Here is a 119,075-nt window from a genome sequence, read left to right on the forward strand (position 1 = left end):
GAGTGTAGCCTGGAGGTAGGAGGGTTTCCAGGAACCCTAGTATCACCAAGAAGCTTAACTGACCACCAAATACAACACACACACACACACACACACACACACACACACACACACACACACCTATAATAAACATGCTAGAAACTACTGTAAAAACAAATCTTAAAAGAAGCCAAAGAAAGGATGAGAGAATTATACAGAGTAGGATAAATGTAAGAGTTATTACAGATGTCTCATCAGAAATTGTGCAAGTCAGAGGAAAATGGTTCTTCAAATGGATAAAAGGAATTGGTAAATTTTAGTTGGGCTAATCAAGAAAAAAAGATATAAATGACCAATACGAAGTATGAAAAAGGGAATATCACTATAGATGCATAAACAGAGGATAATACAAATATGAACAGTGTATGCTGAGAGATTTGACAACTTAGATGAAATAGACATATTTTTTTTAATTTTTTTTTTTTTGTGGTACTGGGGTTCTGGAAGCCCTTCTGCCTCCGGGCTATACTCCCAGACCTATTTTTACATTTTTTATTTGGAAACAGGGTCTCCTAAGTCAGCGCCCGTGGCTGGCTTCGAACCTGCGCGATCCTCCTGTCTCTGCCTCCCAAGCGCGGGGATTACAAGCGTGCGCCACCACGCCCGGCTGAAATAGACATATTTTTAAAAATACATATAGGGCCAAATCTGGCACAAGACAAAGTAGAAAACTGAAATAGTTCTATATCTATTACAAAAAGTGAAATATTAATTAAAAATTTTTGCTGAAAGTTTAAGAAAATTACAGGCCCAAGTGGTTTTGAAACAGCTGCTTTTTTAAAATTGAAAAAATTTGAAAGAGACCTAACCATTATCCTGGTAACCTATTCTTTTAGTTCTCTCTCCATCTTAGCTTCCTATGGGCAAACTCATGCTGAGAACAGAGGATGAGTGGAAACTGTCCCCAAAACCCTGGCCCCTGAAGGATGCCAACAAGACCCAAAAAAACCAGAATTATAACACACTTCTGGCCCACAAGGCTATCTGAGCATCCATATGTATATCTGTTTCCCACCTTTGTTTTCCCCTATTTTATCCTAACCTTTCCGCAGGGTTCTGCACAAAGCCATTCTTTTTTCCTGGTTTGGCCAAACGAATATAATACATATATAAATGTGTATGTGTGCATTTTTAAAACTCCTGATGTGGACAAGCCAAACCAGCCTGTTGGGATCCCCAGAGCTAAGCCTCTGGTCAGGAACCCCGGCGACAGCTTTATTGGTGAATTCTGTTCAACACATGAGGAAGAAACAAAACCAACCTTATATAACTCTTTTAGAAGATAGGCTATGAAAAGGTATTTCTGAAATCCTTTTATAAGGCCAATTTTACTGATAACAAAATCATACAAAACCATAACAAGTAAAAAAAAAAAAACTATACATCCACCTTCCTTATTAACATAGATATAAAAATCAGTAACCAAATCTTAGGGAAAAATCCCCCAAAACTGCATATAAAAAGAATACTATACTATGATCTAACAATACTATACTATGATCTAGAAATAAAAGAATAGTTTAACATTCAAATATCAATCATTATAATTCAAATATTGGAAGATATTCCTTTAATGGAAAGCCTCATGATCATCTCAATAAATCCAAAAATTTGACAAAGTTCAATTATCTATTCATGATATAAACTCTGAGTGTCCTAGGAATGGAAAAAAGCTTCTCTACCTGGATAGAGAATTCACAACAGGCTACACACATAGATACTGACATATAGGATTTGGAGATGTTGGTATGAGTATATGGTATAGATTTGTGTGTACACATGCTACATGCATGCATGTACATGCACACATGTGCACAAATATACACACACCATTATTAGTTTTGTACACTAACAATGACATACTAATAGCAATGAACACATCTACTGTCTTGTTTTTAAACATAATTCTTCACTAAAAGGAAAGGGGCTCCTTGGAAAAAAGTCTAATTTAGGCGCTGAGCCAGGAGTATAGAGCTTGGAATACCCTGCTAGAGAAGGAACTACTGAAGAATGGAGGGACTATACTAAAAAGATGTAGGGCAAGCTTATAGAGTCTTGCATTGGCACTTCTGGAACAATATGTGCATCAGAACTACTGTTACTAATAATAATGTAATATAACTCACTGGATAAAAGAAAAATTTACCAACCCATGCCAATATAAATTCATAAACAAAAAAGTGGAGAAAGAAAACCTCTTTTTATAGGATGCTAAACAACAAATATAGAAGACATGACAGGGTTAGAAAAACTCATCCATAGATCCTACAACTAGTGGGTGAACATTTGACATGGAATAACATACTTATGAAGCCCTAGGATTATTAACCCACAAATTACTTGTTAATTACAAGGATAATACTAATTTACAGTGGATACCACCCTAACTATGTAATTGACACTAATATGATTGGCATGGGACAAACTGAGTCCTGACACAGTGCACTGGGAAAGAAATATCACTCCTTCTGTTTGCCCAAAATATATAACTCTTGATCAAAAGGAAAGTTAGACACCCAGAGTGAGAAACATTCCACCAAATAAGTAGCCTGTACTCTTAAAAAATATCAACAAAGAACAGGTGAGAAATGCTTGCTGATTAAATTACTGTGAACAATGCCAACAAAAAACTCTAGTGCTAGACAGTTTTATCTATGATCATTCTTCTAGAAATAGAACAGTCTCATGCAAAGTGAACCCTTTTGGAACACTAAAAAAGATGGAAAAGTAGTGTAATTCCTACCTACCAGAAAAAAAAATTTCTTTAAAATATTTACTAAAAGGAAGGAAATGCACCCAATTATTTCTGAGTAATTTAAAGGCAGACTACAATACAATTTTTGGGTTTTTTTCTATTTTTCTACCAAGAACATATGTATTCATAAAAACTGAAAAGTATCATTAAACTTATCAAAAACTAAAGTTATGAAAATGTAGCAATTTGCTTCACAGTTTTGTTACCCGGTTTCTTTTGGTAAAACTATGATACTAAAGCTATTGTACTACAAAACTGCGTAAAATAACAGGCAATACACTTAATATTGTCACAGGTCAGTTTATTGAGGAAACTACGATGTTAATTCACTTGATTACTTTTCATTGTGACAAAGACTCCAAAGGCCATAATCATGAAACTATACAAATATCAAATCCAAAGAAATGTTCAAGTAAGTTTGAAAATTGCCCTCTTTTTTCCTCCCGAGAATTGGTCATTTAGAGTCAGGAAGTCCCTTCCCACGAAGGAAGGATGAAAATGGAACATAAAAAAGCAAACATGTTTTTTTGTGTTGGTAGACTTTATTTTCAAAGTTTCAATTTTTTCCAGTCTTTTTTTTATTTTTTGCACCAAAAAAAGTATCAATACTTTTCATTCCACTCTTGTCAACTTTAGCCAAAGCCTTCTGAGCTGCAGTCTTTTTATTATTTTTCTGTTAGTGAGAATAAGAGAAAAACTGTTATGAATACAACATATGTAAATCATGCATGCAAATCAGACAATACTGTGCATGTCTCAAGTTCATTAAGGGAGGAAAGCTCTGTTACTAACATGCTTCATAAGGGAATGAATAAAGTTCTGATTTCTATTCAGAATTCAGAGGCAGAATATTTTAAGACAAAACTACTGCTTTCTAAGGAGTGGACTATTGCAGCCAATGGTTTACTTTGTAGAAATAATTCTGGAGGGTGCATTAAGTATAATAAAACAAACAATAGAAATGACACAGGCAGCAACTGTCAGAAGAAGGAATTACAGCCTTGTGTTACGGCACGATGAATAATTCACACTAATCTACCATCTGATTTTATTCATTTGCTCTATGGGAAACCAAGGACAACCTTATTATAGTCAAAAGATGACCTATATTGCAAAGCACCCTGGACCAGCAAGATAGCTGCCCCATTTTTCCTCCAACAAAGAAAAACTTTTCAAAAAGCTAACTCCAAATAACTCTGCCCTGTAAATTTCTCTTTCCTGAATTTCTTTTTTCTGTGCCCTTTAGAAAAACTAGAAGATGGTAAATAGCAGCTGATCTCACTTCAGTGCATCACGACTTGTTCAGAAGAAGCATAAATCATGGGATCAGTTAAAAAAAAATCTATCTCCCTGGGAACTATAAGACAAGTTCATTGCCCAAGTATCTTTCAAGGGGAAGCAGTATATGATTCCTATAATCTTGCTTCTCACATTCTATCACTTGTAACCTAGTAGGCTTATTTTATGACTGGATGGTGAAGAGTGCCTGTCTCTTTCAGACAAGTTTGTGGGGGCATTTAACTGCTGTTTTGGTTCTGCCCTCTTTACTCATTGGACTGTGCCCAAGTAGGTATCCTGAGAAGTGGCATTCCCACTGAAGGCAGGACAGAAAAACTTCTTTCAGAGAAATTCAAGCCATTACTATTTACACAAGAACTTTGAGAGAACCATCTATTTAGGCAAATCTTAAACTGGATTATTCTCGATATCATATACCCAAATAAATGACAACAGATAAAAGAACAAACTCTACATTAAAATACACTAAGGGGACTACATATTGTTTAAATCTAAGTGGGTGTTAACTTACATGGGATGGGCAAGTCCTTTCTAAGAAAAAAAAAAAAAAAAGAAAAATCATGCAGGAAAACAATTTCTATCCTTAACCTCAGAAAAAAAAACTAAAACTGTTAAAAGAACATAACAGATCATTTGCAAAAATGTAAATGGGAAATAAGTGACTGAAAAAAACTTTAAAGAATGTGGCCTAACTTGACAGCAACAAATTTCAAGAACAAAAATAATAATATGAGCCAGGCATGGTGGTGCATGCTTGTAATCTCAGCACTTAAGAGGCTGAAACAGAAAGATCGCAGTTCATGGACAACCTCAGCTACTTAGTGAGGCCCTTTGCAACTTAGTGAGACACGTTTCAAAATAAAGAATAAAAAATAGGGTTGGGAGTGTAGTTCAGAGGTAGAATGCCCCTGAATTCCATCCCCAGTACCATATAATAATAATAATAATAATAATAATAATAATAATGCTATCAAGAATGAAAGTGCCAATAATATTTGAGACTATAAATTTCTGTTACATTTTTGGAAAGCATTTAAGCAATGTAGATTTCAATGACAATGTTCTCTGAGCTCTTATTCTTAGTTCTAAATTGTGTCTAATGAAATAATCAGAGATACAGACTGCAAGAGTACTTCACTAAAACCAAAACCTAAAAATCCAGAAGTAAACTGTATATCCCCAAACATAAGACTGATTAAATAAATTATATTCCATATGATGAAATAAAGTAACACATGTGACTGGGTATCATGAAACAATGATCAATGTTTCAAAAATATTTAATGACATGAACGTTTTTACAATATAATGATAAATGAAAAGGGCAGAACCAAAAACTGTGTAAGTATCATAATGCTAATTTTAAAAGCTGCATGTTATTTATAATGCAAACATAAGATAAAATTTCAGTAAGAAATGTTACACAAATAGCATTTGCTGAGTAAATGATGAATGGTGAAGTTATTCATGATTTTCACTATCCTCAAACTTTCTGGGAAGTCTGGCCAGCAGGACTGACAAAAAATTACTTGTAGCGGCTTCTTCCCTTCCCATCCTTCACTCCATGAACACAGGAAAAGTCTAGGCATGCTCATGCTAAGCATGTTGTTTTGCCCTGATTATCTGCTTAACATTTTAACTGCCATGCAGTTTGGATACATTATTAAGTTATAGAAGTGCAAGTTAATAATTTTCTATGGTCAAAACTGTAATTGCAATCCAGCATGCAATTGCTCCCAGATGTATAGCACAGTAGGCCCCTACACCTGGACACACGTACCTTTTCAGTCTTCAAATCTTTAGTATTAAACTTAGTATAATCTTCTTTTGCTTCTACAGGCTCATCTGAGAACTTTTGTCTCTGCAATGTTAGAGCAATGAAGTGGTCAAAAGTCCCTGACACATTGATCCATTAAATAAAACCTGTAATTTGGACTAACACAGGTCATACAGAGTACAGACCCAACAAATGTATTTTTTTTTTTTTACAAACTTACATCTAGGGAACTAAGTCATATATCACTTCCAAGAAGCAGTCTTGGCAATGGGGTATGACTATGTAGGTACATGACTCAGCCTCTCAGCCTGTCTAGCAATAGAAACAAACACACACATGTGTGAGCCAGGTACAGTGGCATCTAAGTAGCCTCAGACTTCAAGAATAAACTAAGGACTAAACACAAGGCAGAGAAGTCAAAGACAAGAATTCCTCTGATGGAGGCCAGCTGCAACTTCCACCCTGTTCACCTCCTGGGCTAGTTTAATACCTGCTAATGAATACAGAAGCAGCATTATTCTATTAGCATCTTTGGAGAGCTTCATGTCCTTTCAATTCATTTATTTCATTTTATCCACACAAGAGTAACCTTGCACAACAAGCAGCAGCAGGAAAAAGAAGCTACAAGAATAGCTTAAGGTCAACAACAAGGAGAGGACGTGTGGTGAGTTCTCCATTTTTATATGAATGCTCTTTCCATTGGGCCCAATGCAGCTAAGTCAAAACTTCACTGAATACATTCATCCTTCATGTGAGCATTTTGCAGCAATGTACATGAGAATCCTGGGGAGAGCTGGATTGTAGCTTTAATGATCATAAAAGAAAAGAAACTGTGCTGTGCTTATCATGTAAAACAGGGCAGAGAAGATGATGGATGATGGACTACACAGTGGTCACTGCAGGATGATCACCGTGTAGCATGTCTTCCCTCATTTATTTAACTCATTCTATTTAATTTCATGTTCTTAAAAAAATTAACTGGATTTCTCAATACCACTTTTCTCCTTTCTTATCTACTTCCTTCCCTTCCTTTTTTCTTCTATTTTCTTCTCTTCCTCCCCATTTCCCCCTTTCTTTTTATATATTTTTGTATTAAATATACTATCAGTGCCATTTTTTATAAAATTTTCTCTATTATTTCTCACCCACTTTTAGGTTAGTAGAGTTGTAAAAACCATTAAGAATATATATATATATACATATACATACATATACATATACATATATCGGTACTGGGAATGGAACCCAGGGGCATTCTACCTCTGAACAACACTCCCAGCCCTATTTTTTCTTTTTCTTTTTTTTTTTGAAACAGGGTCTCACGGAGTTGCGAAGGGCCTCACTAAGTAGCTGAGGCTGTTCGCGAACCACGATCTTCTGGCCTCCGCCTCCCAAATGCTGGATTACAAGTGTGTACCACCATTCCCAGCCAAGAATACATTTTTAAAAAGTATATGTTGGTGTACAATGTAATGGTTTGGATTTGGAATGTTCCCCTGCCCCTCAAAGAAACAAGGTAGCAATGTTGGGAGCAAGACCTGGTTGTTAAGGAGAGGCCTCTGTGGATGTGACCTTGGGGATTATAAATTGGTTCCTCTTTCCCCTACTCTCTTTCTTGTGTTCAGCCTCCCATGATGTGAGGAAGAGCCCATGTGCTCTCCCTCTCCCTGCTCTTGCCGCCATGCCCCGAGATCCGAGGTCCCAGCCCTCATATAGACTAAACTCAAAATCTCCAAGGAAATCATGAGCAAATAAATCTTCTTTCCTCTAAATTGTAGGTCAGTCATTTTTGGATTATAGCAGTGAGAATTCTGACTGAGACATATGGTTTGCTCTTAAATTACCACTGTTGGTGATGGTTGTGCTAATCTCTAAAAGCAGTGTTGATAGTTGGACCTGACAGTCTGCTCATACTCACTGAGTGCTTCAATGCTGAGATAACCTAGGCCAGGGCACACTATAAACAGATAACTGCTCATGAAAATGACATTCACAAAATAGAAGAAGAAAATATATCACAAAAGATGCATAAGCCATGAGATAGAAGCACATAAAACTAGCCAATAAGATGATTCCAAAAGTTTGTAACTCATCAATAATTGAATCCATAGAATCAAAGTGGATGAAATATTGAACACAGAATTTAAAAAGTTGACTGTTAAAATGAACAATGAATTAAAAGAAAAACTAAGAAATGAGCTAAGGGAGAAAATGCTAGATACAAAAAAAGCATTTCAACATAGAAAGAATCTAAAAAAGAACCAAACCAAAATCTGTGATATGAAAACTCAGTAAGTCAAGCAAACGAACGAACAACAACAAAAAATCAACAGTCTTGATAGGTCAAACAAGAAAGAATATTAGGGCTCAAAGACAATGTGAATGAATTGGAGAATTCAGACAAAAAAACCCCCAACAACTATGAACAGGCTACACAAGAACTTTGGGACAACGTTAAAAGGCCAAATTTAAGACTCATAGGTCTTGAGTAAGAAAGATACAGACCAATAATATAGGAAACTTAAGCAGTAACAGAAACTTGGGAATGAGATGAACATGCACAGTTACTAGAGGCATTTACTACTCCAGACACACAGGACCAGAAAAGAACCTCACTGTAACATAAAATTCAAAACAAAGATTCTTAAATCTGCAAGGGAGATGTGCCACATCAGTTTTAAAAGCAAACCCCTTGTGTAACAAATTTCTTAGCAGAAACTAAAGACCATGGGGACATGGAATGATGCCCCCAAAACAAACAAAACAAAACAAATAAAAACCCTGCCAATCTAGACTACTACTATATACAGCAAAGCTATTCTTTAGAATTGAAGAAGATATAAAACCTTCCAAGATAAGTTTAAACTAAATACATGGCCACTAAGCCAGTACTGTAGAAGAAACTTAAAGAAATACTACATAAGGAAGAGAAATACTACCAAAAGAGCTTGGAAAAGAACAAGTCTTTTTATAAGAATAGAGAAGTAAATGAGGACTAGAAATGATTCAAACATTATAAGTAAAACAAAATGACAGGAAGTAATTCACACCTATCTATAAAAACACTGAATGTAGATGGCTATATGTTTCCAAAATTAAAAGACAGACTGGTAGATTGAACTAAAACCAAGACCCAGCTATATATTGTCTCTAAGAAATACATCTTACAGGCAAAGACATTAGATATTCACACACTGAAAGTAAAAAGATGGGAAATGATATCCCATGTAAATGGAATCCTAAAGCAAGCAGAAGTACCTGTTCTTGTACCATATAAAGCAGACTTCACGCTAAGATTAGTCAGAAGAGGTAAAGGAAGTAATTTCACATTGGTAAAGGCAGAAACCCAACAAAAAGATAGAATGACTTTAACCATTTGTGCCCAAACATCAGTGGACCTGATTTCATAAAACAAATATTATTCAACATAAAGGGATGACTGGCCCCAATAAAATAGCAGGGTACTTCAATATATCACTCTCATTAACAGGTCATCCAGAAGAAATTAACAAAAACACAACAGAGTTAAAACTATACTATAGGTCAAATGTACTTAACAGACATCTACCAAAAATTTCATCCAACAATAGCTAAATACACTTTATTCAGCTGTCCATGGAACTTCTAAAACTGATTATAAAGTATGTCATAAGGCAAGCCTTAGCAAACACACATTCACAAAAAAAATCTTTGCATCTTTTGAGATCATAATGGGATGAACAGAGAGCAACAGCAAGAAAAACTGTAGAAACTATACAAACATATAAAGACCAAACAATATACTTTTGAATGAGTGGACCATTGAAGAAATCAGGGGTAAAAATTCTTAGAATCAAATAAAAAAGGAAGTATTATATACCACAATATGCAGGACAGAGCTAAGACTATTCTAAGAGGTAAGTTTATGGCTATGGGCAATTACATTACAAACAAAACAGAGATCTTAAATAAATATCCTAAGGATACATCCCAAGGTCTTATAGAAAGAAGAACAAATCAGTCCCAAAACTGGTAGAAGGAAAGAAATGATTAAAAGCAGAACTTGAGAGACTAGAAGAACATTACAAAGGATCAATGAAACAGAGTTAGTTCTTTGAAAAGATAAACAAGATTGATTAAACTAAGGAGACCAAAATTAATAAAATTAGAGATGAAAATGGGGATATTACTACAGACACAAAAGCAATAAAGAGGATCATTAGAGACTATTTTGAAAACATCTATTCCAATAGTTTGGAAAATCTAAAAGAAATAGATACATTTTTAGACATAAATGACCTACCAAAACTGAGCCAACAGGATATAGAAAATCTAAACAGATCAATACCAAGCAATAAATAAAAAGCCTCCCAAGACAAGCCCAGGACCATATGGTTTCACAGTTGAATTTTACTCAATCTCTACAGAATAAAAAACAGTGATGTACCTTAAATTAGTTAATGATCTAGGATGCTTCAAAACTTATTCTACAAAGCTACTATCACCTTGATAAAAAAAAGCAAAAAAGAACACATCAAGAAAATCATAGACCAATATGCTTGATGAACATAGATGCAAAACTCTCTAATAAAATACTAGCAAAGCAAAATCAACAATACACCGAAAAGATTATACCCCATGTTGACATCAAGTTGGGTTTTATCTCAGAAATGCAAGAATGGTTCAACACATACAAACAAGTCTCATAACACATAAATAGAACCTTGACAAAAATTATAATCATCTCAATGGATTCAAAAAAGCCTTCAACAAAACCCAATGCCACTTAATGGTAAAAAGCTAAAGAAACTAGGGATGCAAGAAACTTTCCTCAAAATTATGAAGGCTATATATGACAAACCTAGAGCCAACATCATACCAAAAGAAGAAAAGCTGAAAGCATTTCCTTTAAAATCAGAAACAAGGATGTCCACTCTCACAACTTCTATTCAAAACATCACTTGAAATTTTAGCCACAGCAATTAAGCAAGAGAAAGAAAAAAAAAAAAGGGATACAGATAGACAGAAATTGGAAAGTCAAATTATCCCTATTTGCACATGATATGATGCTATATTTAGAAGATCATAAAAGGTTCCACTATAAACTTCTAGAACTAATAAATTCAGTAAAGTAGCAGGATATAAAAATCAACACACAAAAATCAGTATTTTTTCTATTGCAGCAATTATAAATCCAATAAAAAAGAAATAAAAAAAGCAAAAAATAAAATACCTCAGAATAAATCTAACCAAGAAAGTGAAAGATGCCTATAATGAAAATTATAGAACACTGAAGAAAAAAACAACAACACCTGGATATGCATATGTAGAAGAATAAAACTAGATCCTTATCTCTCCCTATATAAGTCAACTCAAAATAGACTAAAGACCTAAGCATAAGACTAGAAACTTTGCAACTATTACAAGAAATAAAAGGGAAAACACTTCATCATACAAATATGGGCAATGAGTTCCCAACTAGGACTCCTCTAGCTATTATTTATAGGAAATAATGCCAACAATCAACAAATGGGATGGCAAATTAAAGCTTCCTCACAGCAAAGGAAACAATTAGCAGTGTGAAAAGACAACCAAAAAAAAAATTAGAGAAAATCTTTGCAAGCTATTCTTCCAAAAGAAGGTTAATACAGAATATATAAAAACTATATAATTCAATACCATATGAACACATAACCCAATAATTTACTGGGCAAATCAAATAAAGAGATACTTCCCAAAACAAGTACAAAAAGACAAGAATTATATGAGAAAATATTTAACATCTTTACCCTTCAGGGAAAAATTACACTAAGATTCCATCTTACCCCCTTTGGAATAGCAGTCATCAAGAAAGCATATAGCAACAATAAATGCCGGTAGGAACATGGGGGGGAAAAAACGAACACAAAACACTGCTGGTGGGAATGTAAATGGTATAGTAAGTATGAAAACCAGTATAAATTTTCTCAAAACACTAAAAACAGAACTATATACAATCCAGCTACAATACTCCTTGGTATTTTTCCAAAAGAATTAAAGTCAACATACCATACTGATATATGCATATCCATGTTTGTCACAACGCAACTCACAAAAGCAAAGTTATGGAATCAGGGTAGGTATTCATAAAAAATAATACAGTGGTATAAGCACAATGGAGTTTTATTGTCATAAACAGTAAAATTGTCATTTGCAGTGTGATGGATGAAACCAGAGAACATCATTCTAAGTGAAATAAGCCAGACTTGGAAACACATGTATGTTTTCTTTCATATATAGAAGCTTGGGGGAATTGGAAGAAAGGAAAAAAACCAACAAAACAAAACAAAACAATAGGAATGCTATGGAAATAACATAATATTCCTAACAGACCGTTAAGGAAGATGCAGGGGATCATCTACATCAGGGGGAGGAAGGGGAGATTTCGGAGAATGAAATTGACCAATTAATGTTACATGCATGTTCCAATATGCCACTTTGAAACTCACTATTCTGTTTAATTGCTACACACCAATCCAAAACCAAAAACAAACAACCCCCCCCACCAAACTGTAGAGGTTTGAAAAAAGAGAACTACCACATATGTACTACATACCAGTTTAGAGTGAATGGATACAGGCATCTTTCTTAAGAATGTATATTTCTATTTAAGCTAGAACAGCAAAGTGTGACTAGGTGATACATGTTTTTACTAAAAAGATATCTTCAGGCAAGAGAGTAAACTTATAGCGCATAGTACTGAAGGCGTTGGGTTTCTTGTTTTTCAAAATTTAAAGAGGATGAGATCATGCGGATGTTTGTGTTCCTTCTCTGTGGCAAAATGTTTCTAAAAGAGATGTCATTATAAACACTGGGACATTACTTCATTGATAATTCAAAAAAAAAAAAACCTCATAGCTAAAATTAAAGATACTTTTTTCACCATAAGGAGTCCAAGGAGGTCTCCAAAGCAGAGGAGACCTCTACTCAGACCTTCCAGGTTCCTGACCACAGCAAAGAAAATAATCTAAAGGCATGTCAAGTACAAGTAGCAGAACAAGAGATTTATTATAAAGAAAAAGTACATACCTAAGAATGGGCATGCAGACAATCTCAGAGAGGGTGAACCATACCTCCCTGTTCCTTCTTATAGTATCTATTATTTATATATGTCACATATCTTATTATTTATACATAACATACATCATATGCTGAGTGATTATATGTATGTGGGCATCATATGTATGAGGTAGTATGGGAGGTCTAGGTAGAAACCAGCCACATTATTAGCACTTTACATCTCTTCTCACATGGGTCTTACTATTGTAATGGTTGGTCATCTTGACATGTTGGTCAAAGTGCTTGATGTGTGCACATCAAGGTATTTGTTTCTGATGTCTTGTAGCTATCTTGTGATTTCTTCACCATTGTTTTATAAGTAAATCAGCAAGCTGTGGTCATGGTTTTGTAAACAGAATGTAGATGAGGTTTGTTCAGGAGCTATTTGTTCTGTATGCTAACCATTTCAGTTATTCCTTTGTTGAGACTCAGTATTCTCTGTACCTCAGTTTACCTGTATCACTGCCTCCTCCTCAAAGACTTAGATCCCTTATTCTTAAGAAGCTGCAGAAGGAGGAAGGTCCATCTTCTGTATCTGCTTCAATCTAGAATGGGATGTAGTCCCTACTTTTCAAGGGACCTAAAATCTCTTCCTGCCTAATTTAGAAAAGACAGAAACTGGTCTCAGATGTTGAAAAAAGCCAAAAGCCATTCATCATCATCATTCTGGCTACTTGCCTAGAAACACAATTTAGGCAATTGAGATAGTATCTTCAAACCACAACAATCTACAGCATAAGAAACACTCAACATCTATGTAAGTCAAAAGGAACATCAATACTGTTTTTCACAAATACCCCACCAAGAAGAGAGCCAAACATTTGGGCAAGGGACTGAATCATCAATCATTGCCTTTACTGAAGTAGTCAGATCTTTCAGGGCTATAGGAATATTGGCTGAATTATCAGGGATATATACAAAACATTCAGTTTTAGTAATGGTACAGGCTCCTCCCTGGGCAGCTGTTAAGATGTCAAGTACCATGCAATTCTGGAGCACCTCTTTCTCATTAAGTTGACCTCAGTACTTAATAGGGTTATTCCTTGGCACTGCCATTTAAAGTTCTTTGGCTAAAACTGCTCAGGTCTTCTATGTGCTACATTACATCTTCCAGCATGATCTGTGGTACAAAAATAATCATACCAATGAAAAACAGGTCATGACCATTTGTGGCGGATATCTGAAGGCTGTCTGTGGGCTTTATCAAGCATCCCTAGACCCAGGGATATCCTAGGGTGCGTCTCCATAAGTACCCTCATGAAGCTATAGTTGTAGTTAGCTCTACACAACCACTGGGTTCCATTTGGCATCCTGGGTAAATTAATAGTAGCAAACCATTTTCCTGTAATATTATTATCATAGTTTTGTTTGGAAACTAACCATCTTTCTAATAGAATTTCACTAGTTATCATAGGAATGATTACTTTGTTCCCAAAAGAGGTCTTTTAATTTAATTGGCCCAAAACTGGTATAAGGCAGGTGGATCTATTCATCCCAAATCTGGAAATAACATTCTTTGTATCTCTTGGTTATCTGCCAACATTTTAGGAATAATTGGTTCTTGGACCAACTGGGATGTGGCAACAAACTGTATCTGGTTGGTTTCTTCTAGAGAAAAAAATTTTTTCCATGGGTCAGTTGTGGTAAGATTGTACTTACATGCCAATCTGTTATATCTGAAATAGGTTTATGCCAATATTTTAGTTTTTACATGAGATGTATTTTATTTCATTCATCCTTTTATAAAGGAGACACTCACCAATGTAATCCTGATATACTCAAAAGAGGTAGAAGCCAACAAATCCAGCAGGCATCTTTTTGATACATTCTGCATATTGTTAGGTCCATTTAAATAAGAGTCTTGTTCTCTATGGATTAGGGCAATAAAAATAATAACAATATGTTTCTTTCTTCTTCCTCTTCTTCTTCTTCTTCTTTTTTTTTTTTTTGGTGGTGCTTGGGTTCCTGGAAGCCCTTCTACCTCTGGGCTACACTCCCAGACCTATTTTTATATTTTTATTTGGAAGCAGGGTCTCTTAAGCCAGTGAGACTGGCTTTGAACCTGCGCGATCCTCCTGTCTCCGCCTCCCAAGCACTGGGATTACAAGTGTGCGCCACCATGCCTGGCACAAGTTTGGTTTCTTGTTTTTCTTGAATAGATTTTCCAGTGGTTCACAAAAGAGCCTTCTCTTTTCACTCCGGTGTGAGACTTGACTTCTGTGAAATCTCAAGAACAGTTTTAATTCTTGGTAAAAGGGTCCATGATGTTTGACCCTGGAGTTTGGCAGCTACCACGGTGCTTAGAAAGACACTGGTCAGTAGTTGAGTACACCTTTCAAGTTTTGTGGAATGATAGCAATGGAATCAAGAGCTAAAGACACTTCAATTTCCATATCTTAGAAGGGACTACTGTACCTATGCTAAACTGATTATTTTAGGATCAATGACAAGGCCTGAGGCCAGAAAGGTCCTCCTGCAGAGCATTTTATTTATTTATTTATTTTTATTTTACAATTAAAGAAGATCAGTTTATTCTATGCCATGTGTGATAACAGCTTTTGGTTTGAATACACTTCCAACTAAAAAGTAATGATGTGTGTGTGCATGTCTGTTTATATTAAAGCATATCATCTATGATCTATTGCAAGAGGTTTTTTTAGTTTAATGATTAATTCCCATGACAATGAGTAAACATTATCATCATGATTTAATGCTTACATATTTATCACTGTTTTTATCTTTTATGAAATCAGTTTAATTATAGTTTATTTTTTCAAATAAAGTACTTTTAAAGATATTTTTATTGGTGCATTGTAGTCAAACATCACAATGTAATACAAGACTTGTTAGGATATCCAAGTACACATCATCCAATCAACCTTTATCTAATCCCCATCGCACTCCCTCCCCCACCCTCAATCCCATGCTTGATTTAGTGTGTAACATTGATATATTTATTTACGCACATCATGTGCTTTAAAGAGATTCCATCTTCCCCCATTCCATCCCCTCTGATTGGTCACCTTAATTGCTCCTCCATAGAGCCCTTTCTTCCATTAGATTCCCTCCTATTACCCATTTCTTCCTAGTTTTGCATATTAGGGAGAGCATCAGATTTTCTCATTTTCTGTGATATTTCTTTGTGTATGCCTCTTTGCAAGTTCCAACCCCACTCTTAAAGGCCCCAGCACCAGCCTGGCCACCCGATAGACTCTGCTCCCGGCCTCGCTGGCTCCAGTACCGGCCTTGTCTTGTGGCAGGCTCTGATCCCAACCTTGGGGACCCCAGCACTGGCCTTGTCTTTAAGCTAGCTCCTATCTCACCCTCACTGGCTCCACACCTGTGTACCAAATGGCAGGCAATGATCCTGGACTTGCTGACCACAGTACTGGCCTCACCACATGGCAGGCTCCGATCTCGGCCCCTGAGGCCCTGGCACTGGCCTTGCCTCATGGCAGACTCTGATCCCAACCTCTCTGGCCCTGGCATCAACCTCACCCCTCGGTAGGCTCCAATCTCTGCCTCTGAGGCCCCAGCAAAGGTCCTGCCTCACAGCAAGCTCTGATCCTGGTCTCGCTGGCCCCGACTCCAGCCTCACCCCTTGGCAGGCTCTGATCCCGGACTCGGAGGCTGCAGCACCGGCCTTGACTCATGGCAGGCCCCGATCCTGGTCTCGTTGGCCCCGACACCAGCCTCACCACTCGGCAGGCTTCAATCCCGGCCTTGGAGGCCCCAGCACTGGCCTCACCCCTTGGCAGGCTCCGATCCCGGCCTTGCTGGCCCCAGCACTGGCCTTGCCTCACAGCAGGCTCCGGTCCTGGCCTTGCTGACCCCAGCGCCAGCCTTGACCCTTGGCAAGCTCTGATCCCGGCCTCGGAGGCCCCAGCACCGGCCTTGCCTCACGGCAGGTCCGATTCCAGCTTTGCTGGCCCCAGCATCGGTCTTGCCTCATGTCAGGCCCCGATCCTGGCCTTGCTGCCCCCGGCACCAGCTTCACCCCTCGGCAGGCTCCGATCCTGGCCTCGGAAGCTCCAGCACTGGCCTTGCCTCACGGCAGACCTCGATCCCAGCCTTGCTGACCTCAGCACCGGCCTCACCCCTCGGCAGGTTCTGATCTCGGCCTCGGAGGCCCCAGCACCAGTCTTGCCTCATGGCAGGCCATGATCCTGGGTTCACTGGGCACGACAGCAGCCTCACCCCTCAGCAAGCTCCGATCCTAGCCTCTGAGGCCCCAACACAGGCCTTGCCTCATGGCAGGCTCCGATCCCGGCCTCACTGGCCCCGGCACTGGCCTAGCCACACGGCAGGCTCTGATCCTGGCCTCTGAGGCCCCACCTCTGGCCTTGCTGTATTTCTGTGCATTGGCCTCTGTTCTCTGTTACTATGAGCAGGTCTTCTACAGATGTTCCCCCCACCCCTTTTTTTGGTGGTACTGGGATTCCTGGAAACCCTTCCACCTCTGGGCTTTACTCCCAGGGGCCCACTTTTTTTTTTAATATATATATTCTTATTTGGAAACAGGGTCTCTCAAGCCAGCAAGGCTGGCCTCGAGCCTGCATGATCCTCCTGTCTCCGCCTCCCAAGCGCAGGGATTACAAGCGTTCTTTGATTTTTTTTTTTTTTTTAATATGAGGGAGCAGTGCATGTCTCTTGAGAAAGCTGGGACCCCAGATACCCAGTGACAATAAAATTTTGTCCTCCCTCCAAAGGCAGAGGTCCACAGCTTCACTCGGAGAGCAGGCTCCTGCAGAGCATTTTATAAGGGCTCAGTTGGAGAGATGTTTAGGGGCAATTCTTGTTCTTAACAGGGTAATAGGCAACAGTCATAGCCCGGGTTCTCAGGCTTCTTGACTCGATTTTGCCAACGTGCTTTGGATATGCAACCTGGCCCTTTCTATTTTTTATGATGATTAAAGGTGCCAGTAGGAGTGAGAATGGTAAGTTATGCCCAATGACTGAGATTTCTTACATCAAATTGGAGAAAAGGAAAGTCTGTTACTGCTCCAGAGTAGCTTGGAGAGTCCAAACCACAGAAAATTTTCCTTTAATGGAGCTTTAGTGATCTCTTGGGCCTTTTTGGTTCAGGTGAGATACGCTTCTGTTTACTAAGAAAGGGTATGAGCAAAAACTAGAAGCTATTTGTATCCTTGACATAGGGACATCTGGGTCAAGTGTAGTATCCAGGAAATATACTCTGTTACAGAGTAGCTAGGTCCATGTTCCCCACTGGGTTGTTATGAAGACACAGGGAACAAGTTCTTATGACCTCTCAAATAGGAGATTCAAGATCTTTTCCCTCAATGAAAAACTAGAGTAGTCAGTGCCTCTCTCCTTAATGTCATGAGTCATGGATCCCTTTAAAATTTCCCTCTGGTCAGTCTGGGGTAGTAAAACTTTATGATGTCCTCTTTAATCTATTAGCCATAATTATCAGCTAGTGTAAACCCCTGCTATCTTGCCCATCCTTCTTCAGGCTTTGAATAAGAGGGGCTATGCCCACATTTGGGGCTAGGAGTAACAGGGTCATTTCTGAAACATTTTTAAGCACTGTATGTTTGGTACTTCTGCCAATGCATTTCCCTGTGTTAAGGGGAAATTGCCCTTTTAATGACCTCTGAATGACATCTCTGTTACCTGGGCAGGTAACCACACTGTTTCTTGAGAGAGAAAACTGTGGGCCCATGTTTGATTGGGAGTTGTTTTTCTGTTAGGAACCCCTTTTCATTCCATATGGCAGGATAAGCATGAAGGACTAGGACAGAATGTCAAGTACTGAATTGCTTACCTTTCCCCCAATGTAGAGCTTGAGCAAAGGAAACTGTTTTAAGCTTTTTTTGCTAAGAGATTTGTCTCAGTCATCTCCTGGTGACTTGACTATTGCAGAGTCTCCTCTCCAAGCTCCATGGGTCCTATAACCGCTTTGGTATGTGAATCATTTTACATCAGGGTTGCTCATAGGTTAGTCCCTGAGATCAGGTCTATTAGAATAGATCTGCTCTGTGGTTTCCACATGGGAATAAAGCAATTTATCCCCATTTCCCTAGGGTCTGAAGCAATGTTGCCAGGTTTAGAATTTGGCAAAATGTAAGAGAGATTTCTGGAGATTCTAGTACAAGTCTGGATATTTGAAGAGTTGTTGTATAGTTTGCTATTGATGTACTTTAAATACAAGGACACTTTGAACCTGGATGGGCAGGAGGAATAAATTTCTAGTATGTGTCCTAGGCTTATTAAGTGGCCTTTTACACAAGAAGAGCTGTAACAGCCATGCTCACAGGCACCCAAGCCATCCACATGACACTAAATCCAATTGTTTAGAAAAGTAACCCACAGGTTCAGGAGGATCCGCCAGCCTTTAAATGAGGACCCCCAGTGCCACATCCTAAGGTAAAAGGTGTATCCAAGTCAGGAATCCCCAAGCCTTGGGCAGACAGCAGCAAGTCTGTGAGCTTTTGGAAAGCCTCTTGCTATACAACCCAGAAGCTCAGAGCAAGACCCTTATATGACTGCAAGCCCAAACCAGGAATCAATCTGAACTCTACAAAGTCTAGCCATTCCTTAGAAGGCTCTGAGTTGTCTCTTACATTGAGGTAGTCCTATTTTTAAGAGGCCCTTTTCTCTTTTAGAGGTGAGAGTTTGTTCCCTAGGGTTAGGAAATGGCCTAAATATTTTACCTTTTGTTGTGAGGTCCAGCCCTTTACAGATATACTCTGTACCCTGTAGCTCTCAAGAAATGAAAAACCCTGATACTATTTTTGTCCAAATTCTATTTTGTGAGGCTGCAGATTAAGAAAATCATACATACATTGAAGCAGAGCTCAATTTTCTAGTAAGAGATTTTAATTCCATTGCTAGCGCCTCTCTAAATAGGTGGGGGCTGTCTCTAAGTCCTGGAGGCAGCACTGTCCAAGTATACTGGGCAGTTTCCATGGTATCACAGTTGCTCCACTCAAAAGCAAATGGTTATTTTGAGTCGGGGCAATAATATATAAAAGACCATCCTCGGGATCAATAATGGCAAATCATGCAGATTCATTCAGTTTTTGAGTCAAAATAAGAGCACAGGTGCAGACACCAGCTACAGCTACGCTCTCTCGGCATCTGCATGAAAATTACTCATGCAGTCCATAGGCAAAATCTCAACGCGAGAAATAAGCCCCGAAGAGAAGGTGTGATCGCTGGCCGAAAGTACTCTCCACTTTTAGATATTCTTTCATAACTATTATTCTTTTAGTAATGATTCTTTTAACTCTCCACATGAATTGCTCCAGTGGTGTAAGATCAGGACTGTGAGAGAAACTGAGTCCGTGGAAAATAAAATTTCTGGTAATTTGTCCAAACCTCTAAATGTCCTCGGCTTTGTTCAAATGGTAATAAAACCTAGTTAGAATTTAGATGCAGTGGCAGCATTCCAGTCAGTAATTACAAACGCAGATTTCCCCTCAATCTCTGACCTTCAACCTAATCACTAACTTACAACAAAAAAGGCCCTAGAGGGGGAGGCGACCCGATGCCTCTATTTACCCCTCTCTTTGTGATCCTGCCCAGATACAGGAAGACAAATGTTGGGTGTAACATCAAAGCAACCTAGTTTATGAGTGACTAATACTGCCCAATACAATGGAGCTGAAGGCTAGGAAGATTCTTGACCTTTACACACAGTATGAGCCCTGCCCGAGATGTGGGAGGCACCACGTGGCTAAGGAAATGATATTGCAAAGGGTCTGGGACAGGAATATGGATTATTTATAAGATGAATAGGTTTCTAATAAGCCTATCGGTTGAGGAAAAGTGTTTCACAGTTAAGGAAGTATATCTGACAACTAAATCTAAAAACTACATGGTATTTTTGGTGTTTGTCTGCCAAACTGTCTTGTGAGTTTAAGATTCCAGATTTTAGAAGGTAAGGCGGCAACACCTGGAGAACTTTATCACATCCACCTGAATTGCCACATCCCCCCATGCCTGCCATACAGACTGAGCCCAAAAGATGGAAAGTTCCAAAAAAGTTAAAGAAGATTCCCCGAGAGGCCTCCAAGCCTTGGGCGTGCCCATTTCTTCTGGAAGATTGCCCTTTGGAACTGCCTGTCTGCAAGATCCGGGAGAAGATCCGGAGTTAATCTCTTGAAAGCCGAAAGCCGAACTAGTTTTTTTACCTTTGTTTACATGTTATTCACTATTGTTTTACAGTGACTGCATTCACCTCCTTTTCTCTTATTATTAACTTTACTGGTGAAGGGTATAAATTTTTCTGGGTTCTTGTAATAAAGTGTCATTAGCTCAAGAAGCTCTTGTCCATATCAGATTCTTTCCAGAAGTGCCGCGAATAGGAACTTAAAGAAATTTATTTCCTAGACGGGAAAGAATCGCTGCACATAAGAGGCTGCCGTACGTCACCCTATCCTCCCCCATCTTTTCTGAGATTTTCAATCGCGAGTGGGATCACGCCCATCTCGACTGAGCCGGTTTGCGGCACACAGGTTTGGAACTACAGAATGAAACAGGATTACAGTCTCATTAATGGGGACTGAGCTTACAGCAGGAGAACATACTTAAGATATTTAGGGCTGGAGCCCTTAGCAGGCCTCAGGCTTGATAGGGTATTGTTATTTGTGGAAGTATATCTTTGGGTCTTGTGGAAAAATATAGACTGGCTGAACATGTATTTGCATTTCTTGGTGTCTCCATGTCAAGTCTGAAGATCTATTAGTGATAAGGCATCCTCAGGCAGGCCTCTGAGTCTCTCACTTGATGGCCCTGTAACCAATGCTCCTTGGAAAGGGAGCTACTGTTTAGGTTCCAAATGAAGAGATGTACCTAGAAAGGTTTGAAAATTTCTCTTCAACAGAAGAGTGAAGTATTTCTGGAGAACCAGGAAGGACTGAAAAACAATTAGTTTTCTAAATATACAAGTCAGAGGCATGGTAAATTTTCTTGATCTCAGGGGTTCCATCAACACTAATCACAATGCAGCTTTGAATAAAAAAATGGGTCTAGGAAGTTTAAGTAGAGCAGAATATTAAGCCCCAATATCCAACAGAAAATTAGAACTTTTACCTGCAAAGTCAAGAGTCAATTATAAGATTATTCAAGAGCAATCTCCAACTGGTCATTGGGGACAATATAAAACCTTGGGCACCTTCAGTCACCAAGGACAGGTTTTGCTCCATCTCCTGAGTCTCTGCATTTGAAACAACCATCACCTCCAGTTTTCCCTCTCTGGACTATATTTGCCTTTAGTTAGGTTGCAGGGTGCTTCTCATAAAAATGCAATAACTGGGCTTCTGCTGTAGCCTGTTGTCTCCTCTGGATCCTCATACGGTCTTCCATTTTGTTTCTACTGTTGAATATCACAAATGCCAACTCTAGCAGCTGATGAATGGGAGTCCAGGCTATGTCTTTCTTTTGAATCTTTCTGAGAATGTATGGGGCCAACTGGTAGATGAAGTGCACCCCCAACAAGACTTGGCCTTCCTTAGAGCCAGGATCAACACTACTTAATTTTTGAAAGGTTTAAGTTAGCTATCCTAAAAATGAAACAGGAGTCTCATCTTTTTCCTGTTTCACCTCACATATTTTATCATACTTATACTTTTCTAATCCTTTAATCAGGCAAGTTATCATGTGAATACAAAGATCCGTGCTAGAATGGAAGACTGCTGGCCACTCCCGTGACTGTCTAGGGATTCTGTAAGTTTCAGGTCACTGTGAGTGTTGATTTTGGAGGTTGCTTCTGAAGATGGCACCCCCTAGGCTGATTTCCTCTACTGTGTCTCAGGTGTGACCTCAGGTGTGACACAGTTTGATGAAATGTGAGAGTGTTCAAGACACTGGCTGATCAGCCCTTATATATGTCTCCCCATATGAACTTATTAAGTTCTACCTGTTATTTTAAGGTTTACCTGTTCTATGGTATGCTATCTTTAGAATTTCCCCATAGGCCACTGCACTTCTTGGGATTTCCCCTAATTTAGTTAAGATTTCCCTCCACTTAGTTAGGTTGGTGAAAATGAGTGCTTCTTATCTTCCCTGTCATTATACTCAGACTCTCATTGTTTCCCAAAGCCCAGAGGAAAGAAATCTGAAGGCATTTTGAGGAAAGAGAAAGAGAAAGAGAAAGAGTGAACTGCTCCACGTGGGATAGTGCTTCCCAGTCAAACTCTTGGAAAGTGCACCTGTGTGATCCTTTTGGGGCCCATGAAAAAGGAAGAGGAAGAAAAAAATCAGCAAAGCTGCAGCAGAACTTGCACTTTCTTAGGAATTCAAGAAAGGCATGTCAGGTTACTCACTGGGGGTCTGACTATGTCACTCCACAGGGTCCAAGGTCTCCAGAGCAGAGAAGACCTCTGTTTGGACCTTCCAGTTTCTTGATTGTATAACAGAAAAGAATTTAAGGACATGTCAGGTATGATTAGAACAAGAGATTTATTATAAAGGGAAAACACACACTCAAGAACAAAAGTATAGATCTTAGAGTGAGTCACATCTCCTTGATCTAGTGCCTACAGTTATATATTATATGCTGAGTGATTATCATATGTATGTAGGTATGAAGTAAAGTGGGAAGTCTAGGTAGAAACCAGTCAGTTTAGTAGAGTTTTATATCTCCCTTCTGCGTTTAACAATGACAAAGGGATCTAGTCATAAATTGGTCAAAGTCCTTGGTTGGGCATGCCTCATGTAGTTGTTTGTTCTTCTAAACAAACAGCTTGAGATTTTCCTGTGGTTTCTTTGCTATTGTTTTATCTGTTATTTGGGGGATAGCTAGTGGTTAGGGCTTTACAGCAGGTGGGGCCTGCTCATGAGTTGTTTGTTGTGTATATCAATGATTTCAGAGGCATGCCTTTGTTAAAACTCAGTACTCACTGTACCCTTCAATTTACCTGTCTCACTTCTATATGAAAATAAACCATTTAATAAGTAAAATGACTTGATAAGATGTCATAATAGCTTACAACCAAGCAAGATGCCAGTGATAAGTGCTTATAAAAAAAGAAAATTATTGTGGTAGCCTCTCCACATAACCAGGTTTTATGTCATTCCCAGTACACTGTTAAATATATTGGAAAAAAACATGATTGTAACATTTACTGATATTTTGTTATGTAAGAGACACAATCACTATAGATTGAGATGTTTCAGTAAAAATGAGCAAGTGGCTCAGAAAGTAGAAAAGACATGACTAAAGGAACACCATTCTCAAAGAGAAGAACAAATAGCAGAGTAACACCAGGATTAATGTTAAACCCAGTGTTCTCACTCGTACAAATGGTTTGCAAGAAGGAACCATTGGATCATCTCCAATTAAACCACTAGTTACATTCAGTTCTGCTAGCTGAGAGTGATAAATCCAAAAGACTACAGGGAATAAGGGTAGGAAGCTGAGCTTTAACAAAGGCAGACATGTGATGGTAAGAGAAACTGAGACAAAACTTATTTAAGATGGTGGGCTCTATGCTATCTATCCATTACAACTCGATACAAAGACACAGAATGGCTGCTGGAAGAATTTCCCGAAAACAATCAAGTATACTGTTGTAAAAATCAATCAAATCCTGGGCACAGACCGGAGAGCTAGCAGAAAACATGGCCTATACTTGTTTAAATTATATCATTCAATACAGTTTGTACCGTGTCCACCAGAACTCTAAAAAGACCTTGAAAAGCAACTGACATAATTCAGGAGATGAGGGTGAAGTTTAAGAAGGATAAGATGTCGAGATCTAACCCAGCGCGTGGCAAACTATGGTTCACAGGTCAAATCCAGCTGGCCCTGGATTTTACGAAATGAAATTTTACTGTAACATGGCTATATTGGTTCATTTATGTATTATCTGTGGCTATTTTCTCACTACATCACCACAGCTGAGTAGCTGTAAGAGACCGTCTGCTTCAGGGAACCTAAAATATTTACTATATGTCCTTTACAGAAAGTTTGCCAACTATAGATCTAAATAAAAAATGATGAAATAATAAATGACTTAAATCTGAGAAGCAAAAATGAGAAAATAGAAAACTGGAACAAAGAAGGATAAACTTATATGCTACCTCCAGAAGGTACCAAAGGCTAAAACTTTCAAGAAAAAGTTTAGACCAATTCATGAATGATATTCAAGTTACTAAGGAAGATAGATATTTGGGAGAAATAAATATGTTTAGTTTAGTTTCTTGAGGGAGACAAACACTTGCAGAGGCACATCCACCTACTTAGAAGAAGACAACTGCTTTTCTGTCTCCTAAATACTGTCAGAGATTAGCTACTGAACTGGAAAAAGTATGCCAAATAAACAAGATGCCAGTTATAAGTGCTTCCAAAAAAGACCCCTAGAAGGATCCTTCTTAGATCTTACAGCAACTGACTTCTGCCCAGTGCTAGTCTTGAAGAGCATAAAGATGTACCTTCTTTGAAAACCTGCTAAACACGGACCCCAATTAATATTGATGTACTTTCAATTTTCACTCCTTTTGTAAAACTCAAAGCAATACATCAGTTTGAAGTGACCATCTCTCCCAGGACCCAATGAAGGAAAAAAAAAAAAAAAAATCCTGAGCATGTTGACCACCTTAAAGGCCAAGGACTGAATGCAGTGGGAAAGAAAAGTTGTTTAATATCTACGAGCATCTATTGCCATTCTCAAGGCATCTCTATTTCTGGCTAGAGAAAGATCTCACTGGAGAGCAGTGCATGTGTTTATTTCCCTGTTTTAAGTAGTGCTTGTTCACTTGAGATCTGGCCTACATTGAGAGATTCTACAATCTAAGATCAGCCTTGTTTATGACTGGTTTCTCCAATCTGGATCTGAGACATAAAGCCAAGCTATAAAAAAAGCTGTAGGTGTTAGTTTGAGAATCTCTGGAAGAGGAAAAGGATTCCCATTAATAGATGGCAGTTAAAAACAAATTCATTAGTCACTTTAAATTTGAAAAAGAAATGTGGTCAACCTTGTTCAAAGAATTCTTTGTTCTAATATATACATGTATATATATATATATATATATATATATGCACACATATATACACAATTACATACACAATACATATATGTTTTGTATATATTCTGATATATATGTTTTAATATATATTCTGTGCATCTCTGTGCCAATGACAATTATATTTGGCAAAATGAATTTTAGCTATATGGATTTAGGTTGCTTTTAATGAAATTAAGTGATCTAGCCTACTGAAGATTTCATTTTAATTATATAACTATAATGTCTTTACTGAGGAATTTTGACAAAACAAATTTGGTTTCCTCCACTCAGGTAAAATATGCAAAAATGAAAAATACTGATAGAGAACCTAATACAACCTATATTCCATATTGCACCACTTTATGCAAGATGGGTTTTTATATGTATTATGCAAAAACAGCTGGGCACGGTGGGACACTCTTGTAATCCCGGTATCTGGGAGGCTGAGACAGGCGAATCACAGGTTCATGGCCAGTTTCAGGAACTCAGTGAGCTCTCTGCAACTTACTGAGACCATTTCAAAATAAAGAATAAAAAATAGGGCTGTGGGTGTAGCTTGGAGGCAGAATTCCCCTGAGTTTAATCCCCAGTAGAGCAAAAACAAAAAACAAAATAAAACAAAACAACCTAAACTCATATAGTAAGAATCTAATTTTTCCTAAGTCCCCCAAAGATATCTTGGTCAGTTTCTTACCTTTGATGGAGGGTTTGGCAATGAAGCTGAAGGTTCTGGAAGCCTAAGAAGTTAAACAGAATCATAGTCATGATTTTTTCATAGACAGAAAAACAAAGAATATTGAGTCCAACTTTTCATCTAGCTTTAATTCTATATACCCTCCTGCTCAATCACCTCAGAGTAAAAAAACAAAAAAATGAAATTTCTCTAAATGAATGAATCTTCATTTTGCTACTTGTTATCTTGAAATTGTCGAATTAAAAAAAAAGCTGGAACCCATTTGCTGAAATGGAGTTGCTTTTCTTTAGCCTCCACAGATTTGTGTTTTGGGGTTGGAGTGCTTTCTCTTTATAAATTATGATGCTAGCATTTACTTAAAGGTAAAAAAAATATTTTAACTGTTGACAAAAGCCACATAAAAAAGCCATACAAAAGCCTTTTATTTTCTTAAAGAGTTTAATTGACATTATATCTCTCCCAAAGTTCTAAACTCAAACTTAAAAATGTTAGTGAAAAGAAAAGAATCTAAACAAATAATGGAATACAAAGATAGAAATTCAAGGAAATAGTAAACAGAAGAATGAAACAGTCAATTTAAAGCAGGCTTTCAATACACTTCAACTAATATAGAAATCAGTTTCTATTGTTTTTAAAGTAGGACCTATAGTATTTTCTAAAAACAGCAACTATATTTATTATTCTTTACTGTGAATTTAGAAACAGCAACCAAAATCCATCCTTTCTATGGATTAAAGAAGAAAAAAGATTTAATAAAGATATGAAAACGCTGTTAAGTCATAATATACAATAGTCTTAATTGCTAAATTCCTGAAAATAAGCACATTACTTCAAAAAAGTAAAGTTTTGATATTATATTTAAAGATCTTTATAAAGTAAGAAATACAAATTATTATTTCTTAAAAAAAATTCTTCCATCCCTCAAGAACTCAGATTGTTTTTCACTTGCTTTTCCAAGTCCTCAGCACTATAAAGATGAATAACTAATGTTAACAGTAAAAATAGTATAAGACCTTTCCTAAATATTCTACATGCTATCTCCCCTTCATCTCCAATTTTCTTTCTCTTAAAATGATCACAAAGAACAAAATAAGTCCCATTTAGGAGAAAATTTTAATACACTTTATCTTCTATAATTGTACTAAGCAATAATTTCAATCTCAACATTGATTAGTTGGTGCAATCATTTTCTCACCAAATCAATATGTCTCAATTGATGTTCATTAAAAATCATCTCCAACCTAGCCATTATATAGCATAACTCAAGAATAATCTCTTACAACATAGTGACATGCCCATAAAAAGTCCTATTGCAGAGGAAACCAAGAACCACAAAGGTACCTGTTAATTAAGACTACAGATAAACTGACACTTACTTTAAATATTTAGATAATTCATCACTTAGTTCTTTTGGGATATATTCAGATATCAGACCATGGGCATAATGAATATAATCCTCTGAAAGAAAAAAAAAACAGTGAAAAAAAATTAGTAAGAATCATGGTAAAGCCAGGTGTGGTGACACACACTTGTAATCCCCACGCTTGGGAGGTGGAGACAGGAGGATGGCGCAGGTGTGAAGCCAGCTGCGCAGGCTTAAGAGACCCTGTTTCAAAAAAATAAATAAATAAAAGCATAAAAATAGGTCTGTAGCCTGGAGGTAGAAGGGTTTCCAGGAACCCCAGTACCACCCAAAAAAAAAAAAAAAAAAAAAAAAATCATGGTAGTTTTACAGTTAAACTGACCTAAATCCAAATTCTCAGTCTACTGGCTTTAGGAAACTCACTTAAACTCCAGTCTCAGTTTCCTAGTTGGTAATACTAATATCTATGTGTCAGAGTAGAAAAGAGATATGACAGATGAGATAAAAGTGAGATGATACCAAAGATCAAAGATGTGCAAGATAACATAATAGATGCCCACTAAATGACATCAAAAGGAAAACTTAAGTTTGCTTTGTTGAGGTCCTCAATAAAAATAAAATTTAAATATAAGTCTCTTCTATTTTTTTTTCCCCCCAGTACTGGGGATGGAACCCAGGGACATTCTACCTCCGAGCTACACCCCCAGCCCTAATTTTTATTTTTTATTTTGAAACAAGGTCTCTCTGAGTTGCAAAGGGCCTCACTAAGGAGCTGAGGCTGTCTGTGAACCACGATCCTCCAGTGTCAGCCTCCCGAATTGCTGGGATTACAAGCATGTGCCACCATGCCCACCTTCAGTCTCTTCTTTTTAAGATTAATCTTAGTTTTAAGTCCACCTCAAGTAATAAATCTAATCGTTGAGCAGTAATGAATATAGGAGAAATAAAATAATTTACGATTTTTCTCTACTAAGTATGTGCTTCATAAGAAAGAACTTTGAGCATTATTTGTATTCAAGAACTAATAAAATGCCTTTAAAGATAAAAAACAACTTAATCAGCAGAATGGATAATCATTAATTTTAGAGTATTGGCTTCCCAGTATTATAATGCAGCTCAAATAGCAGTTAAATACAGAAACATGATACAGTAAGATCTCTTCTAAATGCTCCTCCTGTATCAAAACACTGAGAGTTATCTTAGGAAATATGCTTCATGAGAGTAAGAGGCAAAGAGACACAGCTGAATGGAAACTCTGTGCAAGAGGAAGACACAAACAGGTGAGGCATGTGGGCCTAGGAGTGAAACAAGCTTCTGCAGCAGTTTTGCCACTTCTATCTGGGTAACCGGACAGAGCGTACTTTCCTGAGACTCCCGGAGGACTGGAGAGATAATGTTTGTACACTAGCAACTTAGCCAAGCGCCTGGCATGGAACACACCTCCACAAATGATAGCCAGGGTTCTTAGGGTTGTGACTGCTATTGGTATAAAATAATTTTTACTGAATAAATGATTCAAGTATTGATTAGTGACCGAAATGACCTTCAGTAGAAATAGCTCTTGATTCTGAACTAGGAGGCACATCTGCCTTAAGAGCTATGAGAATGGTGGCAGAAATATGAAGCTTTGTAACATTAAAGATTTTTAAATCTTTGAGTAGGCCCTTGCACATAAGCAACTCACTCTAGAAAAATATTACTTATGATGAAAAAATTGATTTACCTTCCTTGTCACTGGAAACCTGGTCACCAGAGAAAAATGTTGCTGACTGTACCCGGGCTCCAACATTGACATTATTGTTTTTTAATGCTGCCACAGTTTGATTAACCTGGAAGTAAACACAAGGAGGAAAATCTTGCAAAAACTTTTGTCATCATTATATCTGATTTAGTTAATGTAAAAGTATGTGATACTTTCCTTATACTAGTGGTATTCAAAGTATTATTATTATTATTATTATTATTATTATTATTATTATTATTATTATTTGTGGTACTAGAAACTGAACCCAGGGTCATTCTATCTCTGAGCTACAAACCCAGTGCATGCACTTCCTTTAAGCCTGAATACTTCAGCCTTCCATCCTTTGTTGGTGGAGTGAACATCATAACCCTGGAGATACCTGTAGGGCTAACAGCATCATAGAGCATCATACGTGGAACTGTCTGGCCTAGAAGACTCCAACCTGTACTGACCAAGAGCAAGAAATTCTTTCATTCAGGAACAGGAAGAAATGAGAATATGGGTAAAAGAAAACATTGTTTCTTTTCAGTCTTGGATACATTTGTACAGCTTTCTTCTTTTTACTACATATATAGGATGGTCTTACTCCCTTAACCAAAGATTGTTTTCAAAGAACATTAATTTTCTCTTTTTGTTTAGCCACAAGGTACTAAAGCAGTAGCATACCTTTTTTTCCAGCCACTTTAATGTCTTCTCTTTGCTATACTTGTAGTATTTCTTGTTCTGTATTTCTGAATTAAGTAGGGAAAAAATAAATTCAGTACAGTGAGTTAAATAATAAATTCATTAAGGCTACATTACATATATATTAACAGTTTAAAACACTTCATAATTTATATTCTTGACTTCCGTGAAGATGGCTACAGAGAAAAGCGGTGTTTACAAGTCCCGCTAACAATCGATCTCTATTACCACAAAACCAGCGCCTTTCATAGCCAGAAAACACCATCAGCAGAGAAATAAAAACTGTAAATACAAGAGACAGACAAAAAGAGGGCCAGAAGAACAACCAGACACCAGAAAAGAAACCGGCTCCATCTTCCCTCACAGCACCAGGCTCCAGAGAGTAGGGGGACTCAGAACTGAGCTCAAAACCAGAGAGGAGATACGCTGGCGTCACGGCTGAGGACACAGCAGCAGCGCCATACTGCCGGCGGCAGCAGCGAGTTCACCGGCTCCAGATCAGCGTACTCAACAACCTACCAGGCTCCAGCGAGGAGGAGTGGACAGGAAGCTGAGGTGAGCAGTTGCGGAACAGCCGGGTGAAATCCAGCAGTTTTTTCAGTGCAAGGAGCGTCTAAAGTTCCCAGGGGCGGGCTCAGCACACCCTGCAGGGACTCAGAGCGGAGCTCAAAACCAGAGAAGAAATACGCCAGCCTCACCGCTGAGGGCTTGGCAGCGGTGCCATATTGCCAGCGGCAGCAGCAGCGAGTTCACCGAGTCCACTACAGCTCCATCAGTGCACTCAACAAACGTGAGTCAAATTGCGGCCCCTAGAGGAGAAATCCCAGTACTGCATTCCCAGGGACTTGCGCAGATAGTCTCTCTGAGTCAGATATTTTTGCAGTCCAACCCAGTGGGGGAGTGGTGGTGGCAGAGATATCACACCATAGTCGCAGCTCCCATGGGAGAATGCCCAGCCTGACAACATGGTCTAAAGCAGCCTCGACTGACTCCCTGGGTCTGAGACTTTGTGATACAACCCAGTAAAGGAGTAGTGGTGACTGAGATACCACAGACTCAAGATCCAGAGCACCTTAAGTGAAGTCGTAGTGACCCAGGGAAGAACCCAGAGAAGGCACAAACTTCTGAAATCATGGGAAAGAGGAATAACAATGGAACAATGAATGCCTACAACCCCACAACATCAGAATCTGATAACACAGAAATTCAGAGATCTCTAGAAGATAAAATCAGGAAAATAACTGTAGAAATAATAGAGGACCTTTGAAAAGAATTCAGAGAGAGTCTAAAAGAGATAAAAGATCAAATCATTGAAGTAAAGGCCTCAATTAAAGGATAATTCAAAGTATAAACGACCTATAGACCACATGGAGAATAGAATCTCGCTCCTAGAGGACGATCATTTCAAAAATGAACGCATAGTTTCTAATTTAGAAAAAACAAAATCTGACAGAAGGATTCTGACATTGAAGAAATATGGGCCCATTTTAAGAGAGCTAACCTAAGAATAATTGGAATAGAGGAGGGAAAAGAAGGTGAAACCAAAGGGATCAACAATCTCTTCAAGGAAGTAATAGCAGAAAATTTTCCAAACATAGAGCAGGAGGTTGATACACATGTCCAGGAAACTTATAGAACTCCATTTAGACAGGATCAGAGAAGAGGATCCCCACGCCACATAATTGTCAAAATGACCAATGTGGAAGCCAAGCAGAGAATCTTAAAGGCAACAAAAACAAAGGGCCAAGTGACATTCAGAGGCAAACCAATTAGAATCACTCCAGACTTCCCAAACCAAGTCATGAGAGCCAGAAGGGCTTGGAGTAACATATTCCAAACTCTGAAAGAAAACAACTTCAAGCGAAAAATGTCCTACCCAGCAAAACTTTCTATCAAATTAGATGGGGAAATAAGAAACTTCCACGACAAACAGAAACTGAAGGAATTTATGTCTTCAAAACCAGCGCCAGAGAAAATACTCAAGGAGATTAACTGCAAAGAAGAAATAGGTAATACATGCCAGAACAAAAGAAACAAGATTTCCCATCCAGCAGACAACTAAGCAGGGAAGAATAAACAGTATCTCAAACAGAAATAAAATCTTAATATTTAGGAATTAAAAATTATCTCTCTATAATCACACTGAATGTAAACGGCCTCAACTCCCCAATAAAAAGACATAAAGTGGCAAAATGGATTAAAAACCAGAATCCATCCATCTGCTGCTTACAAGAAACACACCTTACAAGTAAAGATAGGAACAAACTCAAGGTAAAGGGCTGGAGCAAGGTAATCCATGCTAATGGAACTCGAAGACAAGCAGGAATAGCAACTATGATATCAGACAAGTTAGACTTCAAATCCAAACTTATTAGAAGAGACAAAGTAGGTCATATTTTACTGGTAAAAGGAATAATCTATCAAGAGGAAATAACAATAATCAACATCTTTGCCCCAAACATAGGTGCAGCTACTTTCATGAATCAAACTCTTTGTGACATAAAGTCACACATAAATCCTAATACAATAATACTGGAAGACTTCAACATACCTCTCACAACACTAGACCGATCTTCCAGAAAAAGGTTCATAAAGATGCCTCAGAACTAAAGAACACCATTAACCAAATGGACCTGTTGGACACATATAGAATATTTCACTCAACTACAGCGGAGTTACATTTTTCTCAGATGCTCACAGAACCTTCTCCAAGATCACATCCTGGTACACAAAATGAGCACTAGCAAATTTAAAAAATGTTACATACTTCCCTGTGTCATTTCAGACCATAATGGAATAAAACTAGAAATCAACTATAAGAAGACCCAGAGAAACAACATAAACATGTGGAGACTGAACACCACACTTCTGAATGAAGAATGGGTCATAGAAGATATGAGGTGAAATCAATAAATTTCTAGAAACAAATGAAAATAAAGATACAACATATCAAAACCTGTGGGACGCTTTGAAGGCAGTACTAAGAGGAAAATTTATAGCACTGAGTGCTCACATAAGAAAAACAGAAAATCTTCAAATAAATAACCTAATGACACACCTCAAAGCCCCTGAAAAGCAGGAACAATTGAACCCCAAATCCAGTAAAAGATAGGAAATTATTAAAATTAGAGCAGAAATTAACGAAATAGAGAATAAAAAAACAATACAGAAAATCAACAAAACCAAAAGCTGGTTTCTTAAAAAAATTAACAAGATTGATAAACCACTAGACAACCTAACTAAAAAAAAGAGAGAATCAACCCAAATTATGAAGATAAGAGATGAAAAAGGAGACATTACTACTGACAGTATAGAAATCCAGAGGATTATCAGAAACTACTTTGAAAACCTATACTCCAACAAAATGGAAAATCTGGAGGAAATAGACAACTTCCTAGATAAATACAACCTTCCTAAACTGAGTCAAGAAGATATAGAACACTTAAACCAACCAATAACAATCAAAGAGATTGAAACAGCAATAAAGAGCTTACCATCAAAGAAAAGCCCAGGACCAGATGGTTTCCCAAGTGAATTTTATAAAACCTTTATAGAAGAGCTAACCCCAATACTACTCAAACTATTTTGTGAAATAGAAAAAAACGGGACTCTCCCAAATACATTCTATGAAGCCAACATCACACTAATACCCAAACCGAATAAAGACAGCTCAAGGAAGGAAAACTACAGGCCTATATCTCTGATGAACTTGGATGCAAAACCATTAAACAAAATACTAGCAACACGCATTCAAAACCACATCGAGAAAATCATACACCATGACCAGGTAGGGTTCATCCCAGGAATGCAAGGCTGGTTCAGCATATGAAAATCAATCCATGTAATTCACCATATAAAAAGAATCAAAGACAAAAATCAAATGATCATTTCAATAGATGCTGAAAAAGCATTCGATAAAATTCAACATCCATTTATGATAAAAACACTGCAAAAAATTGGAATAAAAGGAACATATCTCAACATTATTATGGCAATCTACAATAAGCCCACTGCCAACATCATATCAAATGGGGAAAAACTTCAAGAATTCCACCTAAAAACAGGAATGAGACAAGGATGTCCACTATCATGACTTCTCTTCAATATAGTACTAGAGACTATAGCCAGAGCAATAAGGCAAGAAAAGGAAATCAGAGGAATACAAATAGGAAATGAAGAACTCAAACTTTCATTATTTGCAGATGACATACTACATTTAGAAAACCCAACAAACTCAACCAAAAGGCTTATAGAACTGTTCAACAAATTCAGCAAAGTATCTGGATACAAGATCAATCTTAAAAAATCAGAAGCTTTCCTGTACACCAACCATAAATCCACTGAAAAAGAAATTCAGAAAACACTTCCATTCAGGAAATCTCACAGAAAAATAAAATACTTAGGAATAAACTTGACCAAGGAAGTAAAAGATCTCTACAATGAAAATTATAAAACAATGAAAATAGACATCGAGGATCTTAGAAGATGGAAGGATCTTCCATGTTCATGGACTGGCATCCATGGACCATCCAGGACCATCCTGGCCATCCTTCCAAAAGTGATCTACAGATTTAACGCAATGCCCATTAAACTACCACGATCATTCCTCACAGATATAGAACAATCAGGCCTTAAATTTATCTGGAATAACAAAAAGCCCAGAATAGCCAAGGTACTTCTCAGCAACAACAACCATGCAGGAGGAATCACAATACCTGACTTTAAACTATACTACAAAGCCACTGTAATAAAAACAGCATGGTACTGGCAAAACAAACAAACAAACAAACAAAACAAAAAACCCCCCCCACACACATACATAGACCAATGGAGCAGAATAGAAGACCCAGAAAAAAGTCCACACACTTTCAGTCAATTGATTTTTGACAAAGGGGTTAAAAACATACACTGGAAGAAAGATAGCCTGTTCAACAAATGGTGTTGGCAAAACTGGTTAACCATATGTAGAAAATTGGAAATTAATCCTACTTTCTCACCCTGTTCAAAAGTCAATTCAAGATGGATCAAAGACTTGGAAATCAAACCAGAGACCTTGAAGCTCCTTGAAGAGGGCATAGGTCCAACACTGCAACACATAGGCACAGATAAACATTTTCTCAACAAGACCCCAAAGGCACTACAAATTAAATGGCGAATCAATATGTGGGATTGCATGAAACTGAAGACCTTCTGTTTAGCAAAGGAAACTGTCAAGAACCTCAATCGAGAGCCAACAGAATGGGAGAAAATTTTTGCCACCTACACCACCAATAGAGGACTAATATCTAGAATATACGGAGAACTCAAGAAATTCAACACTAAGAAAACAAAGTATCTAATAACAAAATGGGCAAGCAAACTAAATAGACACTTCACTAAAGAAGAAATTCAAATGGCCAATAAATGCATGAAAAAATGCTCAACATCTTTGACAATCAGAGAGATGCAAATCAAAACTACCCTGAGATTTCACCTAACTCCAACTAGAATGGCAATCATTCAAAACACAAACAACAACAGATGCTGGCGAGGATGTGGAGAAGTGGGAACTCTAAGACATTGTTGGTGGGATTGCAAATTAGTGCCACCACTTTGGAAAACAGTATGGAGAATCCTCAGAAGAATGGGAACAAATCTACCATTTGATCCAGCAATACCACTTCTGGGTATCTACCCAAAAGAAAGGAAACCAAACTACCAAACCAATGTATGTGTATCTATGTTCGTAGCTTCACAATTCACCATTGCCAAACTCTGGAACCAGCCAAGATGTCCATCAACAGATAAATGGATTACAAAACTGTGGGATATGTACACAATGGAATTTTACTCAGCCATTAAAAAAACTCAATTACATCATTTTCAGGGAAATGGATGGAACTGGAGGACATTATGCTAAGTGAGATTAGTCAGTCACAAAAGATAAGAATTCAGATGCTTTCCCTAATATGTTAGAGTTAGGGAGAAATGGGCATAGGAGGAACTCTAGATGAAAAAGGAAATCCTATAGAGGGGAGCAAACAAGGCAACCTAAAGGAGGAGAAAGGAGGGGGGAAGAGGAAAATCTCTAAAACACACAATGTACTTAAACATATCAAAATCAACCACTAAACCGAGCAAGGGAAGGAGGGACGGGGAGGGAATGGAGTGGGAAATGAGTAGGGGTTAAATCAGTGATGTGTACATGTATGTACAAAAAATAAATAAAAATAAAAAATAAAATTATTGAACCCCCCCAAAAAAAAATTTATACCCAACTATAAGCCTGGGAACATACTTGGGATGCTTAATAAAAAAAAAAAAAACCCAGAGTTTGGGTGCCTCAAAAGTCATCCAACCCAAAATAAGCAAGATTTAAAAAAAAAAAAATCTTCAAATTATACAAATAATTTCAAGCATACCCCAATGTTTTCAATGAAAGGCTTTCTTTCTAAAATAAAAATGAAAAATTTGAAACTAAAAGCAAGTACCAATAAAGTTCACCGCCTATGCTCAAGAGAGAAAAAACTACTCAGTGCTGCCTTGGTGGGATTAGTGGAACATAAAAGAACAGATAAATCTATCTTTTCATTTAATGCATTACCAATATAATCATAGCTATTTCATGGGAATTTAAATTTATGGTCGGATCAACCTGGCCCTTTCTGGGTATAAAGCTTCCCCCTCTTACAAATTATACTTCTCCTCACAATCCACCTAGCTATATCTCATGTCATTAAACCAGGATTTCCTGTGTAACGCAGTTCATTCTGTGCAATTAGCAAGGGCAGCACTCCCACTCCGACCTCCTTTACGACCATGCAGGAGGCATCTTTATGGCCACCGGAAACCCTAAGGCCATGCAGACCCACCACCTGTGAGCTACACATAATGGCCCTTTCCCTTTCCCCCACCGTATCACAGGAAATAGAAATTGCTTATTAAGGGGTGGTTTTTCCAGTCTGTTAAATGGTTTGCATGGGAGAGAGGCTAGAGGTCCCATTCTGAATCTGTGCATTTCCTCTCCATTTCAGCCTGTGGTTTTCAACGTGATGGGCATGTTGAGGCAGAATGAAGTGCGGCCTGGACCTTTGTACCCATCTCCTGAGGACGTGTCACTGGGATAACAAGGAGAGACAGTTGCATAGGGGGTTCTCTTAGACTGGATTCCGGCTTTTGTGGAGCAAGGGCTACCTGAGCAAACAACCCACTGCAGAAGCAAGGCCCATAAGACAGGAATCAATTTCTCTGGCGACAATGTTCCACCCAATGTGTAAATCAGAAAAAAAAAAATTAAAAGCACACAGCAGTCACTCAATAAATTTTGCTACTAAATGGCTTTTAGAAGTTCCATTTATCATCTGAGGCAAAGATTCTCAGTTCAGTGCTTGATTCTCTGCTATCTCTGCTGTTTACCTCTTTCTGGTTTTTTCCTCTGATTTCCAGAAAGAGCTATAGCATGCCACAGATTTTCCTCTCTGGCTCTCATGCCCTCAATACCCTGAGTAAGCCTCTCCTGTCCCTCAGCAGAAAGCACACTGTGCAGTCCTGCCAGGGCTCATATACAGCCCATGAGTCGCTGCCTTGAGAGCCTGCTCACTCCCCAAACCTGTTTCCTCAGGTGTACAGGGAAGCTTCCTCTTAAGGGACCATTTTTGTGCATGAAATGGGATAACCCATACAATACTATAGCACAATGCCCATCACATAGAAAACACTAAGAAAAAATGATGACAGTGGTATTTGTTAATAACATGAGAAACTTATGTTTACTCAGGCTCTTTACATACATTTTCTCATTGATTGTCAGAATTAATCTCGGGTGAAAACATAAATTTCTGTCATAGAAGACTGGGTTTGAATGCAATTAAGTCAATTATCCAAAGTCATAAGCAAGTCTGCAGCAGCAGCCCCACATTCCCACCCCATATGACTTCCCAGCTGTGGGTCTGACATACACTTTACCAAGATCAAATGAGGTCTACACCCAATTAGGTATGTTTGTTCACCTTGTTTTTTGTGGGAAAGACTTGCCGTATGACATCTGTGGAATGTTTCCTTTTGGTTTTCTAGGTCTATTTTTTTTTTTTTTTTTTTTTTTTGGTGGTACTGGGGTTCCTGGAAGCCCTTCTACCTCCGGGCTACACTCCCAGACCTATTTTTACATTTTCATTTTGGAAACAGGGTCTCCTAAGCCAGCGCGCGCGGCTGGCTTCGAACCTGCGTGATCCTCCTGTCTCTGCCTCCCAAGCGCGGGGATTACAAGCGTGCGCCACCACGCCCGGCTAGGTCTATTTTATTTTGAAGCAGGGTCTCACTAAGTTGCTGAGGTTGGCCTTTAAGCTGTGATCCTCCCATCTTAGCCTCCCAAATACTGGGATTATAGGCATGCACCAGCACACGCAGCTATGTTTGTGTTTTAAGACAACTGTTAGTACAAAAGAGTCAAAAGGTTTACAAAAATTAAAAGTCTGTCAAGTGAAAAAGCTAAAGTAAGCTAATGCCAATATATTGTTGAAGAAAAGAGTTTTTAAAATAAATATGGTATAGCCTGGGTATACAATGTTATAAAGTCTACACCAGTGTCCGGTAATGTCCCCAGCCTTCACACTTACTGATTGCACTTACACTTCATAAAGACAATTTTACTACCGACCCTCAATCTGTATACCTTTTATCTCTTTTTCTTGTCTCAGTGAACCTGCTAGGACTTCTACCATATTTGGTAAATATAAGAAGGCAGACATCCTTATTTGAACCCAGTGTTAAGAGAAAGGTATGTTCAGTCTTTTACAATGAAGATGATGTTGGAAGTTTGCCATAGATAAGCTTTACCAGATTAAGAAAATACCCTTCTATTCCTAATTTGTTTTAAATTTATTTCACGCCTTAATTTTGTCAAATGTCTTTTCTGCATCCACTGAGGTGATCATACACTTTTCTTTTGTAACATTTATACTTCTGAACATGTAAATATGTGAGCTATCTAATCGACTTTTTGTAATGTTTGTGAATATATAAATTTATAAATTATCTAATTGACTTTTTAATGTCCAATCAACTTATTTCCTGCAATAAATCTCACTTGAGTCTTAAGTATTTGATTTCCATATATTTGACTCTAATATTTTGTTAAGAATTTTTCATCTATGATGACAAGAAATATTGGTCTAGTTTTCTTACTGTAATAGTTGTGATTTTGGCTTGGGGACAATTCTGGTTTCATAAAATCTCTAAATCTCTTTCTCACCTATTTCTCAAAAGGGATTGAATGAGTACTATTTCTTCTTAAAGTAGAAAACACCAGTGAAGCCAGCTGGAGCTAGCTAGCTAGCTTGCTTGCTTGCTTTCTTTATTTCTTTCTTCCCTCCCTCCTTTTCTTTTCTTTTCTTTTCTTTTCTTTTGTTTTTTGCAGTACTGGGGAAGGAACCTAGGGGCATTCTACCTGCAAGCTATACCGCCAGCCCAATTTTTTTTTTTTTTAATTTTGAAACGGGGTCTCACTGAGTTGCAAAGGACCTAATTAAGTAGTTGAACCATGATCCTCCTGTCTCAGCCTCCCAAATGCTGGGATTACATGTGTGCACCACCATGTCTGGCATGGAATTTTCTAAGAAGTTTTTCATTATAAATTTATTTCTAAATTAAACTTTCCCTGAGCAAGATGATCACTATATTCCCAAATACTGCACAAGACCCAGTATACAAAGTACAGCTTAATTTTTATATTTGTAGATTTTGAAAAGCAAAGAAATTTAAAATATTCAGGAAGCTCACAGAGGACCCATAATTATGAAAAATACTATAACATGTTCATATGTGTCCTAAACTTAATATTTGTAAGAGTTTGTAAGTCAGACAATATGTTCATATGCTGAAAGGGTTTTTTTTTTTTCTCTCTTATATGTCTGGTGCCTATAAAACTGGCCCAAACATCTGGAAAGATTGAGTTTACAAAATAAAGATGGAATAAAAGTGAGTCCACAATTAAATAACATGTTCAGCAATTGGGTAATCAGTTCACAAACTTGAATTTCCCTGATGTATTGTTGAACAAACTGCCTAGAGCATATTTTCACTTGTACTTTCTCAATGTTTTCCATAACTGAGAAACTCATATGATCTTTTTTTCCTGCCTCCTGGGGATAGAAACTTGGCAACTGGACTTGGAGTACTTTAATCAGGTAAGTTTTCCTGGCCTTTCCTGTTAATCGCATCTGACAGTGCAATGCACCATTGACTTGAAATATGAAGAGTGTTACACTGAAAGCAAAGTTCATGACCTTGTATTAGTCTTTTCCCATGTCGTCTCTCCACTGAATGTGAGCAGGAAATATGCTCTGAGTCCAAGGGCTAGCCAATAGAGACAGAGCATTTCCATCACTAATAAAGCAGGCAAGGCTAAGGTCACAGCCCTCACTGTACAGGGCACAGCAACCACGGCTGGGCTTACTCATCAGGGAGAAGGCAAGAAGGGAAGGTTCTCATGGACCTTGTGGCCTTGACCTGAGCTTTAATGCCACAGATGCTCCAGACCACATACATCTGGAGTTAAATATTGAAACAGGCTAGCAGGAGGATTTGGGTATTTCAGATTTTACTTCATCAGTGCGAGTGCCTGTGGAAAAGATGGAAGTCCAAAAAAATTCAGCTTTCTTCCTCAACTTTGTCCTCTGTCATGGATATTACCTGACTACCCTTTAGTAGTCTTTCTTATGTAAAAATCTAGAAATAAATGACAAAGAACAGAACCAAATAGTAATTTATAAATGGACAATAATCCAAGTTCAAATAAGCAACCAGTACTCAACACCATCACTCAAAGATGACCTGGAGGGCAACACAGTACTTGGAAACTCAAGAGAGCTCGCTGCAGGGATGAGAATCATCTGTTCCTTAAGCTTTCCGATTCTCTTTCTTTCCTCTCCTGTTTCCCTCTTTTCAACACAAGAAGCCAAATTATTAAGAGGGAATACATAAGATTAAAAAAAAAATGAGTTTCTATTTTCACATGTCACACCACCCAAAAACTTTAGCAGAGCACACAAAGGTGAGGCTATAATGCTGGCAAAGTGCTGCATCAGACAGACTTCAGTTCAAATCCTTGTTCTAGTATTTTGTGATGTCAGTCAAGTTCCTTAAACTCTTTGACTCTCAGTTTTCTCATTTGTAAAAATGTGGGTTATTTTTTTTTTTTTTTTTTTGCGGGTCTGGGGATGGAACCCTGGGGCATTGACCTCCGAGCTACACCCCCTGCCCTATTTTTATTCTTTATTTTGAAACAGGGTCTCACTAGGTTGCGGAGGACCTCACTAAGTAGCCTAGGCTGTCCACGAACCGCGATCCTCCAGTCTTAGCCTCCCGAATGCTGGGATTACAAGCGTGCGCCACCATGCCCAGCTAAAAATGCGGGTTATAATAATTAAAGGGAGTTACTGCAAGGATTAAGTGATATATGTTAAACAATAAGCACAGATATGCTACTGTACTGAAACCCTACACTTGTCAATTGTAAACCTCAGAATTCTGGGTACTCTCCTGAGGATCTTCATGGATAAGTTTTTATCTTAGTAGCCTGTCCTGTACACCAACCTTATATAAAAATTTTTTTCATATATTAATGTTTTCAGTGAAGGGGGAAACAAGAAATATGAGGTTGCTTATGCATATTTTGATGAAGAGGGCTTTTTGAGGTTGAGGCATGAGAGATTTTTTTTTCCTATTTTAAAATTTTTTTGGATTTTCTTTCAAACTTTCCATTATTTCAAATTTCATTAAGGGAAAAATCTGATTTTAAAGAAAATGCTCAACTTCTAGAGCACTGCATGCACCTTTTACTATGTGACATTTAATAAGAAATGATTTTGCTTTGCCATACTGTCATTAAAAACAAAGATAAAACTTGAGGCCTGCCTGGGGTCTTAGAAACCTGATGTCCACAAAGGTTAGTAATGTAGCAGCTTTGAAAAATGAAGTCCAGACCTTCTCAAGGCAACGCTGAGAAATAAAAGAGATCAGAAGTTCAGGCACTTGCTGCACAGGAAGGAGGCAGAGAAGCCTTTGTTCTAAGATAGATAGATAGATAGATAGAGAGAGAGAACGCATGAGCGAGCGTGCCCATGTATGTATGGGTCACCACTGGGGATGGAACCCAAGAACATTCTACTTCTAAACTATACTCCTAGTCTATTATTATTATTATTATTATTATTATTATTATTATTAATTATTTCTTTTGGTGGCACTGGGGTTCCTGAAAGCCCTTTTACCTCAGCGCTACACTCCCAGACCTATTTTATATTTTTATTTGGAAACAGGGTCTCTTAAGCCAGCGAGGCTGGCTTTGAAGCAGCGTGATCCTCCTGTCTCTACCTCCCAAGCGTGGGCCTACACCACCATGCGCGGCTTATTTTTTTATTTATTTATTTTAAAACAGGGTATCACAGCCGGGCGTGGTGGCGCACGCTTGTAATCCCCGCGCTTGGGAGGCGGAGACAGAGGATCGCCCTGGTTTGGAGCCAGCCGCGCTGGCTTAAGAGACCCTGTTTCCAAATAAAAAATATAAAATAGGTCTGGGAGTGTAGCCCGTGGAAGTGTATCCCGGAGGTAGAAGGACTTCCAGGAACCCCAGTACCACCAAAAAATAAAAATAAAAAAAATAAATAAATAAATAAAACAGGGTATCACTAAGATGTGGAGGACCTCATGTAGCTGAAGTTGGCCATGAACCTGTGATCTTCTTTGTCTCAGCCTACTTTCCTCAATACTGGGAATCATGTGCCACCATGCCCAGCTCAAAGGTACAGACTTTAAGTAAATAAATGCAGAGACAATTGTAAAATATAAAACTGTTTCAGAATCTGGATTTCTGGGTTTTGCTTTAAAAAAAAAAAGTTTTTATTTTTTCTTCTTGTGGTGCTCAGAATTGAACCCAGGAGCATTCTAGCTATGACTCTTTTTTTTTTTTTTACTTAGAGACAGAATCTTGCTAAGTTGCTGTGAACCTCACTCAGTTGCTGTGTCTGGCTTTAAAACTGCAATCCTCTTGTCGCAGCCTCCCAAGTACTAGGATTATAGGTAGGTACCACCACACCCAGTGTTGGGTTTTGCTTTAAGATGACAATTTTTACCCAGCTAATAGCAAAATTCTGGATAATAAGTTAAATACATCTTCAAATTATTTTATTTTATTTTATTTTATTTTATTTTATTTTATTTTATTTTATTTTATGGTACTGGGGATGGAAACCAGGGGCATTACCTCCGAGATATTTTTATTCTATTTTTTAGTCTTTATTTTTTTATTATTTTTATTCTATTTTTTATTCTTTACTTTGAAACAGGGTCTCACTGAGTTGCAAAGGGCCTCACTAAGTAGCTGAGGCTGTCCATGAACTTCAATCCTCCGGTCTCAGCTTCCTAAATGCTGGGATTTCAAGTGTGTACCACAATGCCTGACTTCAACTCATTTTAAATTAAAACAAAATTTAAAATGACTTGTAATTACTCTTTATTACTTTAGCTTTCAAAATTGGTATGGTCGATTTCATTTGTAAACCACCAAACAATTGCTGTCTCCTGCCAAATTCATTATCATAATGGGACTGCTTTGATCCATGCACCCCTCAGATTTAGACTGGAGCCCTGAGTATGAGCAATTAGGAATTAGTAGAAGCCACAAATGGGAAGTGGTACTCAACTAGCAGGGTATTCTCCTTTCCCACTGTAAGTTTATGTTTCTTCTGGAAATTACATTTCTTCTGGTCCCAGAAGAAGTATCATAACTGGCCAAACCATCTGTGACCCCAAACAGCCATAACTTCTTGCCTTGTTCTGGTTTTCACTGTTTCTAGATTAAGCCTGAGTGACTTTGAAGACATTGATGAACTGGTGTGTACAGTGTGGCTAATCTGTCAAAACACACTCACACACTGCCTCACTTCCTCTCCTCAACATTCAAATAAATACTTACAATTCACTTGTTTCCCTGTCCTGTTTCCCTAGCCCATGCTCCCTGTGTCTAGGATGACACTACTATGCATCCTCTGGATGAAGGTGCAAACCCACAATTTATTCTTGACTCCTCCTTTTCCTTGACCACCATTTATTACTAGTGATGGCTGGTTCTACTTCTATACTGTGGCTTCCTTCTAGTTGTATCTTTTAAGCTCAGTTTCCCCATTATGTTCTGTCTAAATCATTGCAACCACCTGGTGGACCTGGCCTTGGCTTCTCCAGTATATTCTCCACACTGTAGTTCTGTCCCAGTGAAAACTCATAGGCAAGCTGGGCATGGTGATGCGCACTTGTAATCCCAGCATTTGGGAGGCTGAGACAGAAGGATACGGGTTCGTGGCCAGCCTCAGCTACTTAGTGAGGCCCTTTGAAACTCAGTGAGACCGTTTTAAAATAAAGAATAAAAAAGTAGGCTGGGGTGTAGCTCAGAGGTAGAATACTTCTGGGTTCCATCCCCAGTACTGCAAAACAAACAAACAAACAAACAACTCACGACCAGTACCATACTGGGCCACACTATAAAGCACAGAAGGCCCCTCCCCATCTGGGGCCTTGCCTAGCATTCCTGCCCTATTCCTTACCAGCCTGAAGGCCTCCCCAGCAACCTACACTCCAGCTACACTGAACTCCTTGAGACTTCCTAAACTTAATGAGCTTTTCCACATATCCAGGCCTTTGCTATACTAAGGCTCTGATTCATCCTTCACAATCCACTTAGAGGTCATTTCCTCAGAACACAAGACAGTAACTAGCCACCTGTGCTTCCCACCCAACTCAGGCCCAGCCTGTGCATCCCCAGGAAACACAGGGCTCACTTCTACTGTGTGGTCTTGTCTGCTCCCATCAGACTCAAAACACAGCGAGGGACGAGACAATGTCTCATTTATCTCCAGTCTGGTGCTATATTCAGCATGTTCTTCTCAGGAGGTACTTGATGAGTGCTTCTTGAATGAATAATGTACAGTTTTACATAATTTAACAAAGGAGAAACCTGGAGCAGAAGGCACTTAAGTGACAGAACTAGCTCGAAAAACTGAGACTCAAGCCACATCTCATGATTGCTGCCCTGTGGAAGAGGCTGGCAGATGTCTCTGGGTGTAGTTCTAAGACTGAGTGATCCAATGCGAAATGGGAAGAGCCACGACAAGCAGGATACACGCCAAGCAAAAGTTCTTCCCACCACCAGCACCGAGTGAGCGCTATAGTCAATGATCCTTGCAGTGCTCCCTTCTCAGACAAGGGCCCAGCTTTCTATCAGCGGCAGCCTGATCAAAGGCCCACACACAATACTGACCTTTCTCCTCTGTCACATGGCGAAGTAACTTCTCAAGTTCCAGAAGTTTCAGCAACAAAATGCAATTTGGAAATATATCATCCACCACAACCTGATCTAGAGGCTGAAACTTTCCCTGGAAAAAAATAACATTTTAATCAGTAATGCAAGCATTCTAGTTCATAAACTCACACAAAGAAAGAGAAAGAGACATTATCTCCTGGCAGGGCCTTTGAAGTTGGTTCTAAGCCTCTACTCCATTTAAGGAGCACCTAAACCAGGCTGGGCTCTAGGGCTGACCTTAGCTCCCTTTGAGAAGGTATTATGAGCACCAGGGTCCCAAGCAGCATGCTACCTACCTCAGAGGTATAGGCACCACCATATCAAATGGGAACAAAATCCTAGAAAAGCACAGGAAGTCACAGAAACTTGCAAAGATGATGACAGCCTAGAGCAGGTCCAACCATTCCATTTTAGAAGAAGCCAGCTGTGTCATAAAGAAGGAGTACTAACCCTCAGACCATCAGATAGGCCTGGAAGAAGCCCAGACCAGGCCTGGAACATATACCCACTTCCCCATACCAGGCCTGGAATATACACTATACCTACCTCCTTATCTTCATGCGAGGGACGAAGAGAGAAAAGCCAAAAAACCAAAACAAAACATTGAAAATGAATCTATTCCTGTTGGAGCAGTCAGACAAGGACTCCAAAATTAGACAAGAATAAAAGAAAATGGCTAGAGCAGTAAGTCAAATGAAGGTGCACACAGGCTGTACCAGGCTCAGTTAGGGAAGTCTGGGGGCCCAGCTGCCAAAGGCAGAGTGTGTAGACCTTGAGATTTCAGAGTCTTAGTCTTTTCAGCTAGATTTAGTTTTTCCCTTTGCTAATCACAGAAGCCAGTAAGATTTATCAAAATGAAGACTTCAGTCACCTGATTTGGGGATACAGGTCTTTTGATCAATGGTATGATTTTGGGGGTGAAATATTCTCATTCATTCAGTAGCAGATGTGTTAGCTTTTAATACTTTGTTAGGTTGACAAGTGGCAAGAAATGCTTTGATTTTAATGTTCTTATTTTCCTCCAAATCAGATTCCCAAGTCTGTTGTCTTTAGATATCTACTTTAAATCTCTAGTGTTTCATAATCAACCAATATTTTAAATATTTAACTGCTCTATTTTTATTTATTTATTTATTTTTGGTGGTACTGGGGTTCCTGGAAGCCCTTCTACCTCCGGGCTACACTCCCAGATCTATTTTATATTTTTATTTAGAAACAGGGTCTCTTAAGCCAGCGCGCGCGGCTGGCTTCGAACCTGCGCGATCCTCCTGTCTCCGCCTCCCAAGCGCGGGGATTACAAGCGTGCGCCACCACGCCCGGCCTAAATATTTAACTACTCTAAAACAATACTTATTTGTAACGGCCTACCATATAGACATGATATAAAAGTTTCATAATTAGTGTTTTATTCTTTTTTCTTTACATGTGCATAAAAAAGAAATTCAATAAGCAACCTTCTTTGAATAAAGTTAGTAACAACTGTAATTTCTAGAGAGAACAAGAACTTTTTTTTGGATGGTGTAAGGGACTGAACCCAGGGGCATTCTACCTCTGAGTTACATCACCAACTCATTTTATTTATTTATTTATTTATTTATTCATTCATTCATTCAGAAACAGGGCCTCCCCAAGTTGCTGAGGCTGACTTCAACCCTGTGATTCTTGTTTCAGTCTCCCAAGTACTGGGATTAAAGGAATGTGCCACCATGCCCTGCTACTTTTATTGATTTTAAAATAAATCTTGTGATTAAAAAAAAAGAACAGGTAAAATTTCAAGAGTATACCATTATTTTAAATAAAAAATGATCATATCTAAAATGTAGAGGAAAGGAGGAAATAACAAAATGCCTTATGTGTTACTTTCAAGTGTATTTTTAGTCCCCCAGAAGAGGAAGTACAATGGTTTAAAATAAAAACCCACTTCCACCACAGCAGCATTCCTGTTTCATTCTACATCCGTCAATGTGAACTCGACACAGCACCCCAGAGGCTTCCAGAGGCCAGGGTGAGGGTTAATCCCCCCAGACCATGGAATGCTCTGAATATACATAGTACATGTACTGAGCCTGGTTGGTGTCTTTCTCTGTGAATTTATCCTTGAAAATACCATATATGAGAGTTGATTATAAAACACCACATGTAAAGTTTCCAGTTTCCTCCCTGAATTCTCCCAGGCTTCCTGGTTTTGCCCAAAACCACTTCTGTATTTAGCCTCACTGCTTATGTGCCTTATCATGATAGTTATCATGGTAGCTTCCAGATGAGAAAAAATGGGATTAAATACTAAATCTTTACTAATTCACACTGGAAAGGAGGAGAGTGGAAAGGGAGGATAATTAAAGAAGCTAAGCTACATCAAGACAAAGTATCCATTAAGTTTTAGGTCAGTTTTATCACATTTGATATTTATAACTTAATATTGACTTACCTACAAAATAGAAGGGTTTTTTTTTTGTGGTACTGGGGATGGAACCCAGGGGCATTCTACCTCCAAGTGACACCCCTATTTTTTGTTTCTTATTCTTTTTTTTGAAACAGTCTCACTGAGTTGCAAAGGGCCTCACTAAGTAGCTGAGGCTGGCCACGAACTACGAACCTCCGGTTCAGCCTCCCAAATGCTGGGATTACAAGCATGCGCCACCACACCTGGCTTAGAAGTTTTTAAGAATTTGGTTTAAGGCTCAAATTAGATCAACTCAAAATATTTAAACTGTATGCAAATATGAGAGTTCAAAAAACCAGATTCTTCTAAGCAGTGTAAGTAACAGTTACTCCTTGAGGTTATTAACTAAAGTTTTTAAACTGCAATCAATGTATATCTGAGAGTCCCCAATTCCCTTTCAGGGAATCCCAAGCTCAAAAACACTTCCAAAATAATGGATCAAAGTTGAACATGGTGGTGCATACCTGTAATTGCCAGTACCTGGGAGGTAGAGGTGGAAGAATTGCAAGTTTGAGGGCAGCCTCAGTAATTTGCGAAGCCCTCAGAAACAGTGAAACTAACATAGGACATAAGGAAAAGCTTGGAGGTAGAATGCCCTTGGTTCAATCCCCAGTATCATATACACAAGATGATAATAATAATAGTAATAATAATAACAATGATAATATTAATATTACAATGCTACTTGCATCTTCACTGTGTTGGTATGCAGACTGATAGTTCAATGACACCAAACTGTCCTAGTAGTCACTGTATTCTTTGTTGCCATATACTTGCAGTAAAAAAAAAAAAAAAAGCCAGTTTCACTTGATAATATCTTTGAGTAGTAAAAACAATTAATTTTACTTAAAGCTTGACTCCTGTGTGCAAGTGTACAAGTCCTGCAGTCACTGTGTAATGAAAGTGAAATCAGCTTAGTACCTGCTCTCACCAAGACATGACCAAGGAAAAACTCTTGCAAGAGCGTCCAGGGAGCGGACAGAAGTAGCCATTTTTTCATGGGTACTACTTGAATACCAACTACAAATGAATATAGTTTAGACTTGGGTATTAAGCAGAATGTGAATGAAGCACGCCAGTACTAATAAGTTGATAGCATTTGTAACCTTTGAAAAAATTTGAACTTTCAAGAAAAAATTACAACTGTGGAAAACTTGTGCCTCCCACCATCACAGTTTATCAATACTTTGAGCATTTTCTGATGAAACCAATGATGGTAATAACTACTACTGTATGAACACATGAACATGGTCTTTCTCTTCTGGACCTCATGTTGGAATCTGATTGCCACTATGGCTCATGGGAGCTCTCTGGGTCATGGAGGTAGAGCTCTTGTGAATGAACTGATGCCTTTCTCACATGAATGAGCTTCCACTCTGCTAGGGCTGGGTTAGCCACTGCAAGTTCACCCCTCATGTTCTCTCTTCCAAGGGAGACTACTTGCCCTTTGTTTTCCACCACGAGCCAAAACAGCGCGAGGCCCTCGATGTCACCATGCTCCTGGACTTCCCAGCCTCCAGAGCCACAAGCCAAAACAAACCTCTTTTCCTTATAAATTAACCAGTTTCAGGTGTTCTGTAAGTGAAAATAAAACTATGATGTTTACAAAAGGGTTTGTCACAGAAAATGAAATATGTTAGCATGTGGAAGATCTAAAAAACTCCGTGAACAAAATATTTTCCAAATGATCAATACATGCTACAAAATCATATGTAGGTGAAAAGGTCCAAGGTAAATGCAACATAGACCGGTGAATTTTAAAGTAAAAGAGCATGAAAATTTGTCGACAAGGTTTCCAATTCTACTTTGTGATTAACCTTTTTTTTTTTTTTTTTTTTTGGTGGTACTGGGGTTCCTGGAAGCCCTTCTACCTCTGGGCTACACTCCCAGACCTATTTTTACATTTTTATTTGGAAACAGGGTCTCCTAAGCCAGCGCGTGCGGCTGGCTTCGAACTTGCGCGATCCTCCTGTCTCTGCCTCCCAAGCACGGGGATTACAAGCGTGAGCCACCATGCCCGGCCGTGATTAACCTTTAAGAAACTATTCTTTGTTGATTATCTAAGTAGTTTCAAAGAATGTCTGTAATTATCTTAAAGGTTATTATACTATCTCTCCCTTTTCTGACTACATCTCTGTGAGGTGGTATATTTTTCATATATTTCCACCAAAGCAAAATTGAAAAACTGAATTAACAACCAGATATGAAAATCCAGTTGCCTTCTATTAAGCCAGATATTAAAAAGATTTACAAAAATATAGAACAATGCCAAACACCTTATTAGTTTTTTATTCCCTTAAAAATGTGTTATTTATGTTAACATGTGATGACCTTGTTTAAAATTTTCTCAGTTTAATTTCAAACACAGTAAATATTGATAATTAGAACCCACAGAAACAATCTCCTGGAACCCTTAAAATTATGTGTAAATATATCATGAGGCCAAAATGTTTCTGAAACACTGCAGTGCTGCTCAGAGGCCTGTATTAGCACATATGATACATGTTTTCTACAATAGCCAAACTAAATATAAGTGTAGGAATCTATCTTTGGATCATGAAATGGAACGAAGAGAGGGAGAGCAAGCATATCAGCCTACTCTGTTCTCTCACTGTAAATGTCCCAAACTGGAAAACTCACCTCCTTGTTGGCCTTTATGAGGTAGTGGAGAAGCAAAAACAGAGGGTCCACGGGTGTGGCAAAGTGGAGAAGACCGCCTACAGATTAAAAAGAACAAAGAGAACTAGTTATCTTACAAAGGTAACTTGGTTATTTATCTCAATCTCAATATGAAAACAATTTGTTGAAAGCCACACATGAAATCCTTATTTGAAAATTCTTAGTGGGGCGTGGTGGCGCACACTTGTAATCTCAGCGCCTGGGAGGCTGAGACAGGAGGATGGCACAGGTTCAGAGCCAGGCTCAGCTACTGAGTGAGGCTCTCAGCAACTTAGTGAGACCCTGTTTCCAAATAAAGTATAAAATAGGTCTGGGAGTATAGCCCGGAGGTAGAAAAGCCCCTGGGTTCCACCCCCAGTACCACCAAAATAAAAAAAAGAAAGAAAAAGAAAGAAAGTTCTTATACAGGCCAAAGACATCTATTTCTTTGGTAGCACCGGCGCTAGCTTGCCATTCTGTTCATTAGGTTAACAAGTGGCAAGAACTGCCCTAATGTGAATGTCGTCGTTTTCTTCAAATCACATATGTGCCTAGTCTTACTGTCTTTATAGGCTTCTATCATAAATCTTGATTCTTTTCCTTTTATTTCTCTTCTTTTCTTCTTCTTCTTTTTTTTTTTTTTTTTGTGGTACCAGAGATTGAACCTAGGGGCATTCTAACTGTGAACTACAACCTCAGCCCTATTTTATTCTTTTATTTTGACACAGGGTCTAAGTTGCTGAGGCTGGCCTTGAACCGGTGATCCTCCTGTCTCAGCCTCCCAAGCACTATGATTACAAGCATGTGCCAGCACACCTGACTAAATCTCAATGCTTTCATGATCATCCAATATCTCTTCAAAAGGCAGAAAATGCACCATGAAATTTTATTCCAAAGAGCTTCAAAATCCCTTGTGCAGAGGAGAGCTAAGATACTTAACTCCAATTTTAAATTGACCTTTCTGTTTTTAAAAGAAATTTTTTTTATAGAGCCTCCTCCTTCCCCCAAAAAGTGTGTATGAAGAGGAAACACAGGGACTATGAACCAGGTAAACTCTGGGAAACCTAAATAAGTCTATCCCTAAAACTACAGTGAAAAGTAATTTCCTAGAATTAAGCCAAGGAAAGAGAATGAAGCCTTGGGAAGGCACTGTCATTCTCTGGGACAAAGGTTCTTCCAGGGCCTGGGGCTCACAGCTCTGAAGTACCAGAGACACAAAGCTCACCAGCACTTCATTACCTCAGGAGAGGCAAGAGGGAGGCACGAAGCTTAAGCAAACTAAAAACTACTTTGCAAAGTGAAAGGTAAGGCAATCACAAAAACAGTTCCCACCTCTCTTGCCTCTGTTCAACTCCCCTCCAAGGAACCTAAGCCTTCCTTCCACAATGCTGAACCAGAAGAGGTATTTTCATTAAATAAAACAATAAATAGTTCATTTGCCTTTACACAAACTTTTCACTTTGGTTTCAGAAAACACATGTACTTACTTTTATTCTCTAACTGAGCAACCTACCTTCTAACCCTAAATTTTGTGTCTGTGTTTGTGTACGAATATATATAGGAGTCCACTTCTTAAATACCTCATATTCATCCACATAACTATGTGTGCATATATTCACTTCATAGTAAGCAAAAACATTTTAAGAAAGTCGTCTTATGACACCACTCAATATTTTGAAAATGTAAAAGTTCATAAAAATAACCTATCAGAAGCTCTAAGCTCTTTATATGAGGTGTTCATTATAAGCAGGAATTAAGAACAGGTTTCTAAATCTAATAGCATTTTGATGGCCATTCTTAAATATGGCTCTTTCTTTAGGATTAAGTTTAAAAAGACAATGGTGAAAAAAAGCAAAAACCTTTGATGTGAACCTAAAATTGCACTAAAAAAAAGTCTGTTAAAAAAAAAAAAAGGAAGAGACTTCCGGGAAGATGGCAACCGAGAAAAGCGGGGCTTAAGAGCCCCGCTAACAACCAATCTCCATTACCACAAAATCAGCGCCTTTCATAGCCAGAAAACACCATCACCAGAGAAACAAAAAAATCACCAGGCTCCAGAGAGAAAGCGGACTGAGAACAGAGCTCAGAGCCACAGAGGAGATACACCGGCCTCACGCCCGAGGACACAGCAACAGCGCTTTACTGCTGGCGGCAGCGGCGAATTCACCAGATGGCTACAGCAAGCCGAGGTGAGCCGCTGCGGAACAGCCAGGCGGGATCTTTCGGCGCAGGGAGCATCTAAAGCTCCTAGTGGCTGAGCTCAGCACACGCTGCAGGGACTCAGAGTGGAACTCAAAACCAAGAAGAAATATACCAGCCTCACAGCAGAGGGCGTAGCAGCGGCGCCATATTGCCACCGGCGGCAGCAGCAGCGAATTCACCAAGTCCAGTACAGCTCCATCTGCGTACTCAACAACAGTGAGTCAAATTGCGGGCCACAGAGGAGAAATCCCAGTACTGTACTCCTTGGGACTTGACCCATTGGGGGAGTGGTGGTGGCAGAGATATCACACCATAGGAGAACGTGCAACCTGGCACCCCCCATAGTCTAAAGCAGCCTCTATCGACTCCCTGGGTCGGAGACTCTGTGATACAACCCAGTAAAGGAGTAGTGGGGTCTGAGATACTACAGACTCGAGATCCAGAGGACCTTAAGTGAAGTCATAGTGACTCAAGGGAAGAACCCAGAGAAGGCACAAACTTCCAAAATCATGGGAAAGAGGAATAACAATGGAGCAATGAATGCCCACAACCCCACAACATCAGAACCCGATAAAACAGAAAATCAGAGATTTCTAGATGATCAAATCAGGAAAATAACTGTAGAAATAATAGAGGTGCTTCGAAAAGAACTCAGAGAGAGCCAAAAAGAGATAAAGGATGCAATTAATGAAGTAAAGGCCTCAATTCAAAGCACAAACAACCGATTAGACCACATGGAGAATAGAATCTCGCTCTTAGAAGATGAGCAATCCAAGAATGAACGCATAGTTTCTAATCTAGAAAAAAATATCCGACAGCAGGAATCTGACATTGAAGAAATATGGGCCCATTTTAAGAGAGCTAACCTAAGAATAATTGGAATAGAGGAGGGAAAAGAAAGTGAAACCAAAGGGATCAACAATCTCTTCAAGGAAGTAATAGCAGAAAAATTTCCAAACATAGAGCAGGAGGTCGATACACAGGTCCAGGAAACTTATAGGACTCCCTTTAGACAGGATCAGAGAAGAGGATCCCCACGCCACATAATTGTCAAAATGACCAATGTGGAAGCCAAGCAGAGAATCTTAAAGGCAACAAAAGCAAAGGGCCAAGTGACATTCAGAGGCAAACCAATTAGAATCACTCCAGACTTCCCAAACCAAGTCAGGAGAGCCAGAAGGGCTTGGAGTAACATATTCCAAACTCTGAAAGAAAACAACTTCCAGCCAAAAATTTCCTACCCAGCAAAACTTTCTATCAAATTAGATGGAAAAATAAGAAGCTTCCATGACAAACAGAAACTGAAGGAATTTATGTCTTCAAAACCAGCACTAGAGAAAATACTCAAAGAGATGAACTACAAAGAAGAAATAGGTAACACACACCAGAACCAGAGAAACAAGACTTTCCATCCAACAGACAACTAAGATTGGTTATCTGTGGAGATTCATTATTTATGTTAGTCTTTTACTTATCTCTAAATTGTATTGTTTGCCTTTATTCTTGTTAATTTTTAGGATGTCTAGTTGGAATATTAATATACCTTCAGATAAAGCATTTGGAAATATTTTATCCCATTCTATTAGTAACTTTTAACTCTGTTTACATTGTCTATGGATATACAATATTTTTTTTTATTTTTTTAGGGAGTTTGTATACTCTTCTGTTGCCTGTGCCATAGAAATCATATCCAAGAAATCACTGCCAATCTCAATGTTGTGAGGTTTTATGACCCAGATTTTCTTCTAAAAGTTTATAGTCTTAATATTTATATTTAGGTCTTTTATATATTTTGAGTAAATATTTGTATATGGGATTAGGTAAGGGTCCAATTTTATTCTTTTCCATGTAATTATTATTTTTCAACAATATTTAGTTAAAAGATTATTATTTCCACCACCAAATGTTCGTGGAAACCTTGTCAAAAATAACTTGACAATATAGGGAAGAATTTAGCTCTAGGCTTTTATTTAACTCCAATGGTTTATAGATCTGCCTTTAGAACAGTACTACACTGTTTCAAATATTGTAGCTTTATATGGTTTGAAATCAGAAAATATATATCTTCTAGCTTTGTTCTTTTTCAAGATCGTTTTGGGTATCTAGAGTCCATATTCCATATTAGGATATATTTTTTTTCCTGAAAAATAAATATATAAATATATGATAGTTTCACCTTAAAAAATAGAAAAAAAATATTCTCTGGTAAGAAAGAAAGCAAAAAGAAATATTGAAATGTTATCTTTAAGTCATCAAAAGCTTGGTATCAGACAAATGAAACTGTTATGTGAGATTATCATTTTTAATTTTGGATAAATTGCTATAATACTAGATGTCAACCACTAAGCCAAGCATGGGAAGGAGGGATGGGGACAGAATGGGGTGGGGATCAGGTGGGGGCTGACTGGCGATGTGTGCATGTATGTCTACAAAAGTTTGTATCCCACCATGATGTATGAATACAGTGCACCAATAAAAAAAAAAAAAAAATGGAAGAAAGAAAAATAGTAAGTGCCAACTGAGACAGTCCAGGACAGATGACCAGTTACTACCTCTCAATATTTCTAGTTTTCTTCTGGATATTTCTGTGTGTTACATTAGAAGTTAAAATTCTCATATTGCCAAATGAATAACCATATTAACATGGAAATATATTCTAAACAAATGGAATATGTATTTCCCACCCACTAGGCTATATACAAACTACCAGTACATTTTGGTGACTGAAAACCGCTTCAAATTTCTTAGGTATATAAAACTTATCACAAGCAATGGGCCCTTCTGCAAAGTCTCAGAAGGTCGGCAGAACAGCCTCTGTATCTTAGCACTAAATGGTGAACAAGAGAAGTGAAGGCGGCATAGGGAGAAACAGAGAGCCCTTTAGGAGACAGTGAGAGTGGGCAGAGGGATGCAGATCACCTCCCAGGCCCGGCCACAGCCCGGCCCCAACAGCCCAGGCAGTACACGCTCTTGGTACCCTCCCCTCTGAATCTGGAACTTTGATGGTGTGTGTGTGTGTGTGTGTGTGTGTGTGTGTGTGTGCGCGCGTGCTCGCGTGCAAGCGTGTGTGTACACAGCAGGTGCTATAGTTTGAAGTTGGAGAATCTTCAAGGGGTTGGAACCCCGGTGTTGTGGAACCCTGGTTGTGAAGGACAGGAAAGCTAGAGTATGTGATTAGTTAACGGGAATCTACATGTTAGTCACTCACCTGACTGAACTGATTCGTTTATAAACCAAGAATGATGTTTTTCCTTGAAAACTTTGATTTCAAACAGCTGCTGTAGACACATATTGAACAAGTAAATGGCTCCTTCCCCTGTAAAACAAATCTGTTTTTTATTTGTAAGTTTTCTCTCTCACACACACACACTCACACACATCAAAAGACTATTCAATAGATCTGAGGAATGTTCCTAATATGAACATAAACATACGTAGATATACTCTATTCAAACTGACTCCAAGAAAAACTTACAGCGATTATATGCACAGGCCTATTTTCCAGCTCTCTAATCTTCACTGAATTTAAACCAAAAAAGCAGAAAGTGCAGGTCATTTATCTTCACTGCTACAAAGACATACAGCATCAGCTCGAGGAGAAAAACCATGCCCCAACTACCAGACCCCAGTGTCCCAGCCAGATGGCCCAAGAGGGCAGGCAAGTCCCATCTCCTGGGCAGCGTGCCGCTCCCCACAGGCAAGGAGGGACTAAGGCAGGGGCCAGGACCCTGACACTGCAGGTCCATGCAAGTGAGAAAGACAGGACATACTTCTGGCCATCGGGGTGGGGAAAGCCCTGCAGAGATGGATGGTTTTTCTGGTTTTGTCTTTTAAGGGATGAGGAAGGCCTGTGTACTTCTGTATGTTTGAGTTCAAGTAATGAAAGAAACATTTTTTTTTTTCCAATCAGAGCACAATCTCTGGAATCAAGAACTCTGAGTTTGAACTTGTCTCCACCACATGCTAGATCCTTGGGAAAGTTACATAAACATTTTTGTGCCTCTCCTTCCACATCTATAGAATTGGGCAATATTGAACCTACCTCAGGGGCTTAATAAGAATTGAAAAAATAGGATACATGTAATTTTCCTAAAACACAGTCTGTGTTCAACAAATGTTAGCCCTTGTTTTTTCATTGCCAGCATAGTAAATCTAAAAAAAGTTCCTCTGTTGTCTAGGGACATTTAGATGAAGGTGGCTTTTGTACCTATATTTTTGTTAAACACTTTAGAACATCTTAGAACTGCAACCAAAAATTCCACCTCAAGAAATATTTCTCACCTCAACTTAGGCTTATGCATAATTAAGAGTTCTAAGTAACACAGTGGACCAATTACAAACAATTTCATTTTGAAGAATATAACACACAAGGAAATCAGGATTTTCCCCCCTTTTTCATTGCTTCTATTGACAAATCTCTCTATGAGGAACTAACTCTCCACTCTCCCTAATCTTTACATTAAGTATTATAGTCACCAGGAGACTGTTCTGGTCTGCTAAGGATTAGGTGTCTACTAAAACAAAACTTTGTAATTAAGTGGAAAAATAATTTCAGATAAAGCTAAATGGTATCACCAAAGTCACTACCTAGGTCAAGAATACATTTTAATATTTTTGCCTAAAAATTAGAAGATAAAACTGAAAACATACTAAATATAAAGTTAAATAAATTTATCTTCCAATAAAATATGAAGCTCTTCAATATATAATGTTTTAATTAAAAAAGAAATCATCCCTGACAAGGAAAATATGTACTGTTTTGGTCAGGACAAAATAAGGAAAGTACAGCTAAAAATGAAACTAATCAAAATCTTGGCATGTCAAGTAAAAGCTTTCTGCTTTTTTACTCTGCTTGTTTATTTTACTTTATAACATAAAATGAATATAAATGCAGGCTAACATTGGGTAACTACTCTAAGAAAAACTGGTTTAAGAAAGCCAAAGAAAATTCCTCTGTTTTGAGAGAGAACTCGAACATGCTACTTTTTTGTTTTGCCAACGTTTCTGATGACTTAAAAGTTCTAGGGGTTAAAATTACAAGTAGAAAAAAAACCTTTTTGTTGTTTAGGTCAAATTTTCTGGAACAACTAGTAATGTTATCAGCTTGCTTTTGTCCCCTCATGATACCATCTTAACTTTAAAAGCTATTTTGAAAGAAGACATACAGGCAAATAAGAATATAACAGGCACAAAGTTCAAAGCTATCATGAAAGGAGGAGAGAGGAGAAGAGGAGAGGAGAGAAAAGGAGGGGAGGGGAAGAGAGGGAAAAGGGAAGGGAGGGGAGGGGAGGAGGGAAGGGGAGGAATCTTACCTGAACAAGGGTTAACCAATTTTACAAACATAAGGCCACCTTTCTTCCTTGAAGCATCTTTTAAATATTCTGAAAATAAATGGTGAGTTTGTAAAATTAAGAGGTTTGCTTTGTTATTCATGTTACTTACTTTCCTTCCTAAAATTTCCAACTCAATTTTTCATAACAGAGGAACAAATGTAAAGTCCTAAAAGAAAATATTGTAATTCCAGAGAAACTACCCTTGAAAAATAAAGGTGGAAAACAGACTTTTTTCAGATATACAAGAACTGAAAGATATAATCAGCAACATTCCCACAGACAAGGAATGCTACAAGAAGTCTTTCTGGCAGGAGTAATATGATACCAGATGAAAATATGAATCCAAACAAAGGAACACAGGTATGGTAACTGCAGGGGTAAATAAATAAGTTTTTCTTGCTATTTAAATGTCATTCAAGATCATCGATTATTTAAACAAATATAACAGTTTAGAGTTTATAACATTTGTATAAAGAAAACATGTGACAACTGTAGCATATAGGCCAGGAGGGGAGAAATGTAAGGGAACTATCCTAAGTTTCTTATATTGTGTTGAGGTGATACATCACTTGAAGGTATGTGATCATTTAAATATGTGTATAGTAAACTCTAAAGCAGTCACTAAAACTACTAAACAAAAATGCCGTCACTTAAAAAAAAAAATAGATGAAATAGAATTGTAAAAGAAAAAAAAACTTATGTAATCCAAAAGGAAGCAGAAAGAATAAAAAAAAAAGTACAAAGAACAGATGAGATGAACAGGAAACAGAGAGCATGATGGGCTCAACCCCAACCACACCAGCAGACACATCCAACATGAATGGCCCACACCCCACTAAATGGTCTAGATCCCATTAAAATATCCCAAATAGAGGCAGAAAAAAGCAATGAAAATCAAGATAGAAACATGCTATAGACATAACTATAATAAAAGTAAAACAAAGGAAGAAATATTGTACTAACACCGATCAAATGAAAGATTAATTGGCTATTTTTATAATAGAATATTACAGATAAAAGTCATTTTATATTGGTAGAAAATTCATTTATAATGATAGAAGAGGACATAACACTCCTAAATGTTTATGTACAAAACAGTAAGCTTCAAAACATATGAAGCAAAACTGGTAAGACCTTCTCTGCTCCAACCCTCAACTCGGACCACTGCTAATCTATTTTCCAGTAATATAAGTTTGCCATTTGGGAATGTTATAAAAATGGAACCATACAGCTTCAATTTTAAGAATCTTCTAAGACTTTTCTTTCTACAAATTATTTCTAGATTAAAATGTAAAGGATAAAATTTAGCACTCTTGAACGCTTTTTCAAAATAACAAGCTGTGGCTTCCTCTCCTTTCTCCCTGCTGATTCTCAGCCCCACAACCCTGTCACATATCTTCATATTTGAAGGCCTAGAAAAGGTGATACCCCCCTCTATGTTAGCAATGTATCACTTTATCTTACTTCACTACAGAGGTAGATGTTTCAACTTTAACTTGAGTATTATTGTTGACTTTTTGTTTCTTTTTTTTAATAAAAAAGCTTTGGATTTAGTGATCCTTACAATTCTACTTCAGCTTTCTCATTCTTCCAGGGCCTAAAATAGTTTAAAATTTTAAGTACCAAAAGTCTAAAAAATAAATTTCTAATAACTCTCCTAGGGAAGTAGTGTTTTAGTTTTCCCACAAAGAAGAGCAAGTCCAGGGGATTAGCCTAAAATGTTAACCTATAGGGACTTTTGGAATTGCAAACTACAAATAAATCCATCCTGACATTAATGTGTTATGCTGCAAATGTCAATGTTCTCTACAAACGTAGATAACTCTGAAATGTCTATTTAGTGGAGGAAAAATAATCTTTTCTCACTTTGTGCAGACAAAACAATTTGCTCTTGGAATGCATCTTTCAACACAGAATTCCAAGTGAGACACTATCCTCAGGTTGTTTTGCCTCTCTTTACTGAAAAATATATTTCAGAATTAGTTTCTTCTACTTTATTAACTCATCAACTATTGACAAGTAAAAACAGACTCAAACCTTGCCCTTAGGGAGCTAAAGGAAACTCCATGGAAAAGATATATTTTAAAAATCAAATAATCATAAAAATGGAGACTATAAATATAAAAACTGCTAAGAAGAAATATGTAAAATATGAAATCTTGGTGGTACTGGGGGTGGAACCCAGAGGTTTTCTACCTCCAGGCTATACTCCCAGATCTATTTTATATTTTATTTAGAGACAGGGTCTCACCAAGTTACTGAGAGCCTAAGTAGCTGAGACTGGCTTCGAACCTGTGTGATCCTCCTGTATCAGCCTCCCAAGCGCAGGGATTACAAGTATGCGCCACCATGCCTGGCTCTAAAATATGAAACCTTATGAGAGAAGATACAGATAAGGTCTAGAAAGGCTAAGGAGTAAAGGGAATTACGCATTTGCTCTACCAATTAAATCTTTTTTTTTTTTTTTCCCTGATCTGGGGATGGAACCCAGAGGCTTTTGACCTCCAAGCTACAACCCCTGCCCAATTTTTTATTCTTTATTTTGAAACAGGGTCTCACTGAGTTGCAGAGGGCCTCACTAAGTAGCTGAGACTGTGATCTGCGAACCGTGATCCTCCGGTCTCAGCCTCCCGAATACTGGGATTATAAATGTAAGCCACCACGCCCAGCTCCAACTAAATCTTAATCCAGCTACTGGGTTAAACTCAGTGCACAGAAAGGGTTGTTTTTTTTAATAATTATATATGTATTTATATTTATGAGGTAGTTATATTTTAGATGCATATGTTATGATCAAATCTGAGTAACTAGCATACCTGCCACCTCAAAATTATTAACATACACTGTACTATAATGCACTAGGACTTATTTCTCCTATCTAAATGTAATTTTGTACCCTATTAACCAACCTCTCCTTTACACACACACACACACACACACACACACACACACACACACACACCCCAGGGCCACTCTTCCCAGCCTTTGGCAGCCATAATTCCACTTTCTACTTCTATGAGATCAACTTGAGAACATTCAGCCAAATGATTTTCTAGAAAGGTGTCAACATATTGGGAAGAGAAGAGTCTCTTCAATTAATAGTGTTGGGAAACTGTACATTCACATGCAGAATAAAACCAGACCCTTATCTCTCAACATCTACAAAAATCAACTCCAAATGGATTAAAGACTTAAGTATAAGACTTGAAACTATGAAATTACTAGAAGAAAACATGGGGCTTTGGTCTGACTGAAAATTTTTTGGATATGACTCCAAAATGAGTGGCAAAACCAAAAAATGGGCGATAACACATGGGATTAAATTAAAGTTGAAGAAAAGCAAAGCAAACAAACAGCAAAGCAAACGAGAGCGAAGAAACAATCTGTAGAATAGGAGAAAGGTTTTGATAAGATCAGTTAAAAGTTTTTTAGTTAGATGTCAATTTTTTAGTACTAAATGGTTTTACGTTAAATAAACACATGCGCGCGTACACACACACACACACACACACACACACACACACACACACACCCTAACTATAAAAAAAACTATTAAGGAAAAGATTTTGCCTCACATTGTCAAAAAACTTGACAACGACAAACTCAAATGGCAACTACAATTCCTCAGTCTTTTTGCACCTCTTTTAGCATCCTCAACACTCATCTCATGAATGGATAATTATCAAGTGTATGTCTGCCCTCCCTAAGCTGTCACTAAAACAAAGCTGCTGACCTCACAGAAAGCCTATATCTGGTACATTCCTTTGTCACACTCAACCCCCCCAGTCCACCTTCATTTGTCCATCATCCAATCCCTACAGGGCAAAGCAGAGGACCTATATTTGCTGAACCTGGAAGCCCTGATCTACAACTGTAGCATCTAACAGAAGTAAGATACACCCCACAAATATGACTTAAATCTTTCTGGGAGCCAGAAAGATTTTATATACAGTAAAAATAGGTATAAAATTTTTAAATTATATATTTACTTAACTCAGTCTATTCAAAATATTTTCATTTTACCATGTGACTCATTCTGTATGAAATGTGCTTGCATAACATTAGCTTTTTCATAGATGCCAATTATAAGATTGAGAAAGTTCTGAAATGCTGAGTGTTTTTTAATCATAAAATGGCATGAGATTTTGTCAAATGCTTTTTCTGTGTCTACTGAGATGACTGTGTGGAGTTTGGCTTTTATATGTTTTACTACACTGAATTAAGGTTTCATTCTTAGGGTAAATTCCACTTGGTCATGAATCCTTCTTATATATTCTTGGATTTTGTTTGCTAGTTGAGGATGCTGTGCACCTATACGTTTACAGGGAATATGTGCTGTAATTTTTTTTTATAATGCCTTTGTCTGGTTCTAATTTCAGGTAATATTAGTCTCAGAGAATGAGTTGGAAGTGTTTCCTCTTTATCCATTTTTGGAAAAGTTTGTGTAAGACTGGTGCTAATTCTTTCAATGTTTAGAATTCTTCAGAATTCTCCAGTGAAGCTATATGAGAACTGGCTTTTCTATGGGAAATAAAAATAGCACTAATTTAATCTCTGGGAAATAAAAATAGCACTAATTTAATCTCTTGATTTAGGTCTATTCAGATTATCTTCATCTTCTTGAGTCAGTTTTGGTAGTTTACGTCTTTCTAGGAATTTGTCCATTTCATCTAAGCTATCTATTTCCATGGCATATAGTTGTTTATAATATTCTCTTATGATTTCCTACCCCCATTTAAAGTAAGTAGTGTTGTCTCCTCTTTCATTCTTGAATTTTTCTTGATCAGTTTAGCTGATCTTGATCTTGATCAGTTTAGCTAAAGGTTTGTTGGTTTTGTTTTCAGAAGAGCCAACTTTGGATTTGTTTATTTTTCTCTTTTGTCTACTTCCCAATTCATTAATTACTATTCCAACCTTTATTTCTTCCCTTTATCTTGTTTTGGGTTTAGTTTGCTCTTCTTTTTCTAATCTCTTAAGGTATTCCAAGATCTATCTTATTTAGTCATATGTAGCTGTGTATTTTTCTCTAAACACTGCTGTCTGCAATTTATAAATTGTGATACACATGTTTTAATTATCCCAAAGTATTTCCTAGTTTCTCAAGTTTTTCTATGACTCACTGGTTATTTAGGACTGTGTTGTTTAATTTCCAAATATTTGTGAGTTACCCCAGTTTCCTCCTATAATTGCCTTTTATATTCATTTCATTATTTTTGGAGAGCATATTTGGTTTATTTTTATTATTTTTAAATTTACTGAGGTTTGTTTTATGACCTATCATATGGTCTATCTCAAGAGAACACTTTACATTTGCTTGAGAAGAATGTGTATTCCTCTGTTATTAAGCAGAGTACTTGATAGATGCCCATTAGTTTATAATGTTGATCACCTTCTATTTCCTTGGTGATCTTCCTAGTTGTTTTATCCATTAGAGAAAATGAGATATTGAAATCTCCCTTCAGTTCTGTCAATTTTGGGCTCACAAATTTTGGGGCTCTGTCATTATGTGCATACATGCTTAAAGCTATATCTTCCTTATAAACTGTTAATCATAAAATATCACTTTAGGTCAACTTTTTTTGGGGGGCGGTACTGGAGATGGAACCCAGGGGCTTTCTACCTCTGGGTTACACTCCCAGACCTATTTTATATTTTATTTGGAAACAGAGTCTAAGTTGCTGAGAGCTTCACTAAGTAGCTGAGGCTGGCTATGAACCTGACCGCATGTGTCACCACACCCGGTGACTAACAACTTTTTGTCTTAAACGATTTCATTTGATATTAATATGGCCACTCCAGCTTTCCTTCGGTTACTGTTTTTATATTTTCCACTCTTTCACTTTCAACCTCTTTGTGTCTTTGTACCTAAACTGTGTCTTTTAGATAGCATACAGTTGGATCATAGTTTCCTCCCCACACCGTTTGCCAACCTCTGCCTTTCAATAGCATCTGCCTTTAAATAGCATTCATATTTAATTATTGAGAAAGTAGGATTTATGTCTCACATTTAGCTCTTTGTTTTCTACACATTTTACATCTTTGCTCCTGTATTCCTCAGTTCCTGCCTTCTATTATGTTAAGTAGATATTTTCTACGGCCTCATTTACTTTATTTTTGGAAAATTATTTTCCTAGTAGTTGTTCTGGAAATTATAATTAGCATCTTAACTTACAACAATATAGTTCAGATTAATACTAAACTAGCTCAATAGTATTCAGAAACTTTCCTGTAATTCATTCCTTTTCCTCTCCATCATTTGTGCTATTATTAACCATTACAAATTTCAATTTATACTCTAAGCCCATTAGTGCAATTTTATATTTATTGCTTTATGTAGATCTCTGATCTCTATTAGATGGAAGAGTTACAAAAAAAAGTACATTTGTAGCATCTTTTGTATTTAATTATATGTTCATCTCTTTTTTTTTTTTTTTTTTTTTTTGGTGGTACTGGGGGTGGAACCCAGAGGCTTTCTACCTCTGGACTATACTCCCAGACCTATTTTATATTTTATTTGGAAACAGGGTCTCACTGAGTTGCTGAGAGCCTCACTAAGTAGCTGAGGCTGGGTTCAAACCTGTGCGATCCTCGTCTCAGCCTCCCAAGCGCGGGGATTACAAGCGTGCACCACCACGACTGGCAGTTATATGTTTATCTTTACCAGTGCTCTTCAAGTTACTGTCATCTTTTCCTTTCAACCTAAAGGACTCCTTTTCTGGTTTTTGTGGAATGATTTCTCCTTCTGTATTAGTCAGGGTTCACGAGTCAAAGATCTCACAGAATATGTATATGGTAAAAAGGGATTTATCAGATCAACTTACAGACCAAAGCAGTGTAGTCCTAAGTGGCTGCCTGAATGTGGAGAGCCAGAGGAACCAGCAGTGGTCGAGTGGTCCAAGAGCTGCGGGATCAGAACAACCCATAATGCAGTTCTGGTCCAAGATGGAAAGGCCAGGGAACTCTCCTGAGAAACGATGGTGAACGTTCAATTTGAAGAGCTAAAGGCTGATGTTCCAGGTGAGAGCAGGCATGCTTTTCTCAGGAATAACCTCACATACCTTCACATAGCTTTCGCCTTTTTATCCAGGTCCTGCACCTATCAGAACAGTGCAACCTACATGCAGGGCATGACCTCCTCAGTCATGCCATTACATAAACCACTCACCCAAAGTCATATAATCTTAGGTGTTTCATAATCTAGTCAAGTTGACAATCCAGATTTACTATGACAGCCTCCAGTCTGCCAATTTCTGCCTTTTAATGGGAATGTTTAAACCGGGTGTGGTGGTACATGCTTGTAATCCCAGCATTTGGGAGGCTGAGACAGGAGGATCACGGTTTGCGGCCAGCCTCAGCTACTTGGTGAAGCCCTTTGCAACTCAGTGAGACTCTGTTTCAAAATAAAGAATAAAAAGGAGTGTAGCTCAGAGGTAGAATGCCCCTGGGTTCCATTCCCAGACTGCAAAAAAAAAAAAAAAGTGTTTAATGCATTCACATTTAATATAATTACTGATATGATAGCTCTAATAGTAATGAATTCTCAGTTTCTCTTTATCTAGGAATGTCTTGATTTCTTCCCCATTTTTAAAATGACAATTTTGACAGATAAAGAATTGTTTGTTGAGAATCTTTTCTTTCAGTATCTTGAGTATGTCATTCCAGTGACTTTAGCTTCTAGTTCCTGTTAAGTTGTTAATTTTGTTGAGAATCACTTTTACTTGATGAGTCATTTTTCTGTTTAAGATTCTTTATGTATTTTGACAGTTTGACTGTGATGCATGTAGGCACAGATCTCCTGTGTTTATTCTAGTTAGTTTGTAGCAATCAAACATGTAGAATAATGTTCTTTAAAAATCAAATGCATGGCCAGGCATAGTGGCACACGCTTGTAATCCCCGCATTTGGGAGACAGACTGGAGGAACTGAGGTTCGCAGACAGCCTCAGCAACTTAGCGAGGCCCTTCACAACTCAGTGAGATCCTGTTTCAAAAATAAAAGGACTAGCCAGGCGTGGTGGCGCAGGCTTGTAATCCCCGCGCTTGGGGGGCTGAGACGGGAGGATCACGCAGGTTCGAAGCCAGCCTCGGCTGGTTTAAGAGACCCTGTTTCCAAATAAAATATAAAATAGGCCTGGGAGTGTAGCCCAGAGGTAGAAGGCCCCTGGGATCTATCCCCAGTACCATAAAAAAAGTAATAAACAAAAGGACTAAAAATAGGGGAGGGTGTGTAGCTTGGAGGTACAATGCCTCTGGGTTCCATCCCCAGTACCGCCAAAAAAAAAAAAAAAAAAAAAAATTAAATTCATTAGGTGTTTGGCCTCAATACTCAAATATTCCACGCCCACCCTTCTCCATTAAGGTTCCCATTATGCATATATTGGTGTGCTTGAATAGATTATAATTAGTTTTCTTGTCTATTCATTTTCTTTCTATTCCTCAATCTGGGAAATTTCAATTGATCAAGTTTTCTGACATCATTGTCAGCTCAAATCTACTATTGAGTATACTAGTGAATTTTTCATTTCTTATTGTACTTTTCAACTCCAGATTTTACATTTCTTTTATAATTTCTATTTACTCTCTGTTAGGTGAGATTTCATTGTCATATATTCTTTCCATTCTTTGAATATGTTTATAATACCTGGTTAAAATAATTGTAGAATAAGTCCAACATGTCAGCCCCTTCAGGGACAGTTTTTATTGATTACTTTTCCCCACTGTGCATAAGCCATAAATTCCTCTTTGTATGTGTGTGACTCATATTTTTTTAAACTGGGCATTTTAGATAATATATAATAAATATGACAATTCTGGAAATTAGGTCCCCTCTTTAAGCCCCAGGATCTGTGGTTGCTGGGGGTTTTTACTGTCATTTGTAACACTTGCTGTTTGCTTGTTTAGTGACTTTCCTGTACTAATTCTCCAAAGTCTGTGTTCCCTATAGTGTGTAGCCACTCATGCTGTTGCTCAGGTTCCTTAAAACTCTGAACTAATAGGTCTCTCAACTTTTGCTATACAGTTGTGTGTGTGTGTGTGCGTGTGTGTGTGCGTGTGTGTGTGTTGGGGCATCTCTTCAATACTAAAGCACTTGAAACTTCTGCCTTAGTTTTTACTGCTGCTGCTGCCCTGGGGCCTCAAGGCTGGTGAGAGGTGAGAGATGGAGGCCCTCTCAGGACTTTCTAGCATACATGGCCCTGCATATGTGTGAAGCCTTCTAAGTTCCTAGAATATATCAGTTTCCCAAAGCTCCATATGGACATCTTGTTCCTATACCTTTCAAGTTTTTGTCCAGGTTATTATTTGCATAGCTGATATTGCCCCCAGAAGCTACCTATAAAACAATTGCCACTGTCTTGTTTTAGACAAATGCCTTAGGATAGATCCAAGTCAAGTCAAATAGCAGTGCCTTGCAAGTGGGATTTTTTTTTAGGGAGTTGTGAAAGAGGTCAAATAGGGACAATGCTCTGGGAGTGGGCCTTTTAGAGGAGCTTTGAACCAGGTCTGCCCTGACCAGAAGTTGGCAAGGTTGCTGGTTTTTACAAGTACCATGTTTGCAAGACTGCTATTTTTCAAGGCTACTACAGAACTGAACAGAGGAAGATTGGAGTAGTTCAAGTTACAATGCCACAAACCCTGCTGTTCCTAATGAGATTCAGCAGCTTTCCTTGAATAAACACTCTTCAGACTGTTGGAAGCCTTTGGCTAATTTCAAGAGTTCTAAAAAAGTTGATTTTGACTCTCTTTGCCAATGTTTTTCATTGCCCTTATGGAAGGATAGTTTATTCTCATTGCATTTTGAAGGCTTAATATGAAAAAAAAGACTGTGTTGCTATAATACCTATAATATATTCTTTAATCCATACCTAGTATTAGGCACACAAAATTACTTGTGACTACAGGTTAAAGATTCTATTAAAGCGTGGGCGTGATAGCACATGCCTGTAATCCCAGTACTTGGGAGGCTGAGACAGAATCCCAGTTGGGAGGACAGCCTAAGCAATAGCAAAACTCTCCACAATTTATTTCAAAATAATAATATGGGCTGGGATATGGCTCAGAGGACAATGCCCATGAGTTCAGTCCCCAGTACAAAAAAATAGAATAAAATAAAATAGAGTCTCCCTCCCTCAACTATATGGAAAGTCAAGAATATCTAGAAAATAAAATATCAAAATGTAAATACAAACTCCAAGAAAAGCCTAACAACTAGCCTTTCTAGAAAAATATTAAATTAGAACCACTTTCTCCTCTTTTTTTTGGGGGGGAGGTGGTACTGGGGTTCCTGGAAACCCTTCTACCTCCAGGCTCCACTCCCAGACCTATTTTGTACATTTTTTATTTGGAAACAGGGTCTCTTAAGCCAGCATGGCTGGCTTCGAACCTGCGCGATTCTCCTGTCTCCACCTCCCAAGTACGGGGATTACAAGCGTGCATCACCACGCCTGGCCACTTTCTCTTCTTTAAACAGCCAGAATATGATTTATTTTTATGTAGAAATCAAGATAATGTTAAGTACTAGAAGCTTCTTACACACGAAATGTATTCAATAAATGTAACATGAAAATTTAGATTTTAGGAAAAGCTTAAGAAAAAATTATAAAAGCAAGTTTTGATACATAAAGAATCAAACTTCACTTGTATAGAAAACTTTGCTGACAAACAAGACTTTACACTATTTTTAAAAGAGTAAGCTTTACACTTTCTTTTTGACTCTTTTCTTATATAATAAATGATATAAATCACACTGGCTAAAGAATTATTTTTGCAAAACCAGAAAAACCTTCAGACGAATCAGAAGCAGGAATTACTCTTGCTGTCACTTCAGATTCATTAACTGTCTTAAGCCTGGAGCTCCCGCTCATATCTCCGATCCCACAGCAGGTTTTCTTTCCTGGTCTCTTTAAAGATCCAACTGTATGTCCCACTGGTCACCACTAACTGCGGCAGCAAATCTTCCATCTGTTTATCATCCTGATCTAAATACCACAACAGAAAAGGAAACTGATGGCTACTTTCCTGACACATGAACTTCAAAGAACACATACCAGCAACAAAGAGACAACTATGTCCAATTTACATCAAATAAAAAATAAGACTCAGGCCAGGCGGGCATGGTGGCGCACGCTTGTAATCCCAACATTCCGGAGATGGAGAGTGCAGTTCCGGGACAGTCTCAGCTACTTAGCCAGGCCCCTTGCCACTCAATGAGACCCTATTTCGAAAATTATAAGGACCAAAAAATAAGACCAGGGGTGTAGCTCAGAGGTAAAATGCCTGTGGGTTCCATCCCCCATACTACAAAAAACAAAAATTAATATATAAGGACCATTTTCTATCTACCACACACTATTTAATTTCTTTATATAGGTTACAAAGTATAATTTCCCTAACATCTCTGTGAGATAGATACTTTATTAATTTCTGCCTTTTTAGATAAAACGGTGTCCACAGGTGACACTGCTAGTCAAATGTAGAGCCAGTATTTAAACTGAAGAAGTATTATCAGAGAGGCAATGTTTTAAACCATGATAACCCTGGAAGGTCTCTTAAGTCCCCTTCTTCACAACTCATAAAACACAGAATGTAGCTCTGAAGCACAATAATTATCTTCACATTGCTTTCTCCTATGTTGCAAATGACTAACTCTGTCCTCGTGTGACAGCCTCAGCTGCCCCCAAAAGGGACACCTCATCAGTTACCCCTCCTCCTCCAGCCAGTAGACCACAGTGCCTGGGAGCAGCAGAAGAGAGAAGGGGGGGGGGGAGCTAGGAGAGCCAAAGAAAGAAAGGGGCAAGATAAAAAAAATACAAGAGGGACAAAAGATATTTCCTGTGAGATATAAGAAACATCTAAAATAGATAAAAGTTAAGGTTGACCTCTTCCAAGGAATCTAATCTTACTATTAGGAATTGCAATATTTTATACATAGCTGCATATACTCCCCAGTTATCTGTGACATTTTAATGCTTAAAACCAAGGATACATAACATGCATCTTTCTGCATAGTTAGTCACTCTGTAATTCTGACAAGTTAGTCACTAAGTACTGTACAAGCCAAAATGGCACCTTATTTTTCATCTACAGACTATTTAGTATGGGTTATTGCACAGTTAACATGAAGTTATTTATCAGCCAGTTTTTAAAACTTGGCAGGTCTTTTTTAATCCCTCTTGGTTAACACAAATTTCTTCTTCTTATTTAAACGTCAAAGATGTGAGACAGGAGAGAGAGAATTACCTTTTGGCCAAGTGTTCTTATGATTTGGAAGCAATGGACATTTGTTCAAGACCATTTGATTTTTGGCACTTAAGAGATAAGCTCTGAGAAACACACACCACTTTACTAGGAGAAGAAAGAACAGACATCAAAGCACCATTCATTCTATTTTTAGATACTGTATCAAGGCTATTGAGGTTTCTTAAGACGATCCAGTAGGGGGATAAAAAGAGGATGAGATTATCACTCCCAGGTTCATGTCAGACTGTGTCTAACAGGCGCCAGTTTATTTTCTTCAGGCTTCAGCCGCTGGCACACACTCAGGTCCCCTGGTTCCCTCCTGCCGGCTCACCAGAGTCCTCCTTAGAAACTCTGTGCTAGCTAGCACACAAAGACAACGCATGCAAGGCAAGGCAGCACAACTTCCAAGTTCCTTGTAGCTTCCAGGAATGCTAATTTCAGTCATAACTATATGCTTTCCCTTCCCAAAATGTTAGCATCACCATCAAAGAGATCTGGGTCGTTTTCCAGGCTTTGAAGCTCTCTGTTTCTTCAAAGACTACAAAAGGCAAATCAAGAAGGCAAGAGAGAGAGAGAGACATACACTAGGAAAATGATTTCCAAGTGATGGGTTCCTCTAAATCTGATTTTTCTTTTGAAGCTTTAGAGGGAAAAAAAAATGGCCTTCACCAAGATCATGGAAAATAAAATTTCTAATCTTTTAGGGCTGTCCCTAGCAATAGCCAGGCTTCTAGAAATGGCCTTGGGGGAAAAGATGGTGACAATTTTCAGGTTTATAGCCAGCTCAGAGCCACAAACACCAGCAACATGTACAGATGGAGCCTGAAGTATGTGGGAAGGGAAGGGAAAAGTTCTGGAGAGGCAGAAAGGACAGACTTGATTGTGGTATCTGATAGCAACAGGGCTGGATCCAGAAGAGAAGGATGCTTGTTCCCAGGTCATAAAACTGACAGTAGAAGAAACTCCAGTCCTTCCTGGTCCTATCAGCACTCTCTTGGTGCTGCAATGCCACCACTCAGGCCATACGATGGCTTTTGTCAAAGAGGAGGACAGGACAGAGCTGACAGTCTGTGTTTTGAAGTCCTCCTGCCTGTTGAACAGATTATTTGACTTCTGAGTCTTGGTTTCCTGATATATAAAAAAGTGATAATAGAGCTTGTCTTAACTGCTGTCCAAGGTCACGGTGAAGGTCAAATATAATAACATTCATCAAAGTGTACTATAAAGTATAAGAGCTACAAGATCTAAAGCCAGGAGGTAGGTTTTCCTACAATTACATAAACTTTGGTAAAAATAGGCTTTCCATTTCCAGGATTCCATATCCATTGATTCGACTAACCTTGGATCAAATATATTCAGGAGCAAAAACTATGTCTGTACTGTGTTAAGAAGGCAATAGAGAGGCATACACTAGATTAATATGTATAAATTCTTCTTATCATTATTCCCTAAACAATACTTGCATTGTATTACATATTTTAATCTAAAAATGATCTAAAGGATAGGGGAGGATCGTCTGTGTTACATGCAAAAACTATGCCATTTTACATAAAGGGACTTGAGCACCCTCAAATCTTGATGTCAATGGAGTTCCTGGAACCAAGCATCCCTAGATACCAAGGGACAACTATATAAGCTGCAGCCAGAATCCAATTATCCATACAAATAAACCCCTCTCATCTATTTACAAGCCTATCAAGGAGACCACCCATAACTAAAACATTCCAAATGTTGGACCTGGGCAGGCCAGGTCATATCATGTGGGGCCAAGACTTCTGGCCAGTTCAGAGTCCCACTGGTAAATGAAGACAACAGCTGTTCTTATGCTCTCTCTCTCTCCTGTACTTTCTCTTCTTTCAGAAAAGCACTCCTCATCCTCAAATCCCCTTTGTCTCTGTCTTCTCCACCCTACCTGTAGTGGAGCCTGCCCTTCTGGCCACAGCCAACAGGCATTAGGGTGGGGAGGCCTGTGACCACTGTGAAGCCAGTCAGAGGCTGAACTGAAGTTTCAAGAACCTAAGAGGGACAGCCCCCCTTGGTGGATACCAAGAGACCTGAGGTTTGGTAAAAAGTGCAGCCTGTTCTTCACTAAGTGGAGGAAGCTGGGTAGAGAAGAGGAAGTGAACTCAGAGAAGTGAACTCCATCCCCCCACTGCTACGATACTCTAGTTCCAGATATCCTCCTGCCCCTCACACTCCACCCACTGCCTCAACACATTACTGGCCCTCTCTGGGAAAATGGGTATGTGCTCAGGAACTGCTGGAGAAGTTCAAGTCAGGTTGTGCAATGCAGAACCCAGATGCACTGATGTCGGGGTCCACTCGGCTGTACCAAGATGGCACCCAGGCTTGTTGCCAGCATGGACTCAAGATGGCGCCTAGGCTTGCAGCCAAGTCACGAGGCTCACGAGGCTTAGCGGTGCCCTTAGCCTGCACAGTGAGCCCTATCAGGCGTCCTACGGATGATCAGTGACGCAGCGCCTTGTGCTACCACCAGCCCGCCTATGAGAGGGTTAGAAATGCGCATGCCCTAGCTGCGGGAAGCTTGGGGTTGGTGGAGTGATGAGGGAGGGGTTATGAGACTGATATATATTTGCCTGCTGTGCGCATTGAAGAGGGAGAGAGCATTGAAAGGAAGCATTAAAGAGGAAGCATCATCAACAGAGTCGGCGTTCATTTGTTTCTTCCCTAGGCTCTGCTGGTCAGAGCCTTAGGGACGCGATACACTGACCCCACAGGAACACAGTAGTTTCCATACAAAGACAGATTCAGGGTGGTTCAAAGTGGCATCCTGTTTATGTATAGTGCACAGAAGGAGGCGTGCAGAAGGCTGGCCTCAGAAATTCAATCTGTTCTGATGGCTTTCAGACTATCCTCTTTTGTTATTGTGTCCATTATAGGTCTGTGAACTGATCTTCACTTTTCCTGAGCCATTTTTAATTTCAACCTTTTACCTATTCTTATCAGTAACTTATTCCAAATATGTATTATCTAATGTGAAGCAATACTTGTTATAAGTAAACTCAATGCCTCAAGTTCATGGGCTCAAGTGATCCTTCCACCTCAGTCTCCTTGGTAGCTGAGAACACAAGAATAGGCTACCAAGTCCAGGGTGAATGGGTTTTTGTTGTTTTGTTGTTGTTTTGTGACTCTAGGGATGGAACCCAGGGGCATTCATTCTACCTCTGAGCTACACCCCCAGCCCTATTTTTTATTGTTTATTTTGAAACAGGGTCTTTCTTACTGAATTGTGAAGAGCCTAAGTAGCTAAGGCTGTCCACAAACCACAATCCTCCAGTCTCTGCCTCCCGAATGCTGGGATTACAAGCATGCGCTACCACGTCCAGAGTGTTTTTTGTTTTTAATAATCAAAAAGAAAAGAACTCCAACCCCCAAATCTTTGTTAGGTCCATTTAAATAGCCAGGCGTGGTAGCACATAACTGAAATCCCAGTACTTGGGAGGCTGAAACAGGAGGACCACATGTTTAAGAACAGCCTAAGCAACCAATGTAGTGAGACTCTCCTTCAAAACTGAAACATAAAAAGGTCAGGGGGTGTAGCTCCAATCCCCAGTAACACACAGACACACACACACACATTTAATTGTTTCCTCTAATTCTATGTAGAAGTAAGCAGTAACGTATAGGACTCATCTGTAACCACAATGCTCCTTACTATTTTAGTATTAATAAACAGTGGGAGTAAAGAATAAAATAAAGGCAGAAATAGGAAATAAGAAAAAATTAAGACCACTGGAATTCATTTTGTGATACACACAACATTTTGTGAACAAAACAACTGGAAAGAAATTTCCCCATAAATGTTATTTCAAGGTGGCAGGATGAACAAATTGTGTTCTTTCATTTCCTTTGCATTGCCAAAATTTCTATGCTGAGTAGCACTACTATTCTTTTTAAAATTATAACTTACAAACTAGGAAAAAATATGTAAATAAAGAATTAACGAGTCCAACACTGAGATTAAAATGGCAATGTCAACAAAACATTTAAAAACAAGGTAAATGTGGCTGACTGCTTACCAAACTGAGGCCTTCTGAGAGTTAACTCCAATGGGAAGCACCTGGGCTGGCCACAGCCTCACTGTCTCAGGGGCAGTTAATGACAGGTACCAGAACATACCAATCCAAATCCCGCACAGGCCTTGTCAACCATCCCAATTTAGTAGAGTCATTCCCAGAAAAGAGAGGCACAAAGGAAGCTCTGAAGAGTCCTAAATGGCCAGCCCTGCTTTTCAGAGGCACTGGGAGAGGCTGTGCTCTGAAGGCCAAGGTACCCCCACTAAGAAGCTAATGGCTACTCAGGAAGAACAGGCTTGGCTCTGTCCCAGATCCTGCCATGTGTTAGGTGTTCAATATGAATATATATTCAATATGTATTTATACAAAAATGATAATAATGATATGCAAAGGTGATCAAAGAGGTACCACTAATCTGGACACTTAACAGGAGATGCCCAGAGGGAAGCCTTCCTGGCAGAGGTGCCTTTGGAGCTGGGTTTAAAGAATAGGCGGGAATCTGACAGGCAGAGAAAGTGGAGAAGAGCAGGCAGAGTTCCAGGCGGACACAGTCATGGGTGTACGCAGTAAATGGTTTGGCTTTAGATAAAATAAAGTTGAACCAAGCCTTGAAGAAAGGACAAAATCTGGATAGAATTGGAAGGGGAAGAAAAAGGACAGTATAATCAAAGCACCTCAGGAAGACATGGAAGGTGAGATATTCTTTCAGTACATATTTATTAAATACCTACTCTGTCCCAGGCCCAGCTAGGAACTTGAGGTACAAGGGCAGCTCAGGAGTTACTTGAACTACAGACAAACAGCCCCATGAGATTGGTACTGACTGGCCTCCCACTACAGAGATGAGGAACAGAGACCTCACAATAAAGAAGCAATTTGTCCATGGACTCAGAGCTAATACAGCATAAATCTAGCTTTTAGGTGTCTTTTATTACAGCCAGGCTTCAGAGAGCATTGAGTTGTTTTGGAGGGTGGTTTTTGTGGAATCCAGGACCACTGAGCATCCTAGGTAAGTGCTCTACCACTTACCTACATCCCAAGACCATGTTTCTTGTTGTTGTTGTTTTTCTTCAATACTGGGGATTACATCCAAGGCCATTCTACTTCTGAGCTACACTCCCAGCCCTAGGTTTTATTCTTTATTTGGAAACAGGGTCTCTCTAAGTTGTGGGCCTAAGTAGCTGAGGCTGACCGTGAACCTGCGATCCTCCTGTCTCAGCCTCCCAAGTACTAGGATTATAAGTGTACACCACCATGCCATGTGAGTTTTTTTTTTTTTAACATAATAGTTAATACTCAGAGAAAGGGGGAGAGCCCATGCGATCTCTTCTGCTATTTCAATAAAAAATTATGAAGATTGCTTATTCTCTTTTTATGAATTTTTTCCTGTCCTGGAGGATAAATGTGTGGGAGTCACAAGTTCTTACTTGTTCCAGGTCATTTGGAACAATCACTAAGAAGACAAAATCAGACTTCAAGAACAGCCTGATTATACTAACTGGCCACTGACAGTCCACCCACTTTAGAGCATGCTTAGCCAGCCAGGGGAGCAGATCTAGTGGCCAGGTGAGAAAGGCTAACCAGGCTTCATTAAAAAAAAAAAAAAAAAATGCTTTTTAAAGACTAAGACAGTGGTCGGGCATGGTGGTGCATGCATGTAATCCCAGCATTTGGGAGGCTAAGACCCAAGGATCGTGGTTCGTGGACAGCCTCAGCTACTTGGCAAGGCCCTTCGCAACTTAGTGAGACTCTGTTTCAAAAATAAAAAAAACTAAAAAATAGGGCTGGGGGACAATGTCCGTGAGTTCCATCCCCGGTACTGGGGAAGAAAAAAAAAAAAAAAAAGACTAAGATTCAGGATTCATGTGGAAAGTGATGAGCAAGCTCCACATTGGAAAACTCAAGAGGAACCAGCATTGCTGCTGCTTACTGGAGACTTGAGTAAAGAAAACATCTTCATCTTCTAAGAAGTCCGGACAAATTACTTGGAGGCTGTCTCAAGTCAGTGCTTGGACTGGCCAAGTTCTCTGCCACCTGCCAAGGGAAGGGCAGCATCTCCCATCCAAATAAGCTCTTCTGAAAGCAAGGGAGCTTTTGGACCACAAGGCATGTCTCTAAACACATACATACATACATACATACATACATACATACATAAATGCAAACGGGCAAAAAAAACCTGTTTCAATTTTTCTTCTGAGATTTACCATGTGCCTGCCCTTAGGCAAAAAGAGAATAGTGTGTGTGTGTGTGTTTTAGGGTGGCTAAAAAGTCAATAAGGTTCTACAGTAGTTCTTGCTTTGCATATATGTTACAATTTTACTTTGTTTTCCTCTGCCCAAGGCAAACAAGATGTAGTCTTATACAAAGCTTCAAAATGAACAATTAGAAACATTAATATATGCCAGGCGTGGTGGCGCAAGCTTGTAATTCCTGCGCTTGGGAGGCAGAGGCAGGAGGATCGAGGCCAGCCGATACAGAAAATAGGTCTGGGAGTGTAGCCCAGAGGTAGAAGGGCTTCCAGGAAACCCCCCCCACAAAAAAAGAAACATTAATATAAATTTCCTCCATCACTAAATAGAAAAATTAGTTCTTCTCTTTAACCTTGTAACAATGAAAACCTAGTTCTAAAGCATAAATCCATTTGACATTTCTAATTCTATTTCACTTTTTACTTGGAGAAGCAACTCTAACATCATTATTTGTTGTCATGATAATCACCTAGAATTCTGTTACTGCACTTAAAATGTATGAGATAGGCCAGGTGTGGTGGCACACGCTTGTAATCCCAGCATTTGGGAGGCTGACATAGGGAAATAGTGGTTTGTGGACAGCCTCAGCTACTTAGTAAGGCCCTTTGCAACTCCGTGGGACTCTGTTTCAAAATAAAGAATAAAAAATAGGGCTGGGGGTGTAGCTCGGAGGTAGAATACAGGATCCTGGGTTCAATCCCCAGTACTGTCAAAAAAAAAAAAAAGTATGAGATAGTCATAGTCAGGCTTAAAGTTCTTATCTCTCAAAAACTTGCATATCCCTTCCCATCACCTGTGCTATTTGGAGGAAAATAAATAATAAATATGACCTTTCCTAAATTACCTTTTAACATGTATCTTCATTAAATAAAAGGGGGGGCTTTATTGCAATATTTATCTATAATTGAAGATTTAAACTGAAGTCCAGTTTGGTCTGGACACTTTTTACTCAAGGAGCTGACTAAGAAACATTTTAATCTGGCTTAGTGGACCCAAGTGAGTTTGGTGTGTTTTTTTTTAACGGTCTTGAAATTATTTCTATTATTCTCCCCCCTCCCATAACACCAGGGCATTTGTTTTTTAACATTTGCAGGGAGGCGAATCCCATTAATGGCTCTGCCCCAGTAGCAATATACAGCCTTCTATCCTGCTCAGTCAGTGTGCTCCCAACTGACTCTCACACATGGGTCCATCCCAGCTTAGTAGAACTGACAAGTGTATAAAACTTGGACTAGAGAAGAATATAAAAATGTAACTTAAACATTTACTTTTAAGGCAGTAAAGGAGTGCAGGAATTTCTAACATTTTCTAAAAAGTAGAGATGTTAATTGATTCTTAGGGGAACTAAAACTGCAAATAGCCTAGTATTCCTAGATCATTTTATTTTTTCAGAGACAAAGAGCTTTATTTATGAAAATTGGGGGATACACATTCAAGGGAGAATGCAGACCATCTCAAGAGGGAGAGAGCACCTTTGGGGTCTCACAGTTCTTTTATATGCACCATTCTATGAGGTGGCGGTATGAACTTCCTCAGAATCCTTGGGTTTCTAATGGGTGGTGGCTGGATGGCACCTGAAATTGACCTTCCTTTGGACCCTTTGTTTACTAGGCAGCCCCGCAGGTGGGGAGAGGGGCCATCATGTGAGCCTAGAGAGGATTTTTGCCTAAGAAAGAATCAGAACTGAATAGTGTACATGTTTATAATCCCACTTAGTGAGGCCCCATTTCAAAATAAAGAATAAAAAAATAGGGCTGTGGGTGTAGCTTGGAGGTAGAATGCCTTGGGTTCAATCCCCAACTCCACCAGAAAGACAGACAGAGAGACAGAAAGAAAGGAAGGGGGGGAGGGAGAATAGAACCAGGCCCTAAAGGGTGAAGATAAAGATTATAATTTTTTTAAATTTTAAAACTATAATTTCTGCTTTCTATTTTGTCTCATTTACAGAAAAAATTAAAACCAACCCAAACTCTAAGAAATGCTTACCTTGCTGAAACGAGCAGTTCTGTCCCCACCTGCCTATGAAAACGCAAGTCCTGGGTAGAAATACCTCACAAGATCCCTCCCAAGTTCCTGCTTTCATTTCTCTGTAATAATCAGCTTTGCCAAACAAAACTGCAAACCAGAGACAAAATGATCTAAATCCAGCTTTTAAATGTATCCTTCACAATACCGTCCTGTGATAGACAATGCCATAAATAAAAGCTAAATGTTGGAAAAAAGTATCATCACAAGGTGGATTTGCACTGTCACAGGTAAATCCCTTTCAAGTTCTCCTGGCCTTTTGGCAAATGTGCTCCCTTTTCTGTACAGAGTGACTTCTCCAGGTCGCAGAAGCTTTCTAAAACTAAGTACACTCTGCCTTTACCAAGAATTCCTGAAATTTTTCACAAGATACTTATTTTCTTTATTAAGGGTCCTTCTCTGTAGCTATGCTGCTCCCTCGGCAGAGGGTATACAGTCTCCTGCTCTTAAATGCGTAAGTGATTTTCCACCTGCGGGGCAGGGGGCTGTCAGCCTGCTGCTCTACATGTCCATGCACTTCCTGACCATGTAAACTCTGACCTGCCACAAAGAGAGTTAAACCTAAGGCTTGGTTTCCTATCCCCTATCTGTGCCCACTGGCTGGTCCTCAATGCAGTGATGCTCAGGAGGGGTCCTGGGACCCGCAGCAGTAGCAGTATTACCTGGGAACTTGTTAGAAATGCAGTTTCAGACCTCAGCCCAGAGACTGGGGCTCAAATCCTGGGTGATTAACGTTCTCCAGCTGGAAAACCACTGTTGCTGTGAACCCTGTTTGTACTCTCAGAGCCTGCAGGTGGCACTAAAAGCCAGCTGGAAGAACACAAGGACCCAAGCTCCAGCTTTAACAGTTACAGAACCCTTCTTCCCTCTCTCCTTCATCTGACCACATAGTGCTATCAGTTCCTTAACAGCTGCGCAGTCTCCCCAGGGCGTAAAAGGTGGCAGTACCTCTCAGCTTTGAACAGGAACTGGGCTGAAATTCTTACCACGTCACAGTAGACCTATTCAATGCCATGTTTTGTGTTTAATATAATGAGAACACAATATACTTTAAGAATGAAGATGTCAGGAATGGTTACACAGACAAGTGAGAAACTCAAATTATTGTCAGCTATTGTACATATCTGAGTAACAATGCACTGGATTCTGAAAGAATGATTGAGTTTCTACTCCTGAAAATTTAATTGTATTGATGTGACATGAGTGAAAGGATTTTTTTCCCTAATAAAATGCTAGCCCTTTGCTAGATTCAGTCAAGGCCCTAACTTTTGCAATTGCTGCTTTACCATCCAAACATCTTTAGTGAGGATGCAGAGAAGCAGGAGAAACTTTCATGCACTGCTGAAAGGAACATACATCAGTACAACTGATGTAGGGTACAAGAAATAAATAGATAAAAAGGAGACAGACAGAAACAGAAAGGTAAAGTAAAATATAACTTCAATATAAGAACCTAGAGCTGAGTGCTTCAGCCCTTACTCCCTAAACCAGTTCCTTTTCCCAGGCCTATCTCTCCCAAATTCCTGGGAAATCTATAGATCCTAGAGTTAATTGAAAGAGACTACAATTGCCCTGTGCACTGTTAACAAGACAGATGTATTTTGAGAAAAATCTATAAATTAGGACACTCTCCAGCTTATCTTCAATCAGATAATAACGACCTCTATTAGCCTGAGGACCCTAAGGTTGACCAGACCATAGGACCACCATAAACTGCCTCAGGACTACCAGGGTGAGATCCTCACATAGCTCCTTTAGCCCACCCTCATGAAAGTCCCCTATAAGGAAAGAGCCCTACACTCCCCTAGATGTCTGTCTGTCTGTCTTGAGATGGCCCGCATTCTTCCTTGGATGTGTATTTCCTACTTTCCTAAATAAACCTCTATGTCTCCAGGGGCGTGTGCTAAATTATTTTTTCCATCACATTAGCCAAGGACCCTGCCAATCCTGAGTTGCTGAGTTGAAGAATGGATCTGTCACCCCAACACAACCACTTTGGAAAACCATCTGCCAGTGGATACTAAAGAAAAATACGCAAACACCTAGGACCAGCCATTCCATTCCAGGACATACCCCCTGAAAAAATGGTGTCCGCATCCACCAAAATCCTCAAAAGATGTATAGCACATAATAGTTATTACAAACTGGAAACAACCCAAGTGGAGGTATCCTCAGTAGTGGAGATAAACAGTATGGCTATTCATACAGTGAACTCAAATCAGCGATGAAAAAAACAAAAAACAACCAACCAAGAAACCAAACCACTGCTATTAGACAACACAGTGTGAAAGTGATGCCAAATGAAAATTCAGAACACGGTATGTATCCAAAAGAGGCAAAACTAATCTCTGATGACAGAGGTCAAGACGGAGATAAGTGGGGATGTCTAGAGGAGGCACAGGAACTGCTGGGATGTTGACCTGGAGCACGGCATGCAAAGTTGCATAAGTCGCACACCTAAAACTTATAGGTTTTACTCCACATATGTTTTAACTCTACAAAGGGGAGAGTTAAACATACATGAGGAAACATTCTTGACAGACTGTTGTGTACTTTACATTACACACTATAAAAATCTAGATTACTGGGGAAACTGTATGGTATCAGAGTATGTTACAGCAAAAACTCTGCATTTACTGGGTTAAGTCTCAAAATGAAATACAATGAATAGGGATTCTCCTTTCTATTATTATACTATCAAATGGAACATCTATAACAGCCCAACCTTTCTGGCTTGCACTCCCTCGCCAACACTCCTTTTACTCTGCCACTTAAGGGTCCCTCCTCAGGTGGTAGTGCCCTCCCCTGTGCTCAGGCGGCAGTGGCCTCCCCTGTCCTCAGGCGGCAGTGCCCTCCCCTGTGCTCAGGTGGCAGTGGTCCCCCCTGTCCTCAGGTGGCAGTGGGCTCCCCTGTGCTCAGGCGGCAGTGGCCTCCCCTGTCCTCAGGTGGCAGTGGGCTCCCCTGTGCTCAGGTGGCAGTGGCCTCCCCTGTCCTCAGGTGGCAGTGGCCTTCCCTGTACTCAGGTGGCAGTGGCCTCCCTTGTGCTCAGGTGGCAGTGGCCTCCCCTGTCCTCAGGTGGCAGTGGCCTTCCCTGTGCTCAGGTGGCAGTGCCCTCCCTTGTGCTCAGGTGGCAGTGGCCTCCCCTGTCCTCAGGTGGCAGTGGCCTCCCCTGTGCTCAGGTGGCAGTGGCCTCCCCTGTCTTCAGGTGGCAGTGGCCTCCCCTGTCCTCAGGTGGCAGTGCCCACCCCTGTGCTCAGGTGGCAGTGCCCTCCCCTGTGCTCTGGTGGCAGCGGCCTCCCCTGTCCTCAGGTGGCAGTGGCCTCCCCTGTGCTCAGGTGGCAGTGGGCTTCCCTGTGCTCAGGTGGCAGTGGACTCCCCTGTCCTCAGGTGGCAGTGGGCTCCCCTGGTGCTCTGGTGGCAGTGCCCTCCCCTGTCCTCAGGTGGCAGTGGGCTCCCCTGGTACTCTGGTGGCAGTGCCCACCCCTGTGCTCAGGTGGCAGTGCCCTCCCTTGTGCTCAGGTGGTAGTGGCCTCCCCTGTGCTCAGGCAGCAGTGGCCTCCCCTGTGCTCTGGTAGCAGTGGCCTCCCCTGTCCTCAGGTGGCAGTGGCCTCCCCTGTCCTCAGGTGGCAGTGCCCTCCCCTGTGCTCAGGTGGCAGTGGCCTCTCCTGTACTCAGGTGGCAGTGCCCTCCCCTGTGCTCAGGTGGCAGTGCCCACCCCTGTACTCAGGTGGCAGTGGCCTCCCCTGTGCTCAGGTGGCAGTGGCCTCCCCTGTCTTCAGGTGGCAGTGGCCTCTCCTGTCCTCAGGTGGCAGTGGGCTTCCCTGTGCTCAGGTGGTAGTGGGCTCCCCTGTCCTCAGGTGGCAGTGCCCTCCCTTGTGCTCAGGTGGTAGTGGCCTCCCCTGTGCTCTGGTGGCAGTGGCCTCCCCTGTCCTCAGGTGGCAGTGCCCTCTCCTGTGCTCAGGTGGCAGTGGCCTCCCCTGTCCTCAGGTGGCAGTGGGCTTCCCTGTCCTCAGGTGGCAGTGGGCTCCCCTGTGCTCAGGTGGCAGTGGCCTCTCCTGTCCTCAGGTGGCAGTGGGCTTCCCTGTCCTCAGGTGGCAGTGGGCTCCCCTGTCCTCAGGTGGCAGTGCCCTCTCCTGTCCTCAGGTGGCAGTGGGCTCCCCTGTGCTCAGGTGGTAGTGGCCTTCCCTGTCTTCAGGTGGCAGTGGCCTCCCCTGTCTTCAGGTGGCAGTGCCCTCCCCTGTCTTCAGGTGGCAGTGGCCTCTCCTGTCCTCAGGTGGCAGTGGGCTTCCCTGTGCTCAGGTGGTAGTGGGCTCCCCTGTCCTCAGGTGGCAGTGCCCTCCCTTGTGCTCAGGTGGTAGTGGCCTCCCCTGTGCTCAGGCGGCAGTGGCCTCCCCTGTGCTCTGGTAGCAGTGGCCTCCCCTGTCCTCAGGTGGCAGTGGCCTCCCCTGTCCTCAGGTGGCAGTGCCCTCCCCTGTGCTCAGGTGGCAGTGCCCACCCCTGTACTCAGGTGGCAGTGGCCTCCCCTGTGCTCAGGTGGCAGTGGCCTCCCCTGTCTTCAGGTGGCAGTGGCCTCTCCTGTCCTCAGGTGGCAGTGGGCTTCCCTGTGCTCAGGTGGTAGTGGGCTCCCCTGTCCTCAGGTGGCAGTGCCCTCCCTTGTGCTCAGGTGGTAGTGGCCTCCCCTGTGCTCTGGTGGCAGTGGCCTCCCCTGTGCTCAGGTGGCAGTGCCCTCCCCTGTGCTCAGGTGGCAGTGGCCTCCCCTGTCCTCAGGTGGCAGTGGGCTTCCCTGTCCTCAGGTGGCAGTGGGCTCCCCTGTGCTCAGGTGGCAGTGGCCTCTCCTGTCCTCAGGTGGCAGTGGGCTTCCCTGTCCTCAGGTGGCAGTGGGCTCCCCTGTCCTCAGGTGGCAGTGCCCTCTCCTGTCCTCAGGTGGCAGTGGGCTCCCCTGTGCTCAGGTGGTAGTGGCCTTCCCTGTCTTCAGGTGGCAGTGGCCTCCCCTGTCTTCAGGTGGCAGTGCCCTCCCCTGTCTTCAGGTGGCAGTGGCCTCTCCTGTCCTCAGGTGGCAGTGGGCTTCCCTGTGCTCAGGTGGTAGTGGGCTCCCCTGTCCTCAGGTGGCAGTGCCCTCCCTTGTGCTCAGGTGGTAGTGGCCTCCCCTGTGCTCAGGTGGCAGTGGGCTTCCCTGTCCTCAGGTGGCAGTGGCCTCCCCTGTCCTCAGGTGGCAGTGCCCTCCCTTGTGCTCAGGTGGCAGTGGCCTCCCCTGTCCTCAGGTGGCAGTGGCCTCCCCTGTCCTCAGGTGGCAGTGCCCTCCCTTGTGCTCAGGTGGCAGTGGCCTCCCCTGTCCTCAGGTGGCAGTGGCCTCCCCTGTCCTCAGGTGGCAGTGCCCTCCCTTGTGCTCAGGTGGCAGTGGCCTCCCCTGTCCTCAGGTGGCAGTGGCCTCCCCTGTCCTCAGGTGGCAGTGCCCTCCCTTGTGCTCAGGTGGCAGTGGCCTCCCCTGTGCTCAGGTGGCAGTGCCCTCCCCTGTCCTCAGGTGGCAGTGGGCTTCCCTGTCCTCAGGTGGTAGTGGGCTCCCCTGTGCTCAGGTGGCAGTGCCCTCCCTTGTGCTCAGGTGGCAGTGGCCTCCCCCTGGCCCGCCCCCTCTACCCAGCATAGTAGTATGCCGGCCTCCAGCCACTGGGGGTCGGGCCTGGCTCTGGCTCCCAGCTCGCACCGCCTGGGCTAAGGGCGGCGCCATGGCTTCCCTCCCACGCGGCCCGGGCCTCCCCTGGGCTCGCCCGCGGCGGGGCTGCTCCGGGCCTCGGCTCCGGCGTCCCCTCGTCGGACCCCGGACGCGGGCGGCCCCGGGCCCACAGCCGGCAGCTTCGGGCGCGGGCTGGACACGTGAGCGGCGCCCGCACCGCCGCCCCCTCCGCCGCCCTCACCTGGGAGCAGGAACACGCGCTGCCCGGCGGCCCGCCCCGCGCCGTCCCCGCCGTCCCCGCCGTCCCCGCGCGCCGCCATGGCCCGGGCCGCGCTCGCGCCGGCGGCTTCAAACTTAGCGCCGCGGAGCAGCCGGGCGGCGCCGGAAGGACCCGGCTCTGCGCGGTGACGCGACGGACGGACGGCCTGAAGGCCCGCCCACCCCGGACGGACGGACAGACGGACGGCCCGCCCACCACGGAAGGACGGACAGACGGACGGCCCGCCCACCCCGGACGGACGGACAGCCCGCCCACCCCGGACGGACGGACAGACGGACGGCCCGCCCACCCCGGACGGACGGACAGACGGACGGCCCGCCCACCACGGAAGGACGGACAGACGGACGGCCCGCCCACCACGGAAGGACGGACAGCCCGCCCACCCCGGACGGACGGACGGACAGACGGCCCGCCCACCACGGAAGGACGGGCGGACGGGCCAGCCGACCGGGCCCCCATCCTGTAGGAGTGCGCCTCGGCTTAGTTCACGTTTGGGGTCGGGATTAAAAGTCAGTGGATGAATTAAAAGTCCCAATTCGTGCCTGCAGTCTGCATGTGTGAGCCTGGTTCTCACCACTGAAAAGAGGTGTAACCTTCGGGGGGTTCAAAATAAGAATGTTATTTTGAAGAAGCCTTTGTAATGAGTTACAAATTAAGACATTAGACCCCATTTCAAAATAAAATAGGGCTGGGGGTATAGCTCAGAGGTAGAATGCCCCTGGGTCCCATCTCCAGTACCGGAAAAAGAAAAAAAAAAAAAGTTTAAACTAATCCCAGTACTTGGGAGGCTGAGACAGGAAGATTGCTCGGTAGAGGACAGACTCGGCAACTCAGAAGACTCAGCAACCTAGAGAGATCTTATTTCAAAACAAAAAGTAAAAAAGGTCTGGGGCGTTAGCTCAGAAGTAGAATATCCTGGGGTGCAATTCCCCGTAGCTCCCCTCCACCGCGCGCACACACACATAAAGTTTAAGAAACGAGGGTCATGGGATTTGCGGGGTAAATATTGAAAAATGAACTTTTAATTGAAAAATCAAGTTCCAAAAAGAAAATATATTTTATATAGTATGCTCCCTAAACTTCAGATCCCCCAATTTTCTTGTTTTTCAAAAATTTTCTCATACATACAAGTTCATGTGCCTTACCTTTTATACAAACGGGAGAATAATCGAAATCTTATGTAGTACGCTGGGCGTGGTGGCGCAAGCTTTTAATCCCCGCGCTTGGGAGGCGGAGACAGGAGGATTGTGTTGGTTTGAAGCCAGCCTGGCTGGTTTAAGAGACCCTGTTTCCAAATAAAAATAATAATAAGTGGGTCTGGGAGTGTAGCCCGGAGGTGGTAGGGCTTCCAGGAACCCCAGTACCCCCCCACACACACACACACAAAAAGAAAGATAAAAAAAGAAATCTTATGTAGTTCGCTTTTCTTGTTTAATTCTAAAGATAGTTGAATTCTACAACCAGTAGATTTGTCTCAGTCATTTTAGAATTGTGTGTGTGTTAGTTATTGAGGACTGAACCCAGTCCTACCTCTGAGTTACACCTCCAGCCTTTTTATTTTGAAACAGAGTCTCCCTAAATTGCCTCGGCTGGCCCTTGATCCTGAAATCCACCTGCCTCAACCTTCCATGTACTGGCATTACAGGCATGGGCCACTTGAAAACCTTTTTAACTTCTATCCCGTATCCCTCAGGGTGGAACCAACAAGGCTGAAAACTGACTGCAGGACACATAGATGGAAAGGAGGCTTTTCTGGCTGAAGAGGGAATCCCAAAGCAGATTCTGGGGAAGGGAGTAGATGGGTACTACTCTGACCTTCCTCTTCCCCACCACTGTACCGGAAACTCAAATCCCCAGACACACCAAAGTGATTATAAAAACAGCTACAGGGGAAATGTTACCCACAGTTTCCTTGGTCTGCCATGTGTAGCTGTTTTTGTTTTTCTCTGATCCTTTCCAGCCTTTGGCCCTTTGAGTTTGTATTTTTACATGGTAGTTTTTTTTTGCAGTATAAAGACAATTTTGTCTGCTTTTCTCACTTAACAGGGACATTAAAATGTTTCTCATTGTAACCTGCACTATCGTTGTTAACTGGAAGCATGTTATTTCACACCACTAATGCTGGGTTAGTTAACCATTCCCTAGTGTGCAATATTTAGATCATTTCAAACTATTGCTATAAATGTTATAATGTGTACTATATATGAACTATGCAGAGTTTGAAGCAGTAAATTAAACATATATAGAAACAGCGTGGATGCTTTATACCAAAAGAAAAAACTTAGATGCAAGAAGTAATTTATAGCAGAATACTATGTAGGTTAATTAAAAACATGCATAATACAACACTGTTTTACAAGGATACATGCATATTTAAGGCCATGTATCAGTGTTGGAAGATAAGGCCTAATGGGAGGTGTTTAGGTCATGAAGGCGCCATGACTCTCACAGGATGCTGACCCTCTGTCTCGGAATTCACAGCCTTCAGAATTGTAAGCCAAGCAAATTTCTGTTTATTATAAATAACTTAGTCTTGGGTATTCTGTTACAGTAGAGCAGAATAGACCAAGACATCCCCTGCGGTTACTTACTTAAGTGCCTTCTTAGAAAAGGGGCAGTGTGACTCTCGAGCACATACAAACTGAGAAAGGATGAAAAACAACCCCTAACATCAGAAGCTGGCCTGGCTTTCACAGACCCTGTGATTCCCCCATTAGCCCTAGACCATCTCAGAATACCCTCCTCTGACAAAGTTATTCTGAAACCATGCTAAAAAAAAAAAAACCAGTAGCTATTCCAGTTATTCTTACTGTTAATATTCTCTACAGTGCAAATGCTTTTGAGATGTTTTTCTCAAGCTACTTAAGTTACTTCATCAAAAAATATCAAAATGTTGGCTATTTTTCATTTAAATATTTATTTTCAAAAACCAGATGCAGACTTGTATAGAGAATATGCTTACAGGTAAAATACTACTACTACTACTACTACTACTACTACTACTAATAATAATAATAATAATAATAATAATAACAATAATGACTCAACTAAACCAAGCATGGCATATGCCTGTAATCCCAGGACTTAGGAGGCTGAAACAGGAGGATCACAGGTTCGAAGTCAGTCCAAATAAAAAATAAAACAGGGCTGAGGGTATAGCTCAGAGGTAGAAGGCCCCTGAGTTCTACCTCTAGTACCATTAAAAAAAAAAAAGACTCAACTAAAATCTAACTATAGTTGTCCTTGAATCGTTTTTTTTCTACTTTGACATATGTTTTCTAAAATTGTTCAGTTAATATTTTAATTTGATAATGGAAGTACCATTATATTCAAGTTTCATTTTACTGTGTTGGTCCTCCCCTGTGCCTAAATAATATTCTGAGCTGGGTGTGGTGGCACATACTTGTAATCCTAATAGGCACTTGTGAGACTGAGACAGGAGCCAGCCTCAGCAACATAGTGAGGCCCTCCTCAATTTTAGTCAGGCCCTGTTTTAAAATAAAAAAATTAAATACGGCTGGAGGTATAGCTCAGAGATAGAATACCCTTGAATTCAACCCCACAGTATTACAAATAATAATATTCCAATTCCTTTGGGTAAATCTTGGTTACTTTTATCAATGGTCTCTACAATTAAGAGTCTTACAGAGACACATATTTTGATAACAATGAAACATTCAATGTTTTCTCCTTTTTCCCAATAATTAAAATACTTTTCAAATAATTGTAAGATGCAGTATTTTATTAGCCCCTTAAGAAATCATCTGAGAAAAAACAGGAGCTGCAACTGCTAATTAAATATGACTTCTCTGTTGTCAAAGATGAATATGCTTTCTCAATAATGTGAGAGTTTCATAATGTTTTGCTCAACAGCAAAAATAAGGAATACTGATTAAGTATTTAAAGAGGACCTCTTGCAACTTTTACGGGATGATAGTCAATTTCATCCTGACTCTCGTAATTATATTGATTACATAAGAGCAACATTCCTGAACACTTCATCAGTTCATCAAATATCTGTCTTTGAGAATATAATTCAATTAATAAAAGCATTATCCTGAAAAGTGCTTATCGTTTATCTATTTTTAGCATAAACATGAAGCATACTTTTTCTTATGTCTTTAGCAAGTCTCCAAGCCGGAGCATATGAGTCTTGTGTATTTTTTACTTCGATCATACTGGGGTGATGAACTTGTAACAAACCAAGCATCCTTTGTTCTGGAGTTGGGAAGAAACCAAAGAGATTTAGAAAGAATGTAATATTTAAAATGTGAAAGAATCGCCCCATACTTAAGACTACAGTATTTATATCATAGCTTGGGCTGTGTTTGACAAATTGTGACTAAACTGTGATAGGCCTATGTCACACAACATCTTTATTATCTTTTTTGTGAATGGGAACTCTCCAGACATATTTCTGTTTGCTTAAAATGTATCTCAAGACTTAAGAGAAAAAAGAGGAAGTATGTGCAAGCTGCGGTGGGATGTCCCCAGCTCCAGAGTTAAACGCTGAGCTAAAGGGAACTGCACTACTGAATTTATATTTAAATTTGAGTTTAAAAGAAAAAAAAATACTTCAGTTTCTAATGTAAACTTAACAGTATGTGAAATAAATAAGCATAGGTTAAGACAATGTTAAAGGGTTCCATCTTCAGACATCCCTCGCAGAGCTTTTGAGTTTTTCATCTGTTTGACATTTGTATGATGTCAATCTATTTGAAGTTACCTCTTTTTCTTACTTCTAACATCAGATGTGTCTTCAGTGATCCGGCCTGCAAATGACATTCTGACAGTAACCGTGCACAACTCAAAAGGAATTTTCTACCATTTTTCCAAAAGTGTTTTTATTTTTTGGGGGTACTGGAGATGGAACCCAGAGGCATTCTACCTCCAAGATGCATCCCAGCCCTATATTTTAGTCTTTATTTTGAAACAGGGTCTCACTGAGCTGCAAAGGGCCTCACTAAGTAGCTGAGGCTGACCGTGAATCATGATCGTCCTGTTTCAGCCTCCCGAAATCTGGAATTACAAACGTGTGCCACCACACCCGTGTGTGTGTGTGTGTGTGTGTGTGTGTGTGTGTGTGTGTGTGTGTGTGTTTAATAACAATCTAGTTATTTAAAAACTGAGAAACTACTTCATATGTGTTCCTTATAACAATGCCTATCTCAAGTTCCCACTTACGGAAGAGGTATGGGAGGCACTGTGGACGTCACTCAGTGCAGGTAGCAGCCTCTCTAAGCATGTTGGAAAATTGCAGGCAGAAAATAAATGAGATATGCCAAGCACATAATCCTCCTGCCTCCATAGCAGAGCCAACGCTACAGCTTACTTTATTTACCAAACTGGGTGGTTCCAGGAAAAAAAATCAGGACCCATTACATGGATCCTATAACTTTTATGTTATAAACCAACCAGCCTGAAGATTTATTTTCTGACCTCCTTTACTATTTCCTTTTCCATGTTGGATAAATAAGTTCAGCAGAGGCACATATTTTGCTGATTTTGCCTCGATGTGCTGTATTAAGACTATAAATTGTAACCAGAGACTCACTTTTTAACTTTTCATACAGTCTTCAAGAATGGATTCCCAAGAGTTGGTGGAAGCTCTCGCCTGAGTCTTGTTGGAACCACATGAGCACAGGCCCTGAAGGAGAAAACACAATTTAGAAGAGCTGCTTTAAAGAAGAGTCAGGGGTTTTGATAAAAGACAGAAAAGAATCTAAGAGTGCAATGTGAACTTTCTGTAAATTTCTGTAATGTGTGTTTAACTCTTGTGCTCTCCCTTTCTCTCTCATGATTGGGATCAGTCTCAATTAATTAAAGATTTATTGGCATCTAGACTGTGCCATACACTGTTTTTGTTGCCTGTGTTCTATTGGTAAACAAAACAACAACAAAATACCTGCCTTTTTGGAGTTTACATCTAGTAAGGAGAGACAATCAATTCACATAATCTAAAACATGATAAAGGTGGTTAGTGCCATGGAGTTAATAAATACAGCAGGAATAGGGGTTGGTGAGTCAGGAGAAGGATTGTGATTTTAAATATCATAGGGTGGTCAAGGTGGGCCTCGTGAGGAAGGTAACATCTGAGCAAAGACTAGAAGGAAGAAAGGGAGCTAGGCACGTGAACGTTCGAGGAGAGGGTGCTCCATGCAGAAGGAAGAGCCAGTTTTCACTGAGTGTTCAAGGTCAGCTGGGGAGGCTCTGGAATGAGCAAAGGGAAGGGGGTAGCAGGAGATGAGGTTGGAGAAGTAAGGATCTTGCACACACTGGGGGACTAACATGGGATTCACCAAAGGGCTGACCAAGAAGTGACAAGGAAGCATAATACTGCATGAAAACACTTTGTTATGTGGCCAAGAGAAAAAAGTTAAACACTCAAACCCTCCGTCAACATTCTCACTGATAAAATTCAAGACAACTGATCACCAATTAGAGGAAGGAAAATTTATTTGCTCAGTTTGTTTCTATATCAGGGCAGGTTACATCTGCATAGCTCAAGCTGTGGCAGTGGGAGCAGAAAGATAGGGAGGGAGGGAAGAGAGAGAGAGAGAGAGAGAGACAGACAGACAGACAGACAGACAGACAGACAGGCTGATTGCTCTGCTCTCACATCATGGAGGCTGAGAGCAGAGGAAGGAGGAAACATATAGTCCCCAAGGCCACACTCCAAGGACCCCTCCACAGCAACTAAGCCAAACCTCAATCTTGTTTTTCCGAGGGTCAGAAGGACAGTCTAAATCCAAACCATTAAAAACACCTTTAGTTTTTTTTTTGTTTGTTTTTGTTGTGTTTTAGTACTGAAGATGAAATGCAGGGGCATTCTACCTCTGAGCTACACCTCAAGCCCTATTTTTTATTTATTTTGGAACAGGGTTTCACTGAGTTGCAAAGGGCCTAAGTAGCTGAGGCTGTCCTCAAACAGCGATCCTCCTGTCTCAGCCTCCCAAATGCTGGGATTACAAGCATGTGCCACCATGCCCAGCAACACCTTTACTTTTGACTAAAATCATAACAGAAGCCTACTGGTTTTCAAAACCCACAATCAGAAATACATCTTTCAGCATGACTCACAAATCACACAAAAGACACACAGGATTAAAACAGAGTTCACAAACCAGTACTTACACACATTGTGTTCAGTGCAGTCCAGTCTTTTGGGTACTATTCTTACCTATTAGGTTTCTTTTTGTATTATTCTTAAAGGCTAATAAAATAGACTAAATTGGTTTCACAACCTAGTAATGGATTGAGATCTACAGTTGAAAGCATTGCCCTAGGCAATATGATCATTTGGGCTACACCCTAACATGTGGATAATATAATCAACATCATTGTCAACTCTGAGCATGCTTTGGCTAAAAACCACATAGGAGCTAATGACTTTAAACATGGAACCAGCATTAATTCATTAATCAAAATCCAATGTGTATATAAGATAATCTGCTCTCATGACAGCTGTCAGTATATTAAAATATTGAAAGGGCTGGGTCACCACTAAAAAATGTAAAACATGTGAAATTTGGGCATATCATTTCTGACAGGCAGCCAATATTTATGGTAGTCAGCCAGAAATTTTACTTCAAATAAATAAATGTTTAATGTTTCCATAAAAGCATAGGTGTAACCTTAATTAGTAAATTTGCTAATTGATTTTTCTTCATATCTCCAGATCAGTCTTTAGATACACTTGTTTTCAGGAGTGTATCTCAAAATATTTTGAGAGTTTTAAAAATAAGTTTGAGAACAGCATCACTTTGAGTATATAAGAACTGGTGGTTTTCTGAACTGTTATGTTGCCCTTTCAGAATTCAGTGTTCATTTTCAGCTACATTACAGTTGAAAAGACTTTCTTTTTCTGCTGCAAAAAATTATTAGATTTTCTTAGATGGGTTCAAGTGTAATAATACATCCAAACCATCCCCTCTTATCTCATTTACCATACAACTGTGCTGTTCCTCCTCCTCCTCCTCCCCCTCCTCTTCCTCCTTCTCTTCTTCCTCCTTTTCCTCTCTTCCTCCTTCCTACTGGAGGATTGTTGAACCTAGGGCATTCTACCTCCAAGTCTCACCTTCAGCCCTTTTTATTTTCTATTTTGGAACAGAATCTTGCTAACTTGCTGAGGGTCTTGCTAAGTTGCTGAGGCAGGCCTCAAACCTGTGACCCTGCTGTCTCAGCCTCCAAAGTAAGGGGATTGCAGATACATGCCACTGCACCCAGATCACCCAGTGTTCCTCAGAGTGTTAGCCACTGGATCTACAGTGGTGAAAAGGCTCTGTATCCTGTCATCTCTTAAGGGAGCCACTAGCCATATGTGGCTTTTAAACACTTGAAATGTGCTTCATGACTGAGAAACCAATTGTTCACTTTAGTTTATTTCCAAGTAATTAATCATTTTAAATTTAAATTTAACCATGTGGAGCAAGTCATTTTCATGCTTTAACTCCTCCAATGGCTTCTAATAACCTTTCAAATAAAATCTCAAATCCTCAGTTTGGTAGTCTCAGCCATTAGCAGTAGGTCCCTACAGCTACTTGGTCATACAGATCCAGCCCCTTTTATCTTTTTTCTGTTCCTTGAGGAGACCACACCCCTTCCACCCCCAAGGACTTGCACTATCATTTCTCTTTCTTCATCTACAATTCCTCCTATGACCCTTTTTCTCCCTAGCTTCTGCATATTAGGGAGAGCATATGATTTTTTACTTTTTGTGACTGACCAATCTCACTTAATATAATGTTCTCTGGTTCCATCCATTTCCATGGAAATAAAGTAATTTTGCTCTTCTTTATGGCTGAGTAAAATTCCATTGTATACATATCCCATAGTTGTATAATCCATTCACCAAGTTCCTCTTTCTCCCAACCAACACCTACCCTCTTTTCAAAGTCTCCTTCTCTTATTAGTTCACTTATTCACACTTATTTACCCAGCAAATACTTGTTAAGGCATTGTTATAGGTGCAAGGATGAATGACAGCATAGGCAAGAGACAAGGTGAAATAGGCAGGCTCCCTGCCCTTATGGAGGTTAGAGTCTAGTCGGGATACAAGCCTTTTAAAACAAATAGCCAACAAACAACAGACTATGAGAAGCATCTTGAAATGGACTGCTGATCTGGCCCAGGGGATGCTCACAGGTTTTAGAGAAGGTTCTCAGAGGATATGACACTTTTTATGAGATCCTCCAGGGAAAGAAGGAACTACAGGTATAAATTTTCATGAATTTAAAATAAGACTCAACAAACAAAACTGGAGAAGAAAAAATTGGCGACTTTGATTACATCATACATTTTTGGAAAACAATGGCACATCAGTTAAAAGAACTATAGACTGGAAGAAGATATTTGAAAGTTCTAAAAATGGGAATGGAAGGAAGGGCACCATGAAGCAGGTATCTCAGCTGTACTATACTTGTCCTGTGATTACATATTTACTTAATTTCTTATAAGTTCCATGATGGCAGGTATCATTTTAGCTTACGATATCACTTTATTCAAAGTCTTTAAACCTTTACAGTACAACCTGTGAAATATAAATAATTTTCCAACAATCAAGGATTTGTTGATGTTTCACAAAGTCTCAGATTATCTTAATAAAGCCACCCTTCCTTGACTCACATTTTCAGTGCCCATGTTCCTACTGGTTACTAAGTGAAGGACTAAATCAAGTCTGATTAGGCCATTCCTTTCCTTTTCGCTCCAGCTTCCCCTGTTGGCATTTCAAAACAAGAAGCATGCCAGCTCAAAATTTCATAGTGAGTTCATGCTCCAAGTCCCCATCCACACTAGTCCAAACAAGTATTTATAGACATGATATAAAAATAAAAAAGGCGCATATCTTATGTTATTAAGCAAGATATGCATCTTTATAGACTGCAAATAGGAAACATAATAAGTTGGGGCTGGCATGTCTCATGGTCCAGAGGCAGGCAAAGGTATCTGGGAACTCCATTTCAGTGTTTTGAGGACTCTGACATGTGAATAAATTTCAAAAAGATACATGTACTGTGTTACAATCTAGACAAAGAATATGAGGATTCAAAAAATGGTGCATATTGTATATGGCATTTCTGGATATATTCTGTAACAGACCTGTATATATGTATATATTATGTATGTATATTGGACATATGTGTGTATGTATGTGTATTATTTTAAAGCAGTCCCAGAAAAATATTGAACTCGCTTCAGAATGGTCATTATCCTTCAGGAGTGGGGAGAGGCAATAATTGTATGAAGGCCAAATCACCTGTATCTATAATATATTAAATTTTCAAATAAAATATTTAAAGCAAATATGAAAAATGTCCTCTTCACGTTTTGTACACTTGAAGATTCAAATGTACATTTGCATTTTTACCTCTTTATAATCAGTATATTTGCCTCTTTATAATCGGTACTACAGATAGCCATTTATTTTAAAACTGAGACCAGATATAAAACACAACACTACATGTTAACTTGGTAAAGAGAACAGGCCGGTAAAACACTTTTAGGAAAACAGTTGTATGGTGTGGACATGGTTTTCAGCAAAGAAAGCCCTAGTTCTTGTTTCCACCCAGGATTGTGATAACGAGAACAGACTTGAGTTGCAGCCAGAGGCAGTTAGATTAGACATTAGAAATAACTTTGTGTAAGACACTTGAGACTGGCTGGGGATTTGGGGAACAAGATCTTGGCTTGAAACAGTTGCAGCTATCTTACTTGGAACTAGAAGGGATTATCAGTGTCCTAGGTGTCCTTTGAAACTTGAGATTCTGTCTGCCAACTCTGTAGGGATGACAGTCTTAACTGCTCTGCTGAGAATCTACAGCAAGGCAGAAAAGAAGCCATGGAAGAGACCCAGAGACCCTGGTGCTCAGTCTGCAAGAGCCTGTTCAGTGTAAGAAGCAAGTGGTACCAGCAGTACCAGTAGCAACAAAGGCTTGTGGAGGCCAGGGGTGCAGGGAGGAGCACCCTTTCACCTGTATTCCAGTTATTTCTATCCATCAATTTATAGGTAGCATTTGTAGGGGAGCTTTCGAATTCCATAATGGGAAAAATGCTCCGTGGAATGAATATAAAAAAGAAAAACATCATTGCTTATTCTTTAGAAAGTTTACAACCAAATTCAAACAGAGCCACATGTATGAAATACTTAGAAAGACATTACAAAGCAATTGATATCACGGTAGCGATAGCTCTTCTGAAGGCAAGGAAACAGTGGTAAGGGCTGGGCAGTGGTGAATGAGGAAGGGTTTATAATAAGCCCTGTAGGACGGAGTGAACTTGAATTGTTACCAAAGAGTTGCAAGGACGTTTCAGATGTGGGCCAAACCCTGAGGGAAGGATATTCATGAGTATTGGAGAATCTCATTAAATGGAGGGCCCTGGCCATAGAGCAAACGTTTTAGAGAGTACAGGAGGTGATGAAGTGAAACAGTTGGATAATTGGTGATATGTGGTCACAGAATGCCTTGAAAGTCAGCCAAAAATTTCTGAACTTGACGGTGGAGAGGGAAGAAGCAGTGTGTGTTCTGAAGTAGGGCAAGAATATATTGAAAATCATATTTCTGTGATTTGGTTTGTTAGGACCTTTTATAATTAGGCATAGATATTTCATATAGTTGTGGTACATAATAGAAGATCAGCCTGTTTTTTTTTCTAACTTTTTATATCAAAATATAAGGGTTGGGGGCTGGGATGTAGTTCAGTGGCAAAGTGCCCGCTTTGCAGGTGCAGCACTCTGGGTTCAATCCCCTGATTAAAAAAGACAAAAAAAAAAAAGAGAAATCCTCAGAAAAAAATAAGCTAAGAACAAAATATATATACATACACATATACATATATGGGTTGTAGTTGCTCAGTAACTACTTGATTATTTTAGAACCCACTTAAGAAAATTCTAGGTAGAACTGGATAAACTTGTCTTCAGTCAGACAACTCAGGCTGAGCTCCAACTTCAAATCCTCTTCCAATAGTTTGTCTTTCTTTGAAGTTTCATTGCATCTATGTACCTTGAGCTATTTGTTTTTCAATAAATAAAACACCAATAACAATAGTAACAGCTAATATGGCAAGTATAAAAAACTGAGACTTTTTAATTCTAAAATCTTGACAGTTTTATTTCAAATCCTCAACAAAATACTAATATAATGCTCATGGGCTATTGGGAGAAGGCATTAGGATAAAGCCTACGGCCTCAGTGGACCAGGGCAGTAGACTGAGCATAGGACCGTGGCTCTGATCTGTCTCTTTCTATAGTTTGTTGCTTCCTTAGTCAATTCACTTCCCCACTCTAGTTTTCACCTAAAAAGAGGGGGTAGAGGGAATAATAGCAGCAAACCTTAAAAAGTCAGCCAGCTCGAATGTCATATAAAAGTACATTTCTTCATGAACCAGGGGGTCCAGCCTAAGTCTAACCTGACATTATAGGATATAATGGGGCCTATTAGGTGGTCAGAAAAGCCCAGTTGCACGAAGCTAATTTTTTTGGGGGAAAATAATCCATCCTAAGAGAATTGAGCACACATACTTATTTAGGGCCTTTTCTGGCTCAGTCCTTGTGGACTAGTAGTTGAATTCCAGGGAAAAATTTAGACACTGGAGTACAAGTTGTTCATAAGATCACTAAAATTAGTTGATTAATTTTAACTGCAAGGAATCAAAATTCCTGACGCAAGCTGGTATAAACAAAAAGAACACTTATCTACACAACTGGATTCCATAGGTAGCATTAATTGCTTTCTAAGACTGGTTTTCCTTATGTTCCCAATGTGGCTGCCAGTGTCAATGGGAGTAAAAGCTTCCTGGTTAACAGAGATGCATAAAATATAAATAAAATATAATTATTAACCTCATTTTCCTTTTGATGTTTGGGATTGAGACAAGGGCCTCACTGAGCTCCATCCTCAGTCCCGAAGTCCTTTATTTTTTTTTTTTTATTGTGCCTTTAGAATCTCAGCACATGTGCCTATCCTTGGTCTCCATCCTCTATCCACAGTGGATGGAGATTGCCTTTGGCTTGAACTAATCAGTTTCTATCCTCAATGATCCGACGGGATCCAATCTCCCCAAGATGTGTGGGATAGAGCTAAATTTCTAAAAAGTACTTTGGCTTTGTAAGACACCAGGAAACGTTCAAGCAATGAATATCTTTCATGACTTTGATCTAGTGCCAGTGCTGGTGGGAGAAGGGAGAAACATCTCCTAGCAGATGAAAACTCTGTGGAAGGGTACCAGAGCACCGGGTGGTTGACAAGCACGGGTGCCTGTAATACTTCTGTAAGAGTTGAAAGGACACATGTTCCTAAACTAATAAGCCCACCTAAATGTAGTTCGGTAGTTTGGTAATTACAATGGCTTTTATTCTTTAGGATGAATTTTGTTTCTCATTCACTGCTATTGATTTTAGTTGAAATCACATGTTCTAAGCAGCTGGAAGGAAGTTGCCTAAGAAAAGTTCTCAAATACATGTGGGGGTTGGATACTGTAGTAAACAGGCAGAAGATGAACCTGCTGGCCAGGATGTGTGATGAACGAACATTCAAGAAATAGATTTAAACAGACCTCTGGAGATTTGACTAAGAGAGGACAGCAGCTATTTCTACAGCGGTTTTTGTTGTTATTGTTTGTATTTCCTTGATTTGTGGTATAATTATGCCATAAATCATGAATCAAACCTATATCTTGATGGGTAGGTTTGAATTGTAGAAATTCTAGTCCAACTTTTCCTCTCCCATAGCAATATTTTAATATTTGAGAACGTTTCTTAGGCAACTTCCTTCCAGCTGCTTAGAACATGTGATTTTAACTAAAATCGATAGCAGTGAATGAGAAACAGAATGTTAATGCCGGTTAATGTATGGCTTCATTCTTTAAGAATGCAAACTTCTTGAGCTGATTAGAATACAAACTTCTTGAGCTGTGCCATTTGTGAAAACCCTACCTCTCTCAACGCATCCACTTTGCATGTAAACAGGGAGCTTGGTTGTGGCCTAACTGAATTTCTATGCACATGAGTGTGGTTTCCTGATAAAGAAAATTAAACCCTGTCTCCATGTCATTATGAGTCTCACATGCGGGGTCACTTCTTGTTTTGTTTTGTTTTATTTTATTTTTTAAACTGTGAACCTGAATCAAACTGAACAACTCTATATCTACTTAAAACAAGGGAGAAAAAAGTTAAATTTATATTTCATGTCTGTAAGGCATTTTAAAGTTAATCAGGCCCTTTTAGGTCTAGTTTAATTTGTGTAAGATTGCTGTTGATGACTAGAATAGCTATTTAAGATTTTTGTTAACAGTCTGTTACGTGGACTTAATGGAAGTTCTCCAAAAGCAGGCTGTTCACTTTCTCCTGTCAAATTCAGGTTACAGAGCCTTCACAGATGTTGTGAGTAGACATCAGTATGAAAAGGGGATAGAACACAAATTAAAATCAGAAGTGTACCCTAACTGCCAGCGTTGAGCTTTGCTTGAAAACATCTGTCACATAAAAGCAAACATTCAGAGCCATTGCATCTTGTAATAACCGTCTTTATTTTTCATATCTTTGGCATGTTCATCAGTTTATGTTACTGCTCTCTTTGGAAATTTTTTAAACCAATAATCTTTTTTTGACATCACTGATTTCTATAAAAACAACACTTGTAAGACTTTGGCACCAACACTATAAAGTGAGAGAGGGAATCCCAAGCAGAGCTGAAGTTCTGATGGCTTCATAGAATCTGAAAAGTCAATGACCCTTCAGGAGCACGTCAATGAAGTGAGTGCTATTCACTCTTTGCTTTCCTCCTACAAGTTTTTTTTTTTTTCATCCTTTCAAGATTTACAGCTACCATCCTTATTTTACACATTTCAATGACCATGAGAACCCATGGTCAAGTTTCCCTTTGGTATAATCAAGGAGATTTCAGGAGGCTTTTGCGCCTCTCTTCTGTTGTTTGGTATAAATTATGTTACTGGGGTTTGGGGGTGAAGGCCCTGGCTCCAGAGGTCTCAACAAACCAGGCTTGGTCACACATCCCAATCCCAATAGGCTGATCAAAGAGATGAATGTGTAAATGTCAGGAAAGGACATGCCACCAAGAACAGACATAAGCATACAGTGACCAAAGATCTGTCTTGGAGGGACTAACAGAAACTGAGATTTTGTAGAAAAGAAGAACAAAGGCAAGGACTGGGGGGCTGGTATGGCTATGGGTTTTGTATACCTGGTAGAGTAAGTCATTCTGGTTAGGCCATTGTCTAATTGATCATTATTTCAGGCCTGGTTCTGTGAGGTGGCACTGGGGAAGTCTTTATTGCCTGACAGGCAATCTGCTTATGGGTGACAGCCTCAGTTCCCATTGTGAGATAATTGTGTTCATTTAGTGGTGATTTGTTTGCCAGCCTGCACTGTTTCTGGAACCCAAGGTGACTGCAGGTTTCGGGTGATGATTGAAGACTTCTGGGTGACATTCTGGAGAGTTAGAATAGGATGCGATGTTGTAAAAGCTGGTAGTTGGACATCCCTGCAAATCTTTGTGAATATCTTAGTTATTTACGCCCCAATCTTGAAAGATGAGTTAGGTAAGTTTAGAGCAAATAAGCTTTATCTTACATTCTTTGAGTGACTGTGTTTTTTTGTAGAGCTGAGCAGAAATCTGACTCCAAGTTTAAGGTAATGAAGGAGGCCGATAGAAAATAAAGGCAGAGATACCAATCTTTGTCCTGCTTTTACTTACCCATCGGCATTTGCAGGCTCAAGTGAAGAGTCAGTGTTTTCAGCAAAAGCAGCTTCTAATTCTGTTACAATTACACATTGTTTTCAGATTTAACATTTTATTTCTCTCCTTATTTTGTTTCATAGCTTTAAAATTTCTGTTCCCTTTTTCCTGTTTTCCAGGCTCTGGGTCTCAAACCCACAGATGCTATACCTCATCTTTTTCTCTCGTGTTTTCTTGTGCCTTCCTCTATTTCCTTTCTCCTGGATTCTAGTGAGTGATTTCCCTGAAAGTATATTGAGTGTGCTATGGGCTCCATCTCAGGATCCAGCCACCAAAGGCAAGACCAAGGAGGCACATGAGCACCAACTCCCCAGCCCCAGGCTCCCTGGCCCAGAGGAGCAGGCCTGCCTCTCAGTGGCTGGGCAGGGGGGCTGAGCCCAGCAGCGAAGGTGCCAAAAGACTGTAGGAATGTATTTTGAAAATAAACCTTTAAGTTTATTTATTCTTATAAGTAGAGCAAAAATATTTAGACTAGTCTTATTCTTTAACTTAGAAAACAAATCTCTAATTTTATAGTGTCTCATGTAATTGATGAGTGATATTAAGAGTTTTGAAAAACTAATAGAAAAGGATGTGAATCATTCCACACACACACACATCCCCCCACCTCTCTCTCTTTTCTATAGTACTGGAGATTGAATCCAGGTGCATTCTACCTCTAACCTATACCCCCAGTCCTATTTTATTTTTTGTTTTGAAACAAAGTTTTGCTGGGTTGCTAGAGTATTGCTACACTGCTGAGGCTGTCCTCAAACCTGTGGTCCTCCAGTCTCAGGCTCCCAAGAACTAGGATTACAGGTGTGTGTCACCACACCTGGCCCTTTCTTTCTCCTTGGCTGGTCACTGGGATCTCCTGTTTTCTTACACTGCCATTTGCACTATAAGATTATGACAGCTTGCCAGGTGTGGTGGTGCATGCCTTTGAGACAGGAGGATCGCAGGTTTGAGGTCAGCCTCAGCAATTTAGTGAGGCCCAGCCTGTTTAAAAAGAGCCGGGCGTGGTGGCACACGCTTGTAATCCCTGCGCTTGGGAGGTGGAGACAGGAGGATCGTGCAGGTTTGAAGCCAGCTGCGCTGGCTTAAGAGACCCTATTTCCAAATTTTAAAAAAGTATAAAAATAGGTCTGGGAGTGTAGCCCAGAATTAGAAGGGTTTCCAGGAACCCCAGTACCACCAAATAAGTAAATAAATAAATAAATAAAAATAAAAAATAAATGAAAAGGTCTGAGGATGTATCTCTGCGGTTAAAGGCCCCTGGGTTCAATCCCCAGTACTAAACTAAACCAAACCAAACCAAACCAAACCAAACCAAACCAAACCAAACACAAAAACTTCTCACTTCCTCTGAATTCGAAACAAAATCTCTTTTATACTAAAGCTCAGAAAAATGTTTAATGTCATGAATGCTGAGATTCAAATCACCTTTCTATCATGGCTAATTACAAAATTTAAAATATATTGTAAAGCTTTTGCATTTCCCCTCAAATATGTGTTGAAAGATTTTTTGAGCTAAGTTTTTATTTCTATATCTCTGACAATAATCATAACTATCCTCCCCTACATCCATCACCTTTTTAATGTTCCTGATAAGAAAATGAGCTCATTGAGTCTAAAGTCGAAAGGTCTGGCAGGTTTTTCATATTTATGTAGATGGTATATCTAATTCAAAATGAACATCCTTTATAAAACTCCATTTACCTTTTTGCATGTAGCTATATTGGCTGTGATATCTGTTTGAAGAAACATGTTCACATCTCCTCTCTCTCTCTCTTTTTTTTTTTTAAGAGGAAAAGAGATTTTATTCAATAGCGTTGAAGAGAAAAAGGTCAGGTTTTCAGTCGACTCCACTAAAACCAAGGGCTGGAGAGTGTGGAAGAGCCAGAATGGGTGTTAGAGGTCCTACGACATTAGTGTCTGCTAATTGGCTTTATCCAAAGGAAAAGTTCACTTTCTCCTATCTTCAGGAAAGGAAATAGTTTTGCAACTTAGAGCATGGAATCTGTTAAAGCTAGGCTCCTGCCTCCCAGGGAAACTGGATTACAGGAATGCTATTTTTCTTGAAGATTACATTACAAAGGGGTAGCTTCCAAGTCTTCAAGAAAAACACTGTTATACTGAAAAGTGGCTAGAAGCTTTTTAAAGAATTTACATCACTAAGGACCGGGGGAAGAATTTACAATTATAGGTTTCTGAAGTAAATGTTCTAAGGAAGAGGGCTTAAAATCAGGAAGAAGACTGAAATTTCTCCAAGCAGAGAGGAAGGCTAAGGGTGTCTTCCTCACCTCCAATCCCTGTCTTATGCTATCTATTATCTCTTTTTGACATTATATTTTTTGACCTATAATTATTCCAGTAGCATATAAATCTAACATGTAAAGATTTTTTTAAAAACACAATTCTACCCATTATCATATTTAACACAATTAACATTATCAGATTTTATCTATTATCTAGTTCATGCTCAAATTTCCCTGATTTTTCTCAAATATAAATATTTTACAAACTGGGCATGGTGGCACATTCTTGTAATCCCAGCATTCGGGAGGCTGAGACAGGAGGATCGTGGTTCATGGACAGCCTCAGCTACTTAGTGAGGCCCTTTGCAACTCAGTGAGAACTTGTTTCAAAATAAAGAATAAAAAATAAGGCTGGGGTGCAGCATGGCGGTAGAATGCCTCTGGGTTCCATCCTCACACCCACCAAAAAAATAATTTTTTTTTTACATTTCTGTTGAAAGCATAGAGCAATATCTGCATATTGTATTTAGCTGAAAAGTCTCTCACATATCTTCTCATCTACAAAAGCTCCTTTTTCCCCTTTTATACTTTGCGATCCTATCCTCATTACACTCACTAATCTAGTAACTTGTTTCTCTATACCTTGAGAACTGCCTTTAACCAAGGTCTTGCCAAGGTCCCAACCCTGCCCAGGTGCACCTACTGACTGCTGGGTGGGGAAGGACAGCCAGGAGAAAGATGGGGCCTTCTTGCCTCAATTCAAGGTGACTCAGGGGAAGAGAGACCACAGGTGTGAGGCTGTCTACAGAATTCCCTGTGGCCTCTGCTGCAACTACCCTGTGGTTCAGCTTCTCTCTGGCCGGTCTTGCTTCCTTCATTGATCCTGGGGGTGCTTCCCAATAAACTTCTTGTATGCTGTCTCAGTGTGGCAGGGTCTGTTTCCTAGGAAACCAAATGGTGGCATTCTACAGCTCTCTTTATCTTAGCACTATCCATGTTGATGTGTGTCCACTGCGTTATTCTATTTGCTATATAATCTAAAGTAAATTACACTTTAGCTATTCACACATCTGGTTATATGGTCAGTCTTTTTATGCAGTTAGGAAAGTGTTGCAAAGAATGACTGTATAGAGATTCATTTTTCACATAGTGGGCATTCTTGAGGGTCTTTCTGTGCCCAGAAGTGAAACAACCCCAATGGCAGTTTATGTGTGCCACCAATTTCATTTAGTACTAAATTGTTTTCAGAGTTATTATAGCAATTTGCTCCCCAAGAGATATTTTTAGGAGTTTTTCTCCCATGTTGTCACCAACATTCTGTGTTGTCAACCTGAGAAATAGTTAAGGGATATGTCCTTCAGGATAAAAGACAGGAAACTTGTGGAGACAGAAGCCAGATAATAAGAAGAGAGAAGAAACTGAAGAAAATAAAACAAAATTGTATGTTTTCCTAGAATAATCTGCAGTCTTCAAAAACCAAGTCAATGTCATCATTATGACGTCTTCCTTAATATCTACAGGCAAAGTTAAGAGCTTCCCTTTTCTCAGACTAGAGTGTTTTGTTCATGCTTATGCTATGGAATTTTAACGATTCCTCCATTTTTCATCAGTTTCTGACACTAAACTGTGAGTCTCTGGGGGAAGATATTTTCGATTTCCCGTCTCAAGCATCATATGAACAGGATCAGTGCTGCTTGAATGAATGAATGAATGAATGACGAATGAATGGTGTTGAAAGCATCTACACCTTTAAAGTGATCGTATTTAGGTAGCAGATCATAGGTAGGTAGTGGAAACCTACCTACTACAGCACAGTCTACCGAGAATCCATCTTCCTAAGTACACGCAGGCACATGGTTGTGATGCATTGATTGTCATGCTCACTCATAAATCCACCATATAGGTCAAGTAATACCTCCACAATAGGCCATATTTTTTATCTAACATGAATGCAGCCACCATTTCCACCTATAACCAGTCATAGCGGAGAGTTGAATTACAACTCCAAGCTCCCAACTCATTTTTGATGGTTGATAGACTACAGTCCACAGGTTAAAGGCAAATAAAATGTCTATACATGGAGTTTTATTGGAACATAGCCATGCTCATTTGCTTACCTGCTGTCTAAGTCTGCTTTCATTCTGAAACAACAGCAGCTGCAACAGAGGCTATGCAGTCTGAAAAACCTAAACTAGTTACAGCCCAGACCATTACAGAAAGTTTGCTGACCCCTGCTTCACTATGTAGGTAGACATGATTTCATGTCTTAGGTAAATAGTGTAGTCCTTTGATTTAAGCTCTTAATATTATTCCCAAATTCTATTTAACATGAAATGCATTTTTCTACTTTTCATGACCTAGGTTGAGTGAAGAAAATGTAGCGATGCTACAAGGTCACTCGGGATGTACTGCTTTTAGGTTAGCTCTGCACCCACTGTCTTCCTCTGACATACACATGGCCTCTTATAATTACACATGAGCGCTCATTTGAACTTACATTAGTAACTTCTGTTAAATTAAACTAGATTGCTTATTAAGTGAGAATTATTAGTCACATTAAATCTGTCACTGATAAAGACGTTATAGACAGAGAAGAGTGTAATCTCCTCATTAGCCAGAAGCCTCGGGGCATGCCCAAATATGCATAAAAGACCCTGAGTTTTCCATGTGGAGCTCTGATTTTGCTGAAAGATGTCTAGAGACTGATGGAGTCAGTCAGCTCCTTGCTGGCTTTGCATCTGTATAGAACTCAGAAGCATTATTTATTTCAGCCAAGATCTGGAATAAATTATCCTTAATGATTTGGCTCCTGAAATGGCTGTTTCAAATGTTAGATTATAATGAACTTGCACATTGTGCAGCATGCAGAGCTAAATTAAGACCCTTTAGCTTTTTCAGAAGTCCTCTAGAATGCAAGTTCCATGGGATTCATATTCTGGTTCTGAAACAGTCCTTAGCACATAGTAGGTGTGCAATAAATGTGTGATGAATACACTTATTGTGTGAACTTCATCATAAACTTGGAGAATTTAAAGCGAAAGAAAGTTTAAACTCTTTCACATGTAGTGTGGGTACTGAACTTAGAAGCTTTGAAGTGTTACTCAACCATTTTTAAAAGAAGTGTGTGTGTGTGTGTGTGTGTGTGTGTGTGTGTGTGTGTGTGTGTGTGTGACAGGTACACAACCTATAGACAAAAGAAAGCATGCAGAGCCCAAGGGGACAAGACTTCACTGCTATATAAAAATGCAGAAAGTGGAACAGAGAATGCAGAAGGTGTGGTGGCGCATGCTTGAATTCCCAGCATTTGGGAGGCTGAGACAGGGGGATCATGGTTCATAGACAGCCTCAGCTACTTAGTGAGGCCCTTTGCAACTCAGTGAGAACTTGTTTCAAAATAAAGAATAACAAATAGGGCTGGGGTGCAGCATAGAGGTAGAATGCCCCTGAGTTACATTCCCAGTACTGCATAAATAAATAAATAAATAAATGCAAAAAGTGGCCAGAGCACAGCAGTCTTCTCTAACAATGACAGAAATGCTACCAAATCCTAATTTTATTTGTTGTTTTATATGCATGTTTTATATAGTCAGATAGTCCAGAAGACAAAAATTAAAAAGGAAGAAATAAAAGCTCAATTAGCCAAATTTTGGAAAGGGCCAAGCCCTTCCTGGAAGAGAAGAGTTCCACACCGTCCTTCACACCTAGGGACATGCTGGAAGAATCACAGAAAGGGAAGAGAGAAACCAGCCCACTGTTCAACAGATTTTGAGTAATAGTATGTGGGCCAGTGTAATAGCTGAGAATCACAAGGAGCCTCATTGATGAAGCTATCTGTACCCACCCAGCCTCCACTGAGCACATGGGAGTTGGTGCCAGGGAAGGCTGGTGTACATCCAGATTCCCTCTGGATGTACACCAGGTCTCCCCAGAGGACAAGAAAGGAAGTAAGAAAGGAAAGAGAGAGCGGTTTTCCAAGACACATGCACTTCATCAATTGCAGGGCAATCTTTATTAAAAGTTGAGGACAAGGTAGGAAATCTGAGAGGTGTCCTAAGAAGCATGGGGTGCTCACCAGGTGCACGCCAGGGGTCTGCAGAAGCGGGGCCAAAGCAAGAAAGTGGAGAGATGGAAAGAGATTCATCCCTTTCCCCCCTTCCCTGATTCGTCAGGTCTTTGCTTAGTATTTTGAAGCCACATCCTGAATTCTGAGACAAGAGCATCCGAATGGAAAGAGTGATTCTGAGTCTCTGAACTGTGGAGGCAAAGTTGTAGAGCAAATAAATACATAAAAAATAAAAAATTAAAGCCCCAGCAACCCTAAAAGGCAGTGGCTGGCTATAAAACCTAAAGAGGACTTCCACTGTTTGAAAAGCAGGAAGAAAGGTGGCTGGGATGTGAGGCTCAGAAAAATTTCTAGAATCTTGCTGGACCTAGGAGTCTAAGATATATTGAAAGAAAAGTCCTGATCCCACTCTTAATATACTGAAACCAGTTGTGAACTGAATTCCGGTAAGCTGCAACAAAGCTTAGACTCCGCTCAAATACAGATTAGATGGACTCGGCTTCTAGTCATAGGGGGCTTACAGAGCCAGGGGCATGTCATTGTATATGAGTAAATATTATTTGCCTTAGTCTCTATTGTTATTTTACCCTACATAGACAGCGTGCAGTAATAACAAAATTGTGTAGTACTAAGAACATGACAAGGTGAATAAGAGTCAAGAAAAAAGGACATCATTAGCAGCAGATCCATAGATGGCTTACACAGTGGAATCAGTAGTCAGAAAAATTCAAAATTAAGATAAATTCATCAAAGAAACTAGTGGTAAAGGTGGAAAACACTAAGAGAAGTACTTATCAAAACTGTCAAAGCTATCACAAATAAACTAGGGAAGTCTGAGAAACTCTCAGGCTTCCCTGTGTAATTTCTGGTAAAATCCAGTTTTAGCAAAGAACCCCACTAGGTCAGTTACACAAAAATCTTCACTCTTGATATTTGATCACCTTTAATATCAGATAGGGTTCCTCATCTTCCACCACCCCCCCAAGTGATGTCTGATCACTGTGGCCTGTTTTCAGCAAAAATCCTGTAAGGTCAGTTCAGCCAGAATCGCTCTCCCCTGTAATATTTCCTCCTTGTAATTTTCTACCCACTCACTCTGACCCTGCCTCTTGGCTATAAACATCCCATTTTCATGATATATTCAGAGCTCAGCCTCTACTCTCCCCTCTCCCAGTCCAAGACCTCACTGCTGTGGTCCCTATACCTATCTCAATAGCCCTAAATAAAGTCTTCTTTATTGTGATTAAACAAGTACCATTGAATAACTTTTCCTTTAACACAGGGCAGGAATCATTCAGTAAATTACGAATTTTCCATAATCTCATCACTCAGGAAAAGCCTTCTTAACGTTTTGATTCAACCTAAATGAGGATCATGTGTGTATATGCTTTGGAGTATGATTATACCATGCACATAAAGTTGAGATCATTCTGTTTGTAATTTTTGATTCCTGCTTTTTTATTGAGTATTATATCATGAACATTTCCAAATATCCTTACTTACTTTTTGAAAACATTATTTTTATGGGAGCATAGTGTTTCAGTATATAGAAACATCATAATTTACTAAACTAATTCCTTATGGTTGGGTGTGTGGGTTATTTACCACTTTTAAAACCATAGATAATATTCTAATAAACATACTTAAATGTCAATCTTTTTATATGTCCTTATTTATTATCTGCAGATAACTAACTAAAGGTGGAATTTTTGGATAAAAAGCGTGCAAACATGCTTCATCCTCCATAGTTCTGATATGATTTTCTATTAAACACGGCACCATGAAAAGAAAGTGCTGCCTGCATTTGAAGGCATTATGCAATTGGTACTGTCGCTCTTCCAAAATCTGCTCATTTTGCATTTTCACCAGCAACCTCTACCACAGCCAAACCTGGACAATGTCACTTCTCATTTTAATTCCTAGCTGATTTTTCTTTAATTATCAGAATGGCTTCACTTCCATCATGTGTTTGTCAGTCATTTGTATTTCTCCCTTTATGAACTGTAAACTGCTTTAAATCTTGAAGCAAAAAGCTATGCCTAGGCAAAATGGAATTTTAGAATAAGTTTTATGTCTTTATAGCAGTTCCTGCACTCCCTATAAAATGTTTAAATCTTTGGAATGACCACAACATAATTTTTAAGACGAATCTTAGATAATATCAGCAAGGATAGATGGAATGAATAAATGGTCCATAGTAGATATGGCTGCCAGAATAGAAATAAATTAAAAATAAAAATAAACCAATAACCTCCTTCACTTTAACTCAAATCTCTGAGACCCATAAAGTTCGGGTGGACTCAGTTCTAAATCAAACCAGTCCTCGGACACACATTTTCCATTTCCTATGAAAATATGCTACAATTTGTTTCCTACTTTAGCTGTTGGAAATACAAATGTTTCAGGTTAATAGGGTTTTTATAATATGTAACTTTCCATTACTAGTGTAATAAAGATCTGTTTGACATGATGAAACTTGTCATCAAGAAAGAGAATAATATGATTGGTTTGGAACACATCTGTTAAGATAACAGGACAGAGAATATCAAATAAATATGGTCTTCCAGTTTAATGGTAGCAAAGGTTGGGCACCTAGCAGGCACTCAGTAATTAAATGCATCAACCACAGTTAATAATGACTAGATACTCTTCCTATTTTCTTAGGAGGCTTGTTTTCATTTTTAAAAGTGAGACGTGATTTACAGACCATATAATGCACATGACCTAAGTATTCAGTCTAATGCATTTTGACAACTATTTATTTCTGTGTCATCACCGCTCTAAACAAAATATGGAATACTTCTCTCATTCCAGAAAGTTTCTATGTGTCCTTTTCCAATTTACCATTCACCCCTCAAATCCAGAGGAAATTGTTCTCTGACTTCTATGGGTAGTTTTCACTGTTCGTTGACTTTATCTAAAGTGAAACGACACTCTGCATTCTTTCGCATAGAGATCATTTTGCTCAATATAACAACTTTTAATATTCATCTGTGTTGTCTGTGAGGCACATCCTTTCTTACCTCAGAGTTGGGTTTGCCGTATGGATCTTCCATATCTTATTTTACTTTTATTCATCGTCTCATTGCTGGATATGTGGTTATATCCAGCTTGAGGGTATTACAAAAAAGGCTGCTATGAACATTGTCACATAAATCTTTTTGTGGACATAGGTTTTCATTTTTCTTAGATAAATTCTTATGAGTGAAATTTCTCAGTTATGGGGAGAATGTGTATTTAACTTCATAAGAGACTGCCAAACCCTTCTCCAAACTGGTTGTGCCATTTTATACACTCACCAGTATGTGCATGAGACTTCCTGGTTTCTCCTTATCCATATAGACACTTGAATTATTATTTTTTAATTTGGAAAATAAAAAAATACATATTGTGGTGTCTCATTGTGCATGTCTGTGTGTTCTTTAACAGATATAAAGTTTGAGTTTTGACAGTTTTATAAAACCAGGTAATCACCATGTAAAGGAACATATAGAACTCTTCTGTTGCCTCAGACATCCCCCATGTGCCTCTTTTAGTTTGTTCTCTCCTTTGAGAGTCAACTACTTTCTGACTTAGATCATCATGGAGTTCTGCCTGCTGTAGTAATTCAAGTAAATGAAATCATACGGTGTGCTAGTTATCCTGCATGACCAATTGCCACAAACTTAGTGGCTTAAAGAGCAGCCATTTATTATCTTACAGTTTCTGTAGTTCAGAAGTTTGGCAGTGCATGCCGAATTCCCTGTTCAGAGTCTCACAGAGCCAATATTGAGGTGCAACCGAGTCTGAGCATCTCATCAGGGGGCCAGGACCTTTTTTTCCAACCACCTTCTTTGACAGAATCCCTTTCCTTCTCAAACCCCTCCATCTTCTAGCTGGTCTGAGTTCTTCCCAAGCTTTGAATCTCTCTGATTTCCCCTTCAGACTCTTTCTTTAAGAGCTAAGGTGATTAATTTGGTTTTCCAGGATAACCCTGAATAATCTGCATCTTAAGATCAACCGCTAGGTCACCTTAATTAAATCTGCAAAGTCCCTTTGCCACGTGTGATAGCATATTCACAAGCATTACAACACGATGAAGGTCCTACGGGCCAATTTTAATATTTATATTCTGTTTTTGTTCATATATGCAGTCAGATTAATATCTGTACCATTCAAGCATATTTTTGCAGTTGCCGGTAGTTTTAAACTTTTTTTTTTTTTTATAGAGGCACATTCCATTCTGTGACTATATCATGGTTTGTTTACCCACTCTCCTAGTGGACTGACATATGTTTGGGGCTATTATGAATGAGAATGCTATGACTACTATTTTACAAGTCTTTTGTTAACATATGTTTGTGTTTCTCTTGGTAAGTACCTAGGAATGTAATTGATGAATCATAGGGGACATGTATATTTAATTTTGTAAGAAACTGCCAAACACTTCTTCAAATTGCTTGTACCATTTTTTACACTCCCACCAACAATGTAATGACCACATTTGTTGTTGGTCTTTTCAGTCTCTCCTTTTTAAGCCATTCTAATGGCTTTAAAAATATATCACATTGTGTGTGGCGTTTTTTATTTGCATATTTGGGGTATTGGGAATTGAACCCAAGGGTGTTTTATCTCTGAGCTATACCCCAAGTCCTTTATTTTGGAATAGGTTCTCACTGAGTTGCTGAGCCTGACCTCTAACCTACGATGCTCCTGTCTCAGCTTCCCAAGTAATAGGATTACAGGCATGTACTACACACTTGGCTCACATTGTGATTTTAATTTGCATTTTCTAGATCAGTAATGAGATTCAACTATTTTTTGTGTGTGTGCATGTTGTCCTTTTTTGTAAACTGTCCAAGTCTTGGGCCTATTTTTAAATTTTAAATTAATTAATATTATTGAATATTAATTTAAATTATTAATTTGTATGTATCAGGATATGAGTCCTTTGTCAGATATGTACTGTGAATTTTTCTCTTCACTCTGACTTGCCTGTTCATTTTTTCAGTGATAGCTCTTGAATAGCATAAAATTTTAATTTTGACAAAGCCCAATTTGTTGATATTTTTGCTATTATCCATTAGTGTTTTGGGGTCCTGTCTAAGATTATCTTGCCTAATTAACTATCTTTATAGAGTTTTTACATCAAAGGTTATGATATATCTCAAATTAATTTTTCTACAGAATGACACAAGGGTTGGAGTTTATTTTTAACATAGATATTGAGGATTTTCTAGCGCTTTTTAAGTATTTCTTCTAGACAGATTCTAATAGAGCTGTAATACTCCCAGCATTATTTATTAAAACAATTTTTCTTTCTCCTTTGAATTGGCTTTGTACATTTGTCAAAAACAGGTTCTCCGGCTTTATTCTTCTTTTTCAGAATTGCTCTGGATTTCTAGCACCATCTTTAAAAAGATTCTCTTTTCTTACTTAATTGCCTTAGCACTTGTCAAAAATCAGTCGGTGACCATATAAATGTGGGACTATTTCTGGATTCTTTCATGTTACATTGATCTGTTTAGCTTTTCTAAATATTAAACTATCTTAATTACTGTGACTTATATAAACTCTTGAAATAAGCATTAATTTCATATAAAACTGTGTTGGATATTCAAGTTTCTTTGCATTTCCATATGAATTTTATTGTTAGGTCTCAATTTATACAAAAAGTTTGCTATTTTGAATGAGATCATGTTGAATTGATATATATATATATCCTCAGGAAGATTGGTATCATCAAAATTTAAAAATTTTTAAATCAATGAACATAGTATATGTCTCTAGGTCTTCTTTAGTCTCTCTCAGGAATATTTTGTCATTTTCAGTGGGACGATATCACACATCTTTTTTCCAATTCAGCCCTAATTATTTCATGTTTTGATGCATTTTTTTTTCCAGTACCAAGGATGGAACCCAGGGGCATTCTACCTCCGAGCTACACTCCCAGCCCTATTTTTTATTTTTTTATTTTGAAACAGGGTCTCACTAGGTTGCTAAGAGTCTCACAAACTCTAAGTAGCTGAGGCTGTTCATGAACCTGGATCCTCCTCTCTCAGCTTCCCAAAAGCTGGGATTTCAAGCTTGCGCTACCATGCCCAGCTGATGCATTCTTAATGATACTCCTTTTACATTTTCAGTTTCTAATATAGAGGGACTGTTGCTAATATAAATAATTATGACTGATTTTTATGCTATACTTATTTATTAGTCTCAGGAAGTTTTATTTTATGTAGATTACCATTGGATTCTCTATATGGATGATCATATTATATGCAAATAAAGATAGTTTTACTTCTTATTTTCCATGTGGAATGCTTTTTACTTGTTTTTTTTTTCTTGACTGACTTAATGCACTGACTAGAATTTCCTAGAACAATGTAGCAGTGATGACAGCAAACACCTTTGTCTTGTCCTCCAAGGTCAAAGTCTCCATCTTTCCCATCATGTGATATAGCTGTATGTTTTTGTTGAGACACCTTTTCAGAATGAAGAAGTTCCTTTCTATTCCTAGTTTACAAGTTTTTTCTTTTTCTTTTTTTTTTTTTTTTTTGTGTGTGTGTGTGTGTGTGTGTGTGTGTGTGTGTGTGGTACAGGGGATGGAACCCAGGTTCCATTCTACCTCTGAGCTACACCCCCACCCTATTTTTTATTCTTTATTTTGAAACAGGATTTCACTGAGTTGCAAAGGGCCTCACTAAGTAGCTGAGGCTGTCCTCAAACCGTGATCCTCCTGTCTCAGCCTCCCAAATGCTGGGATTACAAGCATGCGCCACCATACCTGGCCTACAAGTTTTTTTTTTTTTTTCTAATGAGAATAAGATGCTGGGTTTTATCAAATGCCTTTTTTAAATAACAAATACATTTTATTATTTTTTGGTATTACATAATTTTTTATGTGGATCATAGTGAAAATGGCAAACATTCAGACTGCTTGGTGCCCTCCCTGCTCCCTGTACTTCCCCATTACCCCCCATCCAAACAATGAGTGCCCAGGTTGACCATGCTACATTCATACTTTTACACATTCAGATGTAGCTCCTCCATTAATCAGCCTCAGCCTTCTTCCTCTCCCACCCTTCCATTCTATCTTTACTGAGGTTTTCTCTCCATTATCTGGAGTCCCTCTGGTATTCCTAATACCCCTAGTTTGAGCATATTAGAGAAAACATATGTCCCTTCTCTTCTGTCCTTGGCTGATCTCACTTAACATAATGTTTTCCAGGTCTTTCCATGTTCTTGTGAATTACATGATTTTGTTCTTCTTTATTGCTGAGTAGAATTCCATTGTGTGTATTTCCCATAATTTTGCAATCCATTCATCTGTTGATGGAGACCTAGGTTGGTTATGAATTGTGCTGCTATGAACATGGGTATGTATACGTTACTGTAGTTCTCTGATTTCAACCTCTTTGGAAAGATACCCAGGAGTGGTATAGCCAGATCATATGGTGGATCCATTCCCAGTTTTCTAAGGAACCTCCACATTGATCTCCATAGTCAAATGCCTTTTCTGTGTCTATTGATATGGTGATATCATTTTTTAGACTATTAATTTAATGTGTTTTATAAAAGAAATTTCAAATATTAATTCTACCTTGTCTTTCTGAATAAACCTCAATTGGAGATGATTAAGTATACTTTTGGTATATTGTTGGATCAAATTTTCGTGAGCTTTTACTATAATTTTGGGAACTATGTTTATGAAGGACATAGATCTATAGTTTTCTTGTAGTATCTTTGGCAAGTTTTGGTATTTGAATAATGCTTGTCTCATAGGATACATTGGAAAGTATGTTGTTCTCTTTGATTTTCTGGAAGAATTTGTGTGAAACTGATATTGTATCTTCCTTAATTATTGGGTGGAACATACCAGAAAATTCATCTGGATAAATACTTTTTATGGGAAAATTTCTAACTACAGATTAAATTTCTTTAATAGATATAGATTAATTTCTGAAATATATATCTCTAATTAGGATATTTAATTCTTCAGTAAGACTTGGTAGTTTGTATCTTTCAAGAAATTCACTTTTTTTTTTTTTTGCGGTGCTGGGGATTGACTGCAGGGGCATTCTACCTTGGAGCTACACTCTCAGTAATATTTTTTATTCTTTATTTTGAAACAGGGTCTCACTAAGTTGCAGAGGGCCTTACTAAGTAGCTGAGGCTGGCTGTGAACCTGTGATCCTTCAGTCTCAGCCTCCCAAGTACCAGGATTGCAAGCGTGCGCCATCATGCCCAGCGGAATTCATCCGTTTTTATTTAAGGTGAATTATCAATATGAAGCTGTTGACAATGATTTCTTATCATTCACGGAGCATCTGTAGGTCTGCAGTGGTGTGCTTATGGGTGTCATTTTGCTACCTGTTTGTGTCTTTGTCTCATCTATGCTTTTGTTCCCCACTCCTCCTTTTGTTTTCTTTTTAAGTTTTTTTTTTTTTTTAGTATTCCATTTTTATCCTTCTTGGTTTTACAGCTATAACTCTTTGCTTTATTTTTACATATAGATTACAATATTTAACATAATTCTGTCTACTTGGAGTTAATATGTACTAATTCTGGGTAAAATATAGAACTTTTTCAACAGTGTATTTCCATTTGCCATCTCTCCAATATTTGTATCATTTTAGTCATATAGATGACATCTTTGTAAGCTTTAGCTCATCTGTATAATGGTATTTTTGCCTTAAATAGTTTTATTTATTTTATTTTATTTTATTTTTTTATTTTTTGGTGGTACTGGGGTTCCTGGAAGCCCTTCTACCTCCGGGCTACACTCCCAGACCTATTTTTGCATTTTTATTTGGAAACAGGGTCTCCTAAGCCAGCGCGCGGGGCTAGCTTCGAACCTGCGCGATCCTCCTGTCTCTGCCTCCCAAGCGCGGGGATTACAAGCGTGCGCCACCACGCCTGGCATGTATTTTAAATAAGACATAATTGTTTGTCTCATCTATTTTCTAAGTACATTGAAAGATGTATAGTACCCACATTCCTACTTCCTGTGTTCTTTATTTCCACCACATATTCCTGCCTCTGGTGTTCTTTATTTTTTCCTATACATTTTATTTTGCATTCTGGTGTTATTTCCTTTCAGCCTTAAAATCTCTTTCTATTTTCTTTCTTTGTTTCTTTGTTTCTTTCTTTCTTCCTTTCTTTCTCTCTTTCTTTCTTGTGGTACTGGAGGTGGAACCCAGGGGCTTTTCTACCTCTGGGCCATACTCCCAGACCTATTTTATACTTTATTTGGAAACAGGGTCTCACTAAGTTGCTGAGAGCCTCACTAAGTAGCTGAGGCTGGCTTCAAACCTGTGAGATCCTCCTGTCTCAGCCTCCCAAGTGCTGAAATTACAAGCGTATGCCACCATGCCCGGCTTCTCTTTTCTTTCTTTCATTCATTTGTTCTTGAATTTACTGTAGTGCATGTCTACTTGTAATACATTCTCTGCTTTTGTTTATCTAAAATATATTTGTCTTGCCTCTTATTTTTTAATTTTTAATTTAATCTTTATTTTTGGGGCTGGGGAGTGAACCCATTCTACCTCTGAGCTATGCCCCCAGCCCTTTTTTTAAAAACAGAGTTTCACTAGGTTGCTGACAATCTCACAAGATTGCTGAGGTTGGTCTTGAACCTATGATCCTTCTGTCTAAGCCTCTCAGGTACTAGAATTACAGGTGTGTGTCACCATGCCCACTGTCTATTATTTTTTGAAGGCTGAAAATAAAGAATTCTTAGTTGACATTTTCCCTTCTGCACTCCAGAGTCTGGCTGGCATTGGTGAAGTCCTGTGACTTCTTATTGTCTTTTCTATAACATGTGGTCTTTTCCACTGTTTCTAAGATGTTTATTTTTCTTCAGTAATTTTCTTTTGCTTGTTTTGGCTTGGGTTATTTCTTTATATCTTCTTCTTTCCTACAATTTCCAGTTTATCATTGAGCTCACACCGTAAATTTTAATTTTAGTGTTTGTACTATTCAATTATTGAAATTTTATTTTTTATTTCTGTATAAAGATATCCTATTCTTCCTATTCTTTTATTCATTGATATCATCTTTTCCTTTAAAACTTCAAATTTATTTGTAATTGCCATTTGTGGTCTTTCTTCACTAAATCCAAAATCTGCACCCGCTCGGAGTCAAATCTATGGACTATTTTTCTTTCCTTAATATAGTTACACTTTAGCCCGGCATGGTGGAGCACGTTTGTAATCCCAGCATTTGGGAGGCTGAGACTGGAGGATCGCGGTTCGTGAACAGCCTCAGCTACTTAGTGAGGCCCTCTGCAACTAAGTGAGACGCTGTCTCAAAGAATAAAAAATATGGCAGGGGGTGTAGCTCGGAGGTCGAATGCCCCTGGGTTCCATCCCGAAACCCGCACCCCCGAAAAAATATATATAGTTACACTTTGTTTCTAGGCTTGTTTAGTCCTTTTCATTTTCTGCAATACATTGTAGTGACTATTTTCCTGCAGTTCTCCAGAGGATGAATAGTTTTTATTCTCTTAGGCAGTTAACATGTGTGAATCCAGCCTCACAAACATGACAGTGGAGATTTTATTCTTGTGCCTTGCACTGCTTCTCTCTAGCCGCCCTCTTCTCTAGCCTGCCTCCCCCCCCCCATCTTTTTTTTGGCTTGGGCATTATTTGTCTGCAAGCCAGGTAAGAGTCTCCATCTCTCAGCAGTTTCTTTGGTCCTAGGGATCTCCCTAAGTTTCAGTAACTCTGTTATTCATATTTCACGCCAATAAAGATTCACCTTTTTGAGAACAGCTGAGCGGAGCGGCCAGAGCAGCCGGAGCGGAGAGGCCAGAGCAGCCGGAGCAGCCAGAGCCGCGTCGCGGAACGGCCGGAGCGGCCGGAGTGGCCAGACCCACGGTGCAGAGCAGCCAGAGCCGCGGTGCAGAGCGGCCGGAGCGGCGCGGCCTACATCTCCCCTAGCAGCACCAGGCTCCAGAGAGGAGGGAGACTCAAAACAGAGCTCAAATCCAGAGAGGAGGTACTCTGGCCTCGCGGCCTAGGATGCAGAAGCAGCGTCTTACTGCTGGCGGCAGCGGCGAGTTCACCGGACGGCCCTAGACCAACCCACTCAACCAGCCACCAGGCGCCTGAGAGGAGGGGTGGACAGCGAGCCGAGGTGAGCAGGTGCTGAACAGCCGGGCGGCAGTCAGCAGTTTTGTTGGTGCAGGGAACATCTAAAGCTCCCAAGGGCTGGGCACAGCACAACTGGCAAGGACTCAGAGCGGAGTTCAAAACCAGAGAAGAAATACGCCGCATCACGGCCGAGGGTGTGCCAGTGGTGCCATATTGCCAGTGGCGGCAGCAGCGAAGCCACCGAGTTCACTACAGCTCCATCAGCGCACTCAACAACCGTGAGTCAAATTGCGGCCCCTAGGGGAGAAATCCCAGTACTGCACTCCCAGGGACTTGCGCAGATAGTCTCCCTGGGTCGGAGATTTTAGCAGTGCAGCCCAGTGGGGGAGTGGCAGTGGCAGAGATATCATACCATAGTCACAACTCCCCACTGGAGAACGCCCAACTTGGCACCCCCCACGGTCTAAGCAGCCTTGATTGACTCCCTGGGTCTGAGACTTTGTGATACAACACAGTAAAGGAGTAGTGGTGACTGAGATACCATAGACTAGAGATCCAGAGCATCTTAAGTGAACTCGTAGTGACTCAGGGAAGAACCCAGAGAAGGCACAAACTTCCAAAATCATGGGAAAGAGAAATAACAATGGAGCAGCGAATGCCAACAACACCACAACATCAGAATCTGATAACACAGAAACCCAAAGATCTCTAGAAGATCAAATTAGGAAAATAACTTTAGAAATAATAGAGGACTTTCGAAAAGAATTTAGAGAGAGTCAAAAAGAGATAAAGGATGCAATTAACGAAGTAAAGGCCTCAATTCAAAGTATAAACAACAGATTAGACCACATGGAGAATAGAATCTCGCTTCTTGAAGATGATCATGCTAAAAATGAACGCATAGTTTCTAATTTAGAAAAAAAAACCCGACAGCAGGAATCTGACATTGAAGAAATATGGGCCCATTTCAAGAGAGCTAACCTAAGAATAATTGGAATAGAGGAGGGAAAAGAAGGTGAAACCAAAGGGATCAACAATCTCTTCAAGGAAGTAATAGCAGAAAATTTTCCAAACAT

General features: G+C 39.6%; 1 protein-coding gene across 1 annotated transcript; it reads right to left on the reverse strand.

Annotated features, from left to right (window-relative positions):
• Positions 1-3,350: 3,350 nt before the first annotated feature.
• On the reverse strand, positions 3,351-84,912 carry RNASEH2B (ribonuclease H2 subunit B; the record flags this gene model as incomplete). Its single annotated transcript, XM_080689455.1, has 11 exons — positions 3,351-3,467; positions 5,874-5,954; positions 26,614-26,656; positions 27,990-28,071; positions 29,700-29,805; positions 30,387-30,451; positions 45,694-45,808; positions 50,819-50,895; positions 56,247-56,354; positions 58,351-58,419; positions 84,834-84,912. The coding sequence occupies 11 exons, from the start codon at positions 84,910-84,912 to the stop codon at positions 3,351-3,353; spliced, it is 942 nt and encodes a 313-aa protein (XP_080545581.1).
• Positions 84,913-119,075: the final 34,163 nt, after the last annotated feature.

The sequence above is a fragment of the Muscardinus avellanarius genome (assembly GCF_963383645.1).
Source record: "Muscardinus avellanarius genome assembly, chromosome: 2".
Lineage (NCBI taxonomy): Eukaryota > Metazoa > Chordata > Mammalia > Rodentia > Gliridae > Muscardinus > Muscardinus avellanarius.